We start from the raw sequence: 110,337 nt of genomic DNA on the forward strand, positions 1-110,337 counted from the left end.
GGTGGGGAAGAGACAGAAATTTTTAATAAATAAATAAATAAATAATTAAAAAAAATAAAATTCCTCTATGTTAGTATATAGGATGATACCCTCTACTCTTTATGGTGGTAAAAAATGAACAGGCAAAAAATACCTGCGATCCCTTATCATCGAAGGCAACTATGTGTTCCTTGAACTGTAAAAATCAAAGAACCTCAAAGAGTTCTTTCATTGGCACTAATCTACTGGCACAAAAACGAAAAAATTTAGGTCCTTAGAATCTTAGATCACAATGCAGGTTGCCACGAGGCCCCCTTTCTTTCCTTTTAATCTCTCTCACACCTCTCTTTAATGAGAGAAAGTTTCACTATGCAGCCCTGGCTGGCCTGGCACTTGCTGTGTAGATCAAAGTGGCCTGAACTCACTATGAGGATGACGACCTGACTTCTGATCCTCCTGCCTCCACCTCTGAGTACTGGTGTTATGGATGTATACCAGCGTCCCCACAACATCCTTATCTCTGCTTTTACTTTTTGCAGCACTGGGGATGGGCCTTGTGCACACCATGTAAGCACTCTGAAATTGAGCCACACCCCATCCTCTAAGCCTCTCACAGGAGCCCACTAAGATCATTGGAAAGCCCAAATATTTACATTGTGACTCATAGTAAAAACAAAATTACAGTTATGAAGTAGCAACGAAAATAATTTTATGGTTGGGGTCACCATGACATGAGGAACTGTATTTAAGGGTTGCAGTGTTAGGAAGGGTGAGAAGTTCTGACCTAAGGCACGTTCAAAGACAGTTCCAAAAGAAATCTAATTTCACCTGGGTGTAGTGGAACATGCCTTCAACTCCAGTACTTGGGAGGTGGACACAGGTAGATCTCTGAGTTAGAGGCTAGCATGGTCTGCATCGTGAGTTCTAGGACAGTCAAGGCTACAAAGAGAGACCCTGTCTCAAAAAATATATATATAAAATATAAAATAAGAAGGAATCTACTTTCTTAGAGACATGTGGTGGAGATGAATGGAAGCCAGTTTCTGTGTCAAAGTTTCTGTGACTTTCTGTTACAAAATCAGCTGAATCCATAGCTCACCAGGTCCCTCTGTGAAAATCAGGACACCGGACAGGAAAGCATTGTCCCTCAAAGCTGGAATGATAACACACACATGTTATAAGAACCTGGGAAGCTTTGGACCAGCCACTCTGTCTCCGTCACCATCCAAAACAGGGCCTCGTCCAGTGTCTAATGAGGCTGCTGTTGCTGTCCACGAAGATGAACCGAAGGGACCTCCGCTTGCTCTCTGGCAGAAAGAAGCCAATTATCCACATCCTCCAGTCCTCATTATCTCCAGTGTGTAACTCGAATTAGGGGCCCGTGTGCCCAGGAGGCCAATTATCAAGCATGACCTAAGAAGTAATGGTTAGTACACTCTGTGGGCAAGGGACACACTGAGAGAAAGAGAAACTCAGAGAGACAGGGACACATAGGTACACATATACTGTAAGACTTTAAGACAATCCTGAAGCCATTTTTGACAATTCTGAATCCTCTCAGCCTCTGTGCCATAGTGCTTCCCCTCCTCCCCTGGGAACCAAGGACCTAACAGCTACACTCTCACGTACTCAGTTCCTGAACAATTACCCATATACGTATGTTTTGATTCAGTCCCCTGGGAAACGGGGTCAAAATGACCTCTTACCTCATCTGATCTGGCAACAGCTCTCCAGTCAATTATTGGTAATAGCCCTTTCAAATAAGCCAATCAGAATAGTCAAAGAACAACCCCCCCCCTTGCTTCTGTGGCCCCTTTAAAAGTAGACTGTACCCGCTATTCGAGGTCCCTCGGCTTCCCAAATGCTGGGGGACCCTGTCATGACAGAATTAATAAAATCCTCATGCTTTTGCATCAGCTGTAGTGTGTGAGATGGTCTCTGGGGGAGACTCCTTCTCGGTGTTTGGACGCCAGAGTCCAACAATACCACCTTAGTTACTGTTCTATTGCAGTGACGACAGCGTAAGCAAGGCAACTTATAAAAGAAAGAATTTAACTGGATGTCTTGCTTATGGTTTCAGAGGGTGAGACCAGGGCCATCGTGGCAGAGAGCATGGCAGCAGGCAGGCATGGTGCTAGAACAGTCGCTGGGGAGGGGGAGTGAGAAGAGACAACTGGGAGTGGTGTGGGAACCTCAAAGCCCACCTCCAGGGACACACCTCCTCCAACAAGGCCACACCTCCAACCCTTCCCAAATAGTCCCACCAACTAAGGACAAACAGCCAAATATGAGCCTATGGGGGGCATTCTCACCCAAACCCCCACATACAGATAGACATGCTCATAGATACGCAGGGAGAGACCAATACAGACACATAGACACACGTTATTCCGGCTTGCTTCTCATTCAAACCAACACATACACATTCATCACATAGATACAGAGAGATCAAGAGAGACCAATACAAACATACAGACACACAGACACACATTATTCCAGTTTTCTTTCTGTTGCTGTGATAAAACATTGACTAAAAACAACTGAGGGAGGAAGGGTTTATTTGGCTTGCAGGTTCCCATGGTCCATCACTGAGGGAAGCCAAGGTAGGAACTCAAGCAGAACAGGAGCCTGGAGGCAGAGACTGAAGCCGAGACCATGGAGGATGATGCTCACAGGCTTTCCCTCCGTGGCTTGCTCAGCTTCCCCTCTTATATGACCTGCCCAAGGGTGACACTGCCTCCTACATCGTTCATTAATCAGAAAAATGCCCCACAGCCTTGCTTACAAGCAGTTAGGTGGCGGCATCTTCTCATTGAAGAGTCCCTCTTCCAAAATGACTTTAGGTTGCTCAAGTTAACCAGAAAATTAACCGGCAAACATATATACACAGAGATACAAACACATATTCAGACACATACAGAGACCAATACCGTCAGATGTGTAAACCCTGAGAGCCACAATAATAACCAACTTGGCAAGATGTGCCCATAGAGTCGCAAATGTTAGGGGGGTAAATGATTGCTTTCTTATTGACTTTAAGGCCCGCTCCATAAGAGGAAATACATGCCTGAAACCGTAGATCTGACCAAGAACCCATAGGGCTCACAGGTCCCCAGGGGTGAGTCTACTGTTATATTTTGCTAAATGAGCATAATCTCAAACAGCCTTCTAAATTCCTATCCCGACACCCATAGATCAGTGTAGCTCTCAGCCCACATCACAGCTGCTCTGTGCAGCGGACGGTGGTTAACGCAGAAGCTTACAACTGGTCAAAGTGCAGAGACTACGTTTGGGATGCTCAATCATGAACGAGACGTGGACAGATCCCCACCTCGCTCTAAGGTTCAGGGACTGTTCTAGAAGAGAGGGCAGAAAGACTATAAGAGATGTAAGTTGGGGGGAGACTGGGCTCAAACAGTCAGTGTCTTTTGGACATTATGGGAGTGAGAAAACTTACCCAGAAGGTTGTGGAAAGAGAGAAGCCCCAAGAGACATGGTGAGTTTACCCAATGGTCTGAGGTGTCCTGGTCTTTCACTTGCTAGCTGGACTGAAATCCCTAGGCCTGCTGGTTAGGGATGTACGGCTCTCGGAGAGTTGTTTAGGGTTTGTTGTGAAAGCCAGCTTTGAGTTCAACTCTCTATATTACTCTGTGCCAGAGACCTTTCCAAGTGGGCCTATAAAGAACTGTGGATGAGGGTAGAGACCTCCAGCCTCTGGGTAAGAAACCTTTCTGTCAAGCAGGCAGTAGAGAAGCCAGAAAATCTCTTGCCCAGGAAGCTGGGAGCCGGAGGCAGCTCTGAATAGTGTGTCGTTCCCCATCTCCTGAACCTGACCAAGCCCTCAAAAACCCCCAGAGCCTCCCAGGTAGACGGCATGACTCATTCTTTTTGCCGTGGTAAGGGCCACTTCCTACGTGGGGGAGAAAGGGAATGTGCGGGAATGAAGGTGAGCTTTCTAATCCCTTCCCACGCCTTTCTGGAGGATTAGGAAGCAAGAAAATGTTCTGCATAACCTTGTTATGCATCTTTTTTTTTTTGACAAGGTTTTGCTCTGTGGCTCAGGCTGGTCTGCAACTCATGATCTTCCTATCTCAACCTCCTGAGTGCTGGAGTTACAGATGTGTGCCCACTGCGCCCAGGTTCTCTGGTGCTTTTGCTCCTAGGATCTCCTTTCTAACAAACTATGTCACGAGTCAGGTCTGGTCACAGTGACCTCACCATTGCATAAGCTCCACCCTAGACCTTCCTCCTTCTCTATCTGGGTTCAGCAGTTCACACTGTTGGTGACCCAATTCTCTTTATAGCTCCTGGAAAAACCTCCTTATTGAATGAAGGGCCCTCTCTTTTTCTGGCTCCCCAGGCCCTCGTGACTGGGTCAGAATCCACCTTTCTTACTGACGCTCTCTCTTCGGTCGGCGTATGGTCTAACCAAATGAACCGTGCGCCTTTTTCCTCAAGCAGGATTCCCAGCTCGTGCCTTTGTTCAGCACATTCTCTAAAACCCACATTCCCACCTCTCCACAGCTCATTCCTTTCAGAAGTCCCCCTCATTTCTAATCACTCCACCCAGGCGGAGTTCCTTTCCTGGGACTCTTCCCCCGCCCCACCTACCCTCAAGTGACCTCAAAATCATGTAGCTAAGGATGCCCCTGAACTCCTGATCCTCCAGCCTCCACCTTCTGAGAGCTGAGATGGAAGCTGTGCACCACCATTCCCAGTTTCTGTAGCGCTAGAAAGCAAACCCAGGGCTTTGTAGACGTTAGGTACCTTCCTCTTATCTGTCAAGATCATCTCCCACAGACAGGCCCACAGGCCAATCTATTGGGGGGGAGTTCAATCATACTGTGAACCCTGAGTTTGCATTTGCATTAATTAAATAAAATCAACCTTGGGTCAGGAGGTTGGATTGACAGGAAGTGATCATAGAGCCTCAGAGGGCATCTGGGAGAGACAGACACACTGGAAGGAATAGGGAGGGATCTGGAGTGGCATAGTGTTTTGTTGTTGTTGTTGTTGTTTGATGGAGCAGAAGGAGGCTCCCTTTGTAAGACACTGGCAAAGAGAGAAGGCTAGCTAGCTAGTTGCTGTTCAACCCCTCTAAGCTAGAAGGTTTTCACCCCAGCCTTTCTTTGGATCTCGAGTCTTGTTTATAAATAACAGTAGCAACAGGGTCAGAGTCTGCAGGAACAGAATTCCATACCAGGCTGCAGCCCGAGAGGCCAGGGCGCTACCAGAAAAGCAGGCCAGCAACTGCAGAGTGGCAATTGCTAGCTGACATAAAAGTAGATTAAGGTGAAACCACTGGGCCGAAGTTAAAACAACCAGGTGTAGACAGTCCCTCACGGAGACTCTGTTCTCCATGAGTCAAGTGAGTCAAGACTGTGTCCAGGTGACAGTTAAAACTACCACTGCACCAGACAAGAGCTCTGCCAACAGAGCCACATCCCCAACCCCTTCTAGGAATTTTTTTTTTGTTTTTTCGAGACAGGGTTTCTCTGTAGCTTTGTTGCCTGTCCTGGAACTAGCTCTTGTAGACCAGGCTGGCCTCAAACTCCCAGAGATCCGCCTGCCTCTGCCTCCCGAGTGCTGGGATTAAAGGCGTGCGCCACCACCACCCGGCTCCCTTCTAGGAATTTTGATCTCTCTTCTGACAACCATTGTTCTGCATCGACTTATGTTCTCTGATAGACTGTGATCTTTCAGGACATCAAGGATACTCTTATTTCTCTCTGTGTATTGTGTCTACCAAAGTGCTCTCAGTACAGGTATATTTTATAATAAAAGTCCTACCTTACCAGGCTTAAAACTTCAAGACTTTGTTATCTGCATGCTGCTACAGAGATGCCTTAGTATTCTTATTTTTTCACTTGGAATTAAAAACAAAACAAAACAAGACTAGGCCAGTCAGTGGTGGTGCAAGCTTTTAATCCCAACACTTGAGAGGCAGAGGTAGGTGGATCTCTCTCTCTCTCTGTGAGCAGGACAGCCAGGACTGTTGCACAGAAAAACCCTTTTTGTTTTTTTGAGACAGGGTTTCTCTGTAGCTTTGGAGCCTGACCTGGAACTAGCTCTTGTAGACCAGGCTGGCCTTGAACTCACAGAGATCTGCCTGCCTCTGCCTCTCAACCCCTGGGATTAAATGTGTGTGCCACCCTCGCCCGGCTATCTATTTTTATTTTATGTGTATAGTCACTTTGCCTGTGTGTATGTCTGTGCACACAAGCATGCAGCACCCATGGAGGCCAGAAGAGGACATCAGATCTCCTAGACCTGGAATTACACATGGTGTGAGCTGCCGTGTAGGTGCTGAGAATCGATTCTAGGTTCCGTAGAAGAGCAGTCAGGGCTTGCTACCCACGCTACCTCTCCAACATGGCATGACTTGCTCCAGCCAACCTCTTTGGACTAGTTTGGATGGCTGAAATGAGTCGCTACCCATGAGCTGGAAAAGTGAGCTTTTGGCTAAAATTTAGAAACTGATCATTGGAATTGAATATCAAAGATGAGTTAGCTATGTGGCCACACAGAGCCAGGGTGAGAGACAGCGCACATGGCCAGGGATGTCTGACTGCAGAGGTATCAAAGAGCAGGTGATTGTAAGCATCACCCTCCTGGAGTGGGGGAGAATGGGGATTTCTGAGTCCAAGGCTAACTTGAGGCAGTGTACACACAGGGTCTGGGAAGCATGGCTTGGCTTAAGTGATTCAGGGCAACTCCTCTATATTCTTGGAGCCAAGTTTAGGGTTGCTGGGTCTCCTCCATGTGTTTGAGCCATCTTTGGGTCAGGATTGCCACCCTTCAGCCCACCTCAGTCCCCCCAGCTGCAGTAAGATGCAGGTTTCCTATTCAGTGGCTTAGAGAACTGTAGGTGACTCTCTGAGCGGCTGTTTCCTTCCAATTCTTTTTTCAATTGCAAGCCACGTCTCTTAACAATAAGATGGAAACGACACTGCAGGGTTCCAGTTCTGAGCACGGGTAGGCTTGGGCCTCCCAGAGGGATCAGACATCACCTAGACTGGAAAGAAGAAATTGTACATGGTGAGAGGGTACTACCCACAGCCGGAAACCAGGAAATGGGATTTCCCTGGTCTTCATCTGAGCTGGGCAACGGGTTTGCAGATTGTTGGGCACTGCCAGAAATAAGTGGTTATAAATTTGCACTTCATGCGAGAAAAGAATCTCTGGGGACCAGAGGGAGTATGGAGGAGGGTGTGCTGAGCGGGTGTGGTAGCGCACGCCTTTAATCCCTGCACTGGGAAGGTAAAGGCAGCTGTATCTGTGAGTTCGAGAACAACCTAGTCTACAGATCTTTTTAGGATAGCCAGGGTTACATAGAGATACTCTGTCTCTAAAACCTCAAAACAAAAAACAAAAGAGAGAGAGAGAGAGAGAGAGAGAAATGGGACGAGAGAAAGACAGGGAAGCCTACCGTGGTGTTTTTATACCTCTATATGCTAGTCATTCACATCTCAGACTCTCCTTGCAACCTGATCAAACCTGATTCTAAAATCTGGCCTGAGCCGAGCTCGGGTGGCAGAGGCAGGCGGATCTCTGGGAGTTCGAGGCCAGCCTGGTCTACAGAGCTAGTTCCGGGACAGGCACCAAAGCTACAGAGAAACCCTGTCTAGGGGAAAAAAAAAAACGAAAAAAAAAAATCTGGCCTGCCCCCTGATGCTTAGGTCTACTCTGCACTGCACACACCCTGCCTACCCAGCTGCTGAGCTGCTGGTGTGTTGTGGAGACCACTCTTCAGCCCTTGGAGACCTCCACTCCTGCCCTTAGGCAATTTTTTTATAGGCTGTTCTTTCCTTATGGCCTTCAGAAAGTAGGTCAAGGTAGCTAACCTGCTTTAGGGAGAAATGCCAGGGTTCAAGGCATCCAGCCTGGTGTCAGGACTCTTGAATTCTATTTTCAGCTTCTACGCTGACAGCTGCGTGGCAATTCTCCCAGTAAATTCTCCCTTCTGGGTCTTGCTGAGCCTGGCTTTAAGTCTCAGGGTTTTTTCCCCTGAGGCTGTCTTTTTTTCTCTCTCTCCCCCTTCACCTGGGAGGTAGGATTTTAAAGCTGTCCCCTGCTCACTGCTGGTGCCTGAAGCAAGGATGAGGATGAGAACAGCCGCTGATGGAGAGATCAGAGGCTTTGGGTGGATACAACTGAGCGATGGGGCCTGGCGAAGCTCACTGTCAGGGAGCTTGAAGACAGGCCTTGGGGATATTGCCTTGAGACTGGTGTCCTGGGTGCGAGGAAAGGTTTCTGGACTATACGTGACAGCTGTGGCTTGCCTTCTGCTTCTAAGTCTTCCTTCTGTGGAACAAAGAGAAACTGGTTCGTATGGAAACTAGCAGAGGGGATCATTGGAGCTGTCACCACAAAGGGAAACCACATGGAACAGGGTGTTGTTTGGCTAAATAATTATCTTTTCTTAGGCCTGAGAAACCCAGTCCTTTTTTAAAAAAATTTTATGTTCATTGGTGTTTTACCTGCATGTATATCTGTGCGAGGGTGTAATTGTGAGATGCCATGTGGGTGCTGGGAGTTGACCTCAGGTTCATCTGGAAGAGCAGTCAATGCTCTTAACCACCGAGTCATCTCTCCAGTCCTGCAAACCGGTCTTGTTTGTTTTCAAGACAAGGTTTCTCTGTAGCTTTGGAACCTGGCCTGGAACTTGCTCTGTAGGCCAGGCTAGTCTTGAATTCATAGAGCTCCACTGTAGTGCCCAGGTCATGGAGGCCCCAAGAAGACCACCAGAGACACAGACTCACTGAAATACAAAAGCAAGGTTTAATCTTGTAGTACAAATTGCGATAGGGACCTTATCTCCCACACCGATGCAACAGGAGTTGGAGGAGGTGCCCCATTGTTCTTAGGCGGGGTTTGTAAAGGCAAAAAACCACAAATCTATTGTTATGGACATAAGGGGTATGGGTGACTCTTTGGCTCTAGTCTAGAGGATTTTTCACTCTGCTGATAATCAACCTTCAGAATCTGGACTGCAATGTAGAGAACTTCCTACTTTACTGATATCTACCTTGGGGCCTAGCACAAAATAGAGTTGGTTTTGTCTCTTTATTCCCCCCCTTTTTCTTGTTGACTGACCCAACCATGGGACTCTTATATAGTTAGTTCGTAGATATCTTCTGTCTTGAGGGGTCTATGGTTCTAAGAGTGCTGCACCCTAAGTTGGATGATCCCCAGTATTTCCAACATAAATTGGACTAGCCTATTGAGTATGCACGATCCAAAAGTCAGAAGTATCAGCAAAGTTACGAAGGGTCCCGTCAGAGTGGAGATGAGAGCAGTCAACCGGGGGGAACTATTAAACCAGGAGTCAAACCATCCTCTGTTGGCTTCCCTTTCTCCCTTTCTCTTTGTAAGTCCCTCCCGCACTTGGCCATGGTATCCCTCAGAAGTCTCAAATGGTCTATATAGAAACAGCATTCTTCTCCCAGGGCTGCACACACTGCTCACTGTTGTAAAATGATTAGGTCCAGTCTCCTTCTGTTTGTAAAACCATTTCAGCCAGTGAGGAGAGGGAGTCCTGCAAGTGGGAGATTGAGGTCTCTACGCGTTCTATGTCAACACCTATAGCTTCTCTCAGAGCAGAGTAACGTTCTCTTTGGGACAGAATAGAGGCAGTCCCTGTCCCAGCCCTGCGAGGTTCCTCCCCAGGAGGATGCTGAGTGTGAGGGTGCTCATGGGCTCCCCTTTTTATTCTAGGTAGACCAGCATCCTGTTCCATTCTATCTAGGAGACCTTGACAGTCATGGTAAAGGAGGTGGGGTACCAGTCTGATGAGGACACAGTATCCATTGGAGTCCTTTAGAACTGTGGTGTGTGCACAAGGAGCGAGGAGTGTGCCCACCAGGTGTCACTGTGGGGGATAGGTACTCTGCAGCCTTTGTGAGGGTATAAATTGAATTGCAAAGAAAAACCTTGGCAGCGGGAACTTTACCTATGTAAAGCCCCTGCCCTGTTACTTGTTCCGGGGTTAGAGAGTGTGGTGAATGCAAGTAACATTCATCAGACTTAGCTGCTTCCCAAATCAGGCCCTGGACAGTAATTCCCTCATAATAAGGGGGAGCTGCGTCATAACAGAGCCAACGAGAGTTGATTAGATAAGTCTTAGTCAGAAGCTCCGGGAGGGATGTTATTCTGGCACTGAAGGCCTGGTAATACCTAAAACATCCAGGGCTGGCATTTTAGGTGGAAATGTGGTTACAGCCTGTTGTTGGGGCATGGTTCTCTTTGTGGGTGGGAGAGTAGGATTTGGGTTCAGTGCCTTATTGGGGCCTATTATTGCTGGTTTTATTGGCTCTATCTTAAGCCAAATTACAGGGATGGACATGTCCCCCATATCATAGTATATTACACTCCAGTGTAGGCCTGATGACCATCATGTGTCCTGTTTTCCCTGATCAGTGAAAGTAATTTTTATCTGGTCTAGGTCACCTGTCCTGATGGGCTTGTGGAAGAGGGGAACCATACCAGATTGGTCTTACATATTTAAAAGTGACTAAGTCTGGTCTGCTTATAGTCCATCCCCATTCCCCATCATTAGACGTAACACAGTCCCAACTTTTGCAGAAAGAGGATTCCAGGCCTCCCCTGTGACCTGGACACACGTAAAAACCATACCTCCTGGCCTCCACCTGGCTCTGTATACATGGTTCTATAGACATGGTTGCTCTATAGACATGGTTCAGGTCATGAAAGCAAAAATCTAGGTCAGACTACCAGGTGTTCAATGGGGCTACACGGGTAGTCTGTTACAGAGATTTGTATGACTCTCCATCCTCGAGAACCCAAGTCACTTTAAAGGGTACATGGGGGTTGACTTCTCTAGCAGGAGCAGAGGAAACCAGCACCAACATCAACAGGATCAGGAATGACGCTTGAGTCGGACCTTTAGGAGTTGGTGGGGTGTTTGGATGCCTCCCAGGTCTCATCACGAGAGTCCTCTTATAGGGTGAAGGGATCTGCTGGGCGGGCATGTGAATAATGGACCCAAGAGGTGGCACCGTCCACCTTGAGGGCAGTTGATATTGTCAGGACAACCATGTAGGGCCCCTCCCATCTCTGCTCCATCTGGGTGATGCATCCGGATGAAAACCCAGTCTCCCAGCCTGAATCTGTGAGGGGTTGGAACAGAGGCGGCTTCATAAATCACCCTAAGCTTAGGCCATATGGTTTTATGAACTGAATGGAGCCAGCCGATGACATTGAACAATTAGACTGATCATCTAAGTCGGTAATCAGGTCAGTTTGTAACCTAGGAATCATGGTGGGGGAGGGTGCCCATACATAATTTCAAAAGGAGTCAGGGCCATTCGATAGGGGTATTTCTGACTCTAAAAGAGACAAAGGGAAGGAGAGTTACCTAGACAGCGCCAATCTCCAAGGCCAATTTAGTCAAGGCCTCTTTTAGGGTCCTATCCTTCCTCTCTACCTGCCCTGAGCTCTGGGGTCTATATGCACAATGAAGTTTCCAATCGGTCCCCAGCGCAGCGGCTAGTCCCTGACTTACCTGAGGGATTCAGGCAGGGCTGTTGTCTGATCCTGTCATGACTGGGAGTACATATCTAGGCAAGATTTCTTCAATCAGCTTCTTTGCCACCACTGTGGTCATTTCATGTTTGGTGGGAAATGCTTCAGTCCATCCCGAAACAGTCTATAAACACTAAGAGATATTTATATCCAAAATTTCCAGGTTTGATTTCAGTAAAGTCTACTTCCCAGGACATACTTGGTCGAGTTCCCTGGGTTGGAGGGGGTGCTCACCGCATTTGTCAGCTGGCATGCCTGGCATTGTGCCACTATCTGTTCCATAATCTGGCTACCATCTTGAATTTTGACCTGGGCCCTTTGCAACAGGTCCTGCATTCTACATATCCCCAGGTGTGAGGAGCGGTGTATTTTTTTAAGTACCTCGTACCCCAGTCTTTGGGGCAGGATGACTCGCCCATCGGCAGTTTTCCACCATTCCTCTATTCACTGACCATGGAGAGAGTGTGTATCCAGCTAGATCTTCAGTTGTCGACTTGGGGATCTGTGGCAGGCCCCTGGCTCCTGGATCAGGTAGAGTCACCCTAGCCCTGGGGGCTGAAGCCACCTCTTTTGCTGTTTTATTGGCCAGGTTGTTTCCCAGTTGTATTGTTCCAGAGCCTTTTTGGTGTCTGGGTCAGTGTATTATTGCCAACTTTATGGACCCCCACAATACTTGTAGGAGATCCAGAATCTCCTGTTTGTTTTTAAGAGTTTTTCCTTCTGCCATTAGCAATCCCCTCTCCTGGTAGATAACCTGTGGATGTGGGCTGTGGCAAAGGCATACCTGCTGTCTGGTAGATGTTTAGCCTTTTGCCTTTCTCCATCTTTAAGGCCTTTGTAAGGGCTACTAACTCAGCCTTTTGTGCTGAGGTCCTGTGGTAGGGGCTCAGCCCATATTGCCTCTGTAGTCATTGTCACTGCTGGCCCCTGCATGCCTTCATCCGTTCTGCACATAACTGCTGCCATCTGTGAACCAGGTGACCTCTGCATCTGGGATAGGAATGTCGTTCAGGTCGGGTCTGATGCTGTGGGCCTGAACCAGTATCCCAGAGCAAGCATGTAGCCAATTTCCATCCTCATGTTGGCCCTGTTGGCCTGTGAGGCAGGGAGAGGGTTCTAGCTGGGGTACTGCCCCTATTGCCCTTTGGTGGCTTTGAGTAGCCTGTGTTGGCCCTTGATTAGCCTCAGGTTGGGACTCAGGCATTGGGTGAGGGGCAGGAGCTGTGGCTGAGGAGTATAGGGAGGAGGGAAAAAGTTCAGACTCTTCATCCCCAACTGCCAGGAAGATCCACCCTACTTACAGTGCAGTCACGTGTGTCAGGGTGCAAGGCCAGGCTTCGCACTGGTCAGGAATCCTCTTAGGTAGTGTTCTGAGCTCGAACCTCTACCCAGCCTCTTGCTCTGCATCCAATCTTCCAGCCATAGGGCACAGCAGCATGCTCCTGGAGGGACAATGGTGCTACACTCTGATAAAGTCATTGTAGGAGCTGCTGGGATGTGGCTCAGTTGGCCAAGCACTGGCTGCACTAATGTGAGGACCAGAGACCGAATCCACTGCACCCTTGTAAATGCTGGGGCAGAATGGCAGCCGTGTAATCTCAGCTCTTGGGAATAGGAGTCAGGCATCCCTGGAGCAAGATGGTTGTCTAATGAGCAAGTTCTGGGTTCAAGTGAGAGACCCTGCCTCAATGAACAAGATGGAGAGCAACAGAAAAAGAAACCTGACATCAGCCCCTGATCCTCGTGTGCATGTGCATACATGTGTATACCCCCACAGACACAATATGCATGCACAGCCTACATATACATGCACACCAAGGGAAAAGCATTGCGAGTAGAAAATTCACTTACCTCTGCCAAGCTATGTCATCACACGGAACACAATGCACTGGAGGTACTGCTTACCTCCCCTTGTGAACCGAGGGCTGACTGAAAGCTGGTGGCTCATTCCACTGCCCACAGCAAGAAAGACTAAAGTGCAATATATTGCTAGGCTGGAAAAAGATCACAATTTCAAGTACCGTTTCTACTGGAGGTGTATTACTGTCACAAAATGCAGTGTGTGGCCACCATAAGTCAAGGGGAAATCTGTACTGAGATCTATGTAAGGGCTGCCCCGACACAGACCCAATGCAATTGGGCCATTGGTAAATGCAATTCCTTTCACTTTACTTTCTGTTCAAACCATAATGCTCTTTGAGATTTCTGTAAGGAAAGAGGAACCCATTTAAGCTAGAAATCCCAATTCTAACTTCCCCACATCCCATAGTTCCCCCGAGTAGCTGATTTCTGTTCATCCCCTCACAGTCACCCTGCTCTGGGGGTTGGGACTCTTGAATTCAGCACTTTGGTTTTACACCGTATCTCTTTTGTTATTTCCCCTGAGAGTTCTTTCTTTCTTTCTTTCTTTCTTTCTTTCTTTCTTTCTTTCTTTCTTTCTTTCCTTTTCTTTTTTTTTGGTTTTCGAGACAGGATTTCTCTGTAGCTTTTGGAGCCTGACCTAGCTCTTGTAGACCTGGTTGGCCTAGAACTCACAGAGATCCACCTGCCTCTGCCTTCAGAGTGCTATGATTAAATGTGTGCACCAACCACCACCATCCAGCCCACCAACTTACAAAAGAAGGCATTCAATCTGGGGCTCCCATTTCCAGAGGGCAGCAGAATCCACAGCCATCATAGTGAGGAGTTCGACAGCAGGCAAGCAGGCACAGCTCTAGATTAGTGCTTACACCAGAACCACCAGCTTGAGGCAGAGAGCAAGTCAACTGGAAGAAACCTCAAAGCCCACCCCAGTAACACACCTCCCCCAACAAGGCCACACCCCATAATCCTCTCCAAACAGTTCCACCAACTAGAGACCAGTATGATCCATTCTCATTTAATGTCCCTTAATGATGCACTCTGAAGTTTAATATGACATAAACCCTTTCCTCCCCAAGTGCTTTTTGGTCATCTTGTTATTCACAACAACAAACTCTCTTAGAGTTTCTATTGCTGTGATAAGTCACCATAACCACCACAACTCTTTTTTTTGGGGGGGGGGGGGAAGGGTTTCTCTGTGTAGACCTGGCTGTGGCTGTACTGGGACTCACTTTGTAGACCAGGCTAGCCTCAAACTCACAGAGATTCACCTGCCTCTGCCTCCCAAGTGCTGGGATTTAAAGGTGTGCACCACCACCCGGTCTCACAGCAACTCTTACAAAGGAAAACATTTAACTGGCCAGGCTTACAATTTCAGAGGTGGCACACGCCTTTAATCTCAGCACACAACACACGGGAGGTAGAGGCAGGCGGATCTCTGTGAGTTCGAGACCAGCCTGGTCTACAGAGCTAGTTCCAGGACAGGCTCCAAAGCCACAGAGAAACCCTGTCTCGGAAAAAAAAAAATTTCAGAGGTTTAACTCATTGTCACCATGGCAAAAAGCATGGTGGTGTGCAGGCAGACATGGTGCTGGAGAAGGAGCTGAGAGTTCTACATCTTGATCTGCAGGCAGAAGGAGAATGCCACACTAGGCTTAGCTTGAGTATATGAGACCTCAAAGCCCACCTCCCGCTTTGTGACATATTTCCTCCATCAAGGCCACACCTACTCCAATAAGGCCACACCTAATCGTGTCACTCCCTATGGGCCAAGCATTCAAACACGTGAGTCTGTGGGGGACCATTCCTGTTTAAACCACCACAGAAACCAAAAGAGGATGGGAGAGGTGTGTGTGTTGGGGGGGTGTCTGGGAGAATGAAAGCAGAGAAAAATGTGGATTTGGGGTACAGCGAGCATTTGTCTCCTTATACAGTCTCTCTCTCTCTCTCTCTCTCTCTCTCTCTCTCTCTCTCTCTCTCTCTCTCTCTCTCTCTCTCTCGGGTTTTATCCTTGTCCTTCCAAAGAAGGATGGGAAACAAATATGTACTGTAGGTTCCCACAGGAAGCAAGACTCGAAGAGGGTAGTACTTTGACTCATAACGTTTGGGTACGTAGGAAACAGAACACAAATTAACTTCTCAAGGTTAAATCAACTTTTAATAAAATGAAGGTCATCACATTATCTTTCAGGCCCTTCTCTAATTTTTATGATCGGGAAGCAAACGAAAGTCCTCCACCAAGGGGCAAGCAGAAAAATTAAGAAATAGCTACTAGCCACAGAAAGGCCAGGGAACTAGAAGGCAGAGACAGCTTGGGGCGTTGGCCTGAGGTTTCTGCCCCTTTGTGTCTGCTTCTCATTCTGTCAGATCAGGTGAAAGACACCAAATTCAAATCGGCTCCTGGGCACCGCTGGAGAGGATGCTGGCTGCAAAGCTCACAAATCTCAAAAATCAAGCGGACTTCCTGCAACCCTTGGGGGTTGAGAGTGGGATGTATTTCCTGCATACCTGGCCCAGGTCGCAAGCACCTGGTCAGAGAGTCGAAGGACTGATTGCGCAAGAATTTGGAGACCCACGGAAAGACAAGGATTATAACTCAATTTCTACTCTCTGGAGCCCGAGGCTTAGTCCGAGCAGCCTGGATAGAGTTGGAGGAGGGGGTGCACCTGCAGTTTCAAGCGCCCTGCTGACCTCGGAGGGGTCCTCAGGTTGGGGAACACGTCAGCGACTTGCATAAGGGTTGAGCCAGGACCTGGAATTCAGGTGGATAATCCACTGATTTACTGGATGACCGCGGCGACCAGAAACCTGGCTCCCGGGGGCGTCGGGTTGGCAAAAGGCGCGCCCCAGGCTGGGGGCGGGGGGGGGGCAGAAATGGGGGCGGGGCTCTTGAGGCAGCCCACCAGTGGCCAAGCGAAGAGGGCGTGGCAGGACACAGCTCCGCCCCCTGCGCGCCGCCTAGCCTGCGGACAAGAACAGGAGGCGGCGGCCAACCTCGGCGCTGAATGGGCGGGTGGCGTCCTGCTCTGTCCCGCCCGCCGCCGGCCCCCCATCGGCTGCTCCCGGCGCGCCCGGGTCGCCGCCTGAGCCCGCCGGGCTGTGAATGAAAAGCAGGCGCGGCCGTGGACTAGCTGCCAGCGACGCGACGCCGCCGGCCTCCCGGGAGGCGCGCTCCCCGCGGAGATGTACGGTAAGGAGGACTCGGCGCCCCGGCTCGGGCCCGCAAACTTCCAGGACGCGGACCTTTGTCCCCCCCAGGAGTGGCCCCCGGCCAAAAGCGAGAGCGCCGACTTGGTGCCAGGCTGGCTGTTTCTGTCGCCCTGTGAGCGCACGTCTGTGCTGAGAGGACAAAGATGCCTCGGGCCGGGGGACTATCTGGTCCCCTGAGGTCTTTCGGGTCGGCGCGTGCAGGCGCTAAAGGGCGGTGGTCTGTCGCCGGGTAGAGACTCGGATGGTGGAGAGACATCCAGCTTTGGAAAAAGCGAATGTCTCGTCAGCTGAGCCGACGAGGAGTGTTGGTGGAGGCGATCGTGTGACAGTATTTGCAGAATTAACAAAGAGGCTTGGGCTTGGGAGTTTGATGCGCGAAACTGGTCCAGGGTAGAGGGGAGCTGCTCGCTGCCGGCCTAATGCCCGGCTCCTTGGTTGTGAGAGGTGGCACTGGCGGTGCAGGAGCTGGGGAACAAGCCGGCGCTGTAGGCTCATCTCTCCGAGCTGGATGCACTTGGCCTCTACCTAACCCTGTTGTTGGTGGGATGCAGGCTTCCCAACTTCCAGATTGGCCTTGCGGAGGGCCGAAGGGAAGAGATGTAGCTTCGAGGGTGTCTCCCAATTCCATAGCTCCCGTCCCCACAGATGTGTGACAGTTCCAAGACTCTCAGGGTGCACGACTCTGCTGGTTCTGCAAGCAATGTGGATGAGGAAAGCTCTCTTTGGGTCCCACTTTGCAGCTCCTAAGAGTAGAAACACTGGCGATCTGGACCAGGCTAGGAATGGGCTGACTTGCAGAGCTTTACCTGGGGTATGTGTGTGTGCGTGTATTCCTATGGACACGGTCTATTAGAGCCCAGGTTTCCAGTAGTTATTCTTGGGCCAACAAAAGAATTAGAGCCGTGTTCACTCCCTCCCCTACTGCAGGGTAAGGGCTCGGGCTGCACCTGAGGGGTGAGTGATCTAGAAGAGCGTGTTCCCATTTTAACCCATCTCTAAGACTGCTGGCTGCCTCTGCAAACAGACCATGAGTCACAAAGTTTGTTGGCACTGAGGAAGCTGAGAGCAGGCTGGAAAGGCTCAGCAGTTGGTGGGCCCCCTATTTAGAAGACAAAGACTCAACTTTTGTATGCATCTCCTTCCCTGCCCAGTTGATTACGCAGCCCCACTATGATCCCCATAGAGATACCAGCAGGTCCTCATAGCGAGTATTCATTTTCTTGGGTGGACCAAGCGGGGGAGAGGCAACTTGACCAGTGGGGACGCTGAAGGAAGAAGACTGGACTTGAACATTTGTCTGCTGGGAGGATGGAAGAGCCATATACCTCTTTTATTCTGTCCCCCCACACACACACTTCTTTTCTGCAGAGGGAGCAGCCTAAAGCTGCAGATCACTTGAGAGAAGCATGTGACTGCAGGGGCACCTGCAGCAGGGAAGGAGTTAGGACAGGCACATTAGTATGGGCCAGAATGAGCAGCCTGGGTCGTCACAGTACAGCTAGTAATGTGGTAACTTACCTCGGGTGTCTGAGAATTGGGGTGTGGGGATTCCAGGTCTGCTCCTGTTGAAAGAGCTGGCTAGAACAGAAGGAGGATCTGGGGAGCCAGCCTTAACTGCGTGCTATTTTCAGCTGCACCATGAAATCTCAATTCTCTTTAATAATGTTTTTATTTCCCCAGATGCAAACAGAGCAGGGACTTTACCCTGAATGATTCATAGAAAGATTGTGATGAAGGGCTCCTCTGGGTAGTTGCCTACAGCTCAGGGAAGTCACATTAGTGCTGGGTGGAAACTGCCCCCCCCCCCCGCAAAGCCTGGAATCTGGAGTTGTCTGGGTACCTGCATTCCAGGGGAGCCTCACCTGTCTGTCCGCATTTTAGGGTGGAAAGAAAAGGGCTGTAGAGCTCTTCCCTTCTCTCCCTAGAAGCCAGTGATAAAAAGGGACAAGAGTAGGGTCAGAGCGAGAGTGTGTGTGTGTGTGTGTGTGTGCACTTGCACACACGTGCATGCACACGCGAGCATTCCAGAGGCAAGTTTGAGGACAATCTGGGCTACGTTGTGAGTTCCAGGTTAGCAGGGATGCACAGGGAGAGACTGTCTAGAAAAGAGAAAAACAAACGATGTGAGTAGTAATGGCACGCGGACTTCCTATGGATTGGTCTTCCCCCTAATTTCCTCAGTGGCTTGTCCAGGGTGACATGGGTCGAGTAAGGTAAGGTGACACCTGGCCTCTTGACTCAGTGCTGACCCTTGTCCCCCTTTCCCTAATGTCTCAGATGAATGCATATTATAAGATGCCTCTAGGCAGTTTACAAACTGATCGACAATTAAGGAGGGACAGAACCGGAAGCTGTAGAAGAGCTTTAGATACTTTGGTGACTCAGTCACTGTGTCTTGTCCTCAGGCTGTGTTCTCACCCCTTGCCAGCTCCAGGCAGATCTCCATTTTCACCTTGACCTTGCTAACTACCGGCCACTAAACAGCTCCCCTCTTCCTCTTCTTCCTTTTTGAGGCAAGGGTCACACTGGGTACCCCAAGTTAGCTTTGCCTCCCGAATGGTGGCATTACTCCTGTGGCACTACACTCAGCCTGAACTGTTTTCTTTTCCGTTTCCTGACCACTGTTCACGGTTACTTTCTAAAATCTTTCTCCAAAGGCTGGGCGGTGGTGGCGCACGCCTTTAATCCCAGCACTCGGGAAGCAGAGGCAGGCGGATCTCTGTGAGTTCGAGACCAGCCTGGTCTACAGAGCTAGTTCCAGGACAGGCTCCAAAGCCACAGAGAAACCCTGTCCCGAAAAACAAACAAACAAAAAAACAAAAAAACAAAAAAAAATCGTTCTCCATAGGGACACAGATTTCTTCCTGTAGTCTTTTTTGTTTGTTTTCTTGAGACAGAGTTTCTCTGTGTAGCCCAGGCTGTCCTGGAACTCGCTCTGTAGACAAGGCCGGTCTCAAACTCAAAGATCTGCCTGCCTCTGCCCTGACGGCTAGGATTAAAGGCCTGTGCCACCACCGCCGCCCGGCCTGGTCTTGATTATACTGTGAATGTGGATTGATAAGAGCCATGGAGGAGAAAAGTACTTTGTTCTGGGAAGGGGGACAGGTCACCAGACAAGTTCCATGCCAAAGTGGATCCCATTTTCTTTTCTTTGGGATTATATAATAAAGCTTTAACCTATTCCTCTCACCTGGGCCAGAGCCTTGAGAGCATCTCATTCTCCTACTGAGGTAGATCGAGCCTCCCGAGGAGAGTGCCTCCAGAGACTGAGGGCAGTTGACCACAGAGAGTAAAGAGAATAGAGAGGATTTCCCCACCACACTGTGGTCTGGGCACGCTGGTCCCATTGGAGCCAAAGCTGTGCCGACTAGTTCCTCGGTATCCTTGCCTCGTGCCTCCCTCCCTGCTTTGTGAGGGAGAATGGTCACTATAGGGAGAGCAGTGGTGTCTGGCTTTCAAAATGGTGCTCAGTACATCCCACATACACCGTACAGCTGCTGTAAATGGAGCAGAGAAACTGCAGGGCCAGGCTGGCTCTCCCTGAGGCGCAAAGACTTTGCAAAGATCTGTCTGCTTGTCTGTCTGTCTCTCTCTCTCTCTCTCACACACACACACACAGCACACTGACACCCCCCCTGCATATCTTGAGCCTCCTGCAGCTCATGGTAGCATGCATGGCTTCAGCTGTGTGCCCTCCCATTTATTACCTAGATCCCCATTCTTTAGTGTCCTTTGGAAGAGCCCCTGCGGGGAGAACCTGTCTTCTCTCTCTTGCCACTCACAGTTCAGTTATTCAGGCTGTTGCGCTGTTCTTTCATATCAATTAAAAACACGAAGTTAACATCACCTTACAGAAGATCTGGAAAAGAGAGAAAGCGGAAAATCATCCCTTCACTGCTGCTCCCTCAGGTCTATCTTTTGGCCTTAGGATTAGCTCAGTGGTTGAGTCTAAGGTTTGATCCCCAGTACCACAAAACAAACAGACAAACTCAAAAGGACAAACTGCTGAGCTGAGCGGTAGTGGCTGAGCACAGCTTTAATCCCAGCACGCAGAGCCAAGCCTGGTCTACAGTGTGAGTTCCAGGACAGCCTGGGATTCGGAGAGAAACCCTCAAAAAACAAAATAAAATAACAAACTATTGAACACCCCCCCCCCGTTTCTGTGTTGTAGTGTACCTGAATGCTGTGACTTTGCCAAAATCCTTTGTCCTTTCCCTTTTTCCTTTCTGGATCTCTGCTGTGTTTGTTACTCTAGGCCACCAACAGGGAAAGTACATTGAGGACCCCCACCCCACTTTTGACCCCAGCTCTTCCCCTCAAGTAACCTTGAACTGGAGCTTTTCTTAGCGCACTCGAGGGTGCAGGCACACACACACACACACACACACACACACGCACGCACGCACACACGCACACGCTCATGCTCTTAAAAAGTACACCCACCTCACCATGAAAATTAATTTAAATGAAAGCTGCCCTCATCTTCTCCTTTCAATTCTTCTCTGCTTCTTAATTTTATTGTTTGTATATATGTATCATATATGTATATATGGTGGAGGGGGCACCCATGCATGCCATGGCACATGTGTGACAGTCAGAGGTAGCCTCAGGTATTGGTCCCCAACTCCCACCTTGTCTTGTTTGCCCCTTCGCTGTGTATGCCAGGCTAGCTGGCCTGTGAGCTTCCAGGTCTATCCTGTCCCTGACTCCTGTCTCACTGCGAGAATGCTGGGATTACAGTTGTGTGCTGCTGTGCCAAGCTTTATGTAGGCTCTGGAGATGCGAACTCAGGTCTTCCTCTTTGCATGGAAAGGAGCATTTTACCCTCTGAACCCTTTTCCCTATACTCCTTTGGTTCTTCATTTAAGAAAAGAGGGTTGAGTGGTGGTAGAACATGCCTTTAATTGCAGCACTCAGGAGGCAGAGGCAGGCAGATCTCTGAGTTGGAAGTCAAGTCTGGTCTACAGAGTGAGTTCCAGCACAGAGAAACCTTGGTTTGAAATACCAAAGGGGGAAAAGAGGAGGAAAAAAAACCCCAACTGAACAAAAACTTATGCCTCATAGCTTAACAACAATGCTTGTTATGTTATTCCCCAGTTCAAACAATGGAAACGTAATTTTTAAAAATGACCTATGTTTTCCTTTACTACTACTAATGATCTTTCTAGAGAATCTGAAAATATAGCTAGTTATCGCAAATGTCTTGTTCTATGATTTGTTTACATGGTTGGAACTGCTCATTTTACATAATTTCATGTTTTTCCCAAATGGCACATATGCATCCTCCCCCAGCCCCAATAAATGAAAACGTGCCAATTGTCACTTAAAATAGATATTTGAGAGGGGGTTCTTGTAGCTCAATGGTCCAGGATGGCACTTGGCATGCCTGAGGCTCTGCATCCAGTCTGCCATTGCTTAGCTCCTTGTTCTACACTAAAATCTACAATAGCTGAGCTATGGTGGCCCACATCTTCAGTCCCAGCACTTGGGAGGCAGAGGCAGGTGAATCTCTGTGAGTTTGAAACTTGTCTGGTCAACAGAGGGAGTTCCAGGACAGGCTCCAAAGCTACACAGAGAAACCCTGTTTCAAAAAAACAAAGCAAACAATAATAATAATAATAATAATAATAATAATAAATCTTAAATAAACAGTCCATTATTATTATTATCTGTAGTCACCCAATACCAGAGAACTGCCATTTAAAGTTGTTTTTGGTGTATTACTGCTGAGTGTTTGTACATCGTGGTGAGGAGGGGACACATGCCAGGGCTACTTGTGGAGGTCAGAGGACAACTCTGTGGAACTGGTTTTCTCCTTCCACTTTTACATGGCTTCTGAGGATCAAACTCTGGTAGCCAGGTTTGCCCAAGCCCTTCCCAGACTGAGTCTGTTTGGCAGTCTGTTAACACCCTAGCACTCTATGTTAACACCTAGAACTCTCTATGTAGACCAGGCTGACGTGGAACTCAGATTCCCCTGCTGGGATTGAAGGCGAGTACCACTTGGCCCCAGGCTGATTTCTAAAGGCTATGGTACAGTACTGTGAATGAAGAAGCACCTGCTGGCCAGAGCCTTTTCTGAACTCTGGAACTTTCCCTTGGGCCATAGTCAAGGAATGACTGTAAGTGCATGAACATTTTAGGGACTTGCTACTATTGTCAAAACTGTAGCTTTTCGCCAGGCGGTGGTGGAGCACGCCTTTAATCCCAGCACTCAGGAGGCAGAGGCACATGGATCTCTGGAAGTTCGAGGCCAGTCTGGTCTACAAGAGCTAGTTCCAGGACAGGCACCAAAGCTACAGAGAAACCCTGTCTCGAAAAAAAAAAAAAAAAAAAAAAACCTGTAGCTTTCCGTTTTGTGTGGGTAACACTCCTTCTGGTAGTTATCGGAGTGCTTATCTTCCGGTACCCTCAAAGGCTAGAAGTATGAGGGATTAGCGGTGTGGGTATGGCTCTGGTCAATGCTGGAGGAAAAGGCTCCAGTAATGCTTAGGGCTAAGGGTGTGGCTGATAGAGCCATCACTTAGCATTCCTGAGGTTCGCTTTCCTTCTTATCTTGGTTAATCTGATCAAGGTGTTCGTACAATTTTTAACTTACCTTCTGTGTGTCCTCCTCTATCACGATCCACCTTGATTTTTGAAACAAGAGCCTGAAGTTCATTGGCTAGGCTGCCTGCCATTGAGCTCAAGGGATCCCCTTTTGTCTCTGCCTCCCGAGAGATGGGATTATAGATATGTTCTACCTTACCCAGCTTTTATGTGGGTGCTGGGAACCCTAATTCAGGTCCTCATGCTTACCAACTTCACCAACTGAGCCATCTCCCTCATCCCCTAATTTGTATTTTGTTACTGACATCTCCTGTGTTTCTAAGCACTTATGTTTCAATAAATTGTAAGACTATGAGTATTGTATTTATTAAGGATATTAACCATTTGATTCTTATTTGCTTGATACAGTATTCTGAAAATAGACAAAAACTATCATTTATTTGTGGTATACCAGCCATGTATGATATAATACAGGCATCAAAGGGGACACAAAATAATGGGGCTTTGTGTTTGTGTGTATGTGTGAAGATTGTGACTCAAGGGGCCAGTGAGATGGCCCAGCAGGCAAAGGTGCATGCCACCATGCCTGAAAACTTGAATTCAATGCCCAAGACCTATGTGGTGGAAGCAGAGGACCAACTTCCTCTTATTTGTCCCCTGACCTCACACACACTATACAAATATATAGGTATAGTTTCATTTCTCGCATGTTTTACAAGGATGTGCTCAGTAAATGGCACAAAGTTTCTCCAACAAGGTGGGACGGAGCACCGTCCTGCGGTCTGCCAGTGACGTCTTGAAGTGGCGGAGACTATGTGCTGCCTGACTCCCCTTGCCTAAATTCTACAGACTGGGATTAGTATTTCTGTTTCCAGAGTGAGAAAACCGAGGACTAGAAAGCTGAAGGAACTTGCCATGGCCACCTGTTTTGGGGCTGAGATCTGAACTTGAGTTTTCCAACTCCAAATGCGATCACACTGACCCCAGAGCATGTGAGCCTTCCAGAGGATAGGGCCTTTCCTTACGGTGCTCACTGTACCACACTCCCCCAGACCTGAACAAGGTTTCCGAGGGGGACACACTACCGTTCTGGGGTTCCAGGCCGTCTACAGACACTCTCTTCTGGATGGAGTCTGTTCTTACCATCGTTTTGCTTTGTCAGGAAGAAAGGGCTAGAGGAAGAACCTTGGAGGACTGAAGAGTATGTAAGAAAGACACAAAAACAGATGTGCAGTGGTAGAGGGGACAGGTAAGAGACGGCACGTGCTTCACAGGCAGACAGCAGACTGGGGTTGTCACCTTCAAAATGGTCACTGTCAGGTGGTGTTAGGACGGCAGCGACCTTAGAGAGGACTCTGATCCTGGGTGCTGTGTGCCTGTAATTCCAGTCCAGGAGTTAGAGGCAGGAAGGTCAAGAGTTCAAGGTCATCCTAGTCTATGGAGCAAGTGGGAAGTCAGCCTGATCTATATGATACCCTGATTTGGAAAAAAAAAAAAAAGAGTCTAGCAGCCAGTGTTTGGCCTGAACAGAGAATAAGAGGTGCTTCTGTTTGCCTGTGAACTAGAACTTGCCCTCCACCCTCAGGTCTTGGCAGACTTGGAGCATGTGATATGGAGCTGGCCTGTATCCTATGTGGATCTCATGCATAGATTGTGTACCTACGTCCTAGATAGGCCTGGCTGAGACCGAGGAAGGGAAAAACTGAGTAACATTGTCAAGTCACAGGACTCTAGACACTTAATTCATGTATTTTTTTAATTTATTTCTTTATTAATTAATTAAAGATTTCTGTCTCTTCCCCACCGCCGCCTCCCCTTTCCCTCCCCCTCCCCCAATCAAGTCCCCCTCCCTCATCAGCCCAAAGAGCAATCAGGGTTCCCTGCCCTGTGGGAAGTCCAAGGACCACCCACCTCCATCCAGGTCTAGTAAGGTGAGCATCCAAACTGCCTAGGCTCCCACAAAACCAAATTCATGTTTCTGAGACAGTCTTGGGAGGTACGCAGGGCTGACCCACTGCCAAGCTGATCCTGGGTACTGAGATTTCAGGCAGGCATGATACTTGCCTGGCCCAGCTTTCCTCATTTATACCCTGTGTGAAGGATTATCCCCAAATTACAAGAACACTTGTGCAGACCTTGCCTTAACATCTCTTAAAATGACATCATGCCAGTTAATCTCCTACCTACTCACAACCCGCGCATGAAAGAAACTTCTAGAACAGAAGAATAGAAGAAGATGCTGGGAAAATCCAGAGCTCTCCCACCAAGCCTTCTTCATGCCCCCGGGGTACTTTATCCTTTATTGTTACTTTGGCCATTTACACATCACAGCGAATGTCATTTATGTCCTTACACAACAGATCTGTGGGCCTTGTGCACATACAGCCTCTGTGGGGCACGCAGGCTCATCGTATTCAGTTTTGTGTGCTCAGGTGGTGAGAACTCACAGGTTTGCCCTGAACCTGAAAGCCGTCGCCCGTGTCGTTCATGCCCACAAACATGCCTAGCAGCCCATCGGCCCATGCTTCCAGGGAGTGCGTAGCGGTGGGGCTAGGGGGTCTCACTGAGGTTGGACACCATCCTGAAATGATAGCCATAATGTGCCGTCCCCCTAATTGTGCTTTCCCACACTGGTGATGATTGCATAGAAGAACAGACCAGTGTATAATCATCTGGCTTCGTCTTCCACTTTGAGGTTTTGGTCTTAGGAGAGAGCCCTTGGTTACTTGTGAGATGTGGTCAAGGAGGCCAGGCGTTTTTGAGTGTTTCCTCCTGGGTTTGTAGAGACCAGCAATAATGCTATAATCTTTCTCTTCAAATGGGAGGGTCATCTAGTGGTGTAGGGGTGGGCAAATCTTTATCTTGATTTCTGTTCCCATCACTTAGGTATTCTATCACAAAACAAAGACGGAGAGGCCCCTCGAGGCAAAGGCAGTAAATGTGTTTCTTGGTGCCTGAAAGCACGCTGGCCAGAATGTTCCTGATAAATGCCAGGCCAGTGCACCTTCAGTCTGGGAGCTGGGGAGCATGCACTCTGTGTAATAACCGAATTTCCTGTTGACGTTGAACTCCTGAGAGTGTCGGCCCTAGCTAGCAGGTCTGAGCCCGACAGCTGGTAAAGACAGGAAACCCATCTAACTGTCCGGAAGCTACTCCTTAGGACTGCTAGAAATGGCTCCTCCAGACAGCAGTCTTGGAGAACAGAGCTGAGTGTTCTAGAAAAGTGTGGGTGGTGCCGGCCACCGGCCACAATGTCCTTCTGCTTCATCAAGGACGTTTCTGGAGTGCGTGGGGGCGGGGAGTTGGCCATCGGAGCCAATTCAGGCTCTGTTGCTGTGTGAATTTGGGCAGGATTCTCTTCCTCCCTCGGCTCTAGTTTTTTTCCATCTGTGAAGAGGAAGAGCTGGACTGGATGATCTCAAGGGTTTCCAAGCTCTTACAGCTTGTGAAGTGATTGGCAAAGCTGGTTTATCCCAACTCAGGCTTCTGAGGCTTGTGTGCACCCAAAGTTGGGTAGGTAGTTGGGGTGGGTGGAGGGGTGTAAACGAATGGTCTTAGTGGGAACCAGTCACTTTTTGTAGCTTGGCTTGGCATCAACTTTCTCATTGACAAGTCAGGAATAATGACCCGTTGTACCCAGTGTCTGTTCTTGGCCCTGACCAATGGGATGGTCATGCTGACCTATGTGCTGGGCCCGGTTGTCTAGGGCCAGTTTTCTTGTTTTACATAACATTAAGTCTCATCCGAACTCCTGCTGGATGGGTGATCCTCTCTACATTTGTTCCCACGTTTAAGGATAATAAGATCTCGAAAGTTAGATGTCTTGTGATGTGCAGAGCCACCCATGGATGCTTGAAAACTCCATTTCCAATTGGGCTACATCAAAATTCAAAACTTTGTGCCTCTAAGGACACTCCTAACCATGAAACCGGAGAAGGTAACAGTGGGAGAAGATCCTGGCAGATGACACATTAGATAAAGGATAAGTTGCAGGATTTATAAGGAATGTCAGAAACTCAATAGACAAGAAAAACCTTGATTTTAAAAGAGACTTGGCTAGGGAGAGCGGGTACAGCGCTTGCCTAGCGTGTATGAGGGCCTGTGTTCAATCCCTCAATGGAAGAAAAGACAGCCTTACCAACTAAACTTGTGGGCTGAGGACCCAACAGAGATCCTGGGAAGACTTCCCGGAAGACGGCTCTACAGGCTAGGGAAGGAAGTGCCGCAGCTGAGAACCGAGGCAGGAGAATGGAGAGTTAAAGGCCATATACCAACTCAAAAACACGTGAGGGTATTTCTTTTTTTTTTAAAAAAAAATTGTTTATTTATTGTGTATACAGTATTCTGCCTACATGCATGCCTGCAGGCCAGAAGAAGGCATGAGATCTCTCATTACAGGTGGCTGTGAGCCACCATGTGGTTGTTGGGAATGAACTCAGGACCTTTAGACAAGCAGGCGGTACTCTTAACCACTGAGCCATCTCTCCAGCCCCGAGCATTTCTTCCCATGTGTGAGTAGCCAACAAACACGAGACACAACTCAAAGCAGTTGTCATATGCTGCTTGTATCTCTTAGGGCAGGTGCTCCCAAAAATAGGAAAGAACTGGGGTTGTAGCTAGCTCAGTTGGTAAAGTTCTTACCTGATCCTCATAAAAAGCCAGGTCCAGGACAAGAGGATCCCTGGGGTTTTCTAGGCCAATTGGCAAGCTCCAAGCCCTACATCTTAGAAAACAAGATGGGTGGCTCCTAAAGGACCCCCAAATGGGGGTGCTGCTCCTGGCAGAGGGGAGCTGGGTTTTTTTTTTCCTAATTTTTTTTTTTGAGAGAAAGTTTCTCTGTGTAGCCCTGTCTGTCCTGGAATTTGTTTTGTAAACCAGGCTGGCCTCCGAACTCACAGAGATCCGCCTGCCTCTGCCTCTGGAGTGCTGGGATTAAAGGCGTGTGCCACCATCACCTGGCGATTGTTTTTTCAAGCAAGATTTCTCTGTATAACAGTCTTGGCTGTCCTGCACTCACTTGGTGGACTGATATCCACCTGCCTCTGCCTCCCTAGTGCTGGGATTAAAGGCGTTAGCTACCACTGTCCAGCTGTTTTGTTTTGTTTTTGTTTTTAATGAAAAGCAAAGATGGACGTGGAGATGGCTGTCCAGCAGCGTGAATAGACTTAATTCCACTGAAGCGCACTTTAAAATAATTAAGATGAGAAAGTTGTGTATTACCTAATTTAAATTTAAATTTTTTTCCCATGTGTCTGGATGTTTTGCCTGCAGTATGTATGTCTGTGTACCATGTGTGTGCAGTGCCTGCAGAGACCAGAAGAAGACATCGGATCTTCTTGAACTGGAGTTCTATATGATTGTGAGCCACCATGTGGGTGCTGGAGTTGAGTTTGGGTCCTATTGGAAGAGCAGCTAGTGCTCTCAAGCACTGGGCCATCTCTCCAGTCCTTCTCCCCTTTGAGGCAGGGTCACGCTTGTTGTTCACATTAACCTGCAACTCCTTGGCTTGGTCTGTTGACCCCACTCAACCTCCCAAGTAGCAGCTGTAGTACCCAGCTTACATAAATTTTACAAAAGTTTTGTGAGCATGTGTGTGCACGTGATGTGTGTGCGCGCAATGTGTGTGTGTGTGCATGTGGCGCCGTTTTCATATCTCCTCGCACCCTCACCACTGGCCATGCTGATGGCTTAGCAGCAATCACCTATTCTTTGGAGTGTCTATAAATTGAGGCTCAGAAACAGACATCCTCATTCATATTCTTTGGATTTCCAGACAACTCCATCCCTAATTAAGAATGCTATCAAAGTGCCATTTTTAAAGACTTGAAATTTTTACCTAAATCAGGTTAAGGGTGTGTCTGCTGCTGCAAGCAGACCTAGGGAAGATGGTCAGATCTGAGGCCTACGTTAGGGCTAGGGCGGACTGCTTTCACAGCGAACACACCCTTCACCTGAGGAGTGTCTCTAGGAACTGGCTGGTATCCTGGGCAGCAGAGCTGAGGTGGTGGGAGAGGCCCACAGGGCTGCTGCTAGGGAAGGAGAGCCAGGCATTCTCCAGAGAAAAGCCATGCAAATTCGGATCTTAACTTCAACTGAGCCGCTGGTCCTTGAATTATGGGTTGATTTTTTGATTGGACTACTTTGCAAGGGCAGCTCTGTTAGCCTGATCTGAAGTGAGCATGAGTAGCAAGCCTGGAGGAAGGGGGAGGGCAGGAGGAGGAGGAGGAGAGGGAGTTGGGAGAGAAGAGAAGATGAAACTAATGCTCCACCCAGGAAGGGTGATAAATGCCCAGGTCCTGGCCTTGACAGAAACACTCTGGAGCTCCAGCCATGGCAAAGAGGACCGTGGATGATGTTAATTTACTTTAAATTTTTTCATAGTTTGTATAACGAGCATTTTAATATCAGGGCATAAATATAATTAAAAGTATTCTTCATCACCAACAGTCTTGTGGGTAGTTATCTGGAGTCTTCTAATTATGTTTAAGAAGGAATTATGCGAGGAGTCATGCACGAAAATTCTATGTGGATAGGATTCATCCTCAGCTGGATGCAGGCATTGGTTGGGAAGATGAGCTTTTTGGGGGCTGGGAGATGTCCTGTCTGTTGGGTGGTTGGTTAATTCTTCAGACTCTGCATCTTTTGCATGTTAATGATATCACAGTAAATGAGTAGGGAAACCCAGGAAAAGCAGGCATACAGACAATCACAAGGCTGTTCTGTAGCCCAGGCAGTGGGAGTGTGGGGAATCAGGGTCTGTGCCAGCCTGCACCATGACTTTTACTCATAGCCCAAGATGACCCTTGGCACCCTAGTCAAAGGGCTCATTGAGAGCTGTCGGCCAGAGCCCATGATACAAGGCAGCTAACAGGCTGAGCACCAAGCGCAGGAAGCCGACCCTGGAAATTCAGTCCGTTGGCAGCTGGGAGGCTGATGGTGCTGGCAGGGTAAGTGGGCAGAGGGCCCACGAACAGGGCTGTCTGGGCGGACAGTCTGCCTTGGGAACAGAGAGACTGACATGGCTGACTTTCAGGGGACCAGAAATGACAAGGCCTGGCTCTAAGAGGCCTTTAGCACCGTCTCAGCCCAAAACAGGTGTGACTGAGCAGAGCCAGCTTGTAGGAAAGACTGGCTTTTCCATTTCCTCCTTGGGGCTTCTGTGACAGGTTCAGCCCACAGTGATGTCATTCTTCTGAGGATGCACTTGATGGACTTGCCTAACATCTTAATAATGTGCTGACTGGTGACATCTCTGCACAGACACCTGTGTGTCCATGGCTAAGAGATGAATCTTTCTCTGATGACACACTGGAATAAGTAAATCTCAATGTCTCCCTTTCAGCTATCAGGATAAGTATAAAGACCCCCAAGAGACCCATCACTTTGGGTTTGAATTCAGCTGTTTTGTTAACATCTGGGTGTCTTTGAAAATATCTGCTTGGTGTCTCATTTTCCCCGTCTGTTAAATGGGACAAAAGTCCCACCTCGATGGCCTTGGGAGGGTTAAAGAAAAAGGCATTCAAACCGCTTAAGAGTCCCTGACACACAGCGCCGTGCTGGCGAGCGGGAGATGGTGTGGAGGTTACTTAGGAGAAGATGCTACACATGTTCCCGTCAGTCAGTCCTTCATGATGACAAGGCCCCCTCCTCAGGGGTCTGGTGATCTGCTTGAGAGGGAGCTGTCGAAGGAGCTGTTTTTCCACTCTGTGTTTTGCTCCTTGCAGCATCTGCTGAGAGACTTTGTGCCTCAGTCAGGTGTAAGAGAACGCCCATGCGTATCAGTGCTGCCCCATTGAAAGTGGGTCTTGGCTCTGCTTGGGCCTCTGCTTACTTGGCATTTTTAGTAGGGTTCAACCTAGTATTTTGCCCCCTCCCCACCCCAAAATTTCGATACTTCTCATTCAGTTTAGACCACCCTGGGCCCTGACTTTACGTTTTATCTGTGCTGGGCACAATGCCTGTTTTGTGTTCTGGTGATACACACATGATGCAACAGACTCTCCGATTAGATGGTTGGAAGCCTAAATAATTGATCTCCAATTCTTGGCCTGCCTGTAAGAGTCTGTGTCTCGAATCTGTTGGCCGTCTGTACAGTCAGAGCGCTTGTTCTTGCCCTCAGTCAACTTGGCAGCACAACAACGAGGCTTCCTCGGGTTTCTATATCCGTTAGCAGAGTGAGTAGCCCTGCTTCTTCTAGGCCGCCTGTTGACCACAATAGGAAACTGGGTATATTTTAGGAAAGAAGAAAACAGAGATGTGTTGTACATTCCAAATCCTGACCCCTGGCTCCCAACTTTAAACCCGATCACCGGTGACATTGCTGATGCTCTGGTGTTTGTCTGCGCTCGATGTTGGTGCCACAGGCTCTCTGAGAGTGGAGTTATTTGTCGGGATGCTTTTTACCGCACAGTTCGTGTGAGCTGGAAGGAACAAATAGAGCGTTGCAGTGTCTTGAGGTGTTCAGATGAATGAATCCCCACGAGAAACTCGGATCACCTCACAGAGAGCCAGACACACACCTATGGAATTCCTTACACCTGAGCTCCCATTTGTCGTCAGTCGTGGGGCTTAGGAAGCTCACAGAACACTTCCATAGATGTAACCGATAGACTGCAGATCCTGGTAACTACTGTCTATGAAGTGAGGGCTTATTAGCCATCCAATCATTGAGTAAAACACTGGCTCTTCTGTGTAATTCGATCTACACAACTACAAGAGAAGTTAGGGGTCACACAGCTCTAAGTTGAAGCCAGAAGGTGTTGGGCCATGTCTCAAGTCCACCCTGGCCCAGGGCAGAGAGGTTCCCGACTGTCTGTGCAGTTGACTCTTGGAAGCAATTGCAGTCCCAGGGACTCGCAGCTGGCCAGGGTGTGCAGCTTGGAGAAGCATGCCCCTCCCTGATCTGCAGAGCTGTCGTTACACCTGGAATTTGTATGACACTTGAGTGACCTCCCTGAGCCAGCAGCCATTGCAGTGAGTGACTCTCTGCCCTCCTTTCCTAGTCGTTCTTTTTTTTCCAGTTTTTCAAGACAGGGTTTCTCTGTGAAACAGTCCTGGCTACCCTGGAACTCGCTTCATAGATCAGGCTAGTCTCAAACTCATAGAGATCCACCTGCCTCTGCCTCGCGAGTGCTGGGATTAAAGGTGTGTGCCACCACTGCCCGGGTCCTGCTCATTCTTTTTTTTTTTTTTTTTTTTTTTTTTTTCCGGGACAGGGTTTCTCTGTGGCTTTGGAGCCTGTCCTGGAACTAGCTCTGTAGACCAGGCTGGTCTCGAACTCACAGAGATCCGCCTGCCTCTGCCTCCCGAGTGCTGGGATTAAAGGCGTGCGCCACCATCGCCCGGCCCCTGCTCATTCTTTACTTTCTCTCTCAGAAATCCCATGTCACTCCCTGCTAAGAGCTCTCCAGGAGATGGCCAGTGGAGGCTCGACGGCCAGGCCCCATAGAGACTTCTCCTTCCTTATTCTCACTGTCTCTTCCTCTTTGGCCATTGCTCCTTCCTGAAATTCACTTTCCCGGGTGGCTCAGTGCTTAAGAGCTTTTCCAGAAGACTCAAGTTCAACTCCCAGCTCCCACTTGAGTGGATAGCCACTCAACTCCAGCTCCAGGGGGCCCGACACCTCTGGTCTCTGCTGGTACTACACCCCCACACAGACATAGACGCATAATTTAAAATCATAAAAATAAATATTTAAAAAAATGATTAATTTTTTTTTTTTAATTTACACGTTCAGTCCTAGCACTTGGAAGGCAGGGGCAAGCAGATCTCTGAGTTCAAGGTGCCAGCCTGGCCTACAAAGTGAGTCCTAGGAGAGGCAGGGCTACGCCAAGAAACCCTGTCTCGAAAAAACAAAGGAAAAAGAAGAAAAGGCCCCTCATGTCCTCACTGTGTGTTGGTGGGCTCTGCTTCTTGTGGTCCAGCTCATCCATGTCACACACTGGGAGAGCAGAACAATGCTTGGAGGGCCCGCCTGCCTCTGGCGCCCTGCTCTGCTCTAATGCCTCCCTAGGAGCCTCGTTCACTCGCCCCCATCTGCACTGGTGGCTGTCTTGTCAACCTGTCACAAGTAGGGTCACCTGGGAGGAGGGAACCTTAACTGAGAAAATGCTCCCCTTCCCCTTTCGCTTGCACGTTTCTGCTGCCCCTGTCCGTGGGAAAGTCTGACGTCTGCTGGTCTGCTGACACACCTGGCTCCCACACTGCCCTTTGTTCTGGCTGCTTGTGCACACGCTGTCCCTCCACGGCTACAGAACTCTTTCCTGTTTCTTTTTACCGTCATCGGTATCTAAAGCACTTAATGCCTGTAGGTTGCATGCACATGTGTGGGAACAGATAAAATAACTTCCGGGTCACAGATCAGCGCCTTCAACCCAAAATTTCAGTAAGAGCTGAGCTAAAGTACAGAAAAAATGATAAGACTTTCAATTTAACTTTAAGAGAAAAGTTGATCATGAGAGATATTAAACTTTATACTTATTTTAATTTAGACGAATGATCTATAGAACATTTTCTATTGGGGACAGAACACAACTAAAAGCTAAAGCCCCAAATCAGAGCTGTCTGCGGGAATGTAAGACACAAATGTTACCTGTCTTTGCCGTTCAATATAGTATCTGCTAGCTATGCGTGGCTAGTTTTTGTTTGTTTTTGTTTGTCTTTTTTTTGTAGTTTAAAACATAGTTTTAACATTTAGTCTTTAATTGGTACATAAAGGCATAGGATTATACATATAAATGGGGTACCACGCAATATTTCCATTATACACTATATAATGTTTAAATCTGGTTAAACTACCGGTTCAAATGTTTGTCATTTGTTTTATTAAAATGTGAGTATATGTGCCTGTGCCTGCTTGTCTGTATGAGTGCCATGTGCATGCAGTGCCCTCAAAAGCCAAAAGAGGGCTTCGAGCCCCCTGGAACTGGAATTATTGGTTTTAAGTCACTCAGTGAGGGTACTGGGAACCAAACTTGGGACTCTCTCCAGCTTCCAAGAACTTGTTGTTTCTTTATGGAGAAACTGGGAAGTGGAAACAAAAATAATCTCACTGTGTAGCCCTGTCTGGCCTGAAACTCACTATATAGATGAGGCTAGCCTCGAACTCACAGAGACTGCCTGCCTCTGTCTCCTACTCTGGCTTTTTAACATATATAAACACCTAATTGTCACCACCCTATTGCAGTACCACACACTGGGACCTCTTCTGGTCTAGCTGCAGTTTAGTACCAACTGGTCTTCCAGTCTCGTCTCTGGCTATTGAACACACAAATGAAACAGATATATGTAAGGGGCAGAGTCTTGTTGTTTTCTGAGACAGGGTCTTTCTGGGTAACAGCTCTGGCTATCCTGGAAATAGCTCTGTAGACCAGGCTGGCCTTGAACTCACAGATCCACCTGCCTCTGCCTCTTGAGTACTGAGATGAAAGGCGTGCACCACCACAAAGCTTAGCAAGACCCCCTTCTCCCTGTACACCAGTTACTCAGGGGACCGAACTGAAGGGTGAAAAATTTGAGACCAGCCTGAGAAACTTAGCAAGATCCCATCTGATAAACAGATAATAGTGAAATAAAACTTAAAAATGCAAGTGACTACAGTACTGTGGAGTGCACTCTGAGACCCCTCCCCCTTCATCAGCCGGTCACCTAGCTCCAGCCCGTAGCCAACAGTACCTTGTGGTTTGGGTCCGTATGGCTCTTTCAGCATTTTTAGCTTATTTTACACACACGTATTTACACACATGCCACGTTTTTTGCACACCAGTGGTGTGTATCCTGCAGCTCTCCTTTAAATTACCAGGGTATTTACAGAGCTGTCAGAGGCAACACTCAGTTCAATGTCCTTTTCTCGGTTGCTGCATGGACGTTCCCTGCTTTGGTAACCTAGTCCTCTCCTGAGGAGGAGCAGTTTCCAAACAAAGCCACCAAGGCCACTCCTGACCTGTGGCAAGTGAGCTGAGATAGATGTGGAGTCATGGGATGTCTAGGTTTTCATATTGTGTCTTGGGTTCTCTCATCCCAGTTTCCGACCCAGGCAGGGTCAGGGCCCCTGTGAGGTCAGCCCTGAGAGTCTGAGACGCCACCAAAGCGCCAGCATGTATTTTATATTAGGAAGCTGGCAGCCGTGTCCTACTCTGGTCATTTATCACTCCTCATGCCGAGAAGCTAAAGCCTAGATTCTATCAAAGGGACGGAGATGAGGTCTGAAAATACTGAGACATCAGCAACAAATCACGATGACAGACACAGACAGCAGCCCTCCTGAAAGCTGGGCTGAGTGCAGGCTCCAGGGAGATCCAGAATGCTTATCATTACCTTGTTTTATGTTTGAGACGGTGTCTTCTCATGTAGCCCAGGATGGCTCAAACTCATGGCAATCCTCCTGCCTCAGCTGCCTGCATTCTGGGATAGCAGATGTGCACCACCTCGCCTGGCTGGCTAGGGTCTTGTTTTGAAGTTAGATGTCTCAGGTTAATTCACCACACTCATTTTGGGGCACAAGCATTTTTTTTTAAAGTCGTTAAAGACTCACATATTGCAAACATCTGGGTGTTGAATAAAATAAGCATCCATCGTGAGCTGTGCACCAGGATCACTCTCTAAGTGCTCTACAGAGACTCGGTGCGTGATGAGGAAGCCAGCATGATCACACTGAGATGGGACGTCATTTCCAGCTTCTAAGGGACACAGGGCACTCTCTCCAGTGTTTTCAATCCTACCAACCTGCCTTCCTGTTCTGTCAGCACAGTGTTCTACCACTGAGCCACACTTCCAATATCTCCTGAACTAATTTCAAAGCACACTGAAATAGACTTATTAGGATTCCAGGTCAAGTTTTGTTTTATGTTGTTTGGGGATATTTTAAGACAGGGTTTCTCTGTGTAGCCCCGGAACTCGCTCTTTAGACCAGGCAGGCCTTGAACTCAGAGATCCACCCCCACTTTGCCTCCCGAGTGCTGGGATTAAGGGTGTCACCATCACTTCTGGTTACTGAGGGCTTTTAATGATCTTAAAAACTGAACCTGAAGGCTAGGTGTGGTGGCGCACACCTGTACTTCTAGTTTGTGGGATGCTGAGTTGCAAGTTCAAGGCCAACTCAGATGTCACAACAAGTCCACAACCAGACCGGGCTACCTAGAAAAACTCTCTGTCTCAATGGTAACACTTCAACACTGGAGGAGGTGCTGATGGGTGAAAGCTGATGGGTGAAAGCTGGACGAGGAATACAGGGGTAACCTTGCCATTTGAAATGCGGCTCCTGCAGCCAGGAGTGGGAGACGCCTGTGACCATCTATCCAGCAAAAACCCAAGAAAAGGAAGGAATGAAAGCGTGAGCAGGACAGGGACGCAGAGGGGTGGATGCGGCTTCTCTTTCTTGTGGGTAGGCTCTCTAACGGTGTGCACACAACACTGAGACGTAGGCTCCGGAGAGGCTTAGAGGGTAAAGCACTTGTCATGCAAGCCTGGTGAGCTGCTTTTGGATCCCCAGAACCCACATAAAGAGCCAGCGTCGCTGTAGCATGCTTCTGTAGTCCCAGAGCCTGCGCAGTGAGATAGGCAGAAATGGGCATATCACCTGGAAGCGCTGAGGTCACATGACCGGAAGTAAGCTGTGCAGTGACAAAAAACAAGAGAGACTCTGACTCAAAATAAAGTGGATGACAAGAACCAAGCCCTGAGAGTTATCTTGACCTCCACACATATTCTGTCGTATGCGTGAACCAGCACTCACACACGTACCATATGTGTGTGTATATGTGTATGTATATGTGTGTGTATATAAATGTATATATACATACACATAAATGCATGCCCAGTGTCTTAAAATTCATCATAGTCTGATACTCCAGCAATCAACCTTCTTCCCTTTTGGATATCCTCTGTCCTAATTTAATAATTAGATACAGTTAAGTGTGGTACTAGTTTAGCTATGAAGTGTCCTTTTCATGTATTAAAGGCTCAATCCCCAATTGCTATTGTTCTTTTGAGAAGTTCTGGAAACTGCAGAGGTTGGCTCTAGTTGGAGGAAGTTCCTCATCATCCCAGGCCCCTTTATGCCTGTCCCTCTCTTGCTTCTGGGTGCCATGAAGCATGGAGCCTCTGCCACCATAATGTGCTGCTTCATCAATGTCCAGAATGCACACGCCCAGGACCAGGGACTGGCCCCTCTGAAACCATGATCCACAATAAACCGCCCCTTTCCTCAGTAGTTCTTGTTAGGTGTCTTACCTTGAGACAGCCTGATACCCTCCCCTTATCCCACACACCACCCCATGTACCTTCCCCTTATCCCACACACCACCCCCACTGGATACCTGAAACAGTAGACGGTACTGAATCTTTTTGTTTGCTTGTTTGTTTTTGTTTGCTTTGCTTTTCAAGACAAAGCAAAGTCTTTGTAACAGTCCTGACTGTCCTGGAACTCACTCTGTAGACCAGGCTGGCCTTGAACTCACTGAAAACCACCTGCCTCTGTCTTCTGGGATTAAAGGTGTACACCACAACTGTTTTTTGTTTGTTTGTTTTGTTTTGAGGGGTTTTTTTTGTTTTTTGATGGTATGGTGTTGAAATTAGGAGCGGTGGGGCTGCGTCCCTGGCACCTGGCTGCCCTCATGGCTAGGTTATGCCCAGAAATAATTACACGGAAACTGTATTCTTTCAAACACTGCCTGGCCCGGCTAGTTCCAGCTTCTTATTGGCTAGCTCTTACATATTGTTCTAACCCATTTCTAATATTCTGTGTAGCCCACGAGCTGGCTTACCAGGGAGGATCTTAACCTGCGTCTGTCTGGAGTGGGAGCATCATGGCGACTCTTACTCAGCTTCTCTTTCCCAGCATTCTCCTCTGTCTACTCCGCCTACCTAATTTTCTGTCCTATGAGGGTCGAGGCAGTTTCTTTATTATTAACCAATGAAATCAACAGATAAGATACAAGACCCACCTCCATCAGTATGGAATCTTATTTCTATAATATATACCTTGTATACATTTAGTTTATAAACTAGGCACAGTGAGCAATTATTGGCGACAATTAAATAGAACAACTATAATCACATATGTGTGAGTCGCCAGCATTGCTACCTTTGCACTTGGGGCCCATTATCAAATAAAAAGGTTTAGTTGAGCACAGGCCTTGCAGTAGTCAATCAGGATGTCTGCTTTGTGGTCATCTGGAGGATAGCGTATACCATGTGGATTCGCTGGCAAAGAGGCCATCCACATCCTGGCCTGGGTGGAGGGGGACCCCCATGAGATTTCATTATGCCACTTGGAATAGCATGCTACTTAGAACTTCGGAGTTTTACGTACTTCTGCAGTTTTCCTTTTAATGTCTTCGCACCAAGATGGACCTTGGGTAACAAACCTCAGAAGCTGCAGACACCCAGGGACTGTTGTATATTTTTTTTATTAAATATCCAAGCCCTAGGAATTTTTCCATGGTGTCTCCTTGTCTTTAAAATAATGCCAGTGAAGTTTGCACTTAAATTATTTATTCAAACACATTTCAGCCATCTGGCTGGGTTTCACTGGGAATGCCTTTGTTGGCAGACATCACAGTGAAAGTATGTCTTGTGCCTATGTTTGGGGGAACCAGCAAAATAGATTACCGATGTTGGAAGCCTCTCTCTGTTGTTTCCCCTGAAGATTATGTGGTAATTTTCTGAACCCAACTTGCCTTGTGTCTCATGCCTGTTTCTCAAACCTCACGAGGCACTCTGTTGATATGAGAGTATCAATGCTGTCGTTCTGGGCTGTCGAGATGGCTCAGTGAGGAAAGACACTTGCTGTGTGAGCTTGGTGACTTTGGTTCAATCCCTGGGACTCACATGGAAGGAGAGGACTGACTCCCACTGTTGCTCTGTCCTCCACATGCATGCTCCTGCTCCCATGCGTGCTAGAAAGAAATAAAATAAATTGAAAAAGTTTAAACACGCTGGATTTTTAAAGATATATATTGTCATTCCCGCATGGGTGGGATGCGGTCTAATCCAGCTCTCAGGACCAGTGTGGCTTTCAAAGCATCCATGGAAATGGAGAGTCACCATTTTGGTCGGTAGCCCCAACCCTTTGGCTTCTCCCTCTCTGTGCTGTTAGGGTTTCGTCCTGGGCTCCCCATCGCTTTCTTCTAGGCCTCCCTCCTGGCTCTGGCTCCTTGTAACAACCTCCCTTCTGTTCACTCTACACTTGAATCCATAGTCAGGTTTCTCTTCTGAGAGCCTAGAAGTCACCCCCCTGACACACACACACACCATATGCTGGACCCCAGGCTGTCTTCTTCTCTCTCATCACCCCAGCAAGCAAAGCACCCCCAGTCTGCAGTCCTCACCTGTTCCCGTGGGAACCTACCCTGCTCCTGAATATACACTTCAGATGCTTGAGCCTTACTTCTGCATGGACCTTTGGACTCTTGAAATTCATCAGGGAATACTCCAGGAAAATGATGAGTGGTGGTGGCGCAAGCCTTTAATCCCAGCACTGGGGAGGCAGCGACAATCAAATCTCTGTGAGTTCGAGACCAACCTGGAACAGCTAGTTCCAGGACAGTCAGGGTTACACAGAGAAACCCTGTCTCAGAAATATAAAATGAATTATAAATAAATAAATGGGAACAGCTGTACAGGCATAGTCGTTCCAACATTATTTTTCATGCTGTTGCGTGAAGATGTAAGTAAGGTAAATGTCAAAGAATTTGGAAAAGATGCAGTAATTCTTGTGGGCCTCCCTGGAGTTTGAAACACTCATTCAAAATGCTACCTGACAAGGTGGGGGGAAATGCATATAAAATGGGAAGAAGCCCACTTAATTGTGGGAGTTACGCTGCGCACCTCCCGGGGATGAGGAAGCCTGGAGAGGGCCCGAATGAGGCAGCTGTGTCACATAGCTCTAGCCTAGTTTGGTGAGTCCTCGTTACCTTTTTCACAGCATCCTCCAGTGTTGATATGATGGGATAATAGGGTTCTGCATAAGGAACTCGACCTTGATCATTGCTTCCGTCCACATAAGTGATTTCAGTTTCCTCACTTATTGATAACTTTATATCTTATTTACTGGGTGTGTGGGAGTCTGGCTGGGTGCAAGCATACTACATACAAATTGCCGTGGAATCAGAGGACAACCTGTGGGAGCTGCTTCTTTCCTCCCACCATGTGGGTTCTGGGGAGCGAACTCGTCAGCAGGCTTGGTGGCAAGTGCCTTTACCCACTGAGCCATCTCACTAGTCCAACTTTTTATTGTTGTTGTTTTGTTTTTTGAGACAGGGTTTCTCTGTGTAACAGTCCTGGCTGTCCTAGAACTCACAGAAACCCACCTGCCTTGCCTCCCAAGTGCTAGGTTAAAGGCATGCACCACCACCTGGCTGTGGACAACTTTTTAAAAAGCATTCCATCCCAGAATTTGTCTTTTTTCTACTTGAACACACTTTCTCCATACCTGCATGACATGCTCTTCCTCGCTTCAGATCTTCCTATGAACTATTGCTCTGAAGTTTGAGAGCTAGCTTGATCCCTTTCCTTGCTTGTGGGATATTGGGCCAATAAATTAACCCTTCTGTTAATCCCAGCACTCAGGAAGCAGAGGCAGGTGGATCTTTGTGAGTTTGAGACCAGCCTGGTCTACAAGAGCTAGTTCCAGGACAGGCTCCAAAGCTACAGAGAAACCCTGTCTCAGAAAACCAAAAAAAAAAAAAAAAAAAAAAAATTAACCCTTCTGGTTTTCCATGTGAAGAGCGTCAATAAAACCTCATGAGAACTTGGGGTTTTTAATGTAAAATGTCCAAGGTAGACACATAGAGTAATACACCCTCAGGGGCTGAAGATGCGGCTCAGCAGTCAGGAGTGCACGTTCACTCTGCTCCTGCAGAGGACCCGAGTTCAGTTCCCAGTCAGGTGGCTCACAGCAGCCTGTTATTCCAGCTCTGAAAGACCCTGTGCCCTCTGCTGGCCTCTGTGGACACCTGTACTCATGTCCAGCTGCATGCCGGTGGGGACACGGACGCAGAGGCATGCGCAGAATGAGAACTAAGTGCACCCAGGACGTGCGCTTCTCTGCCCTCCCCCACACTGACCACTGCCTTTTCTCACAGTACAGTGGAATTCTCTTAGTCTTCCCCAACACTTTCCCACCCCAGCTCCGGTCTCCTCAGCAACCCAGCTATGCATGTATAATATTTAATGTGTATGAACTGACTTTAATATGTTTCATACTCCTTTTGAATATATTCACATTTCTATTTTTTTTTTAATCTAGCAACAAATATGCAGTAGAGACCTCAGCCTCATCAAGTCAGCATGTTGGAGAAGAGCCTGGGTTCACCACCATCTGAAATACAAGGATAATTTTACCAACCTCAGAGACTGAGTAGAGATTCACTGAAAGGGAGCAGAGTAGTCAGGGCAGATGAGCTCAAACCAAGCTGGTCGCTATTGCTGATGGCGGTTGCACCACTCGGAGCTTTGCCCTTGGGCATCAAGGAACATGAGTGTCGCCTGGGTTTAAGATGGGCTTCTTTTTATTTATTTATTTGTTTATACATACATACATACATACATACATACATACATACATACAGTATCCTGCCTGTAGGCCAGAAGAGGGCACCAGGTCTCATTATAGGTGATTGTGAGTCACCATGTGGTTTCTGGGAATTGAATTTAGGACCTCTGGAAGAGCAGTCAGTGCTCTTAACCTCTGAGCCATCTCTCCAGCCCAAGATGGGCTTTCTTAATGGTTGTTTGTGCTTCACACTCTTGCTGGCTCATTTTATGTTAACTTTATACAGGTTGAAGTCATCTGAGAGAAGGGAATGCCAATTAAGAAATGGCGTCCCTAAAATTGGGCTGTAGGCAAGCCTATAAGGCATTTTCTTAAATACTGATTGATGGGGCCATTGTGGGTGATGACAGCTCTGGGATGGTGGTCCTGAGTTATAAAGAAAGCAGACTGAGAAAGCCACGAGGAGCGAGTCAGTAAGCAGCACCCTTCTGATGTGGAATTCCCCTCTGTATACTGTGAATATGTTTTATTACCATTGGTTAATAAAGAAACTGTTTTGGCCAATGGCTTAGCAGAGTAAAGCCAGACAGGAAATCTGAACAGAGACATATAGAGAGAGTAGGTGGAGTCAGAGAGATGCCTTGTATCTGCCAAGGGAGAAAGACACCAGAACACCAGAACCTTATCCGGGGTAGGTCACAACCTCTTGGCGATACACAAATTAATAGAAATGGGTTAATTTAAGATGTAAGAGTTGTTTAGAAATGTGCCTAAGATATTGCCCAAATGGTGTTGTAATTAATATGGTTTCTGTGTGATTATTTGGGTCTGAGCGGCCAGGCAACAAGCGAGCAGTCTCCATTTACACCCTCCACGGCCTCCGCATCAGCTCCCACCTCCAGGTTCCTGCCTGTTTGAGTTTCTGCCCTGATTTTCTTTGATGACCATCAGTGACAGTGAAGTGTAAACCAAATAAACCCTTTCCTCCCCAACATATTTTTTTGGTCCTGGTGTTTCATTACAGCAATAGAACCCTAACTAAGACACGGGCCAACCATAAACTATAGAGGAGCAGGTTCAGTGGCTGAGGGTACTCTATTACTCATTCAGAAGACCTGGGCTGTTCCCAGCACCCACATGGTAACTCATAACCATCCTAAATCCAGTTTCAAGGGATTCCGTGCCTTCTTCTGACATCCATAAGCACCACGCACACTTGTGGTACACATACAAACATGCGAGCAGAACACTCATACACATAGAATACTTACATCTTTACATATTAAAAAATTAAGATAAAGATAAAAAGCTGTAGTGGCCAATTATTTTCTGCTATTTCAATTGCTTCTATTTTGACACCTTTCTCATAAGTTGGGAAAGAAATTGTGTGTGTGTGTGTGTGTGTGTGTGTGTGTGTGTGTGTGTGTGTGGGCATCTGCGTATGCGCGCATGCATGCATATGTGTAGGTGGAGGCCAAAGGTTGCTGCTAGGTTTGTTGTCTGGTGCAGGGTCTCTCACTGAACCTGGAACTCACCAGTTGACTAGGCTGGCTAGGCAGCAAGCCCCAGGGTTATGGCTGTTTCTGCCCCTTCTACTCTGGGTTACAGACACAGAATACCATGCTCAGCTTTTGAGTCGTTACTGTGGATCCAAATCAGTACATGTGGAACATGCTAGTGACTGTGACCTCACCCCAAGTGACTGTGACCTCACCCCAACCGCAGAAATGTCAATAATATTTACTTGAAACTGGGAATGTAACTAAGTTGGTAGAGTGCTGGGCTAGCATGCACGGAGCCCATGTCAAACATCCATAGCCACTCATATACAGCACTGCGTAAACCATCAGCCTTGCAGAGCTGTGCATGCCTGTAACCCAAGCTCTTGGGAAGTGGAGGTAGTACCAGAAATTCAAAGCCTTCCTCAGCTACTTGGGGAGTTCAAGGCCAGTCTGGGTTAGAGACTCCGCCTGTGATGGCGATGATGATGATGATGATGATGATGATGATGATGATGATGATGATGATGATGATGGCAGAGGGGTGACTCGGTCAGGGATTAAGCACACTTACTCTTCCAGAGGACCCAGGTTTGGTCCTCAGCATCCACATTGTGGCTCATAACCTTCTGTAATTCCAATTCCTGAGGATCCAATGCCCTCGTCTGGCCTCTGAAAGCACCAGATACAGCAATACACATATGTACATACAGGCAAAACACTCATACACATAAAATAATAAATCTAAAATGGGAAGTGGCAGGACACGCCTTTAATCCCAGCACTCGCGAGGCAGAGGCCGAGGATCTCTGAGTTCAAGATCAGCCTGGTCTACAGAGCAAGTTCCAGGACAGCCAGGGCTACACAGAAACCCTATATTGAAAAACAAACAACAACAAAAATCTAAATAATAATAATAATAATCAGTTGTCACAGTACTATTTGGTAGTGGTAATGGCTGATAGTGACTGAGTGTTATCTTGCAGCAGAAAGTATGCTAATGGCGTCACTTGTTTCATGTTAGTCTCTGCTACAGCCCTGAGAAGCAGACATCCTCGGTTCAATTTCACAGATGCATAGGCTAAGGCACGCAAAGGCTTAGATACCTTGCTTCAGTTTGTACAGCCATCAGTTCAAAAGCCAGTCTATCAGGCCCCGTGGAAATGGTTGAGGCAAACGTTTCCTACCGACTGTGGTCCCAAGAGTCAGACAATCGGAAGAGATTCCATTTGGTTTTATTTGTTATCGGTCTGGAAAGTGGTGCTAAAACCCTCAGGGGTAGCTCACAGGTAGTGAGGAACTGAAATCCCGACATGAAATCAATCAGACACGTTCCTTTTAAGATTCCCATTCTCAATTAGGGTGGCAATCAGATTAACCGAGATTGGCTGGGAAGCGGTGAGCATCTTGGAGGCTTTGGCGCATGAAAGGTCAGCTTGCTCCTGCCAGCGCCTGCCAGCATCTGCTGCCTCCCTGGAGAGAATTCAGCTGCTGCAAAATCCTTTTTTTCAGGGAGATCTGTCTAGAAACCGGTTCCTTCCCCAAATTCCTTTTCACCTGCATCTTCTCTTGTTCTCCATCCAGAATCTTCCCTGGGTGAGAGACAGGTGCTGGTGCCCACGCTTGTGCCTCCCAACCGTCCACCTGTCCTGCAGCCACATGGTGCCATCAGTGTTCTTATCGCCGACCGAGCAGACCCGGGCTCTGCCTGTGTGGCTCCCTGGCTTTAATTACCCAGGGCAAATGGCCGCCTCGCTCTGAATAATGAGAAATTGGGAACAACAGGCAATGATTAAATAAATCGGCATCTGGTCAAAAGATGGAATAATAAGCAGTCATTTAAGTTTGAGCAAAAAATAATATCTAGCGAGAAGGTCACAGTATTCCTGACACAAGAAGAAAGTAAGCTTTGGCAGTAGTAGCCCGTGGGACCCGAATATCATGTCTTTTTAAAATATGTGAAAACATGGAACCAAACCTAGAACAAAAGCCCCACCATGTCAGTCATTATCTCCAGATAGTGCGATCACAGGGTTTTCATTCATTTTTACTCCTTTATAAATGTGTCCCTAAGAGCATGATGTCTTTTTAGATTCGAAGCAAGGGAAAGGAAGAATATGGCTTAGGTAAGTTTTTTGCCCTCATCCCCCAATCAGTGGCTTGAGTTCTCATTGCATGCTGTCCCTCTAAGGACCCAGTTCAAGTCTTACCTCGTTGGGTGGGTTTCTACATTCATTCAGCTCAGAGATATCTTCAGTCTGACGGACCCTTGGACTCACTGGAACCCGTCCACAACTCTGTGGGGGTCTCACGTCTCCAACTAAAAGATGGGGCCCATGGTGACTGCCTGTGTTTATATTTAACTTCCTTCTCCTGGCCCCATGGCCCAGCAAGTGCTGTACAGCTGCTGGAGTCTAATCAGTGTTCACGGAACATAAGCTGGATCCTCATGGGATGTACCACATGGGGGTGACCCGCCTTTCTCTCTGAACTTTGTCCCATTTCCTCCAATTCATCTGAAAGGGCTGTCTGTGCCATTAGCCCTGGCTTAGACTTTATTGTGAATTGTTTTGCTGGGTTTTTTTTTCTAAATTCCATTTATTTTGGTAGGGATGACCGAGTCTAGCCCTTGTTTTTATAGGAAGATTATAGAAGAAAATAAATATGGGCTATTTTGAGCATAAAGGTGGTGTGTGTGTGTGTGTGTGTGTGTGAGAGAGAGAGAGAGAGAGAGAATGGGGATAATGGAACTCATGTTTTTAGGACAGAAAACGAGAGCCAAGAGGAAAGGAAGGACTTCCCTGGGTCTCACGCGGATCAAAGGCAGGTGAAGTCACAGGCATGTCAGCCTTCCTCCCGGCATGCTGCGTTCGGGATACTGTACAGAGGTCAGGGTTGCAAGACAAAAGACCTGGGCAACTTACAGTTGTTCTAGAGGAAGAAAAGATGAATCACTGAAATAGCAGCCTGAACTGTGTAGCTCAGTGCAAAGTGTGCACGCGCACAGATTCCAGCTGGCGGAGGAGATGCTGGCAGAGGCCTTAGGGATGGAAGCAACTAGGGAGGTCCGGGCCCTGAGTCAGGGTGTTTTGTGCTGCTGGTTACCGCCCTCCCCCGCTCGTACCCTGCATTTCTGTCACCTCATTTGCAGCATGCTCCACCCCTGTTCCTATCAGGACGTTCTATGATGCAGTCTGTCCTCTGCCATGGCCCCGCGCCTATGAGGCAGAGAGCACAAACATCCACTGTAGTGGAGGATAGCTGAAGGGCAGGATGCCCTCCGCCTGGAGTGGGCTTCCCTGGTTCAGTGCTAAGTGCTGGGGTTGAGATTTCGGTGCAGAAGTGGAGCCACCCTAACTCTTCTGCTGGGAAGCAAAGTAAACCAGAGTTACCTTAATGCTACATCGGAAATGGATGGAAACAAGAAGACCGACTGGTGGCCAGACTGATGGGATAATGTCAAGCATCCAGGAGGTTTCTAGTCAAGTGACAATACAGAGTTGAGCCTTGCGGGGAGGGCGGTGGCTGAAGATGCATCTCAGTTATAGTAATGAGAGAGTTAGGGAGACTCCTGGTAAAAAGACATATGCTGTGAGATCCTGGGCAGGATAATCTCTCGGATCTTCCCTCTGTCTTACGGGGTCAGGACAGGTTCTACGTGAAATACTTACAAAGTCCTTGACTAGTGCTTAGCCCAAGGCAAGTGGTAAACCTTGGGGTCTGTTGGATATTAGAGATGAGCGTGAGGGAGCCAGAGGCGGCGAGCAAGAGGGCAAGGAATATAGACGGGATGGACCCTTGGGTCCTGGACTACAGCTCCTATGGGCTGAGAGGAGGGAGTCACCCAGGGAGGCCTAGATTTTGAAAAGTTTGTCATGTTTAGTTTTAGGGATTTCGTTTCCATCTTCCACTTGGCACAGCCAGTTCTGTCCAAAAGAACACTTTGGTCAAGAACCCAGGTTGGGAGCAGGCGGAGCCCTGGAGAAAAAGCTGCAGCGGGAAGGAGCTGGCAAGGCTGACAATGCCAGCAGGCCAGATGAGGTTGCCAGCAGCCTGGGTTGTTTGCCATCAGATCCAGAACAGCCAGTGTGGGCCGGTGCCCTCACCATGGTTGCCTGTCAGTCCCTGAGGAGCATTTAAAACCCCTGTCCTTCCTCAGTGGGAAAGTGTCGTCTGAGGGGAGCACTTGAGCCACTCAGAGGCCAGAAGGTGGGGGGGAAGGCCAGGGTATGTGGCATGGGCAGGCAGGAGAAATCTCTGACCTCTGGCCACCCATCTCCAGCATGCCTGCTTCAAAGACCTGTCCTTAGAAGATAGGACCCCAGAGCCCTGAGCTGTGATCTGGACCAGAGTGCTGGAGGCAGTGGCCACCCTGTGGGATTCAAGGCCACGATCCTTCCCAAGATCCTCCAAGGCCAATGCAGGCATGTATGGAACTGTTGCTGAGTGCCTTAGAATGGGTTCCTGTTGGCTTCAATTGAACCCCACTGGCTTCTCCTGAGTCACAATCATTGCTTCATTCAGAAAGTATGTACCTAAACCTCCAACCACCTTCGCCTGTCCTGGTCCTGGGCTAGAGCAGAGACTGCCCCCGCCTTTGACAAGCTGAATTGGTGCAGAAAACAAAAGGGGAACAGGGCCAAGGGAACTTCCCCCAGTTAGGCTATTTGTGGGCAAACCTCCTTGAGAAATTAACGAAGCCTCCTCCCCCCCAAAAATAGTGAGAAGAATATTCTCTAAGAGGGGATCTTCAACGCCAGTGTCCTGAGAGGAGTCCTTGCATCAGGGCTGATGAGTCCTAGGGAAGAAGGAGGAGAGGGGACCAGGGCAGTCTGACCATACTTAGCTTTCAAATTGTTGGGTATCCCTGCAGCCTTGTAACTGGACAGTCTGTTAAAGTCTGTTAATCATTTGATTTTTGAGTATCCAGAGATACTGTGTGTATCTTCCTGATATATAACAGGAAAGTTGGCCAGGCCACTTTTCTTCACTTCCCTTAAAATAGGTATAAAAAATTTAGGCAGGTGAGGTCTAAGTGACAAGAAGAGTATTTAGAAAGTTGCCTTTGGTGCCTGGAGATTGCATCTGCCTGGTACAGTCTCCAGAGAATGAGAGATGACCGTGGTGGAGGGCAGTTCTCTCCTTGAAATAAAACGGACAAGAATTAAAAGGTACAATATAGGCAAGTGGCTTCGAGCTAATCTCCACCCGCTTCCGTGTGCTAACATCAAGAATCAGTGCTCTCAGGAGCAAGATTAAAGAAACACTTGACAAGCCTATTGGATTCTCCTTCCAACAAGCTGTTTTCAGTTGCATCGTATTGCTTTGTTTGGTTGTGAGTGGGGTAGGACACTCAGGGAGAGGCTTGTGGGTTGCCAAGCACCTCCCTTACCTGTTTTGGCTCCGAACTGCCCCCACCCCCACCCTCACCTTACCTCCAGGTTGCCCAGGAAGTGCAGATGCTGATGCTATGTAACGCCTACTGTCCTATGGCTGAGATTCCAGGGAAAAAAAGCCTCTGGCTATGTGATTATGATTGTTCTGTTTCTAAAAGCAAGCCGATAAGAAGCCTGTGCAGCCCAACCCTGGGCTGAGAGTCCTGCCGACTGCTCACAGCTTTATACTTACTGTGTGACGAACTACTTTTTTTTTTCTCGAGACAGGGTTTCTCTGTAGATTTGGTGCCTGCTCTGGAACTTGCTCTGTAGACCAGGCTGGCCTCGAACTCACAGAGCTCTGCCTGCTTCTGCCTCCCGAGTGCGGGGATTATGTGCTGTGCCACCACCGCCCGGCCTGGTGAACTACTCATAACTGACAAAACTACTGTTTTGTTTCTGAGCTTTTCCTCCCTCTTACACCAGGGCGTTCATTTCGCATCTCTACCTTATTTTAAACCCTGTAAAGGTTGAAAAACAAACAAAACTCCAGCACCCAATAGGGTTCAGACACCTGTGAGCCAGTTTTCTCATAAACACCCCGACACCCAAATGTCTAGGAGGGTCTACAGTGAGGGATTATTCCCTTTGCCTGTCGGGCTTTAAAACAAAACCAAACCAAAAACATGTACGTTCTAAAAGACTGCTTCTCAGACACCAGCAGCTTGTGAATTGGTTAATTAGATCTTCAAGATGGGAATTTAGTGTTCAGGGGCTGTTCATAAGATCGATCGGAGACCAGTGTTAGCCGCCCGAAGGCTCCAGCGTCTGGGTTTGGAGGACCCTAAGAAAGAGGCAGAGACATAACTTAAGAATGAAGGTGGCATGCTTTATGGAAAACTGGTGGAGATCACAGGCTCTGTGCGTCTTTTCTCCGTCCCCACCCGCCCCCAGCAGTTGTTTCTCCCACCCCACCCATCTCCTGTGGTGTCCCCGTGTGTCACCGTGCAGCTTTAATGACTCCCGGACTTCAGTCCTAGCCTGTGCTCTGAGTTTCTTATTTGTACACGCGAACCCCACAGTCTTACCTTACCCTCTTCCTTCTAGGAGGTACTCACATCTTGCTGGGCTCCGCCCTCCCTTGTCTTGTCTTGATAAGTCACTCAGCTCTGTCTGACCTTGGTCCGCAGTCTTGGGTGGCCCATCCACACAGCTCCCTGGCAGACATCCCTGTGTCATCCTGTGCCTCACATCAGAGTGGGTCTCCTGCTACTCAGGTGTCTCAGAGCTGTTAGGCTGTGCATAGCCGTCCTCAGCCTGGTCCTGCCTGGTCTTTGTGTCTTGTCTTTTCTTTTAGGATGTTGAAAAAAGAAAGATGCAATGTCTCTTAGGTCCCTTAAGTGGGAACATTACCATGGATCTATGAGGAATTGTGGATCTGGGTTGAATTACTTACTCAAGGTCATACAGTAAGTAACCAGAAGAACTGGGTTTCAACCCAGGCCTCTCTGACTCTTGAGCCTAAATTACTTAGCTACCACGCTGTGCCGCTTTGCAGACTCCAAGAGACGCCAGTAACTGGAGCATCAGTATTGCCTCGCCATGGGTGGGAATGTGGCATCCCGGGCATCCCACGTTCGTGTGCACGCTCCTGCCCTCGACCCTATCTCTTCGCATCCTCCCTTGCACTAGGGCTTTGAGTTTTCCTAGCTTGCTAACTATGTAACCCACTCAGTTCCAGTACAGTGGTTATGTGCTTGGTCTCTGAAGTTAGATTTGGGGGGACTAAATCCTGGTTGGCCATGTATTACCACTGTGCAACTCCAGGCAGGTCATTTAACCTCTTCGTGACTCAGTTTACTTATTTGTAAAGCAGGGATAAATATAATGCACATTCACCCTATGGAGTTGTTCTAGAGATTTAACAAGTTGCCATATGTTCTAGCTGGACACTTGGAGAAAGTGTCCAGAAAGCTGGGCCAGACAGACGACAGTATAGCCTACAGGCTTTAAACCCTGGGCATTGAGACCCTGAGAAGAAATGTATCCCCTTAGGAGATGTCCCATCATAAGTAATCCCGGGTGCCAACAGGACATGGCCCTAAATGCTTTTGCCTAAGAAGGAGCAAAGAGGTGAAGCCAGAAGAGTCTGGGGTAGTGGGAGCTGAGGTCACAAGGCTTCCTTGTGGGACATGGGTGGGACTCACACACCAGTTCCCTGCCACCCTGCCTCTGACTGCCTTGTACTTCTTCAAGTTCACATCCATCCCCACGAACCCAAATCATGAAGTCTGAAGCCCAAACCATGGCTGTCTCCTCTTCCTGGCTGGATGCCAACCAGATTTCGCAGCCAGAGCTCCCTCACTGCTTCTCCCACTGGCCCATGTGGGTTGCTTTGTGTGGCGGAGGAATTCCCACTACAGCAATTCATTCTTCTCTCAGTGACCCCTAATCTTCCCAGCAAACATCTGCGTCTCAAGTGGAAGGCGTGTGCAAACACAGCTCGTCTGTAATTGGCAGGTGGAGGGGGCACTAATTTTCTTCGCAGGACCGACTTTACCAAGCCCCCATGGGCTCCTCTATGATACCTCTACCCCTCCACTTTCTACCTACCCCCAACTCTCGGCACAAAGGATCTGGGACACAGCAGAGGATTGTCCTGCCTGGAAGAAAGCTAAAGAGGACAGTTTCTAGATATTTCCATTTCCTTGATCCATTAAGTTGTTTTATTGTTGATTTCTGGACACCTTTTGCTTTCCCAGCATGAGAGATCCTGAACAGGGTCATCTGGAATAAACTTCACTTTGTAAAGCCTGCCACATTGTTCTTAGTTTTTCCATTTGGCCAGGGGACCAGGGAAGGGCTGGCATGGAGGACTAGACCAGCTCTTCTGTGCACTTTCAAATTCCACAGACAAAAGCCTTAGAAATTCCTGTCTGTTGGTAGTTAATAATCCTGTCCATTTATCACCATGTCACGACTATTCTGCAGAGGGAGTGGTACAGGAACGGACCCTGGAGGAGAATGAGGCTCAGGAAATAGAGATTTGGGAGCCAGTGAGGGCAGGAGGAACAGTCACCCCCCACGTGGCCTTCATCTTCCCAGGACACTCTAAACTCATGGGCTGCAGGGGTAGATTTTATAGTCTGATCCCAGAAATTTATGGTGTGTGTGTGTGTGTGTGTGTGTGTGTGTGTGTGTATGTGTGCGTGCATGTGTGTATATGTGTGTGTATTGTATGTGTGTGCATGTGCGTGCGTGTGTGTGTAAATGGTAGGGTGGTGGCATATGTGTAGGTGTGTGTGTGCGTGTGTGTAAATGGTAGGGTGGTGGCATATGTGTAGGTGTGTGTGTGCGTGTGTGTAAATGGTAGGGTGGTGGCATATGTGTAGGTGTGCGTGCGTGTGTGTGTAAATGGTAGGGTGGTGGCATATGTGTAGGTGTGCGTGCGTGTGTGTGTAAATGGTAGGGTGGTGGCATGACAGTACCTGGCTTTCACATGTATTCCCACCCACTCGTGAGGTCTCACCCTCCAAGTGTTCTGAGCTCTGGTTTCCTACCCTAAACACCCCACTCTGCCCAGTCCCTAAACTGAAGACAAACAAAAGACCAATGTCTTGGCGTGTGGGAATCAGTGGGAGACCTCCGCTCTGGGAAGAACAAGGCCCTTGGCCCTTCAGCCCTGATTTCTTTCCTCAGAGGTCCTGGGTTCCCGGTCTCTGCAGCCTCATGAGAAGGCTTCATTCCTAGGTTTGGTTTTGCTTTTGTTTCCCCATCCCAGGTGTGTGTGGCTGCTGCGGTGCCCTTCGTCCCAGGTACAAGAGGCTGGTGGACAATATCTTCCCGGAAGATCCTGAGGTGGGTCACAGGAAGGGCTGGGTGGACTGTTGACTGGGGAAGGCCTTTGTCCCAAAGGCTGGCTGTGCAGAAGGCTGGTAGGGATGTGTCAGGCCATTGCTGTATGGTTGGCACATCTTTCTCACTCCTGTCTCAGTTGCTAACTCTCCTGATGGAAATGTTTTCCCGTCGTTTAGTGAAGACATGCCCTGTCTCTCCCGGCTCCCTCTGGCATCTGTCAGGTGTCTGGCTGTGCATTGCACAGGAGGCCTGGCTGTGTGGCTTCCAAGCTGTCACTCTGTGTGTCACCCTGTGTTATGCATTGTGGTCTGAGGATGTCAAGAGCTGATGCATTTGCCTTGATATTTGAGAACTCCTGGCCTCCTCCAGATGGGCAGCCAGAGGTTCCCATTTCCATTATCCTCTGGAGAATTCCCTAGGAGCTGCAGAATTGCCTTCTTTATGTCTTGGTGGTGACACCTTAATTCTGAGTTACTTTTAGTGATGCCACAGCCTTCACCCATACCAATATGTGTCTCTGCACGCACACGTATATACACATTAATGTATATACACATAGACCACCTTCTGTTGATGTTTGTGTGTATGCGGTACATGTGTGTGTGCAGGTACACTTGTCTGTGCATGCGTATGTGGAGGCCAGAGATTGCCATCACGTACCTTTATCACACTCCACCACGCTTTTTTGAAACCAGTCTCTCACTGAACCTAGAGCTTGCTGTTGTGGTGAACTGGGAGCAGAGAGCCTCAGGGAGCTCCATGTTCCCATGACCACTCAGATCCCAGGAAAGTTTTAGCTTACAAGGACTGTGTGAGGTTTTTTTTATGGTTCTGGGGAACCTGAACTCAGACCCTCGTTCACACAGCAAGCTCTACGCTAGGAGGTTCTCTCCAGCCCCATGCTTGGAGGACAGAAGTACTGTTTTCATCCTTTCAGTGAGCCTGATGCCCAGCACCTGTATAAGAGACACCCTGTAAACATCAGCTTAGTTGAACTGATATTTGCTCCAGACTTGCGCCTTTCCGCCATACCAGGGCCGTGGTGATCTCGAGCTGTCTGTCTTCTACAGGATGGTCTGGTGAAAACCAACATGGAGAAGCTGACCTTTTATGCCCTCTCAGCTCCAGAGAAGCTGGATCGCATTGGTGCCTACCTCTCCGAGAGGCTCATCCGAGACGTAGGGCGCCATCGCTATGGGTAAGGCACGTGAGGGGGAACAAGATGGATTTCCAGAAATTGCATTATATTTTTAGGGTAAGATAGTGCAATAACATTTCAAGAAAAAAGCTACGGGCTGAGTTATTGGATAGACTGGGAAAGACAAAACCCGAAACCAAGGAGGGTGGGTGACCTTGGATGAGTCTGCACTTTTGGGAAGAGGGCTTGGGGGCTCTAGAGGAGTAGCCGTTTGGCATCCATCGAGTCATTGCGTGTCCCCATAGAACTCACACAGTCGGTCTGCCTCGCGTGTGTTTATTCTCCCCAGCCCAGCTCCCCTCAAGGTCTGAGAAGGTGAGGTGGAGCCAACTGTGTGCTGAGAAGAAAGGTGGAGGTGGTTTGTTCACTAAAAAACACGCTGTAGAGAAAGGTGGAATGGAGCTTAGCTGCTCGGGTGTCTGGCAGACTAGAAACCTTGACTTCAATCTCTAGTGTCGCATAAACCAGTCCCCCTGGAGCACGTCTGTGATCCTAGCACCCAGGAGGCAACGGAGCCTCAGAAGTGTGAGCTGCATCTCAAAACAAGACAAAAATATACTTTAGTGAAATATCTATTATTGTCTGAGAGCAAAGGACTTTGTGTGTTTAAAAGAGAGAAGAAGGGGGCTGGAGAGATGGCTCAGCGGTTAAGAGCATTGCCTGCTCTTCCAAAGGTTCTGAGTTCAATTCCCGGCAACCACATGGTGGCTCACAACCATCTGTAATGAGGTCTGGTGCCCTCTTCTGGTCTGCAGACATACACACAGATAGAATATTGTATACATAATAAATAAATAAATAAATATTAGAAAAATAAATAAAAGAGAGAAGAAATCTTAAAGTGACCAATACATTTAGCTGTTTAAATCTTGATGCTGATTTTTTATTAATTTGTTTTGTTTTTAGTTTATCAAGACAGAGTTTTTCTGTGTAGACCTGGCTGTCCTGGAACTTGCTTTGTAGACCAGGCTGGCCTTGAACTCATAGAGATCTGCCTGTCTCTGCCTCCTGAGTGCTGGAATCAAAGGTGTGCACCACCACTACTTAGCAGATTTTTAAAACTGAACACAAAAGATATATATTAACAACAAATAAGACAAAGGATTCAGGTCACATGTTAGTACCATCAAACAAATAGTCCTGGGGAATCAGGAGAAGGATGGCCGGGGAAAAGATAAGATTGCAAAGGGTCCACTCAGAATGGAGCATCATCTGATAATGTTCAGACTCACAGTCCATGCCCAAACTACTGGGTCATCTTATCACATTTTTAAAAAAGTAAAAAGGCATTTTTACACCTTCCTGGAAAGAGAACAAATTGGCTGAAATTTTCTAGGTCATGAAATATGTGTCCTTTCCTGCCCATTGCTTCCCAAGGAAACCATCTCAATGCCTCTGCCTTTTACAAGAAGATGTTTTTTGCAGCGTTTTCTGTCCACCTCAAAAAACCAAAACCCAACCAGCAGAATCTCAGGTTGCCCAGGCTGCCTTCCACCTGGCCGTGTGGCTGAGCATGACCTCTGGTCTCCTCTTCATAGCACTGGAATACAAAGTGGGGTGCCACGCCCAGGCCACAGTGCCTCTTAGAACGATAAAACCCTAGAAATGGCCTAAGTGTCGGGCAAAAGACAAGGCTAGTAAGTTATGGTTCGTATCATTTGATAAGATGCTATAATATATAGATAGATAATATATCTAGATAATAAAAATAGTGTTTATAAAGATCACTATCTAATGATATTAAAAATAGTGTTTATAAAGATCACTATCTAATGATATTAAAAATACGAAAACTTAGGTTATAATGACCACAAACATAGTATTTAGGGTCAAGTTAAAAAAATATCAACAAACCTCAGTGGCTAAAAAATCAAGTCCAAATGCCATGTATCCAGAGCATTCACCCTGGGAATGGCACAGCTCGAGGACTTTGTGTTCTCTCTGTTCCCTAAACACCTGGGCATGCGTTACAATTGTACTTGCTGCTGCCCTGCCATCGTGACACAATCCACAGGCAAACAGCTCACCCCGAGAAGCCTCGGTAGTGTTACTTGTGGTGCAGAGGGTTGAGTACGTGATGGGTAGCCATGGTTCCTGTGGATCCAACTCTGCCCGAGTCTTTCTCTATTCTCCACTTCCTTCTCATCCTAAGGTTGTTTTGTTTTTCCTTATTTTGTGGGGGGGGGGCAAGAAATGATGGGGATGATGAAGAGAGACAGGGTCTCATGTATCCAAGGCTGACTTTGAACTCAGTATAGCTAAGGATGAGCTTGAACTTCTAACCCTCCTGCCTTCACCTCTCCAGTGCTGGGGTCGTAGCCATGCCCCACTATACCGGGTTATTGTGGTTCTGGAGACCAAACCCGGGGCTTCATACATGCTAGGTCAATGGAACTATATCCTCAGCCTGCTCCTGCCTTTTTCTTGGTTCAGGCTTTGAATCTGTTAGCTCAGATTACAATAGGGGATTTGTCTCCCTCTCTCAGTCTTCCTGTTTGGTCTTCCCAGGCCAATAGATATTAATTATCGTAATTATATGATATTTAAGAGTTAGACATGGGAGCTGGAGAAATGGCTCAGTGGTTAAGAGCACTGCCTGTTCTTCCAAAGGTCCTGAGTTCAATTCCCAGCAACCACATGGTGGCTCACAACCATCCGTAAGGAGATCTGGTGCCCTCTTCTGGCCTGCAGGCATACATGCAGACAGAATACTGACAATACTGTATACATAATAAATAAATAAATCTTAAAAAAAAAAAAAGAGCTAGACATGCTCTTCATCTCAAAGACTAAGATCTTCAGTCTTTAGAATCAACTCCAGAGCTGGGCAGTGGTGGCACACACCTTTAATCCCAGCACTCGGGAGGCAGAATCTGGTGAATCTCTGTGAGTTGGAGGTCAGCCTGGTCTAAAGAATGAGTTCCAGGACAGCCAGGACTACATAGTGAAAGCCTGTCCTGAAAAACAATCAAACAAAAAAAATCAACCCCAGGCTCCTCAACTTCTAGGGTCTTCCACTACCCAGCCATGCCCACCACACCCTATTATATAACCAGTACCACACATACTGATTGAACCGTCCTAAGGCTGAGAAACCAAGGATCATTGGTAAGTGCTCGGCTTAGGAAAAGGTTTTGTGTGTACTAAGGGTGTGCTCTACCCTAGCTCTGGCAAATCTTTATTTTTTTTAATTTTTTTAATTGATTTTTATTGAGCTCTACGTTTTACTCTGCCCCCCTGCTTCTCCCCTCCCCTTCAACCCTCTCCCAAGGTCCCCATGTTCCCAATTTACTCAGGAGACCTTGTCTTTTTCTACTTCCCACTCTGGCAAATTAAACCAGGCTACCCTTTATGTGAAAACAGAATGAGAACTAATGTTTCCGTGATCATCCTCTATATGATAGAAGTAGGTTGGCACTTAATAAGAGGAAGGGCGTGCATGCTTTGCATACTGATTATATAAAGAGCTCTGACGTACTGAACAGCACATCCAAGCAAGCGAAAATGGCTCTACCCTAGACTGAACCGAAAGCTAATGTGCCAGTAATAGCATTAAACATTTAACACCGATTCTGCCCTGCGGAATTGGGCTCTCTGCAGTGATGTTTCTTGTGATTAAAAATGTCCATAGCTGACAGAGCCTCTTCGAATCCTTCCTCTGTTCATGGAATGACAATTCAAAATTGGCATCATCCTGTTAAAAATAGCCTTGCGGCATCTAGGTATTTAAAGCCTGAAGGAGGACTTTGATCACAAACATTTGGGAAAATGTCTGTTAGAATCCTTTCTCCTGGCCCTCCTGTAGCTCCCTGCCCAAGCCCCTGGTCTCGTCCTTGTCATGGGTGGAGGCCTTGGAAGAGCAACATTTTCACATCAGTGAGCGGATGTGTGTCTTCCTAGCATGATAAAAAAGTGTCTGTTTATGGTTTGGTCCTATCAATGTGAACCTTGGATGTGGGTCCCCGTGAGCCCCAGAACCACCTGCTTATGGCCACTGCCTTCCTGCACTGTCACCCTGTCATACGGGGTCCTGATTCCTGAGTGTCTGGCCCGCACGGAGAAGATGGCGGAACTTCAAGGTGTTTGGTAGGAAGGGTGGTGATAGGCAGAGGAGCAAAAGGCCGGCGTTCCTTATGCTTCTCTCTCCTTCCACTCATTCTCTTTCTGGATCAGCTCAGCGTCCCTAGAAACAGGGGGACAGGGGAGGGAAGGACAGTTCTGAGTGAGACAGGCCCACCAAGGGCACCAGCATGGACTGCAGTGTGCAGCATGTAATATCAGACAGTGTCTGGAGTTCTGCCCCAGCCCAGCGCTGAGCACTGAGCACTGAGCACGGAGACTGAGGTGGAGCTGCTGCAGCCTCAGGACCCTGGCCCAGCATTGTTTTCTAGAAGGATCTGAAGTTGGTGGGAGAGTGGACTAACCCCGCAGTTAGCACTGCAGACTCTGCTAGGTGGAGAGGCTGGGCCCGCTCTTCCTCAGCTGGGGCCCAAACTACCACCCTGCTCCTGGCCTTCTAAAGGACTCAGAAGGTGTTGGTCAGTGGTGGTGCACGCCTTTAATCCCAGCACTCAGGAGGCAGAGGCAGGTGGATCTCTGTGAGTTCTAAGCCAGCCTGGTCTACAGAGCAAGTTCCAGGATAGGTTCCAAAGCTACAAAGAAACTCTGTCTCAGAAACAAAACAAAACAAACAAACAAACAATAAAAAAAAAAAATCTCAGAAAGTTCAACTGAGGATTGGGCTGACTAAATATACACAGAATGCCCAGAATAAGGGTCCCTGACTCCTGGTCCATCTTGTCTATCCAACTGGGTGGAGCTCCCACCCTCCTCTGCCCACACTTCCCCTTGCGCTACAGACCTTTCCCTGAGTTCCCTGGCTACTTCTGACCTGGAACAAGGTGTCCAAGCAGAACCAGCCTCCCTCGGAACTCACAGAGAGACTTCTCATCTGGCTCGTAGGCACCAGGCGTCATTCACCTCCTGTGTTGGTCCCTAAGCCTGGGTTCTTCCGATTGTTACCTGCCTGGCGTCCTCCCCTGCTGCCTGAGATTTCTCGTCTGTTCCAGGTCGCTTGTGTCCTGTCCTCTTCATCATGCATGTGAGGAGCCCCTGCAGTATACTTGGCGCAGCAGCCTATACCTCCCCCACGGCCGGGCTCCACCCTAGCCCATTGCTCCAAGTACCCACACAGGCCAGTCCAGACTCACAAACGTTAAAGAGCATCAGGTCTCTGACGATGGTAACTTGTCCGGGGAATCCTGTTGGTGGACAGTACCCCCAAAAGTCCCACCCTCTGTCCTGAGAGCGTAGGTCTGACACGCAGGGCACATGGGCGAAGGTGGCGATAAAATAGGACAAACACTGAGGTCATCATTAGGGGTCCAAATTCAAGTCCATAGTTAAAACTGTGTTGTTCTTAGCACTGGGGTCAGAAATGGACCGTTGGGGGCTAGAGAGAGAGCTCAGAGGTTAGGAGCACTGGCTGCTCTTTCAGAGGTTCTGACTGCAATTCCCAACAACCACATGGTGGCTCACAACCATCTATAATGAGATCTGGTGCTCTCTTCTGGTGTATAGGGCCGCATGTAGACAGAACACTGTACTGTATGCATAATAAATAAATAAATCTTTAAAAAAAGAAAAAAGAAATGGAGCATCAAGGGCACATGTTCAGGGAACGAAGCCCTATATGTCTTTATTTCTTTTCATTTCTAGCTCAATTCTACTGTGATTTTCACTTTATACCAGAATCTCTAGTGTTGGCCAATTCCAAGTTTGTTTGTTTTTTTTTTCTAAGAAAAAGAGGTTTTCTTTCTTTTTTTATTTTTTTCTTATCAGATTATTCTAGACCCCTCCCCACACACACACCCTGAAAGAACAATAATGATCTAGGATTTGGGAGGCCTTCTAGTTTCTTCTCTTGCCTCCCATCCCACCCCTTCCTTTATTAATTTCATTTAAACTCCAGGAAAAGTAAAATGTCAGTAGAAAAATGCTGGTATGACCCACAAAAAAGGGTGAATTTCTCTTTGCCTACCGTTATTTTCTAACCATGGTTGGTGACTTGACCATGTCCACGTGTCCTACAGGGAAGCCCGCCCCCAACCCCCCAGGCCTGCCCTCTCTGGCCTGTCCCATCTGGCAGGGGTCCCAGCCAGTTTTCTTTTACAGCTTGGGTGACTTGAAGTCTCTGAAATGCCAGGCCTGCCGGAGGCATCTTGGCTGTTACTATACCAGTCTATGGAGGTCAAGGTTATGGCGCGTGAGGCACGTCTGTCCTGGGTAGGAGGGGAATGCCGACCCAGGGCTCCCATTCACCAAATGAGTTCTGAGAGGCAATGCTGCCTTTATGTTCCAAAGCCACCACCGAGAGCTGGGGCTGTCGCTCAGGGACAGTGTGTTTAACAAGGATGTGCAAAGCCTGGGTTCCACTCTGGCCCCTCAAGAAAAAAAATTACGGACTTTATAGATAAAAGGATGACATGATCCATCTTTTAGAATGCCCAGAGATGACTTCCATAATCCTTAATAATTGAATTTAGTAATATTAAAGGATTTAGTATCTGGCTTAGCTCATAGAGATTACAGACATAAATTTTATAAAAATAGAAAAAATTTGAAGTACAGAGGCTTTTTTTAATGACCATTTTGTACCGAAGTTAGTGCAAGGATGTTTTAAGCATCGGTGTCCAATGGCTGTTTTTAAAACCAGATTTAGGGTCTGGAGAAATGGTTCAGTAGCTAAGAGCACTGGATGCTCTTCCAGAGGACCCGGGTTTGATCTCCAGCACCCACAGAGCTGCTCGCAATCATTTGTAATTGTGGTTCCCAGGGATCCAACGCCTTCTTCTGGCCTCTACAGGCACCAGACACACACACGGTACACAGACATGCATGCAGGCAAAGCACTCGTATGCAGAAAATAAATAAATCTTTAAAAATAAAAACTGTCTCCAAAGCTACAGAGAAACCCTGTCTCAGAAAAAAAAATTGTTAAAAACAAGTTTAGAAGACACTGTGGATTCTGTTACTTGTATGGATGTACAGAGTTGCTGTGGCTCAGGCCATGTTTTTACTACATGTGTTTACTACGCAGTTTCTGCAGTTGGATGGCTGCCTCAGAAGTGCCGTTAGGGCCTGATAAGGTCAGATAATCCCTCCTAATAGACCCAAACTTTTTTTAAGACTGAAGAAAATCATGAGTTTATAAATATCCACCTCATGTTCCAAGATGGACTTGATCTAAACGGATGAGGAAGAGCTGATCTTTGGGGCTCATTCTTTGTTGTATAGGTAGCACATGAGCTTGACTGGGGAACCTTAACTTGTTTTTTTTGTTCCGAAATAGGGTTTCTCTGTGTAGTCCTGGCTGTCCTGGAACTCATTCTGTAGACCAGGCTGGTCTCAAACTCACAGAGACCCGCCTGCCTCTGCCTCCTCAGTGCTGGGTTTAAAGGTGTGTGCCACCCGGGCCCAGCACCTCAACATTTTTAAGTCCCCCTCGCAGCTCTGTGTCACCCTGATTCTCAGTTCTGGTCTGGAGGGAACACTTGTTAGAAACACGGCGCAGACACTGGCAGCCCACAGAGGGAGGCATCTTCTTCCTCTGATACAGCCCTAGCCAGGTGTGGTGGTAGGAGAGAACAAGACCAAGTGAAGCCATTATGCCTCCGTCCTCAGGTACGTGTGTATCGCCATGGAGGCGCTGGACCAGCTGCTCATGGCCTGCCACTGCCAGAGCATCAATCTCTTCGTGGAAAGCTTTCTGAAGATGGTGGCCAAGCTGCTGGAGTCGGAGAAGCCCAACCTGCAGATCCTCGGCACCAACTCGGTAAGCGGTAGGAGGTGGGTGGCATAGGTTAGAAGACCTCTAGGTCGGGCAGTCCCGTCATCACTTGACTTCTGATTCTAAGCCAGTGGTTCTCAACCTTCCTAAGGCTGTGGCCCTTTAATACAGTTCCTCATATTGTGGTGACCCCCAACCACAAGGTTATTTCGTTGCTACTTCATAACTGTAATTTTGCTGCTGTTATGAATCATAATGTAAATATCCGATATGCAGGATATCTGATATGTGGTCCCCGAAGGGGGTCTCACCCACAGGTTAAGAACAGCTGCCCTAAGCACAGACTACCTCTTGTGTTTTAGTGTGTCTCTTTGTGTGAGCAAAGAGGCATTGTGTTTTTAAGTTCAGTAAATATACTACTTACATAAGGATTTAAGAAAATACTGCGTAAAACTAGAACTTCCTGGAGCTGGAAAAATGGCTCAGTAGCTAAGAACACACAGTGCTCTTACAGAGAGAACCTGTGTTTGCTTCTCGGCACCCATCTTGGGCTGCTCTCAACCACCTGTAACTCCAACTCTAGGGAGATCCGACATCTCTGGATTCCTCAGGCGCCGTCACTCATGTGCACAGAACCACGCATATATGCACATAATTAAATATGATATAATAAATTTCAAGAATAAAATAAAATTTGTGGGCTGGGTATGGTAGCACACATCTTTAATTCTAGCACTGGGAGGCAAAGGCAGGTAGAGCTCTGAGTTCAAGACCAGCCAAGGCTACATAACGGAACCCACTTCTCAATAAATAAGGTCATGTTCTTTAGACTGATAACCTATAAGGTTTTTCTCTATTAAATTGTCCTCACAAAGAATTTTCAGTGAAGACCCAAGAAATAGAAAGGGCAGGACCGAACTTCGGCCATTCTGTGGAGAGTGGAGCTAGGTGCCCAGGGCCCATTTGGAAGCTGAGCTCAGTTATATGTCCTTAGAGAGCAGAGCACACAGAAACCCCAGGGAAGTGGGAAGACTGGGGCAGCCGGAAACGGGCTGTGGACTTAGGTCCGCCCTTTCCCAGCTGGCTGGTTTTTGTGGGCTTTGGCATTTCTACCAAAATCTCCAGTGATTGAACTTGGTCTGTGTGGGTCCTCTGGCTCTGTTGTTGGTTATAGTACAGGCAGATGCTACCATGACATGTTGTGATTTATGAGAGAAGTTGGCATGCTAAGAAGTCTAATGTGTGTCTAAATGTTCTCAAATGCTATGGCTGCTTTCTTTAATCTCTTGCCATTTGTCTTAGTCCTTCCCCTTAACTTATTTGAAGCTCCAGGTCTGTAAACAACTTAGATGCAACTGTTGGTTTTTTTGTTTTTGTTTTTTTTTTTTTTGTTGTTGTTGTTGTTTTTCGAGACAGGGTTTCTCTGTGGCTTTGGAGCCTGTTCTGGAACTAGCTCTGTAGACCAGGCAGGTCTCGAACTCACAGAGATCCTCCTGCCTCTGCCTCCCGAGTGCTGGGATTAAAGGCGTGCACCACCATAGCCCGACCGTTGTTGTTTTTTTTTTTTTTTTTTTTTTTTGAGACAGGATTTCTTTGTAGCTTTGGTGTCTGTCCTAGAACTAGTTCTGTAGACAAGGCTGGCCTTAAACTCGCAGAGACTGGACTGCTTCTGCCTCCTGAGTGCTGGGATTTAAAGGCGTGCACCACCACTGCCCGGCAGATGCAACCATTTTATAACCTTAGTGAGTCCTTTATCTTTCTGCAGAGAGAATAGAAAAGGAAGTTTTTTCCTTGGTGTTCCCAGCTAGATGTTTCTGGATATTCCTTTAATTTTTTATTATGTTTATTGTTTCCTTGGTGTCTGTGTGTGGGCATGAGGTTGCCATTGTGAACACGTCAGAGTCAGGACCACTCACAAAAGTTAGTTCTCTTCTTAACATCTTCATGTTTCCCGGGGATTGAACTCAGGTCTTCAGGCTTGGCAGCAAGCCCCTATACCTACTGAACATAGCCCTATTTCTGAAATTTTAATCACACAGTCCATGACTTTTCTCTTGCGCTATGGAAGAGTTGCTTTAACTAGAAGAAAATCTCAGTTTACTTTGCCAAGCCCAAAGTGACAGCCCTTCCCTTCCCTTCCTCCCTTCCCCTCCCCTTCTTTCCCCTTCCCCTCCCTTTCCCCTTCCCCTTCCCTCTTTTCCCCTCCCCTCTTTTCCCCTTCCCCTCCCCATTTTCCCCCTTCCCTTCCCTTCCCTTCCCTTCCCACCCCACCCCACCCCACCAGCTGACTGACAAATTACACATACAGCAGGAAAGGGTGAAGCCCTTTGTCCTGTTGCTCCGGCAACAGCTCCATGCCCTGCTATTTTAGCTGTCTTGTTTAAGATAACTATAGTCTGGGAAAGAGCATCTGGATGGAAAATAAACTAGTCATCCTGGATCCTCGGGGGCCACAGAAGCAGGTGGCCGACAGCATTTATCTTTCTCAAAGAGAATCCTAGCCCAGGACAGGTCTTTATTATCTACAGCCTTGAAAATGTCATCTCCTCTGAATTCAACATCCCCGTGATCCAGCACCTTAGCCGGAGCCAGGAGCAGGCTGCCTGTGCCGGCTGTGTTGTGGTGATGGAGATCTACAGGTGGCAACCCTCAGGAGTTCAGCTGAACCTGTGCAGGGTGGGCTAGGATTCCTACTTGAAGGCAGCTTGTCCTGATATTGTCCTTCATCTGGATGCTCTGGTCAGCGTCTGTGCCAAGGACCCCTAGAAGAGCCTTGCTTTACATCATTTTAGATGCGTAGGGACCCAGGTGCCTGCCTTGTTCTGCCTTAGGACATTTAGCCCAGGAGTGTCAACATTGTCTCCCCAAGAATCTGAAGCTTTGTGAGAGCCGAGGAGCTGGAGGGAGAGGAAGGAGAGGCTGTGGGTCCTTCCTTCTTTCCCCAGCATCCAGTTCCTGTGTATTATATAGTCAGCGGAGCACTTTCAGCTTAGGTAAGGAGGTTTTGCTGCCCCGAGAAGAAAAGAGAAATCAGATGTAGTAGGATGGACCTGTGGTCACAGCACTCTGGGTAAGACAGGAGACAGGAGCAGAGGATGTGGAAGTCAAAACACACCAGTGGTTGTAAGAGCTGCTGTCTAGAGAGGATGGGCTTGGTGAGGAGAAGAGGGGGTGAAACAGAAAGACTGGCAGCCCCCAGGCTGCAAGAGAGGTGAGGTCCTGCCTTTACACACTCCAGCGAATTCTCTGTTGTCCTGTTCTTGGCAACTGAGCTATTCAGTGCCTTCTGTGGAAGGGGGAAGGGCTAACTCTGCTTGGAGACACTTTGTTGGTGCCAGAGTGAGCCCAGCAAGGCTCAGATTCCCTTGTCAGGCCAGGGGAGAGCTGTTTTGTGCAATGTCACTATTTGGAGTAGACGTTCTCTTTGTTACCCAAGCCCTTAATCACCCTCAGTTTTCCACACATTTGTGAGAGGCATTGTGAGGGCTGGTGATCCGCCCCAGCAAGCTTGACACCCTTTGTTATATAGAAAGAGCCGGAACTTTGATCTTGGACGGGTGGCCCTAGCAGTGTGCTCCTGGCCTTTGAATGTCATGTGGTCAGAGTTGTCAGTTTGTTGTTATGGAGACCTTCTTCATCATGGCTATGTCTTATAAAAGAAAAAGAAACAAAATTTCAAATGTATTCTTTTATGATTTCATGCATTAAATAACTAGCATTTTAATAAAAGCCATGTCCGGGGCTCGAGAGATAGCTCCATGGTTGAGAGCACTGATTGCTCTTCTAGAGGACCCACATTAGGGTCCTTATAATCTCCTACAACTCAGCACCAGGAGGTCTGATGCCCTCTGCTGGCATCCTCAGGCACCTGCATCCATGAGCTTATCCCACCCCCCCACAAACACATGCAAACGTATATATAAATAAAAATAAATCTTTTATTTTTAAAAAATGACAGGCAGGATGGGTGGCCATTCTGGCCATAGCATGCATATAAGACAAGTTCTCATTAGCTCCATTTTATAGGTGGGACAATTGAGATCAAGGAAGCTTAAGGAACTTGCCGTAGGTCACCCTACTGATAATTGATGGAGCTTGAATTTGAATGTATAGTTGGGCTGCAAACCCAACCTCAAAATACTAATAAGGGTGCCAGGTACAGTGGTACGTGTTTGTACTGCTGGCACTTAGGAGGTAGAGGAAGGAGAACCATTAATTTCAAGCCACTTAAGCTGCAAAGTAAGACCTTGTTTTTTTAAAAAGCCAAACAAATTTACACACACACACACACAAGGCTGGGCTACTGGTCAACGGTTGAGAGAGCTTGTTTGGCGAGCAGAAGGAATAGCATTTGTTCCGTAGCACTGCAAAAAGAAGAGGAGGAGGAGGGAAAGTCCACTATAACATTCTGTGGTGGTTTGTGAAAATGGCCCCCACAGGCTCACAGGAAATGGCACTATTAGGGGATGTGGCCTTGTTGGAGAAAGTGTGTCACTGGGGGCTGGGCCTTGAGGTTTCAGAAGCTCAAGCCAGGCCCAGTGTCACTTGCTTCCAGCATCATGTCTGTCAGCACGCCACCATGCTTCCCGCCATGATGATAGTGGAAGAGACCTCTGAACCTATAAGCCAACTCCAATTAAACGTTTTCCTTATTAAGACTTACCATGGTCTACCCGGAAGTGGTGGTGAACATCCTTTTGTTTTGTTTTTTGAGACAGGGTTTCTCTGTGTAGATTTGGAACTGTTCTGGAACTTGCTCTTGAAGATCAGGCTGGCCTCGAACTCACAGAGATCCACCTGCCTCTGCCTCCTGAGTGCTGGGATTAAAGTCATGCACCACCACCACTGCCCATCTATGGCAAACATCTTTAACCCAGCACCTGGAGGCAGAGGCAGGCAGATCTTCAAGTTGGAGGCCAGCCTGGTCTACAAGGCAAGTTCCAGGGCAACCAGGGCTACACAGAGAAACCCTTTCTTGAAAAAGTAAAAACAAAAATAAGCTAACAAACAAAAAAAGAGTTGCCATGGTCATGGTATCCCTTCACAGGAATAGAAACCCTAACAAAGACAAGTTCTAACTCTGCCCTAGCCTGGTTTGGGCCCTCTAGGATATGGGTATGGCCTCATGTCTATAGACCTCATGAAGCACCCCATATGAGACCTGAATGGAGACCCCTAGCATGTCCCATTTGATCCCTCATGTCAACCCCTGAAGGACTCAGGAGCAGCATGGAGTGGGCTAAGAGCTGGCCCCCCACAGGGACAGCAAAGGCCAGCACTCTCTGACCAGATCATATAAGTAACTGGATTACCATGCCTGACTCACCATACTCAGTCTCGGGGATGCTGCTCACAGAGCCTGGTGTGGAGACGGTGCCTCTGTCTTAGCTAGCCCTGATGCCAGCCTTCCTGTTAGAAAGACAGCACGTGCTCTCTGTGGGAGGTCAGGACTGGAGGACATTAGTGCCAGTCCCTGTAGCAGCTGGAGTCCTGGAAGAACGAAGACAGAATTGTGCACCACCTGAGCCTCGTGACTGGAGCCTCCTGGGCAGTCCTGGACTTGAGAGTTGAGCACTGTCTTCCAGAGATAGAGCTGTGGCAAGACCACCCATTCAACCTTTGGTCCAAAACTCCAAGTCACACCAGTTCTGTCCTTCAGAGGAGGTGGGTCAGCGACCTGTGCAGCTAACCTAAGCATGGCCATAGCTGTGGGCTAGCTCACTCTGGAGCAAAGGAGTCCCCAGCTCAGACTCCTCACAGTAGGAGGTGAAGGGGAAGGGCTCCTGGAAATGCAGGTACCTAAGCCCTATCCCTCAGTCAGCCTGGGGAGGGGAGATGGCAGAAATTGACAAGTTGTCCAGGTAGGTTTCTATGTGAATTCAGGAAACTAGAGAGATGGCTCAGTGGTCAAGGGTGCGTACTGCTATTGTTGAGGAGCCAAGTTTGATTTCCACATAGGTGGCTCACAACTGTGGGTAACTCCAGCACCAATGGGTGTCTAAAGCCTCTGGTCCGTGAGGGCATGTGTGTGTGTGTGTGTGTGTGTGTGTGTGTGTGTGTATGTGTGTGTGTGTGTAAGAGAGAAAGCATGCTCTCACTCTCTCTCCTCTCCCCCCGCCACACCATTTACAAATTCATCTTTTTAAAAATGTGTTTTTAAAAATTCAAAGGGCAAAGTGAGAATTCCCAAATTTGAGGCCCAGCGGGACCCATTCACAAGTTAGCCAACCTAAAGTAATACTCTCACTGGTAAAGGCCTCAGTTTCCTTTTCTTTGTAATGGGATAAGTATGGATTTTGCTGAGCTCGCTAGCTGATGGAAAACTCATCCGATAATGAGTGTGGGAGTCGGCTGAAATGGTGTCCCTTGGGAGGTCTCTGTCCAGATGCTCAGAACCTGTCACTTTATAAGGAAACATGGCGTCTACAGCTTTGAGTAACTCAGGGGTCTGGAGATTCTGTGCTGTATTATCTGGGCTGGGCAGGGAGTTGGAGCAGTTGTGAATGCTGTCACACAGTAACGTAGGAGAAGGCAAGGCAGGCATAGCGGTCCTCAGAAGCACAGTGTGTAAGCCCACGGACCATTTAATGTGTCTCTAAGAGCACACTGACACCAACTACTCTTGCCTATGGCCTCCCCAGCAACACCGAGCCTTTTATTTGTTTGTTTTTATTTATTTGCTTGTTGGTTTTTAAAAATTTTTTTTTCAAGACAGGATTCCTCTATGTAGCTTTGGAGCCTGTCCTGGAACTCGGTCTGTAGACGAGGCTGGCCTCGAACTCAGGCCTGCCTCTGCCTCCTGAGTGCTGGAGTTAAAGTCATGCCCCACCACCACCCAGCTTCCTCAGGACTCTTCTTGGTGCCTTTTGAATACTTGAAAGCTTGCAGCCGAGTGAGGTGTACATTAAAGCCAAAGCAAACAAGCTTTGGGATGCGTCTTCCTGAAGTTGGTTTTTCTGATCAAGTGGGAGAGGGCAATGCATAGAGGCCTGGGCACTTCGCAATGCAGCACTGTTTTCTGAGTGGCATGTGGAGAGCTGTTTTCCTGCGGGAGAGTGGAACGTATCCATGTATCTCCCCGAGAATGCCACTCCCTGTGACCGCCGAGCTGAATCCTGCAGAAGAAGCTGGGGAAGTCCCCGAGAGTAGGTGAAAACATACATTGCATTCAAGCAGTCTTGGATTTGCTTCCCCCACCCTTCTCGGCTTCCTTCCCTCTCCCAGGAAGTGGTCCGAGGAAGGCCCCTTGGGTTCTGTCCCCCTGCTGCTTCAGGCGACCTCTGCACAGGGGGCTTGGCTGTCACCACCAAACTCTTGCTCCCATCCTTCACTCCATGCCCACACCCACCCTTGGGGACTGGGTCACTAGAGAAGCACCTGACTTTCTTTCCATTTCTCAGTGCCTTCTGGGTATGAATTTTTGCTGTGTTTTGGGTTCTGTGTGTGTGTTTGAGGCAGAGTCCCATGTAGACAAGGATAGCCTCAGCTCAGTTTGTAGGGGGGACTGTCCTTGGCCTCCTGATCCCAATTTTAGATTTGCACTTCCCAAGTGCTGGGAATGCAGGTCTGGATGGCTGCACCCAGCTCCTAGTTCACACTTTTAGGGTGTTACCTTCTCTAGTCCATGCTGCCTAATCTAGGCTCTAGGCTTGAGCGTATGGAGAGGACAGAGGTTAAAGTGCATCCAAACCTACATACACCAGAGTTGATGGAGCTGAGAATAAACAAATACCATGACCGCCATGGAGTCATTTCCTGACTGTGTCAAGGTGTTTTGCATGTCCTGTCATCTCCGTGACGACCTTATATCCACTCACAGAGAAGGGTGTTGCCAGGAGTTAGGGACTAGGTTGGGTATTTCCAGATTCTTGCCATCCTATTTGAGAATAAAGTACAAAACCACACAGATTGCAAAGTAGCACAGAAAAACTTATTTAAGGCAGAGTAGTAGAATAAGTTAAAATCCATAGCAAGAGATCAGGGGCCTGGTGGGCTTCCTTTTACTGAGTTTAAGAGGAGGAATTTGGAGGTAAAGTATGGGTGTTTCTCTTCTTTGGTTGACAGGCTTGGGTTGGGTAGGCCATTGCTCACTTGTACATGTTCCTTCCCATAATATAACTGAGTTTAGTCATATGCATGCTCAATAATTCATGGGCACGAGATAGCTAAGCAGGGGATTCACCCTAGAAGTTTACTTGAAGGCACAGTTGTTTTACACCGCCACTCAAAACCAGTCTAGGCCAGCTAGGACCATTGGCCCTGGTTCCATAAACATGAGACATTGTCAGGGGGATGCTATTTTTATTATTTTATTATTTCCATTGTTTAAAGCAGGTATGGGAGCAGCTTGATACAGGTCCCGGTTGCTAGTTACATTATTTGAAGAGAGTTTGTGCATAGCCTAAGCCAAGGGAAGTCCCAAGTAGCTAAGATACTCCTTGTGCCCGCCTTAAGGGAGTAAAGGCTCAAAGTTAAATAGCTCCATGTGCTCCATGGGAAAAACAAGCATGAGATGGGCCAGGCGCTAGGCAGAGCGCCAGCTGCTCTTCTGGACTATATAGGTCAAGCCACCATTTAGAAACCAGACTCAAAGGCTGGGCATGGTGGCACACCCCTTCACCCCAGCACTTGGAAGGTTGGCCATAGCCCAGTGGATGGTCCTATACCCATGAGCAGCACAATTCAGCCCTAGTGAGGTTAAAAAAAGAAGAAGAAGACACGAAGTTGGGAGTGGGTGGGAAGCAAGAGGGTGGATCTGGGAAGAAGTGGGGGAAGGAGTTGGGGGTTAATAGGATAAAATATTGTATGATATATGAAATTCTCAAAGAAAAATTAAAACTGTAATAAATGAGGAGACTAATGGAAGCTGTTGCATCTAGGGGTTTTTATTTGGTTGGTTGGGTTTTTTGTTTTTTGTTTATTTGTTTGTTTTTTCGAGACAGGGTTTCTTTGTAGCTTTGAAGCCTGTCCTGGAACTAGCTCTTGTAGACCAGGCTGGCCTCGAACTCACAGAGATCCGCCTGCCTCTGCCTGCCTCCCAAGTGCTAGGATTAAAGGCATGTACCACCACCACCCAGCCTAAGTTAGCAACTTTTAAGTAGTTAACTAGACACAGATTAACAATTAATACCAAATACTCTGAAAGTAAATCAGTTAGATACCTCGAGAATGATAGTGTGTGTGTTTTATTTTTTTAACAACAAATATTTGAGAAGTTCTATAATTTATTGTCAGTCTAAGCATTCTTTGAGACAAGGTCTTATGTAGCCCGAGCTAGCCTCAGATTTGCTCTGTAGCCGAGGATGTCTGCAGACTTCTGACCCTACTGCCTTCACACCCCCCCTCCCCCCGTGCCAAGGTTACAGACCTGTGCCGCCACACTCAGTGACGGAGCTCAGGGCTCGTGCGTGCTAAGGAAGCACTCTGTCCACTGAGCTGTATCTCTAGCTATTAATCTAATCTTCTTTCAGAGTTGTTCGGGGCTACTAACCTAACTTAATATCGAGCAATGCGTTTCTAGCGGTTTATTTTGTATGCAATGCTTGCTTCTCTGGGGGATGTTATTGAAATGAATTCCCTCTTTAGAACTGGAAGCGTACAATGCAATACGATCCAGCAGCAGAGGATGCTGCCAGAGATTAGCGCTAAAGCTAGCCATAGGGCAGGCCCCTGTAATTCTAACAGCTAGGAGGTAAAGGTAGGGATCAAGTTCAAGGCCAATATCGGCTACGTGAGATCTTTCCCACAGGAAAGAGAGGGGATGAGAGGGAGTCTACCAACATGGCCAGCTTTTGACACCCAAAATTTCAACAGTAAAAGTGATTCCAGTTTTGAAGTCAAATGTTCGGATTTGCTCTCTTGTCTCAGAATTCAGCCAAGGAGGTGCTCCATGCATTGACCCAGCTCTCCTTCAGTCTCGGCATTGTGCCTAATTCGCTGTGCCCGTGCTTGCATCCCCCAGGGGTTTGTGCAGCTGTGTACAGGGGCAGCCATCATTCACTTTCTCCTTCCTCCTCTGTCCCCCTCAACAGAAAAGGTCACAGTTCCCAGCTTTTTGTGTACAGGAAAGCTGAGTCGCCTATGAACTCAGGTCTCCCAAGTGTGTTGTTATAGGCAGGAGTTGGTCCCCAGATGCCTGGGTCTGTGGCTTTTTCCATAATAGGTGCTTGGGGATGTCCCAAGGGGCAGAGCAACTGGCCCTCATGCAAATTCTCTTCCTCTGCCCCGACAGTTTGTGAAGTTTGCCAACATTGAAGAGGACACCCCATCTTATCATCGGAGCTATGATTTCTTTGTTTCCCGATTTAGTGAAATGTGTCATTCAAGCCATGACGACTTGGAAATCAAGACCAAGTGAGTAGAGGGAGGTGACGGGCCTACGAGGCTCCCAGCAGAACCATCAAGGGGCCTTTAAGGGCTTCAGCACTGGCCCCTTCTGGTCCAGTCTGTCTTCCTTGACTCCCCTTCTGGCCTGCTGTGGCCAGGATGGGTGGGTGTTAATCAGAATGGGGCGGCTCCTGGCAGGTGGTTCTGGAGGAAGAATCTTGGGCCAGAACATAGGGCAAAATATAAGATAATGGAGGTCTCCTGAGCTGAACTTGAGGGCCAGGAGCAAAACACATAAGTGTGCATACACACAACCCCTCTACTCACAGATGGAAGTGTGCACTTGCAGGCACAACATGCTTAGCAGCATCTGCATCCATCAATAGAGCCCAAGTCCTCACGCTGGCTTTTCCTCACTTCACCTTCTGGGTCCTCCCACCGACCCATTCTCCTGCCACACTGTATAGGACATGGCAGGACACTCTTGCCTCAGAACTTCTGCACGGTCTGTGTCGTGATGGAAGCCTTCTTCCATGGATCTCAGCTCACTGCTTCCCCTCTGCCATGGCGTTGCTCACTTTGCTCTCATCAGTAAAGCCCGCCTGACTGTCCCCACATTCCCCCCAATCCTTCTGTATTCTGCTCTGCCCCTCCCTGTGGTTTTCACCCCCCTTTTTAACAAGTTTCATAGTTCCTCTCTTATGTCGCTGACTCTGCCTCTCCCCACTGGCTTCTAAGGTACAAGAGGACAAGAGTCAAGTTGTTCATTAATGTGTCCCAGCCAGGTTAAAGCCCGTGAGGAGGAGCAGATAGAGGAGCCTTCCGAGCAGTTAGGTCCCTAGAGCTTGAACCGTGCTCCTCTCGGGGCCGTGGAGATGCTCAGGATGCAGTGATGCCTCGGTCTCTTTCCTTACAGAATCCGAATGTCGGGCATCAAAGGCCTGCAAGGGGTCGTGAGGAAGACGGTGAATGATGAGCTGCAGGCCAACATCTGGGACCCACAGCACATGGACAAGATCGTCCCATCGCTCCTCTTCAATCTGCAGCACGTAGAAGAGGCAGAGAGGTGAGTGGGGCTGGGGTTCCCGACTCTGAGCACCACCGTCACCCAGGCTCCTGGAGCTAGCTTGGGCTGGAAGGTAGAAGCCAGCTAGGAGGGCAGGAATCTTGGCTTTGTGACTTGTTCTGCAATGAGCACAAGGCTGGTTCCTCCTTGCATTTGGGTCTGGCTTCTGTCGGCCTCTGATCTCCTTCTGTTCTCAAATAAGGACGCAGGAGCAGCAATGGGTCTGTGCTGCCTGGGTATGCGTGTAAGCTGGTCAGGACACAAGCGGACAAGGGACAGATTACCCTCGTGCCCCTCCGGAAGCAGCAAGCTAAGGAAGCATAAATGCCTTTCAAGGTTCTAAAAGCTAAAGACTTTCCCTGGGACCTTACTGTCTACCTTCCCGATGCTGTTGCAAACCTTAAAACATGACTGCTTGATCAGCCGTGGTCACTTAAGAGTTGCAGATACTGGAACTTAATCTCAGAGCCCCCAAACATCAGACTCATCCCGTCCAGTGACCCTTACTTTCCCCTGTAGAATGGGATGGAGAGGAAAGTTCCCTCTACTGTCCCCCCACCTTGTCTTTGTGCTCAGATGCTCAGTAAAAAAAGCTCTCCTTTCGGGTCTGGGATGTTAAACTAGCAGGGGGAAAGTGTGCCCCCTAGTGGTTGTTTCTGATGTAACAGCTCGCCAATCTGGGGTTGTAGTCTCATAGATGGGGAATTCTGTTCTGAGAAGGTACACTCTGATTTGCATGTCATTAGGCCACACCCTAGCCAATCACCCTTCGCTTCCCTTTGTTTCCTTCTTTCCGCCTGTCTACTCCACTTTCCTCTTCGGTTCCTATCTCCCCTCCGCCAACTCTTAGGTATATATTGACCCTTGTGGTCTACAGGCCTCCAACAGAGGGAATCCAGCCCCCTCTGAAGTGGTCCCATGAAAACAACTCTATAGTCTCCCCCAACGTTCTACTCCCACCTTCCTTACCCCGTTTAATTGCTGACAGCCATGACTATGACCTGGTGTAGCTTATCTCAAATTCCTGCTTGTCCTGAAGAGAAACCCAAAGGTATACAGTCCTGGCTCCCCACTTTGCACCCCATCCTTTATCCACATGGCTCTGTCTCCACAGCCGGTCTCCCTCGCCCCTCCAAGCACCGGAGAAGGAAAAGGAGAACCCAGCAGAGCTGGCTGAGAGGTGCCTGCGGGAGCTGCTGGGCCGGGCAGCCTTTGGCAACATCAAAAACGCCATCAAGCCTGTTCTTATGTGAGTTGACTGTTCCAGGTCCCCTGCCCATATCTCTTTGCCAACTGCCCCTGGTCCCCACTGCCCCTGTGAGAGGAAAGGAGATGGGACAGCTGTCATGCTGTGTGAGGTGTCTGCAGACCCTGCATCACACAGCAAGGCTACCACACAGTGGCCACCTGCTGTTTGTGGTGAGCAATAGAGGGGTCCCCAAAACTGAACGAAAGGACCAGCTCCATCCCTTGTGTCAAGCTATACTGTAAGCCCTTCCTTGACTGAGAACTGCAAGGGGCTCTCAGAAAGTGCCCCTGGCCCTCCAAGCTCTCTACTCCCAGGGTCATTCTGAGTTTCCTAGTCACCCCCACCCCTTGTGTTCTCCCTCGCAGCCACCTGGATAACCATTCTCTTTGGGAACCCAAGGTGTTCGCCACTCGTTGCTTCAAAATCATCATGTACTCGATCCAGGTGCGGTAGCTTCCCTGCTCCAGCTTGCACCCCTTCCCCTCCCCAGTCACCGTCCCCCACTGCCCCTGGGGTACTACTCCCAGGTGGGGGACAGTATACAAAGTAGGAAGCCACGCGTTCTCTGACTCCCCCCTCCCCCCCCCGCAATAAAAAAAAACCCTAGCTGCCACTGATCCTGCTGTGTCACCTGACTGTGAAGGAAGGCCGGTTTAATGTTTAGTACGTCCTAGGCAAACATTTTTTATGAAATACAATGAAAATGAATTCCTAGAGAAAAATTACATTTCACAAAAAAACAAGCAGCCTGCACCCCCTGGTTCTCTGAGCGTTCCCGACTTCTACAGCCTTGCCTTCCTTCTGGCCCGCCCTCATCTCGGCAGCGGTGTTATCTATCAGACAGATCTTGAATTGGCACTGGGCCCCCAGCCACACTGTGCAACCCGGAGCTGAACCATGTGGCTTCTCATGGTCCTTGCCAGTAAGACCTGGGGACTGGGAGAAATGAAAGACAATATTTTGAAATGGGTTTCTGGTCCCCTTTGAAGTAAAAGGAACCAGGAAAAAAATGTGCAAACGCAGATTCCCTGGGATTTGGCTCCGCGTTTGTAGGCCGGGATGGGGGTTGGGGAGTGCTGTAAGAGTGAGCGGTCTGGGTGCCACCTGCAACGTCCACTGGCTGTGGGATGTCATTTTGGTTCACCCTCCGCCTCAGGGTCCTCGCAGAGGGCTGCCGGGCCTTTGGGGTGGTTGTTTGGGGAACCATCACGTCTTCCTCCCCCACAGCCGCAGCACTCCCACCTGGTTATCCAGCAGCTCCTGAGCCACCTAGACGCCAACAGCCGCAGCGCGGCGACTGTGCGCGCAGGCATCGTGGAGGTCCTATCGGAAGCTGCGGTTATCGCCGCCACCGGCTCTGTCGGTAAGGGGGTCCAGAGCAAACGGCCAGGGGCAGGAGAGAGGGGCAGGACCGACTAGCTGAGTGGGCTTTAGGTATAAGGGAGAGCAGGAGGGATGCCTGTCCTGACTTGCGGGTCCCTCCCTCTTGGCGCCCAGGGCCCACGGTGCTGGAGATGTTCAACACCCTGCTGCGGCAGCTGCGGCTCAGCATCGACTACGCGCTCACCGGGAGCTACGACGGCGCTATCAGCCTGGGCACCAAGATCATCAAGGAGCATGAGGAGCGCATGTTCCAGGAGGCGGTCATCAAGACCATAGGTGGGGAGGGTTGGGGAGGGCTGGGAGGGACCACTGAGCCTTGGGGGCGGGCTCAGAAGTGGGACGGGCAAAGATCTGGAGGCGGGGCTAAGGGAGAAGTGCCTATGAACCAAGGCTTAGCTTGGGGCCGAGGAGATGGTGGGTGAGGCTTGGAAAGGGGCCGAACTCTGGGGGGAGGGACGGACCCTGTGACGTTCGGAGAAGGGCGGGGCTCTGGGAAAGGACCTAAGGTGGGAGGGGTCTGGTGAGGCTGGGAGCCGAATGAGGCTCTGGGGAGAGGTTGCCAGGGCCCTAGGGCATTGGCCTTTGGGACAGGACTATGCTGAGAGGAGGTACCCTGACCAAGTTTTCAGAGGGAAGAGTTCTAGGGGGAGGAGCCAGGGCACCAAGTTTCCACTTTAGCATCTGCTATATGATCAGTTAGCGCTATCGTGTTATTTAGGAACATCGTGGGAAAGGGGGGCAGCAGCCCAGCAGCCTATGATACACGTGTCTGGCTGGTCCCTCCGCCAGGCCTTCCTGCTAAGGAAGACTATTCCTGTGTCCCGGTCCTCATTAGTCATGCCTAGTGTTTCCCCACGGTGGGGCCACTGGACGGGAGGTGGAGATTAAGGAAGAAAAGAAGGAATGAAGAAAGCTGTGGAGGCTATTTGTACCCCGGATGTGGAGAAATATGAAACTCTAATTCCCATGGACTCCACTCTCAGAGGTCTCTCTGTACCTAGGCTACGAACTCATTGGTACCGGGAGTTGGGAAACGAGCGATGAAACCGTAGGGCTGCCCTACGCCCCAGGCCCTATCCCCCAGTAAAGGAGCCCTGACAGTGGCCACAACCTCAGTAACAAGGGAAGAACAAGTGGCTTCTAGAAGAACCCTCCAGAATCCTCCACGATCCCTTCCCCCCAGAAGAAATGTCTCAGCTGTCTGCCTGAGCACTGCCCCTGGGCATCAGTGAGCCTCACTCTCTGCCCACTCAACTAATACGTGCTGAGCCTGGGGGACCTCTAAATCTCTGTTCTCGTCCTAACAGGCTCTTTTGCCAGCACGCTGCCCACCTATCAGCGCTCGGAGGTGATCCTCTTCATCATGAGCAAAGTCCCCATACCCTCCCTGCACCACCCAGTGGAGACCGGAAGGACAGGGTTAGTCCACTCCCTTCTGGTTCCTGGTTATCCACTCTGACTTCTGTGGATCTTCTCTTGACTCAAAGACCCCTTCAGCAGTGGGGTGGGGGTGGGGGGGTGTGGTAGATCCCATGGCAATTTTTCAGGTTCCCTCCTCACTTTAGGGAAATCATGTGTCCCCAGTCTGGCTTCCTGGGTAACCTAACAAGATAAGCCCCTGGAGAGAAAATTCATCCGTAGGAGAACTAATGAGGAAAGTGGGGACGGGGGAGCATCCTATTGCAGTCCTGCTGAGAGTGCACGTGTCTCTCCTCCACAGGGAGAATAGAAACCGACTGACCCAGATCATGCTGCTGAAGTCTCTCCTTCAGGTGAGCGCCCCCTACAGGGAACCAAGACGGGGCAGTAATGTGTGTTACAAACTGCACAGATATGCGAGGCTGTTAAAGGTATAAGGGAGGTTACGAAACCCAGCCTGAGCTCCACTGATTTGTTCAGAGCGGGGTGGAAATGTAATGCTTTGTTATTGTTGTTTGAGACAGAGTTTCTCCGTGTAGCCATGGCTGTCACTCTGTAGACCAGGCTGGCCTCAAACTCACAGCTATCGTCCTGCCTCTGCCTCCTGAGTGCTGGGATTACGGGCATGCCCCACCACACCCAGCTTAATGCCTTTTTTAAATGGTGATTTTATGTGCTACTGGTAGCTCTGTGGCTATAGCTAGCCTTGTGGGTCTTGACGTAATTCCTCCCCCTCTGACCACCCAGTGCCCTTCCCTAGGTCCTGTCCCTCTGGCTCCCCCATTTCACCATTGACGTCTCTCTCGCCTTCCCCCCACCACCTTCTCCTTCCCCTGTGTCTTCTGTGTGTCTCTGCACCTTAGCTTCGATTGCTGGAGTCTAAGTTCTGTTACTCACAAACACCATTCCTATGGCCAACTGGTTAAAATATGTAGGTTCCCCAGGGAGTGTGAGTAGTCAGCCACAATGAGATTCTAAAATCTATGTTTGTGTATGTATGTATATGAACACAAATATGTATTTGTATGATCTATTTAGGGCCTTCCTCTGTGGCCCTGGCTGGCCTTGGACTTTACATAGCCTATGCTGACTTCATATTCAAGATCCTCCTGCCTCAACCCACTAAGTGCTGGGATTACAGGCATACGTGCACTGCCATTCCCAGCTCTGAAATTTGGTTTTGCAACAAGCTTCCTGCCCTAGCCTAAACTTCGGACATCTTACAACCAGGTTATTCTCCTCAATGTTTCTATGTCCACCCTCAACCATCATAAACACCAGGAGAATTTTCTGGAAATACCATTTCCAGTTTTGCTCCTTATTTCAGAGGAGATCTCAATTTCTAATGTGAACATCTAAATTTCAGGCTCTTCAGAGCAAAGTTCCCAGGGTTCCTCCTGTCTCTAGACCAGCAGTTCTCAACCTGTCAGTTGTGACCCCTGTGGGGGTTGAAGGACCCTTTCACGGAGGTCGCCTAAGACCATTGGAAAACACAGATATTTACATTATGATTCATAACAGTAGTAAAATCACAGCTATGAAGTAGCAATAAAATAATTTTGTGGTTGGGGTCATCACGGCATGAGGAACTGTATTAAAGGGTCACAGCATTAAGAAGGTCAAGAGCCATTGCTCCACAGTTCATTGTACCAACCAGCTCCAATATCTGTTCCCAACACACCAGTCTGTCCAGACCCCCTCACTCCATGCAAGCTTCTCTTTCCTCGTCTCCTACCCTCTTCCTTCTATGTGTTTGTTTGGCCACTTTGCTTTGGTAGTACTGGGGACTGCCCCTCTACTGAGTATACCTCTGGCCCCACGCAGCGTCCTCTCACGAAGTTCTTTTGTTCTTCTTCTTCCCATATCTAGTTTTCTTTTCTCCCCTTGGTCTTTGTAATTCTGCAGTTTTGCCTAGTTGGCCCTTGTTAATTTGTGCCCGGTGTCTTATGTGACAGTCTGGGGAACACTCATGTGCCCCTTCAGAGAACATTTAACGCTCTGGGCTGGGCCAGCTCTATGGAAACCTTCCGAATCATCAGGGGTACCGTTCTGCAATATGGACTTAATAGAAAATGCCCTTTGCTGCTGCTGAGCATTTGGCATCCTGTGTGACGTGGCTACCTGTCTGTGCTGACCGATTTGAGTCGGAAGGCCCCATTGTCCCAGTGCTGTGCTGACTCTCAGGCATGTGAGTGGACCCTGCCACCCAGCTGTGAGTTCCTCTGCCCTCTGAGTTCTTGTGATTCCTGATCTCAAGAAAGCATTGTAACAGAACAACTGGACGTTCACCAGTTGTTCCCTGGCCAGCTAGGACTTGCAGATACCCTGACTCTCGCCCTTCTCTGGTGCTAATCCTTACTCATTTTTAGCTCTTACTGCTCCTGCATACTGTTCTCATACACCTATATGTCAGCTGAGCTGCACTGAGTAGATTTTCCAGGTGGGTATTCAGGGGGGCTTTATACAGAAGGTAGACACTACATCAAATCCTGGCCACTGCTCCATCTCATGTCCTCACAGGGAGTGACGGTGTTCTTAAGCACCCCTGTCCCGGGCTTCCTCACAGGTCTCCACAGGATTCCAGTGCAGCAACATGATGTCAGCTCTGCCTAGCAACTTCCTTGACCGCCTGCTCTCCTCCGCCCTCATGGAGGATGCAGAAATCCGCCTCTTCGTTCTAGAGATTCTCATCAGTTTCATTGATCGCCATGGCAACCGCCACAAATTCTCTACCATCAGGTGAGCTCAAGATCCCTCCTCCAGTAGATGTGTGATAGGGGAGCCCCCATTGCGACTGTCTTCTTGGCCAGCGACTTCACACCCAGGTGGGAGGGCAGTTTGGGACAGTGAGACCCACTAGAGCCCGACCCTGGCTTTAGTCAAGGACAGCGGGAGCCAGAACATGGTCCTGCCTGGGCTGGGGGCTGGAGAGAGTGTACATCAGCATAAAGTTCAAGAGAAAGAAACAGGAATGTGGGGAAATGGAGACTGGGTTAAGAGCCAGGGAATAAAGCTTGGTGACATCAGGTGGACTCAGGTTGGTCTCGGAGGGCTAAGAGGCTCCTCTGTCCCTTCATAGCACCCTCAGTGACATCTCGGTCCTGAAGCTGAAAGTGGACAAGTGCTCCCGGCAGGACACTGTCTTCATGAAGAAGGTGAGTATGCCCAGAAGACACAGCGAGCCCATGGAGGTCAGGAGTACTAGTCCCGGTCCTCCAGCATCTAAGCCACTGTGTGACCACTGGTCCCAGAGCCCGCCTCCTCCCTCTTCACTGGGTCAGAGTCGTCCGTTGCTGAGGACGGAGGAGGGGTCTGCACACAGCTATCACCTCCCAATCATCCACCCGGACCCACCCCACTGACCACGGCTGTCCTCTGCCCCTGCCCCTGCCCCCAGCACTCCCAGCAGCTATACAGGCACATCTACCTAAGCTGTAAGGAGGAGACGAACATCCAGAAGCACTATGAGGCGCTCTACGGCCTGCTGGCACTCATCAGCATTGAGCTGGCCAACGAGGAGGTGATGGTGGACCTCATCCGGCTGGTACTGGCTGTTCAGGTAGGGCCAGATGTGGGGAGGACCAGATAAAGATCATGGGGAGGGGCCTGTCTAGCCAGGTACAGATAGGGATACTCTGTTGTGGTGGTTGTTTTGGTATCTGGGGACATTGTACTCTGGTTGGTCACTACTCCATGATAACCCAAACCGTGGTCTAGACTGGGAAGCCCCAGAAATGAATTAATTTGTGGCTCTTGTTCACCATTAAGGTAAAGAGAATACAAGGCCACCCAGAATGACCCCTGAACCCCTAGCATTTCAAGTCTCTCATGGGGTCTGAGTGCTACCCCAAAAATTCCCAAAGGTGGCGTTCAAAAGCCCCAAGTGATCCAGAAGCAAATGTGATCACCTAAAAATCCTCTTCCTCTCAGATCTGCTTGTTCAGAGAGGCTCATTACCCAAACTGCAAAGCCAGTGTCCCAAACCCGGGACCTGTGTCTTTAAGAAGCTTCCGTTGTGATTCACAGGCAGCCAGGGTGGTACTAGGTAGGACCTGAGACTCTGAAGGTCTGCCCGGGTAGTAGTGCACTGCCATGGAAGTTGAGGTGGGTCCTTCAGACCTCAAAGGCTGCAGTCTCGGGTCCTGAAGCCAAGCAGGCATCACATTCTTGAACTTAGTGACAGGTGTCTTAGGTCAGCTTTGTGACCATGCTAGATCCTGAAGGCCAACTAGATATTATAATTTTCTTTGTTTACCCTAAGGGGTGCAATTTGGGACATCTCTGAGCCCCAGCCTCCCAGTGATTCCCACGGCTTTTAGCATATGGACCCAGTTCAACGACTCGATGCAATCGGCTAAGTTTCAGCTTTGCTGAAGGAGATGGCGGCTGTATGGTGGGCTTAATGCTAATGAGGAGGTTTGGACAGTGGCAGTCACTACAGCTGGAGCCACAGAGTGGCGAGATGAGGCTCTTGCTTCTGCCTAGTAGGGATTGATGAGTCTCCAGTCCATGGATTATCCTAGGGGCCATTCTCTCAAGCTTTTTAAGGATGACTTCTCCCTCCCAGAAGGCTATGGGACAAAGATTAAGTCTAGAAAGATGACCCATCTCTAATAAAATTGGGGAGAGGGCAGGTGGGAGGGCGTAGATTTTAGTATGACTTGTCAGGGAAAAACTCCGAAAGCCTGTCTGTTACCACAGGACGTGGCCCAAGTCAATGAAGAGAATCTGCCTGCCTATAACCGCTGTGCGCTCTACGCTCTGGGTGCAGCCTACCTGAACCTCATCAGTCAGCTCACAACGGTGCCTGCCTTCTGCCAGCACATCCACGAGGTTGGTGTCCTTGTGATCCCGAGAACTCAGTGAGCCCCGGCGCATTAGACTTAGGCTTTGGAGGAGGTATTGAAGTAAAGCTCCTCTGTCCTCAGCCTCCTGAGTAAAGGGGTCCCTTATACCTGCTCCCTACCCACTGTCCTAAGGTAGCATATGACACACACTCCTCCAACCACGTGAACGGAAGCAACTTAATAAGAGGTTGCGTAGCATACATAAATTCCTGGGTTCAATTCCCAGACCACATAAATCTGGGTATAGTGGCATAAGCTTATAATCCCAGCACTCAAGTCTCAGTGGTAGGGAAACCTTGGCATAGCAAGTCTAAGGCCAGACTGGGCCACATGGGACCCCCCTCCCCACCAACAAAAAGTTTTAGGAATCTGAGTATGGTGATATAGACCTGCAATCCAGCCATCTAGGAGGCTGATAGTAAGGCCAGTCTGGGCAACACCGAAACTCTTAGGTGAAAGCCCTTGCCGTGCAAGCCTCATGGACCTGAGTTCAATCCTGCAGCTCATGAGAAATCCGAATGCAGCGGTACACACCTAAATCCCAGCACTCCTGTGGCAAAATGGGAGTCAGAGACAAAAATGAGACAGAAGCTTGTGATCCAGCTAAAGTGGCAAAAGCAGGAGAGACCCGGGGCCAACAAGGTGGCAGACAGGAGCCAACTCCCCAAACCTCCACACATAACTATGGTGTGTGCATGCCCCTGACACACACGGACACGGACATACACATGGACACATGCACCAAGTAATTTAAACAGAAAAGAACTCTGTCTCAAAACAAAAAGACAAGATTTTTGTCATGAACCCTTCAGTACCACAAAAGCAAAAGTAGGACTGTGAACCCCAGCCATGCCAGTTGAATGCTTGTGAAAATTTCTCACACTTGCTTATCAAGATCGTATCCTTTTCCTTTGCTGAAATATTTTAAAACAAACTCCAGCTCCCTCTGCATGAGTGTAACCCATATATCAGTATGAGTAGTGGAAGACAATGAGCAGTGGCCTCTCCCTCCAGTGCCACCATGTTGTTGCCTACCTAATTAAATTTTCAATCTCCCCACTTTGGCATTCTCTAGTAGCCAATCTCGTCAATCAACCCCAGTTGTTGCATAAAGGCTTTTTTTTTTAAAACCTTCTGAAGGTGGTTGAAGAGATGGCTCAGCGATTAAGAACACTGACTGTTCTTGCACAGGACCTGGGGTCCATTCCCAGCACTCACATGGTAGCTTACAACTGTCTATATCTCCAGTTTCAGGGGATCTGACACCCTCTTCTGGCCTTCACAGATACCAGGCGTATGAACATAGTTCATATACATGCATACAGGCAAAACAGTCACATACATAAGGATTTCTTCCTGACTTAAAATTTTAAGTATTTTAGGTGGACTCGTGATGTGTAGGATTAACTGTAAAATTCCAGGTCTCTGCTGGCCTAAGCTGGCTTGGGGGGACATGAGGGTAGACGCTGTGCCATTGTACTAGAGACTTCCCAAGTGTGGTGGACTTTGACAGGCTTGGGGCTGATAAGGGCGGTCGTTCGAGAAGTCCTCTTCACTGGAAACAGTGGCTGTTGGCAAGTCACACGCTCACACCCGCACGCCAGCCATCTCTGGCTTCTCGCCACTTCAGTAACTCTCACAGCTCCTCCAGAAACACTTGCAAAGGCTACTGAGGAGATCGCAAGCCGCCACCGTCTATCAGCTGCTTTTCCCTCAGCCAGTCTCAGCACGTGGTGCCACCTGCACCCCCCTTTCTCTCACGGACTAAGAAAGAAAGCCCAGCCTCTTAGGAATGAAGTCCTCTGCACCTGGAGGACACTTGACACATGTGCGTCATCAGTGGCGACAGCTTGAGCAGCGACTCATCTCCCCGGGCAGCTCTGACGGCGACTGGGGATCTGAATTCTCCCTGGAGAAGCTCTGTGTTTGCATCTCCAAGGCGGCTGCGGGTGGGGGTGAGGGGAGCGGGAGGGTACTGACGTGAGGCTGCAGCTTTCCCTAACTCCTGCTCTGAGCCACCCAGCCCTGCTGGATCCAGCTCTCCCTCTCTCCCGTTCTGAGCCTCCCGACCCTGCTCTGAGCCTCCCGGCCCTGCCCCTCCCGGACCCAGCGCTCCCTTGCTCCCGCTCTGAGCCGCCCGGCCCTGCTGGATCCAGCTCTCATCATTTGTTTCCTTCCGAACTCCAGGTGATAGAGACCAGGAAAAAAGAAGCACCATACATGCTTCCCGAAGACGTGTTTGTGGAAAGGCCCAGGTAAGGACAGTACCGGGGATGCGGTCAAACACGTGAGAGTGGGCAGTATGAGGCCAAGCAAGGACAAACATCGGGGGACTTTGACCCTGGGCAGAGTTTGGCTCCCAGCACGTTACCATACCCCTTTCACAGCTGCCATACCATCAGGCCTCAGGCGGGCCGTGGTGGACAGGGAGTGCTGTACTGCATAGGTGATGTAGACTCCAGGAGCTTTTTAAACCCAGGGAGGGTGCATCCTAGAGGAGTCGCCCTTGACAGGACCCTGCCTTCAGAAAGTGCTATGGACCAGTGTCGCTTCAGCATGAACTCAGGGGAAAGCTATTCTGAAGCAAGGTGCCCAGCAGCAGGACTTCACCTTCTAAACCATGGCCTCTCATTCACCAACTGGAATTTTTTTTTTTTTTAAAAAAAAAGGTCAGATGTGGTAGCATGTGCTGGGGTGGAGACATGCAGGTCTGTGAGCTCACTGGCTGGCCAGCCTAGCTTACTTGGTGAACTCAAGGCCAGTGAGACCAGTGAGAGACTGTCTCAAAGCAAATGTAGATGTTGCCTAAGGAACAACACCCAACAATGACCTCTGGTCTCCTCCACACATCTGCGCACACACATATGCATGCACACCTGCGCACACATATACATACCCAAAATTAAGCACAGAAAAGTGTGCTAGGGAAAGGAACATTCATGTGTGGGCATAAATGTTTGCAACTGAAGTTTTCTGCATAAAATGTAGGATAGTAGGTGTCCACGGAGGAACAGGGACCAGAGGAACTTTCTTCTGTTTCTCTGTCATTTTGCATAGTGACTATGTTGCTATTGGGATAGTCATCCAGGGATTGTTCAAGCTGCCCACAGTTCTACTTTGCCTCTTTGTCCTTCAGGCTGTCTCAGAATCTAGATGGCGTGGTGATAGAGTTTCTCTTCCGCCAGAGTAAAATCAGCGAAGTCCTGGGGGGCAGCGGCTACAATTCGGACAGGCTCTGCCTGCCCTACATCCCTCAGCTGACAGGTATGCGCTCCAGGCAAGGCTTCCACCCTACCTCTGCCTTTCCTGCCAGGTGAGCGGCCTAGGGTGAGGGGGTGAAGACACCTGAGTCTCTTGTGGTGGCGTCTTAGGTGTTATATAAGGGCTGAGAGACATAGCAGAATTTACGGTGAGATCGCTATTCTGATGCTCCTCCTCCTCAGTCTGGGATCTCAGAAAGCAACTGGGCCATGAGAATAACCTGACTTGCAAAGGGTTGGTCTGTAATACTGGAAAGAGCACACATGGGTTACAGAACCAGGGACCCATTTCAAGACTTCTGTCTGTGCTACTTACTTCCCTAAAAACATGTTGGGCAAGTCTCTGGACTACGGAATTCCTGCATTAGAGGGTTATGTGCTGTGTAGGGTAATGAAGTCAGATGCGCTTAGGGAACACTACGTGTGTGACCATTACTGGCGCTGCTAGTGGATGCAGCCAGCTTATGCTAGTTGAGATACGCTTTCTTGTCCTAGCAGCTCCTTTGTTTTCACACATGGTTGCAAAAATCTTAACCCAAAGAAGCAACCTGGCCACCCTAAGATGGGTAAAGAAGACCCACAGCAAATAGAAGCTTCTGGAAGCTCCGTGTGTAGCCTAAGTTTGTACCGAGCCATTGAGGACTATATCAAGGCACAGAGGGTGGGACCAGTGGTTTATCAAGGACTGGAAACCCCAGCTTCTGGGCTGTCTTTTCCAGATGAAGATCGTTTGTCCAAGAGAAAGAGCATTGGAGAGACCATTTCCCTTCAGGTAGAGGTGGAGTCGAGGAACAGCCCAGAGAAAGAGGAGGTGAGTGTTTTGTCAGTACACTAGGTGCTAAAGTACTCCAGAGCCCTTTACAGTGCATTAAAGTATCTGCAGAAATGAGTTTCTTGAGCACATCCATTTTCTTACCGACTCTCATTATGTGTACACCATTGGTATTTCCAGCTAAGAGATTAATGTTCTTCTACCATGAAAGTATCATTTTAAAAAATCACTTTAGAAAGGCTTGCACCATCCCCTAATTGACAGGCCTGGGCAAGTGTCACACAAAGTAAGGAGGACCCACATCTGAGAGGGAGTGGGACAGGAAGACTCATGGGGAGTCTGAGGGCAGCTGTGGAGGACGCTGGATCTCTCCCCAGATATAGAAAAGCCCTTAAAGGTTTTAAGCATCCCTCTAGGGCCAAGCCCTAAACCTGGACATTCAGAGCTGCTCTGGAACAGTCCCATGGAAGGCAGGAAGTCAAGCAAAGTGAGGAACTGGACATGGGGGCCCTCAGAGACCCTTCCAGTCATGAAAGACAGGACTGTTGACAGAGGTTTCTGTCTCCCCCAGTCCTACAGCTGTTCAGTCTCAAAGAAACACACAGAGGTCTACATTAATTATAAACTGGTTGGCCTATTAGCTCAGGCTTCTTATTAATTAACTCTTACATTAACCCATAATCCTTGTCTGTGTTAGCCACATGGCTTGGTACCTTTTATCAGCAAGGTATTCTCATCTTGCTTCCTTTGTGTCTGGGTGACAACTACAGACTGAGCCTTTCCTCTTCCCAGAATTCTCCTAGTTTGGTTGCCTGGCCTATACTTCCTGCCTGGCTACTGGCCAGTCTGCATTTTATTAAACCAATTCAAGTGACAAATCCTTACAGGGTACAAGACCATTGCCCCACAGTACAGAACTTCTAGTGTGTCACAGCCTTAGAGTTAGTTGACTGCTTCCCCATGCTGCAAAGGGGATTTTCCCATCAAGTTCAGTAGTTAAGTGAAGCTAAGGAGAAGAAATGCTTACCCTACTCACTGGTGGCCTCCTGGGACACTCGTATTGGCTCTTTCCTTGGGTCAGCTTAGCCCAGGGGTACCCTGGTAACTGATGCAGAGCTGTGCCCTCCCTATGCGCCACTGCCTCAGCCCATGGTGCCCTGGTTCGGGATCCTGTGCCTGCTGACTGCCATCACTGTGAGTGATGAATCAATGCTGATGTGGTCAAACCTTAATCCTAGTGCCCAGGGCTGGCCCTGCTGTGTTCATTTTATCCTCCATGCCACCCTATATGTTTCTGCTGGTGGCACTGCTGCCAGTACCTCCACGCCACACTCACTCATCTGTTTGCACAAGTACACTGGTGCCAAAAACCTCCCAGAGTCTGCCCTCTTCTCCACTGTGGGTGCTTGGACCTTTGGACCTATGGAGTCTTCTTCCTTGAAGCTCTGTTAGGTCCCATTTCTTCCACACACAGCTCTCTGCCTGCTCTCATTTGGAGAACTTGCTTTTCCTTTTCCTTTTCCTTTACCCTGTCGTTCCTTAATGCCAGGAGTTTATCTGCATTGGTCTTCACTGACCATGGATGGAGGGATGGGTGAATGGATGGATAGATGGTGTGTGTGTGTGTGCGTGTGCGTACAGGATGAATCCTCTATTCATCTATTAGCATGTAATTCTTTTGTTAACAAATTTGGCAGCTTCTGTTGCCCTACTGAGAGTTCTGCATGCTATTGATGTCCATACAATATTTGCTCAATGTCTTTATCCCGTGTCCGTCCTTTCTAGTCAGATACTTACTAAATGGCAAACCAATCAAGAACTGTACTGTCCGAATTTTCACAAGCTGAGTGTGCCCACCCCATCACACTCAGATCGGACGATCAAACACAATCATCACCCGGAGACCTGTCTGGGCCCCTCTCCCTCGAAGGAACCATTTAGCACAGTTGTGTCCCCTTTGTGAGACTTTGTCCTGTTAAATAACTCTCTTCTGTCAACATTTCCCCCTTATTTTTTGTGATGGCATGTGATTCATCATGGGTGTTACACCAAGAAGCTCACAGTCTGGTTCGAAGTTCATGGACTCTAGTCCAAACTTCATTATCTTCGGCATCTTCCCTGAGGCCATGCATCCATGGAATTCCCTTCTTTGAGTTTTATTATTTTTCTCCCTCTTTCATAGATTCTGCAGAAGTTGAGATCCTTTGCCTCCAGTCTTGGGACCAATGTCATCGATAGAGGTCCCATTACTGCTAACTCCCATGACTTACTGTATTAAGATTCATCACTTCGGGGTATAATTTAATATCATGAGCCTTCAAAATGTTATGAAGTTCTCTGAGTTTATTTTGGAGATTGTATTTCTCAACTTCCTCTTACATCCAATTGTTTCTCTGAGGACTATTTTTTTTTAATCATGAGATGGTTTCCTCCCATGGAGCTTGACAGGACAGTAGGGGGAAAGAGAAGAGAAATCCATTCTGAGGGAATCTGGTGAGGAATTGGCCTCATTTGCCTTTTCTCCATACGTGCTCTGGGAATGGGGGTGTCCTGGAGACATTCCCCTAAGAAGCAAAGGGGCTGCCTTTTCTCCCTCACCTTTCTGAACATGTCTGTCCCTTCTCCTCAGAGAGTGCCTGCAGAGGAGATCACCTATGAGACACTGAAGAAGGCCATTGGTAAGACAGCAGCCCAGGAAACTCTGAGGAGCAGGGAGGTTGGGGCTGACATGGACCTGGTGGCAGAGGCTGGTGGCTTCTTGAAACTCAGCGGCCCCCAGGCTGCAGCTGGAAGTCCCCACTCCCTGAAGGGGGTTGGGACTGCCTATCACTGCGTGTCATCACTGCGTGTCACGCACCCCCTTTCCGCCTTTAATGACAACTATCTCTGAAGGTTTCCACTTGAGGGCTAGAGCCAGAAGGCTGGTTTGTGCAAATTAAACTTATTCTGAGTGAAAGATGACACAAGGGGCAAGATGTCCAGTGAGAGGCACGAGAAGAAGTTGTGTTAACATTCGTTCAATAAGGGCCATAGACTTTTAACCCCGAGTCACCTCTTTGTAGGATTGGCTCGTGAAGCGTTATTAAGAAGTTGTTTCTAACTGATGACAAATGAAGCCACTAAATGGACTTTGTGTGAAGCCTCTTCAGTATTTTGTTATTATAAATGCATTCAGCCAGGTGTGGTGGTGCACGCCTTTAATCCCAGCCCTTGGAGGCAGAGGTAGCCAACTATGAGTTCTCTGTGAGTTCGAGACCAGCCTGACTATGTAGTAAGCTCCAGAACAGCCAGGATAGATAGATAGATAGATAGATAGATAGATAGATAGATAGATAGATAGATAGATAGATAATCTAAGTGTGCCGCCTGACTCCTTAACCCTCTAACAGTGATCCTTATTTAACCTCCAAACCTATTCCCTATTTTTCTTTATTTGGTGCTAACTCTCTTTGGGTAACAAGCAGTCTGTATAAAGCCTTACATGAAATTTCCTCAGACTGCTCTGCTGAGGGGCTGTGCTGACTCTTACCGTCTAACTGCCTTTTCCATTGTTCAGGTCCTTTTTCTTTCTTTTTTTTTAAATTTTTTTTTTGAGACAGAGTTTCTCAGTGTAGCCCTGCCTGTCCTGTCACTCTGTAGACCAGGCTGGCCTCAAACTCACAGAGATCCTCCTGCCTCTGCCTCCCAAGTGCTGGGATCAAAGGCATGCACCAGCACCACTGAGCTTCCAGTAGTTTTCTTCAAACTACCCTGGCAGTACTAAGAGGGATCCAGCAGGAGTGTAGCCACGTGGGTCTTTAAAGCCCTGACGCGGGCTCTTTTAGCTGATTCTCAGAGGGCAGGGCTCAGGGAGAAGCAGAAAGAGTCAGTCTTTGAGGACACACGGGGTCTCTACACCTTCCGTGCCTCCGCCCCCTTTTCATCCCAAGAGCCCACCCCATCCATCTTCCTCGAGCTCCTTCCCCTAACTCATCCCCGAGCTCTAACCCAGTTGTCTGTGTCACAGTGGACAGCGTGGCAGTTGAGGAACAGGAGCGTGAGCGGCGGCGACAGGTGGTAGAGAAATTCCAGAAGGCACCCTTCGAGGAGATTGCAGCTCACTGTGGGGCCCGGGTGAGTAACATACCAGAGGATGCCTTCTGACCAATCAGAAAGCAGACTTGAATCCAGGGTAGGACTGAGTTCAGTTCAGCTCTTTGTCCTGCAGAAATTAGGGGTTTGGTTCCAGTATATAGTGCACTGCCGTTTCCCCCAGTGCCTTCTACTACATCGCTCCCCCTGAGCCCAGGGACTGGGCTTTGTATTTATCACTCACTGTCTTGGATCTTTAATCCTAGCACTTGGGAGGCAGAGGCAGGCAGATCTTTGTAAATCTGAGACCAGTCTGGTCTACATAGATAATCTCAGACCAGCAAGAGCTACATGGTAAGACCTCAAAAAAGGAGGAGGGGGGGGAGGAGGAGGAGGAAGAGAGAAGAAGAAGAAGAAGAAGAAGAAGAAGAAGAAGAAGAAGAAGAAGAAGAAGAAGAAGAAGAAGAAGAAGAAGAAGAAGAAGAAGAAGAAGAAGAAGAAGAAGAAGAAGAAGAAGAAGAAGAAGAAGAAGAAGAAGAAGAAGAAGAAGAAGAAGAAGAAAAGAAGAAGACGAGGGCAGGGAGTGGGGAGTAAGGGGGGCCAGCTGGTTGTAGTGGCTCATACTTTAATCTATCTATTACTCAGAAAGTAGAGGCAGTAGATCCCTGAGTTCAAAGCCAGACTGGTTGTCATAGATAATCCAGGCTAGCCAGGGTAGATACCCTATCAACAAAACAAAATAAAAAATATTAACATTATTATCCTTGTATATGTGTGTATGTATATGGAGGTATATAAAAAAGGGCTTTTGCTCTCTCCTTCCACCTTAGTGTGGGTCTAGGGTTTGAACTCAGGCTACCAGGCTTTTGCAGTGCACACTTTGCCCACTGAACCCTCTCACCAGCCAGCAGGTTCTTTTAAATGAGGGTCTTGCTGTAGCATCGTGGGCTGGCCTCGAACTCACTATATAGCCCAGGCTCATACCACAGCATTCAGCCGTCCTGCCTCAGCCTCCTGAGTGCCGAGGTCACAGGCGTGTGACTTATATATTAAATTTATCAATATAAGATCTACATTATTTTGCAGCTGTGTAAAAACACGTATCTCCCAAGCCTGTGCTCCCTATTGTTAAGTCATTCCCACCCCACTTTGAGAGTTTGACTGCCCATTCTGTGATCTAGGAGGAAGCCCAAGTGCTGGACTCCTGTCAAGAAAGAGCAACATCAGCCCCAGTCTCCTGACCCCATGCCCCAGTCCCCTGACCCCAAGCCCAACAGATCCTGTTACCCCATATTAAGGAGCAGAAGCCTGCCCAAACCCTCTGGTCTTCCTAGCCCTCTGTCAGGTCCCCAGCCAGCCTGCGATGGGTGGTGGTCCCTGATCTGGATGTATAAGTTCCATAGACAGGTGCCAGGGCTCAGAGCATCTACCTGGCTACCCTCCCATGGTTGCTACTGCCAGAAACTTTGAGCAGTAGTGTCCTTTGCGCAGGTGGCCAGTGAGGTGGCAGCTCTCTTGGAGCCCAACGTTCACTTTCCTTCTGTCTGTGTTTAGGCATCCCTGCTGCAGAGCAAACTCAACCAGATCTTTGAAATCACCATCCGGTAAGTGGCAGCACAGACAGGGGGACCCTATCTCTGTGTCCAGCATCACAGGTTAGGGCCATTATCCTAAATCCTCTTCTCACAGCTGCCTGCAGCCCTCCCTCCACCCTCAACCTCTGTTCCCAGCCACCACAATGTGGGCAAGAAACTGACTTAGTAAGGTCTAGAAAAGGCCAGGAGTCATGGTGTCCCAGGCAAGCACCTGTGTCACCAAAAAGCAGCTGTTCCCAACCTGTGGGTCATGATCCCATTTGGGAGTCACATATCAGATATTCTGAGTATCAGGTATTTATGATTTATAACAGTAGCAAAATTACAGTCTGAAGTAGCAACAAAGTAATTTTATATTTGGGGGTCACCACAGCATGAGGAGCTGCGTTAAAGGGTCACAGCATTAAGGTTGAGAGCCACACTGGAGCCTACAGGAAGCTTGGACTCAGGGAACGGCCTGAGTTTTAGAGAGGCTCGGCAAGCCACTGCCGGGTTCAGTGGCACAAGGGTGGGACCCAGTCCCTGGTTCATCCCTTTCTCTTCTGCGTGTCCCCAGGCCCCCTCCAAGCCCTTCAGGGACCATCACGGCAGCGTATGGCCAGCCACAGAACCATTCCATCCCTGTCTATGAGATGAAGTTTCCCGACCTGTGCGTGTACTGAATTCCAAGAGACGGAACTCCTCAGAGGACACCGGAGGACCGCCCTCCTGCCCACTCTCACCGTGTGGAAACCTAACCTGGAGAGCTGAGAAAGTCACCTTGGACAGTGGCTCTTCCCGAGCTGAGCAAAGATGGAGCCTCTGGTCCTCCGTGGCCCTCCTGCTCCCTTCTGGTCTTCTGTGAAGAAGATCCAGTTTCCTGCCCTCTGGGGCTAAGCATCTCATCTGTCTTCCCTTTCGTGTCAGCCAGGGACAGAGAATCATGAGGGTGTCTCCCTTGAGAAGCAAGAGTGGCCTGAGAAGCTTCCATTGGGAATGTGTCCATGAGGGAGTGTCAGACACCTCCAGGGGAAGGAGCCTGATGAAGACATGGATGGTCTAAAAAAGCCAGAGATGGTGCTGGGGGAAACTGAGGAAAGCCCCCTCATCAGAGAGTGACAGTGTGAGAACTAGACGTGATGTGTGCCCCACCTCTTAGTCTCGGGTGTCTGGCTAAGCCTCTTCTTTACTTCTGGTTGTCTCTTTTTCTACTATTAATGGTTGCTGAGCGCCTACAGAAGAAGCTGGGGTAGAGAGGCTGGCGGGAGAACAACAGGCTAGGACAGAGAGGGACAGCTTCTTCCCGGGCTGGGTGGCAGCGTCGGGCAAAGCACAAGCGTGGCAAGCTGCACCTTCTCAGCTCCTCTGTCTGGAGGAAGCTGTGACAGATCTGCCGTTCTTTCTTCCTGATCTTTCCCAGGTTGTTAAGTGTGTTCCCTGATCCCTTTCTTCCAAATATCCCGCTGTGTTTCCACATCCTCTGGGTTGAGAGACAGCTGAGCAGGCTAGCTGGTCGTAGATGACTGGAAAGTGGGGAGGAAATGCCAGGGGCCCTGAGGCCTGTCCGCATCACTTCCCATGGAAGATGCTTGCAGCAGGAATGTGTGTGTGTGTGTGTGTGTGTGTGTGTGTGTGTGTGTGTGTGTATTGAGATTAATTGAACAAATGGCACTTTAGGATTCAAGGAAAGAGATTTAACAGCTAGGATTGAAATGATGTTTTCCCTTTCTGGGCCAAGTCTGAGACATTGAGGATAATTGGCCTTGTTTGTGGCCTGGGGAGAGGTGATAGAAACCCCTTTGCTTCCATTTTCCCTATGTATGTGCCTGTGTGGCTCGTATGTTCTGGGAGCACTGACCCAGGACCGGGTGGATGACCCTTTCCTGATGCCTCTCTCTCTGGGTGTCTTCATGCCTCCCAGGATGCTTCTGGCCGCACCCCAGGCCTCTTCCACTGGTAATACCCCACAGTCCAGGACAGTCCTTTCTTTCCCTTTCAAACTTCCTGTAAGTTTTCTGAGCTGTTTTCCTCTGAGGCCCAATGCTGCTTCTAGAAATTTTGCTTTTTAGGAAAAGGGAGTTGATCTGTTGACTTGCAGGAATCCTTTCTAGGGTATAATTTTAGGCAGTGTGACCCGGGACCATAAAGGAGCCATTTCTGCTAAGGAGGGTGTGGGCTTCTCAGGACACTCTAGACCACAGCCCTGGATATGATCCTGCATGGCGAAAACCTGTTCACCTACTAAGGCAGGTGAGGACATTTTCCAGAATTAGGAGGACTGGAACTCATGTGCTTCCCCATTGCACATATGTTAAATGTCACAGATGGGACCTATCTGACCCTGTCCCCATCGATTCTTCACTTCTAATGTAACTCTTTTCCATGGTCTCTGCACTGAGCTGTGGACTCATGGCTCTCATGTCCCTGAGGATGAGGCCGCCTCTGATTTTGGAGCTATGTGGTTATCGCTCAATCCAACTTTATAAGCATGGACTTAGGTTTCTCCTTAATATCTCCTTACTAAGAAGCCAAGTTTTTTTTTTTAAAAAAAAAAAAAAAAAAGCACGAAGGCAAGTAACCCTTTAGAAACTAAGAAAATCTAAGCCTTGAACTAAAAATGTGTCTTTCTTCACCTGCCCACCATATTATTATTATTAGTTTTTCAAGACAGTTTCTCTGTAGCTTTTGAGCCTCTCCTGGAACTAGCTCTTGTAGGCCAGGCTGGCCTTGAACTCACAGAGATCCACCTGCCTCTGCCTCCCGAGTGCTGGGATTAAAAGCCTGCGCCACCATCGCCCAGCTCCACCACATCTTTTATACCAGGCTTGGCTTGGATAAGAGCACATCAGTTTCTTTCTTGTTCCCAAGTGATGTCAGTGTCCTCCCTGAGGTAGCTTGACCCTTGTTGTGGATTGTGAGGGCCTCTCTCTTGTAGTCTCTCTAGAGTCAGGCATCAGAACCAGAGGCCTACGCAGGCCCCACTCAATACTCTGTCCATCAACCCAGCCTCGGAAACAGGAAAAAAGGGAACAGAGTTCCAATTCTGCACACCCAGCTGCTCCACGGTCCTCCCCTGAACTTCCTTTTTCTCCACACCGTGGCTGCTTAGCAGGGACGAGCTGTTTCTAGAGAGCGGGCCACATCTGTGCCCTCTTCTTAGTAGATTTAAGTTTATATTCAGTAGGGTATTGGGTTTCCCGTTAACAAGGAATGGAATCTGATCCTGGCCAAGTCAGGAAGTCTAGATGGTGGTCACAAGAGAGTCTGTCACTCCGTCACCAGGCAAAGCAGAGTGGGTGCGCGCTGGGGGAGGGACCCAGTGTGACTCGTGCCTTTCCAGCCTCTGGTGTCTGATAGCACTGACCATGCCCAGTTCTGTTCACCTTCTCTGTTGTAAACCAGGGCCAGAAGGAGCCAGCAAAGCCATTAAGGCCAACTGGTCCCAACCCCACCACCACCCCACCAGAGCACCCAGGGCTCTGGCTTCATAGGCCAGGGCCGAAGGGCGGCATCCTGCTGACAGAATATAACAGGTGTGAGTGTGTTTTGAGGGTCAGAAGTTAATTTGGTAGATCATAAACAAGTGTAAGAAGCAGATCAACAGAAAATGCCTTCGTTCCAGAAACAGCTGCTGTTTCCCCTGTGCTGAGGCTGTTTCCTCTTCGATCGCTAGAAATAAATGGTTTCATGACTCCTCAGTAACCTCATAAGAAAACCTAAAAACGTCCTGTGTTCGGGCCCCGAATTAGTACACAAAGCGGGGGGGGGGGGGGGTCATGGGCCTGGGACCAAGGACCGTGGTCTGAGCAGCCACATCCTGTATACTGCGGGAGTAGGTTCTGGAAAAGCCCTAAGGTTCCTCTGGACTCTTGGGGCAGGGGGCCCGGTGTCCTCCAGCTGCTCTTCTGTTGTCCTGGGCTGCCAGCCTGCTTCGTGGGATGCTGCTAAGAAGGGGTGCCTGGCTCTGTTTGGGGGTCTGGGGGAAGGAACACCCTAGTTGGGAGTCTGAAGGTTGTGTTTAAAAGCAGACTTGGAGGTGGGGGAGGGTCGTATCAGGGGGTGTCTGCTCTCCTTGACCTCTGGCAAGTAGATTGCACTGAAACGGGTCTTGTCCTCTGGAATCTGGGGGTAAGGTTCAAGGAAAGCTGTTGCCTCTCTCTCTAGTGTAAAAGTCTGCTTTCTATGGCTCTGTGACCCAAGCTAGTCTAGATCTGGCCACTGCAGAAGGCGAATCATGGAAGGTCTTATTCTTGATCCTGGCTACCTGGGGGAGTGATGAGGAGAAACCGTGGGGTAAAGGGGAAAACTTCATGGCTATGTTGGCTGCCCTCAGGTACCAGCCTGGCTCCTTCAGGGAGCATAGCTTCTCCTGAGCCCAGCCCTTGCCTTCTTTTTTGGGGTGGGGTGGTGCTCAAGACAGGGTTTATCTGTGTGACAGCCCTGGCTGTCCTGGAACTCACTCTGTAGACCAGGCTCTCCTGAGAACTCTGAGATATGCCTACCCCTGCCTTCCGGAATACTGGGATTAAAGGTGTAGGCTGCCACTACCTGGTTTACTTGCCCTCTGAACACTTCATGGCTGTGGATTCTGGTATATGGAATATAAAATTGAACACCCATAGATTCTCCAGCCCATCCATCTCAATGTGTCTGAGTTCTTTTAGACCTTCATGACCTGGCTGAGTGTATATGTGACTATGTCAATGCATGTATTTAATGTAGTTTGTAGTTGCCAACGTTGTATATATTATAGCCAACTTATTTATATGTGAGTACAGAATTGGCACCTGTGGCAGCTTCCTGTATTTTAAACTTGTTGAATCTAATTAGTTTTCCTTCCAGGGAGGCGGGGGCCGGGGGAAAACCGGTGTTGGAAGAACTATTCCAAAGTCATTCTTTAAGACATTAGCCGTGGTTTCCCAGTGGGCCTGCACAATGCCCTTTTCAAATAAATGTTAATGTTGTCACCATATGGCTGTCTGTTGAAATTCTTAAAAGGAAATGGCTGGGTTTTTTGTTTTGTTTTGTTTTAGATAAAATTAAAATCTGAAAAAAATCAGCAGTGTGCCATTGGCATTTAACCACCCCCACTGACCCTGGCTTTACCTGGCTCTAATGAACGGTGGGGGAGGTGAGGATGTTACAGAGATGGAAACCTGAAGTGAGGATTCCCAGCGAGGGAGCATTTTCAGGAAGGCCCAGGCCATTCTTCATTCTAGCTCATTTCCCACGACCCACCTTAGGGAGAGCTTAATCAAGATATCTGTCTCCCCACACACCAGGACTTCCAGGGCTCATGGTGTTTTTGTGAACGCCTATCAAATATAAGGGGTTATGAACAAATACACCAGGCTTTGATGTGTGTGGTCCATGGATGTCTAATATAGCGATAGGTACACGTTCATTCCCTGTAATGGTAACGAACTGCAAAACTCTGGCCCCTGCGTTGTGACGACACAGGACACAGAAGCAGTATAACACACGCCTGCAGAAAAGTGGACAGCAGAGACACACACCAAGAAACTTGCCTTCCCAGTCAGACAGCATGCCCTCCAGCACAGAGGGAGCTGAACACAGGAGCCCCAAAAATGAACAGGACCACTGGATAAGAGCAGAATTGGCCTAGTTAGAGGTGGTCTTGAGCTTAGGCTTGCTTTGGAAGAGGCAAGATTCGCAAAGGTGGTGCTGGAGATGAGGTCCGGGCAGTGAGGAACTGAAGGGTAACAATGAGACCAACAAACACGAAATGGGACCTTCATCCCAGGAAGCATGAGCTAGAAGGCTTGGTGGGAGAGTGGACATGCTTGACATGGGCTCTACATACTTTGCCCCAAAAGTTTGCAACTGTTAAGAAATTGGGAGGGAGGGATACTGTTTTGGTTGGTAAGCCAGGGACTATGAGACCAGCAAGCTTTTTAAATATTAGTTAACATAATTTGCATAGGCCAGAGAGCCGCTGGAGGCCAGTGAGTTAATGCACTAGGAAAGTGGAGGTTTCAGGGAGAACTTGGGAATGAAGGACTTGGGAATGAAGTTAGACAATGGGGGAGCTGGGGAGACACCGCAAGATAGGAAACCACCTCAACACTGGAGCGTGTCTCTCCACGGTGTGTACAGGAGGCGCGGTCATGTGCCTTGAGTATATGTGAGCAACCAAACTGAAACTGCTATCAACTCTCAACTTGCACATTTTCCTGACAAAATAATGTCATCTCTTTTATTCTTGCCAGAGCCCTTATGCCAAGAAGGAAGGGGCAGGTGAGAACTAAATCCTGGGAGGTTTCGGGGACCTGCCTGAGGTCACACACAGAAGCCCTTCCCAATGGGGGAGTGGGCCTTGGTGGTGCCGCAGGAAGGTTGGACGGAGAATCCACCCTGAGCCACCCAAACTATCTGTCCCACCCCCACCCCCGAGTCATTTGCTGGGGCAAGTGGGTAGAGGTATGTTTTCTTTAAACAACCACCTGGTCACATGGTCGTGTCATTGGAAGGCTGTGTGTTTTGACTTTATTCACGCGCGCTATATTGAAGGTCAGAGACATCTGTGAAATCTGAAAAGTTTTATTCCTAACTACAGGCTAACTAGGAGGCTTGAGGTCGGCGGTGAGTAGCTCGCTCATGCAGGGAGGGAACTCGGGGTGAGAAGACCCCTTCACCCTCACTGGCCCTTCTTGTGAGCGTTCTTGACGATGGCGTTCTTAAAGAGTGTCACCAGGGGCGTCTGGCTCTTCTCGGAGGTCATGAAGCCTCCATAGCGCTTGTCCTTGGGCGTGCTGCCCCAGCGGAAGCGCTCCATTCGGTAGGGCCCATCTTCCTTCTCGGCGGCGTCGGCGTCGGGCTCCAGGATGTGCTCCAAGCCGTCGGGGCGCTCGCCCGCCAGCTCCCTCCTGAACTCCAGGGGAAAGGCCTCTGCGGACTCGTTCTCGGCGACGTTGGGGTACACCTTCACTGGGCGCCGCTTCTTGCCCACCGGCTTGCCCCAGCGGAAGTGCTCCATGGAGTAGGAGCGCTTGCCCTCGCGCAGGCCGGGCTCAGCGCGACCATCGTCCCCCGCCGCAGCATCCTCCTCTTCCTCCGCGCGCCTCTGCGCCGTGCCGCTGCTGTTCCTCGGGCCGAAGCGGTCCCAGCGGAAGTGACCCATGACGTACTTCCGGGGATTCTCGGTCAGCGGTTGCTCATCCCCGTTGCCTGGGAACACGGGTGTCTCCGCCGAGAGGTCGAGTTTGCAGGCCCGGATGCAAGCCTGTGGGAGAACCCGAGGTGTGAGCCAGACCAGGCAGGCCCTGTGGCCACCGTCTCCTTCCCTGGTCCTGGAATCACTTCCGGCCCTGAGGCCATCGCACCCAGCACATGGACACCTGCACGTCGGCACCAGGTCCCCCAGGTCCCACCGACATCCTGCACAAAGTTGTTCTTGCTCTTGCATGATTCTGCCTAAATGACAGCAAGCACCCCTACCGATTCCTTGCTTATCTTCCTTGGCTTTTACTATGAGGGCCTTGCTACCATATGCACCAAAAGGGGGAGTTGTCACTTGCTGCAAAGTGTGGCTCCATTTCAGTACAGGAGGGGCATGGGACTGGAATTTGGGAGAGAATCTTTTCTGGTTATAGATGTCTGGCTTCTGGGGCCTGAATTTTCAACAATGCCTCAATCTTAACCCCAGTAATCTAGAGTTTCCTGTCTACTCTGGCCTTGCATCCACTAGGCCCTTTACTCTGAGTTAATCATGCATCCTCTCGATCAGAATTGAGACAAATTAGTTTGTTTTTCTGTCACCTCATTCTGACTGGGAGGAACGTTGGAAGGTCGGGTATTTTCTACCGCCGCGAATGCAATGTTTGTGGCTCTGCACTCTGGCCCTAGAGGATCCTTAAGATTTTTAGATCCTTGGAAGTTGCCAAGGAGAAAACAGAAGGATCCTACCCACTCTTCACTCTTTCCAGTTGAGGGTTTTCTACACCAAGGATTCAGAATTATAATACCGCAGAATATTAACAATGGGTGGTAAAAGCAATGTGATTTAAGTACCTTTCCCCCAGGACAGATAATGAAGTGGTGGGGGGGTGTCAGAAAGAGAAAAAGATCTGGTCAAGGTGTCAGAGGTGGGGATAGAACCTATGACTCTGATCCTGTTTAGCACACCCTCCCCTCTTTCTGGTGAGATCTCAGAAGAGGTGATGCTATGTGTGTCTCAAAATCAAGTCTTGGGTTTTTCTGAACTGGATTCTCCCAAGTGTTCCTGGGGCCTCTGAGTCTTGAGGAGGTCGCTCCCACCACCCAGCCTCAACTGTCTATTCGTAACAGTAACAGGCACCTGGCATTTGTGTGCACGCCCTGTGGTGACCTGGAAGGAGCTCCAACCTGTCCCAGAGGGCTTTGGACTTTCTTTTTAGAAAGACTAGAAAGGAATTGGCAGGAAACCTGCCTTCTAGACACAGCATGAGATATTTGGCACCGTTTTACACACACACACACACACACACACACACACATACACACACACACACATTCTCCCTCTGGAGATGCTGTATTTGGAAATACCTAACTGGCAATGGCTTTGTGACTGGAAGAAAATAAAGAAATATGAAGTAAAATTGTAAGTTTTCACTTATATGTAAAGGAGGAGTTAATTTGGGAGCTAAAAGGTAAAGATACAGGATCAATTAAGGGAACAATCATGGTTAATATGGCTCTGTCTAAACTAAAATATGACAAGGGGTTTTCACAGAAAACATAGTGGGGAGTGAGAATGATAGGGCAGAGATCACGGGCCAGACCCATTTTTCTCTTAAGCTACCTCCTCCCTCTCCTTTGTGTAATTCCAACCTTATGGGAAAAGTTCTGCTGTTGCTCTGGGTCACTTCAATCAATGGAGATGAATATCCCTGTCTCCACCCCTGCCCCCCAACTGCTCTTCCTTTTGAGCTGTCCTAAGCCCAAAGCCATCTTCTACCCAAACCGAAGTGGTACCCGAGGTCCACATACCAGCAGGTTGCTTTCCGTGGTGAGGTCCTGGCACTGCCTGCTCTCCAGGCACCAGCCCCACACTTCCATGGAGGTCTGAAGCAGCAAGGCCAGCAGCAGGGCCCCTGAGCGACTGTGGCAGGATCTCAGCATCTTCCAGGTGACAGACTGAAGTTCTGTAGAGGCAAACAAGATCAGTGGGACCCCTGTGAGGAGCAGAACAATGCTGGCTGGTCACCAGGAAGGACTTCAGGCCAACACTAACAGCTCTCACTTGCTCAGCCCAAGGCTTTCTGAGGACAGGAGCAATCTCAGAAGCTGAATGATGGGCTATCGTGGGAGGGAAAAGAGAAGAGCTCGACACAGTGATGGACAGCCCCCAACTTCCTGTTGAAACCCTTTAAAGAAATTAGACATTAAAGATGAGGCTATTTGGGAGATCACATGGTCCAATCCTTCATCGGAAAGATGGGAATGCTGAAGCCCAAGGAAAATCATTTCTTTGTGTTCATGATGAAGTCAAGGTGAGTTCTCCTGCGTTCCCAGGGCACCTTCTACGTTTACAGCCTGCCTGAAGCTATAGTTCAACGCTTTGTATCCAAGGGGTAGGAGTAACTAAGAAAAAGATAAAGGGTTATTAGGTTATTCCTGGTCTGGATCCTGTTCCCTAAAATCTGATGATTTCCCATGAATGTTAGGCTTTAATACAGGCAAATAAAACCAGTCTGTATAGCCAAGGTCTTGAGCAACCAGTCTCATGTCCCATCCACAGATCACCTGGTGATTGCCATTTCCCAGGGCCTGCTAACTTCAGAAAGGTTTTTTGTTGTTGCTTTTTTTTTTTTAAGACAGAGTTTCTTTGTGCAGACTCAGCTGTCCTAGAATGCGCTCGGTAGACTAGGCTGGTCTCGAACTCAGAGAGAACCACCTGCTTCTGCTTCCCTGGTGCTGAAGTAAAGTAGTGCGCCTCCACTGCCCAGACTGGAAAGATTTCTTTGTAAAGTAGATCCCAGCTCTCTTAAACTATCCTGTTTTCTAAATTAAAAATATGTAAATAAAATGTCTGTCACTCCTAATGAACCTTTGCATTTTAAAATAAATGTGGCAGAAAATCTCATTTGGAGAGACATGGGCCAAGCCTTTCTTTTTGAGATGGAGGATTTGGAAGTGAAAGTCTCCCTTCTAGAATTTCTTCATCGCCTCTGCTTCACCCCTGTCCTGCAAGCTTTGAGTGTTTTGTTGGTTTTTTTTTTTTTTTTCAAAACCACCATTAGTGGGCGCTGGCCACCATTGAGCTGTGTGGGCCACACCTCTGTCCAGAAGCAGCCTTGTTAGCCTTCCTGGTGCTCATACTTAGACAGCCAATTACCCCAAAATGCTGAATTCCCCCAGAAAAATGGTAAATAGCATGAAAACATGTTAGTAAATAAAAATAAGATCACACAAGACTGATAGTTCTCTCAACTAAATTTCAATTGTCCTCAAAGCCGGATGACTGTGGAATGAGGTTTACCTTTGAAAGAATCACAGTCGAGATTTCAGGCCTTCAGAAGTCTACCCCTTCTCCTAGCCCACCTGCTGTGGACTGAAATCCTCACCCCTCCAGGAAGCTCCCAGTTAGATGGCTTCTGAAAGCAACTTGCTATGATTTTTTTCTTATTTGTATTTCCCCCTTTTCTCACAGAGAAGCAAATGTCTTATTTATATCATTTTTTGAGAAACTAAAAGTAGTGAGGAAAATGTCAAATGTTGTGCTCTTCATAAGTAAGAGAGTGTAGGATTCCAGTCATTAAAATCCCTGAAAGATAGAAAGTTGCGATTTATTCATTTTGACAAAACTATATTTATTCGGATCCCAGGAAAAGTCTCTGAACTCAGGAGAGCCTTATTTTACTTCTCTCACGATGACACCGGAAAGCCGAGAAGCATAGAGATGCGGTTTCATCCATCCACACTGCGTATGCCCAACTTGTATACTACCCAAAGGAAACAAGCCATAATCTGCACATGCTTCACAAACTGAGAAACACAGACATATACTACTTATTTTCGTTTACTTGATTCTTCCCAGTCATTCTGTGAAAACCTCACCTGCTTTATTTATACATGGAGAATTTGGGGGACCTGTTCCTCCCTGCGCCGCCCTGTATTCCTTTTGAGGTCTTCCGAAACAGTTCAGGGTGGTTCAGAACCTTGGACAGTTCCCTTCCCAGTCTGTTTTTTAACCGAGGCTGGATCGGGAAGGGAATGACTGCGGTCCTGTAGCCACCTCGGATCCGCTAGGATCCTCGGGGAATTGAGGATTTGGGGTCTGCAGCAGCAACAACAAAAGAACTCCACTACTAGAAGTTTATTGTGACTCGGCCTTCTCTCCCACTGTCTTTTCAACATGTATTTATATTCAGTATTTATATAAGCAAGTCCGAACAATCGGGAAGAGAAACCTACAGGGGAATTCTCCCAAGATCTCCTTAGGGACCGGTCGCAGTCTAAAAGGATCCTAAGCATCGCAATACTCCATTCCTCCTTGCAGACTACGGGACCACCCCTTCCCCCGAGGGCAGTGATCCCCAGAATCGCAAAACCACCTGCCGTCTGGAGCGTTGGAGCCTGCCGTCCCCTGTCCCGAGTCAGCTCCTTCTCAGAAAGTTTGAGAAGAGCTCGGGTCCGCGACAAGCCAGAGAGCGTCAGTCTCTGCATTCCCGCCCGCAGAGCATCCCAAGGCCCATGGGCAGAACTCAGGGTAGGAAAGCTGTCCCTAGTTGTGGCAGCCTTACCTATTGCGGAAAGGCAGCTCTCCGGGGACGAAGGTGTTTGGTGTCCTCTCTTGCTCACCGCTCTTTAACCTCTTTCTCCTCCTTCGCTGCCCGTTTGGTCCCTGCTGTTCTCCTCCCTCCTTTTATACTTGCGGGGCTGGGTGGGTGAGCGTTGGACGTGACCTTCCTGGCAGCGCTTCTGCAGCGCAACAGGCGAATCCTGGGCCACGCGAAGGGGGGCGGGAGGGGGACTTCCCGGTCGGGCTGAGCTCAGGGCAGATGTGCCTGGAAAGCGCGGAGGCTGGCATTAGCACAGACCCGCTGAAGTGCACACCTGCGGCCAGTGGTCAGGAAGAACTTAATTAAGGACCACGTTGGATCTCCACTTAGGACAGGGCAGAGGTTTAGCATCCTGGTGTGAGGTAGGCCTAGCTCTGAGGTCACGCAGATCTGGACGAAATTACATGCGTGTGTCCATCTGTCTTCCTGGCATTTGGGAAGTAAATATCGTTAATGAGGAGTGGGTCTGTGACGCCTCAGATTTCCCCCAATGTTGGGAAAGTATGGTCATTTGGAATCAAAGGGATCACCCAAAGGGAGATGACAGGCTGTCAGGGATCACCCACCACAGCCCAAGGCAGCTACCTCTTGAGGGGGAGGATGCAAGTGAGTTGCACAGCCTGCCCATCTCCCCAAGGAAGGACAGGTGCACTTCTGTGCCCAGACTCCAAGGGAGACTCCCAGCCTCAGACTATTAACCAGGAGAGCAAGGGAAACAGACGCCTCTCTGGGGTGCGAGCTGGCAGAACTGTCTGGGACTGTTGGACAGCCTTCACCAAGTGGCCAGGCTATAAGCTGTCACAGCCCAGGCCTGGAGGACAGAGAGACCTGTAGTGGCATCTACCTGAGCTACACAAAGAGCAAAGCAAACTTGTAAGGAGAGGTATGGCCCACAGAAAGGAACTAGGACTTCAGTTGGGGGTGCCTATTTAACCTGCCAACTGAAAGAACTCTATCCTACCCCCCCCCCCCATTTAGATGCCTTTTCTTTTTTTCCTTTTGACTCCAGGACTCCCTTGAAACTTCAGCTTTTCTGGTTGGCAGCACTGACTTTGCATCCAAAAAATCTTTTGCTTTTGTGCACAAGAGAGCACCAATCCAAATTCCTACTTCCTCCCCTCCTCCCAGTCCCCTCCCTCTCCCTCCATAGACCCTTCCCCCAACCCCTCCAACCCTAAGGGAGTGCCATGCACTCCACCCTTGGAAGTCCAAGGCCCTCCCTACCACATCTAGGTTGAACAAGGTTTACAGCCAAAGAGAACAGGATCCCATGAAGCCGGTATATGCAGTAGAGACACATCCCAGTGTCACTATCAGTGGCCCCTCAGTCTGCCCCAGCTGTCAACCCCCTTCAGAAGGGCTTGGTTGTTCCCATGCTTGTTCACTCCAAGTCCAGTTGGAGTTGGTGAGCTCCCATTAGCTCAAGCAAACTGTCTCAGTAGATGACCCACTCGTGGTCTTGACTTCCTTGCTCATACTCTCACTCCTTCCACTCTTCAACTGGATCTTGGGAGCTCAGTCCAGTGCGCCAATGTGGGTCTCTGCCTCTGTTTCCATCTGTTGTTGGACAAAGGTTCTATGGTGATATTTAAGATAATCATTAGTCTGACTACAGGGTAAGGTCAGTTCAGACACCCTCTCCTCTATTGCTTAGGGTCTCATCTGGGTTCATCCCTGTGGGTTCTTGGGCATTTTTCTAGAGTCAGGTTTCTTGCTAACTCCATAATGGCTCCCTCAATCAAGATATCTCTTTCCTTGCTCTCATGTCTGTCCGTTCAACGATTTTTCAGTTCACATGGACCAAAGCAAGTTCTTCTATATATCATTAGGAACTCAGATGATGGGCCAACCTAAATTTCTCCTGGTTTGACTTTGATGCTGCCACCACCAGCGGCCTCCTAAAATTGCAGCAATAATGCAAAGGAAAATGAGAGAAAGTCACCACTGGTTGAGTTATATGAAGCTTTAAAAAAAAAAAAGGCAGGAAAAGAGGGTGACTGGAGCTATAGCCAAAATGAGGCCACTTGATCCAATAAAGAAAGAAAAGCAGGCACTGGAGAGATGGCTCAGTGGTTAAGAGCACTGACAATCTTCCACAGGACCCATGTTTCAATTCTCAGCACCCACATGGGCGATCACAACTGTCTGTAAACTCCACCTCCAGGAGATTCACACCCTCACACATGCATGCATATGCAGGCAAAACACCAATGCACATAAAATAAACTTTTTTAAAAAAAATCTTTAGAAAAAGAATGAAAATTAGAATAGAACCAGGGTGATGAGGCCACAGAGGACATTGTCACCACACAGACATTGAACAGGAGTGTCACCAGGAAAAGGTCACTTCTGGTTTTGTATCTTAATATCAATAGTTCCTCTCTGAAAGCCTGGAGCAGATGTAGTTTTCCTCTTTTAGTCTAATACTGTAGTGAATTCTTTTCACACTGTTGATTGCTTTTTCAGTGTTGAATGCACTGTGCTTTTGAAAAAGTCCAATTTAATGATGACGAATAGCCCTTTTATGGCTAGCTTTTGTTTGTTTGTTTTTGTTTTTTGAGACAGGGTTTCTCTGTGTAACAGCCCTGGCTATCCTAGAACTAGCTCTTGTAGACCAGGCTGGCCTCAGACTCACAGAGATCCACCTGCCTCTGCCTCCCAAGTGCTGGGATTAAAGGTGTGCGCCACCACCGCCCGACAAGGCTAGCATTTTAATGAGACTTTATACATACACTTCCATGAGAGTGGCATCTAATTGTTTTTTGGTTTGTTTGGTTGTTTGTTGTAAGTTCTTGTCAAATTTTGGATTTCAAAACTACAGTCCTCACAAGAAAAGTTGAGATCTCTCTCCCTCCTGTTTCAATTCAGTCAAGGAGTGTGATATATCTTCCTTGACCTTCGGAGGTGGTACACTTGTGATACCATCGAGGCTTTGTTTGAACAGCTTTTATTTACAGATTCAACTGCCTAAATAAGACCATTCCTGTTGTCTAAATTTTTTTGTGTCAATTTGAGTAAGATGTGGTTTTCCAGGAATTTATCCACTTCACATAAATTCTTTAAGGTTTTGGCTTAAAAAGGCTTTTCTCTTGCTGCGGAACAATGCTTTTCTACACTATGACTATGCATTACTCTCCCTGGTTAGTAAAAAACTGACAGGCTGGTAGCTAGGCAGGAAGTTAGACAGGAAAGCCAAACTAAGAAATGATGGGAAGAAGGAGGGTGGAGTTAGGAGAGATGCCAGCCAGTCCAGCCGGCAGGTAAGCAAGACATACAGAAAATGAAGTAACAAGTCATGAGACAAGTGACAAAGCATACATAGAAATATGGATTAATTTAAATGTAAGAGTTAGCTAGGATTAAGCCTGAGCTATTGGCCAAGCATTTATAATTCATGTCCAGCCTTTGAGTCAGTTATTTGGAACCAGGCGGTCAGGACAGGAAATGTCCGTTTATATTCTGTTCTATTTGAGGAGTCTTTTGAGCTTTGCTTGTTTGTTTGTTTGTTTGTTTCCGAGATAGGGAACTCACTGTGTAGACCAGGCTGACCTGTTGAACCGAGGGCACCATACATGCTAGGTAATCACTGAGCTACAGCCTCAGTCTAATTACAGCTTTTTTGTTTTCTTTGTTTTTTTTTTTTGTTTTTTTTTGTTTTTTTTTTTTTTTTCCTGAGACAGGGTTTCTCTGTAGCTTTTGGAGCCTGTCTTGGAACTAGCTCTTGTAGACCAGGTTGGCCTCAAGCTCACAGAGATCCACTTGCTTCTGTTCCAAGTGCTGGAATTAAATCTGTGCACCACCACCGCCCAGCCTAACTATAGTTTTTTATCATGTTGACTCTGTTGACTCAGAAGTTATGCATCGTTTCCTGTCTGATATTAGTAATTTATATTCGTTCTTTCTTAGAAGTTGATCAATTTTATGTTTTGTTTTGTTTTTTTTTACAATAGTCATCTTTGGTATTGTTAATTCTATTGTTTGTGTGTTGTTCAGAAGTATTTTTTAAAATTGATATTACTTATATCACGACATTCAACCACTATTGGTTTTTTGCATGAATAGATATGATCATAAGTAAATGTTTTTTATTTCATCTTGTAATTCTTCAGTATGTCATTTTTTATTTACCATTTTGTTCAAAGTACTTTTCTTTTTTTGTTTCTGTTTTTTGCTCTGTTTTCAAAGTGTTTGGGGTTTTTTGGGTTTTGTTTTGAGACAGGGCTTACCTGTGTAATGGAACCTAGCTGTCTGAAATTCACTTTGTACACCAGGCTGGCCTTGAACTCAGAGATCTGCTACCCTCTGCCTACCTACGGTTGGGATTAAAGGCGTGCACCACCACCAGGCACCAAAATATCTTATTTTCATCTTTGACCTATGGATTATTGAGAAATGCTCCGGTTAGCTTCCAAACCTTGGAGATTTTAACCTTGTGACCCAGTTTTCTTCTCCCAAGAAAACTGTCTAGCAGTTATATGAAGTCTTGAAGAAAATTTAGCATATCAGTTATAGCAACAATAAAATAAAAACCAAATACTAAAGATGTGGTTATAGGAATAATAAATAAAAAAAAAAAAAAAAAAAAAAAAGCTTAGGGCCAAGCGTTGGTGGCACACACCTTTAATCCCAGCACTCGGGAGGCAGAGGCAGGCGGATCTCTGTGAGTTTGAGACCAGCCTGGTCGATAAGAGCTAGTTCTGGGACAGGCACCAAAGCTACAGAGAAACCTTGTCTTGACAAAACAAAACAAAACAACAACAAAAAAATAATTATAGTGAAGCCATACAGTGAAATATTCTGTAACTATTTAAAATAAAAATAGGGGGCTGGAAAGATGACTTGGCATATGAGAGAACAATATACTGTCCTTGCAGGACCCAGCTTAGGCAGTTTACCCCGTGTCAGGCAGTTCATAACTGCCTATAGCTCCAGCTCCAGGGGATCCAGTGCTCCTGGCCTCTCTAGACATCTGTGCTCACGTGCACGTACTCACACAGAGATACACATACGTAACTGACAGTTATAGGAATAAATCTTTTCTTTTAAGTGGCTATTCCTCAACCTAAAAATAATCATTGTACGTTAAGTAGGGAAGTAAAAGATTATAGAAACAGGTGAAGGTGTGGATAGAAGCAGAGACAATGGTGGAAATGTCCCAAGTGTTAATGAGGGTTCTCTGGTTATCTAGGTGAGACACAGCCCACCGGATGATAAACGGTTTTCAGCAACAGTGCTTAATGTGCTCAGAAGCCACACTCTGAGGAGGGTTCAGCAGGGCCAGCAGGTCCCTGCTCCACCACAGGGCAGCTCGGAGCTTGAGGTCTATAGCTCCTGAAGCTGTTCATTCACAGCTCTGGTTCCTGGACTGAGAACCCTCAACTCACTGCTTGGCCTGTGTTCCAGAACCTTCAGGGCACAGTTCTGCCTAACATGACCCCCTAGCCCCCTAGCCCCTGGGTCCTCCTCTGCATTAGTTTTCGTTTCTCTAAACAGCTTGAAGGACAGTGGACCCCTTTCCTTGCTTGTTACCTGTGGCAGTTCATGGTTTGTCTGGCTCATCTGCCGCCTGCCATGTGTTCAGAGCTCAGAAAGTTCTCAGAGCAGGGCCTGGAGCGAGTGGAAACCAATGAGAATGCAAGCAGGAGGGCGAAGGGGTAGGAAGAAGAAAGGGGAGGTGGAGGGAGGAAAGAAGTTCCAAGGGGACTTCTGCCTGAGTCATGTGACCCCCTGCATGGTAAAGGCTCCTAGGAGTTCTACACCTGGCTACAGTCACACCAGGTGGCTGTGGGCGCAGGGCTGAGGCCGCTTTCGTCATCCCAGCTTTTCACCTTTGAGGATTTAATTGGAAAAGAGATGTCACCAGGGTGTGAGAACATTACAAAGGCAGGTGCAGAAGTAACCTCTTCACCGGAAGAAAGGGCTAGTGGGGGCTAGAGGGAGGGCCAGATGGTCTAACTCTCGGCGTCCCCAGTGGGGACAAGCACTAGGGTCATCTCACTGGGAGAAAAATCTTGGAGATGAGATTGCCACCCAAATGCATTTGGGAGACTAGGCTGTAGCCAGCACCAACTTGAAGCTTCAGGGTGGGAGCAAGGAAGCTCCAGTTCAGCCCTGACCCATGGTCCCCATGGAAAAGCCATGGTAGCTGCTCTGAGGTGAAGGCACGTGTGCCCTCTCAGGGCCCCCTGACAGAAAGAGACCTCTTATTGCTGTTTGAGAGTCTCTAAATACTGGACTGGTGCTGCTGTTGGCAGGGCCAGAGCAAATGACAAGTTCCTGGCTATCTGGGAGAGGGGAGAGAAGAGAACGAAAGTCAAGGATTCCCCTCTTGTCTTAGCGCTTTAGTATTGTATGCTACCCTTGGGGACCAAGGAGCCTGGAGCAAAAGCGGCTTTCTTACTGACTTCAGGGCCATCTGAGTGTCATGATGCTGGGGAAGGAAGGAAGGGAGGGAGGGAGGGAGGGAGGGAGGGAGGGAGGGAGGGAGGGAGGGAGGGAGGGAGGAGCCCATGGATTGGGCACAGAATGTGAGATACAGGTTGTGGGTCATGGGAAGCTGTGTGTGTTACGCAGCAGCCCAGGACCAAAGATACATCCTGGATAGGAAAAGTTAGAAAATGGCCTGGACCAGACCTTGTAATAAGCAAGATTCTGGGTGTGTGGGGCAAGGGAGCTGGCCAGCATTGAGAGTGGGGTGAGGGCACCAGAAGTGGTGGCACACCCTTAACCCCAGCGATTGAGAGGCAGAGACAGATCTGTGAGTTGGAGGCTGGCCTGGTCTATGTATCAAGTTCCAGGCCAGCCTGAGTTATACAAGACCCTGTTTTTATATTTTAAAAAAACAAGTTGAAAATTTTATACATAATCTAGAACAAAAGCCACCATTCTGAGAACTTCTTACTTCCTGAATATGGAATATACACGTTGTCACTACTATAGAGGCGGTGGGACCTCTATAATATGGCCAATAAATGAGACAGACTAAAGTCTCATGCAGTAGCCAACTTTATTCAGAGCACCAGACAATTTATACGCTGAGGGCTAAGAGAAGTCACATGAGTAAAATGTCCAGTCATAAGGGCCAGCTGAACGTGCTGGGCAAGCCACAAATGGGCAAACTGTAAGAGGCAGGCAAGCCACACATGACAAAACGTGTTTTTCCAAGGACACATATAAACAAATAAAGCCAGGTGTAATAAATCATCTGAAGTAAACTCACTCCTCCTGGCTGCA

General features: G+C 48.5%; 2 protein-coding genes across 2 annotated transcripts; one reads left to right on the top strand and one right to left on the bottom strand.

Moving 5' to 3' along the window:
• Positions 1-16,400: 16,400 nt before the first annotated feature.
• Positions 16,401-96,285, top strand: Efr3b (EFR3 homolog B). The gene is made up of 23 exons (XM_050125867.1): positions 16,401-16,573; positions 52,291-52,367; positions 53,438-53,565; positions 61,249-61,399; positions 71,586-71,707; positions 72,597-72,746; positions 73,861-73,995; positions 74,361-74,439; positions 75,223-75,358; positions 75,493-75,654; positions 76,686-76,797; positions 77,099-77,150; positions 79,364-79,536; positions 79,877-79,952; positions 80,195-80,356; positions 81,499-81,630; positions 83,832-83,899; positions 84,781-84,908; positions 85,624-85,715; positions 88,306-88,354; positions 89,683-89,789; positions 91,302-91,351; positions 91,899-96,285. Exons 1-23 carry the CDS (start codon positions 16,567-16,569, stop codon positions 92,002-92,004), a joined length of 2,454 nt encoding a protein of 817 aa, XP_049981824.1. The 5' UTR covers positions 16,401-16,566; the 3' UTR covers positions 92,005-96,285.
• A 1,581-nt stretch (positions 96,286-97,866) lies between these two features.
• Positions 97,867-100,441, bottom strand: Pomc (proopiomelanocortin). The gene is made up of 2 exons (XM_050125860.1): positions 100,310-100,441; positions 97,867-98,564 (listed from the first exon to the last, which is right to left on the bottom strand). The coding sequence occupies exons 1-2, from the start codon at positions 100,439-100,441 to the stop codon at positions 97,980-97,982; spliced, it is 717 nt and encodes a 238-aa protein (XP_049981817.1). The 3' UTR covers positions 97,867-97,979.
• Positions 100,442-110,337: the final 9,896 nt, after the last annotated feature.

This window comes from Alexandromys fortis, unplaced genomic scaffold (genome assembly GCF_014885135.2).
Source record: "Alexandromys fortis isolate MF-2015 unplaced genomic scaffold, M_Fortis_MF-2015_v1.1 scaffold_252, whole genome shotgun sequence".
Lineage (NCBI taxonomy): Eukaryota > Metazoa > Chordata > Mammalia > Rodentia > Cricetidae > Alexandromys > Alexandromys fortis.

Bases quoted from the DNA above. Each gene is read 5' to 3' on its own strand.
- Efr3b (XM_050125867.1), top strand. The intron at 84,909-85,623 runs GTATGCGCTCCA...TGTCTTTTCCAG, and splicing joins CTACATCCCTCAGCTGACAG to ATGAAGATCGTTTGTCCAAG. The intron at 91,352-91,898 runs GTAAGTGGCAGC...GCGTGTCCCCAG, and splicing joins ATCTTTGAAATCACCATCCG to GCCCCCTCCAAGCCCTTCAG.
- Pomc (XM_050125860.1), bottom strand. From the start codon at position 100,441: ATGCTGAGATCCTGCCACAGTCGCTCAGGGGCCCTGCTGCTGGCCTTG. The intron at 98,565-100,309 runs GTATGTGGACCT...GTTCTCCCACAG, and splicing joins CCACGGAAAGCAACCTGCTG to GCTTGCATCCGGGCCTGCAA.